This window comes from Canis lupus, chromosome 21 (assembly GCF_048164855.1).
Source record: "Canis lupus baileyi chromosome 21, mCanLup2.hap1, whole genome shotgun sequence".
NCBI classification, from domain to species: Eukaryota; Metazoa; Chordata; class Mammalia; order Carnivora; family Canidae; genus Canis; species Canis lupus.
Window position 1 is genome coordinate 36,206,185 of NC_132858.1, and position 144,179 is coordinate 36,350,363.

The 144,179-nt window shown below is 36.1% G+C and overlaps 1 protein-coding gene across 1 annotated transcript; it reads left to right on the forward strand.

Moving 5' to 3' along the window:
- The first annotated feature begins 11,657 nt into the window (after window positions 1-11,657).
- Window positions 11,658-66,622, forward strand: GNAT3 (G protein subunit alpha transducin 3). The gene is made up of 8 exons (XM_072792000.1): window positions 11,658-11,775; window positions 35,906-35,948; window positions 38,778-38,919; window positions 46,405-46,562; window positions 51,872-52,000; window positions 62,674-62,803; window positions 63,010-63,163; window positions 66,432-66,622. Exons 1-8 carry the CDS (start codon window positions 11,658-11,660, stop codon window positions 66,620-66,622), a joined length of 1,065 nt encoding a protein of 354 aa, XP_072648101.1.
- Window positions 66,623-144,179: the final 77,557 nt, after the last annotated feature.

Here is a 144,179-nt window from a genome sequence, read left to right on the forward strand (position 1 = left end):
TATATTTTATTTTTATTTATCTTTTTTACTGAAGTATCACATGTATCCAACATAGATGCCATATTATTTTTAGGCTTACAATATAATGATTCAACAATTTTATACACTTGTCAGGGCTCATCAAGGTAAGGTATTCCTAATCCCCTTTATCTATTTTATCCATGGCCCCCACCTACCTCCTCACCTGACAACCACCAGTTTGTTCCCTGTATTTAAGAGTCTGTCCTTTGTTTTGTTTCTTAAATTCCACATGAGTGAAATCATACGGGATTTGTTCTTCTCTGACTTATCTCACTTAGCATCATACTCCCGAACTCCATCCGTGTTGTTGCAAAAGGCAAGATTTCATTCCTTTTTATGGCTGAGTGATATGCCATTGTGTATATATACCACGTCTTCTTTATCCATTCACCAATGGATGGGCACTTGACTGGCTTTCATATCTTGGCATGGAATGTAAATAATGTAAATAATCTTGTAAAAAATGTTGCAGTAAACAGAGATGCATATATTGTTTTGAATTAGTGTTTTTGGTTTTTGGGGGGTAAAATACCCACTAGTACAATTACTGGATCATATGGTAATTCTATTTTAACTTTTTTGAGGAAGCTTTATACTGTTTTCTACATTGGCTGCACTAATTTGCATTTCTACCAACAGTGCACGGAGTTCCCTCTTCTCCACTTTCATTCCAACATTTTTTATTTCTTGTGTTTTTATTTTAGCCATTCTGATAGGTATGAAGTGATATCTCATTGTGATTTTAATTTGCACTTTCCTGATGAATAGTGATGAGCACCTTTTTATGTATCTGTTGGCCACCTGTAAGGCGTTTTTGGAAAAATGTCTATCCCATTTTGTTGCCCATTTTAATCAGATTGGGTTGTTTTTTGTTTTGTTTTGTTTTTGCTTTTTTTGGTTGTTTTGTTGTGTTTGCTGTGGAGTTCTAGAAGTTCTTTATATATTTTGGATATATATTTTATCAGATATATCATTTGAAAATATCTTCTCGCATTCATTAGGTTGCCCTTTTGTTTTGTTGATGGTTTCCTTCCTTGTGCAAAAGGTTTTTGTTTGTTTGTTTGTTTTTTAAATATAGTCCTAGTAGTTTAATTTTGCTTTTGTTTCCCTTGCCTGAGGAGACATATCTAGAAAAATGTTTCTACAGCCAATGTTAAAGAAATTACTTATGCTGATGTTTTCTTCTAAGAGTTTTATGGTTTCAGAATTCACTGTTGGGTCTCTAATCTATTTTGAGTTTATTTTGTGTTTGATATAAGAAAGTGGCCCAGTTTCATTCTTTTGCATTTAGCTGTCCAGTTTTCCAGCACTTTTTATTGAAGAGCTTGTCTTTTACTCATTGTATATTCTTGCCTCCTTTGTCATAGATTAATCAGCCATATAAGCAGGGGTTTCGATATGGGTACCCTATCATGTTCCTTTTATCTAGGTGCTTGTTTTGTGCCAGGACCATACTGCTTTGGTTACTGCAGCTTTGGTATTATATCTTGAAATTGGGATTGTGATACTTCTAGCTTTGTTCTTTTTTTTTTTTTTTCCAAGGTTGGCTTTGGCTATTTTTTTTTTTTTTGTAGCTCCATGCAAATTTTAAGATTATTTGTCCTAGTTCTATGAAAAATGTCATTGATATTTTGATAGATGTTGCATTAAACCTGTAGATCACGTTAGGTAGAATGGGCATTTTTAACAATATTTGTACTTCTGTTCCATGAGCATGGAATATCTTTCCATTTGTTTGTGTCGTCTTCAATTTGTTTCATCAGTGTTTTATAGTTTTCAGAGTTCAGGTTTTTACCTCTTTGGTTACATTTATTCCTAGATTTATCATTTTGTGGGGGGTTCAATTGTAAATCGGAACCTTTCAGCATCATACCTAACATCTATTTGTTTTAGTATCAATTTGCTTTTCCTTCCTGTTACTGTAGATGAAGTGTCTGGTCTTCCAATAGAAAACTACCAGCCAAAAAAGAAAAAAGAAAACTACCAGCCACATAGGTCACCACCTCGCTTTCTCACTTACTCTGGAAGATCTCTGCAACAACACAGTCCCTTCTCTATTACATGTGATCAAATCTTACCATTTTCCCTCTACACTGTATCTTTCTTATCGGTTATATAAAAGCATCCCCCTTGACCAATGTCCCCTACCAGTTACCATGCAGGTCCTCTCTTATCCTTTGCAGAAAGGAAAGCCTGGAAAGCAATGTCCACTGCAGTCTATAATTTCTCTCCCCCATTTTTTACCACTGCTTTAAAACCTCTGTTATCAAGGTCAGCATTTTTAAATTCTGTACCACCTCTATATTCAGTCAAGAGAGGACCCTTTCCCAAAGCCCCAAAATGCTGCTTCCAAGTCTGGCTTGGAAGGAAAAAACGCAAAGCTGCAAAGGTCCCAAGCTCATAAAGGCTGCTGCTTTTATTAGGTGCACTGCTTAACCCTATGTGTTCCAAACAGAGATCTCTACATTAGATAAGTCAGGTAATACAATGAGGCAGGCTGAAAATAACTTCTAATGAACACCCCTCTCATATAGGGTGCACAAGGAAGTTTCAAGTATGATGAACAGTCCATTTTTATGTTCCAGTTGGTTGCGTCCTGCATTCAGGACTTAGTGTTCTTCTATTCGTAGAAACTTCTCTTTGTCTCACCATGGGGCACATTTCTCAGGATCATATATTAACAGCCTCTTTTCTTAGATCTATTTATGATACAAAAGGCTTGTTTCCCACACAAAACTTAGAAGTCCCCTCTCTGGCCCTTCACTGGCTGAGTTCTTCCCTCAAGGAGCAAGTAGTTCATGAGGCTGAGAGGACATGCCCACCTGGAGCCTATATTCTTCCAGAATCCAAGAAACCAGAATCCCATAATTTCCTGCTAAAATCACTTAAACCTGCTTCAGGATCTGCATGGGCCTCTTTCCTAAGTCTGAGAGTTAAGTCTTAAGAGTTTATCACACTGTGTACTTATCCCTAGTCCCGAGAAATTGCTAAGAAGCACTCATTTGCATCGTGTTAAGACGACTTGGCCAGAGCTTGCCTGTGCAAGGATTCTGTGCATGGCCGAGCATAGAATTGATGGTGGGAAGAGAAGAGGGGCAAGGTCCTCATTCTTTCATATTTTGGTGTTGAAAAGCACTCAGTTTGCTAAATCTGAACATCTTTTCACGGCACTATGAAGTTACATTTTTTTTTTCTTTAAGAGGAAAGAATACATTTTCTTTGAGTTGTTAGCTTGATTTGAAATAAATATTTAGATGTATGGTAGATACGCTGTGAATGATAGTCTTCCTTGAAAGCGTCAGTGGTAGGCCTGTTGGGAATCAATGAACAATTCTCAATATATATTTACTTATCAGTAGCATTTGACAGAGTGCCTCACTGCCTTCACTTGAGAACCGCCCCCCTTTCCTTGGGTTCTAGGAGGACAGTGTGTTCTCCTCTCTTCTCTTTCCACATTAGCAACAACTTCTCAGACTTCTATAAAATCTTGGACACAACCTCTGAACCTCTTTTCTATCTTTACATATCTGATTAGATCGTCGACTTTTGATTGCTTTGATTACCATCATCTGCTAATGACTCCCAAATTATATTCTAGCTAGAATTATATTCAAGCCAGCCCTACACCCATAAACTCATGAGTAGCCTGCATAAACACTTAGTTTGGCTGCGTAATAATTATTCCATACATGTGATATTCACAATTGAGCTCCCGATCTTCCTCCTCCAGGTTGGTTTCACAGTCTTTCCTGTCACAATACGTAGCAACTACACTCTTACAATTACTCAGGCTCCTCTCTTTCTCTTTCAAATGCTGCATCTCCAACCATGTCCATTCTACCTGTAACCTGTATCCAAATCTGACCATTGGCTACTATGGTGATAATGTCGCCTAAATCATGTTGCCTTTCACTTTTGTTCTCATGAAATTTTCCTAATTAATTTTCAACACGCTATCCAGAATCCTGTCAACCTTGCAATGTTTTCCAATACCTCAGAGTAGAAGTCGAAGTCCTGAGCTGGCCTAGGAGTCTCTCAACAATCTGGACCCCTCACCCTGACACCTATTAACTCTGCTTTGTTCTCCTGCTGCCATCCCTGTACTCCTTCTACTGCAACCACTCTGGTTTTCTTACGATTCTTCGATACGGTAGGCAAATTTCTGCCTCATGGCTTTCACATTACCATTCCCTTTGCTCAGATTTGTCTTTCTCCAGATGATTTTGTTTTTTATTTCTCATCTCTTTGATGTCCTTGCCTAAATGTTACTGAAGTGAACATTTTGCTGCATCACTTAGAATTCTGTGACTGAGACACTTGTTCTTCCAGCCACTGGGAGTGGTGGCAGCTGAATCCCTCTTCAGGAACTGCTTTTGACCAAAAGGAGCTGTCTCTCCCAAGGCTTTTAACCCCTACCTGAGGGAATCCCCCAACCATCGACTAAACAATTTGGGAGTATACATGTTCATCCCTCGTCTCATTTATGACTTTGAAGATTCATTCTAGTTAAAGACTCCTGGTAAATGCATTGCGGTTCAATCTTTCATCCTGCCAAGTTTTAATTCTAATTCCATAGAGGCATCTCTACAAAGGGTTTTCCCCAGTCCACTTTATCATGTAAATCTGTCTCAGATTCTGTTTCCAAGAAACTTAAATCTGAAAGAGTTGGTGTCAGCAGTATACCTAAGAAGCAGATGCTAAAATCACACATCGGAAAAAGATAACCCACTCCTTATCCTCAACCTCTAGCCAGCTGAACAATTAGACCCTCTTTACTGGTGGTAGGTCTATCACTGATAGCTCCTGGCTTCAGTAGTTGTTTAGTTTTGAAAGATTTTCACCTGAGATGGCATACTAGTGAAAGACAATGTATAGGTGAGCACACTCTTACTGTTTGAATTAAGGAAAACAGAAGCTATAAGGACTGTTGCGGTGGACCACTGATTCACTGTAGAAAGACAATGAAAGGCCAAAAGTGATTAATAAACAATTAAATGCAAAGTAAAAGCCAACAGATCTCTTGTGCTGCATAAAAAGAGACTCATCTCCTGTAGTAGAGATAAGGGTAGAAATAGTGATGATCTGGTGTAGGATTTAATTATAAGTAGGAGAATTCCAAAGAAGATGGAATTTTCAACTTTGGCAAGACTACTACATCAAAATCAAAGTCCTCATTGGAAAGGAGTGGGACTCAGAAACTTAGAATAATGATGCATTATTATTGACCTGATGCATCCTGATGCATCAAAAAATCTGGAATTCTTAGATTTGGACCCTCTGGAGTAGTAAAAATAGGATGCTCTTCCTTTTTAAAGGCTAGCACACCCCCTTGCATGAAGACAGTACAGAGGCCTTTGTCTTATAGCATGCAACCTAGTGAAGATCTATACCCACTGCTCCTAGAGATCAGGTAAATAACTAAATCTACTTATGACAGAACCTGGCCAGGGAAGCTCTGGGCCGGCCATTGGAAGAAAGAGTTCACACACCAAAAGAGCTACAGAAATTAACCAACAAATACAGAAGGGGATGACTATCCATACACATAGTACATGTACATATGTGACTGGATTATTAGGGTGCTAGATCAAAGGAAGGTGAAACGTAAAGTTGGATAAAGAGAAGTACCATACAGAAGATTGTTCTTATGATACAATAGGATACCAACACTTTAGGCGACAGTATTAACATGTTTTATGGGATGGACCTTAGAAGACTGGATATTGTGTTGACCTATGGAAAACGGTAGAGAAGGGCAACAAGAGGCTTAAAGAAGTTGGCATCCTAGATTGCAAAACCAATTAGACGTTAGGAAATGACCGAATAGTTTTCTATGTATTAAAATAATAAATACACCAATGAAGAAGACTTCAGCATTTTGGAGATAGTCCTTTATAGGCAGAGCTTAATAAAAAAAAAAAATCAAATTATAGACCTAGGCTTCCTCAAAGCAGTAAGAATAATAGGATCCCCAAATAAGAAAGATCAAGTTCCAGTACTTAATTATGAGAAGAAAAGTAAGGGTAATATTATAATGAGAGTCAAAGTCAGAGTGGCAGCCAGGAGACCCTATATGTAGAGAGAGACTTATGAAAATAGTTAATAGAACAAAATGTTCTTAAAATCCAAATAAATGAGTAGGCAATAAAAGTATTGCTCAACCTAAACAACCAGAAAAGTGAAGAATAATCATTAGGAGGATAAGAGTGGTCACTTTCAAAAAAATGTTATGAACTATTGTTCTGTTTCTATATCTGAGTGATTTCTCAAAGCCAGGACCCAATTACTGAATAATCCTCACGAATGACAAAACTTCAACCACAATGATGTATGTACAGAGTGAAGATTCACAAAAGATATCCTATGGGGTCTGTGTGAACCTTGATAGTTGGGGACCAGTAGTAGTATCATGGCCCTTATATTAGAATGGAAACTTATGGGAACCAGGTAATAAATGGTATCCTGGACCATAGTTAGGTTACAGAGGATCCGCTGGATTCACAGACTCAGCCAGTACTCATTTCTGAAGTCCCTAAATGCATAATCAGAATAAATATACACAGCAGTTGGCAAAATCCTCATTTTTTGGCTTATACAGTAAGATCTGACACAGTGAATATCAAATGGATGCCTATGATACTGCCCCACCCAGAACCTCACTGTTATGTTCTTAAAGGAGGTATACTGGTCCAGTCTTTGTGCTTCATTTCAATATAAATCTAAAGAACCATCCCAGGTTTTGAGCTCCCCATAGGAATGGCTGAGTTCTCTGTTGTAACTGCATTGCAATGTAATTTCTCCTTTTGCCAACATTGCTTCCGTTACTCACTTATGTGGATTGTTCCAAAAAAACACTTTCTGATAAACTTTCTGCATGCATTTTTCATACTAAAGTCAGATTTTAGAACTCTTGATCCAAAATAATTCCTTTTTCAATTAGTTTTTCCCAGAACAAGTTATATAAAATTCTAATCTCTATCCTTACCACAACTCTCATACTCCTTATTTCATTCTGTTTTATTTAACACTTGTTGCCACCTATAATTCTGTATACTTTAAATATTTATCATGTTTATTGTCTGTGTGAGCCCCCATACATACTCACATTCTAGAATGTGAGGGTAGGTATGGGGGTCTATAAGAAGTGTTATCTAGGGCAGCCTGGGTGGCTCAGCGGTTTAGCTCTGCCTTCAGCCCAGGGCCAGATCCTGGAGGATTGAGTCCCATGTCGGGCTCCCTGCATGGAGCCTGCTTCTCCCTCTGCCTGTGTCTCTGCCTCTCTCTCTCTCTCTCTCTCTCTCTCTCTGTGTCTTTCATGAGTAAAAAAATAATTTTTTTTTAAAAGAAGTGTTATCTAATTTTTTTTTTCCACTGGTAGTAGTGTGGGGCATAGTGGAGAATATACATATTAGGTTCTTAAAGAATGGGTACTATGGGAAAAAGTCAGCTAAAGAAAGGCAAGATATTCCTAGTGAGGAAATAAAGCATGTGTGAAAGCTAAGCTGGAAAATCTAGTTAGGAAAGAGATAAAAGCCCAGCTATAAAAGTGTGTTATGAGAAGTAATGGGAAATGGTTTGGGCTAGTTGGACAGAGCTAACCAGATTGCTCAGTATATGGCAGCAGGAAGCAGTAGCAATGAAGTAATTCTTTGAGTTTTCAACAAGAAAGGTATAACAATGAAATTTGGGTTTGAGAGAATTTAACCTGGCACCATCAGACAGGCTAGAGTGGAACAGAGCAGAGACTAGAATCTGGAAACCTAAATTAAGAGGTGGTTGCAATAATCAGAACTGCAGTGACTGAGGAGTAAGATTAAGGCAGTAAGTGGTGGAAATATTGCATTAAAGAAATGTAGTACAAAACATCTTAAATAAGATCCGAATTTGGGATAGGAAGTGGCCCCTTGGGAGATCATTATGATTTTCATCTTTGTCCATTAAGCTGATAACATTTTTAATTTCAAATAACCATTCCATATAACCATATTCTAATCTAAAAAGAACATGTAGAGTAAGTAAATGTAGAAATCAATTCCAATGAATAAAAATACATATTTGTATTACCTCTTAAGACATAAGAGCTGCTTAATGTTGGCATTGTAAACTTATTGCACCACATGAATGTACTAACTTGAAACAGCAAGTTTTGCCCTATTCCCTTAAGATCAAAAGACTGCTCTCAGGAAGTCCCCAAAGATGTGAACTCTCTGGAGGAAATACCATACACAGAGCTCACAGAAGTACACATTGGAGTACCATTAGCAAAGGAGGGATGGTTTGCCTCAAATTTCAGGGGAATATGCAAGGATAAAGGTCATTGCTAAGGTAGCCAGGACTCAAACCACCCAGGGCCCAATGTCTGAAGTCAACACCTGCTATAATATATGGAAACAAAATGAAGAACAATACAGATGGTAGCCTGGATTTACAATTTCCAGAAGGAGCTGAGCCATTGAAACCACTTTTTAAAGTCAGCCACAAAGCACATCCTTGGAGGAAATCCAGCTTGAAGCCCAGGTAATTCTGGCAAAAGAGACATCTACAAAAACATGGTTTGAAATTTCACCATGAAAAGCAGGTGAATGATTGCATGTCATCTCAAGCTAGATGTTGAATTATAAATGTAAAATAGTGATTACTCAAACTTTTTAAGGGCTAATATCCCCTTCTGAAGATAATACTGAGACCCTGACCAAAAATATCAAGAGGAAAAATTATCCACACCATACAAAGCTTGTGGTATTTCAGTGACCTAATTTAGAACTGAAGACTCTCTCTGTACTTTACCTCAAGTCTATTTTCTTTCCCACAGCCTGGTGCCAAAAGAAGATATTCTCAGTCAGCCTAATGCCATGAAATAAAAAATTAAAAAGCAACAAGGTTCTTAGAAGTCATTCTCAGTGATTATTCTAAAAGACCATGATACTGATATACAATATCTCTTGCTTTCAGGCTCTGGTGTGTGTGTGTGTGTGTGTGTGTGTGTGTGTGGTGTGTACACAGCAATCCCTTCAGCAGGCTAATACGGAGAACTCTAACATTATAGTGTCTTGGATAACTTTATGTTTGTTTTCAAAAACAAAATTTATGGCCACATTTTCCCCTGAATAAAAAGCATCTAACATAGTTATCTTTCCCATTGTTAACTTTTATCCATTTTCTCTCACTATGAAATGAGGTTTTACCATAGAAAGAGAGTATACCAATGTCATTTCTAAGACTGGGAAAAAAGAAAGGTAAATTGACATCATTTGACATTATTTCAGACCAAAATTGGGCTTTCTCATTGATATTTGGAGATACTCTAAAGTTTCTAGGTTGTTGAGACAGACCTACTATAACAATGAACATTGGAAAGGAGCCCATAACCATTTTGTCACCTTATCAGAGCATAAGAAATAAAAAGGACTCCAGGCCTCAATCTATCAGCAAGAACTAATTTTTGAACTTTTCATATGGCTAACAGTGTGCCAAATACTATAGCACACATCCAAGCTAGTAAGATATTGTCCCCACTCTAGTGTTTATTATTTTATTTTCATCATTTTCTTAGGCCCAGGAAACTATAGTTCTAGGTGAAGCCACAGGACTAATAGTGTATTAACAACCCAGCTCATTAGTAAAGCTTTGTCCCAGGTACCCAGGGGAGAGGGCTGAAATAGGAACCTTTCTCTTCTCCCTGGCTCTCTCCAGCCTGCCACCCCTAAATATAGACACATCTTGAATTGTGTATCAAGCTTATTTTAATCACTGCTGAAAGAAATCATACAATAGTCTTAAAGTTGATGACTAACCATTCTGGGATACACAGAAAAGTAGAAGTTCATAATTTTTTATAGTGCAGAAAACTGTACACAGCCCTGAAAGAGTTGGTCAGTTTAATAACCTACTTAGGAAGGCTGAGTAAAATGCTTCTCTTTTCAAAGCCCAGGTATGTGCGGTATATTTACTTGAATGCAAATTATATGAAGTCTCGTAGTTCATAACTGTTATGAAATATGCAAAAATCCAGTATATTCAAGGTACTCAGTATATATGATTTTGATATAAAAACAATAGGCAAAAACAAATTTATTTTAACGTTTTTATTTTGCATTGCTGTCAGAGTGAACTCCGTGTTCATGGATGAGGTTAAATAAATGAAGCAGTGCAAATCTTGTTCCTTTGGGGCAGGCCTTTTGCATTGTAAAAGCTATACCACATGATTTGCACAAACCCTTGCGTACCTACTTTTCCACATCTTTATACTATCATAACATGGCTTTGGAGAGGTGAAATCCAGAAGTTTTGACTATGCTTATATATCTGCAGCCTAATATTGTATGTGAAAAAGTAAACAAATTAGGAATATGTATTTGATTCGGAAGCCTAACATTTCCTTGCTTTATGAATATGCAAAACCCCACCTGTTCAGTCTTTGCGGAAGATCTCAAAAGAAGAACTGCACTGCCATGTGGATGGATTGACGATAGTCCAGCATTTCCTGGTCGGGGCACATTCACAGATCCCGAAATATTCATTGAAAGATTTGCCTGCTGCCACCAGTAGCCAACCCTGTTTATGAAATATCTCATCTACCTAATAAGTGCTTTTTTATGCCTCATATAAACAAAAAGTTGTACAACATAATCTTTGCCCTCTACCTTGCAGGTCTTCAAGTTCATGATATCTATTAGGATAGTTGAAAGGCAGGGAACATATTTAGACGTATTTACTGTTCTTACTTTTCAGGAAGAACCAAATTACTTACCATTTCAAAGAACATTGTTTTGTATTTTCTTGGTACCAAATCAATAAAAGTGCTTCCAGCACAACAGCTGTTGCTTAATGGCCCCAAAGAGTTAATGCACTGCCTAAATTGAACACAGTCCAGTGTCTACACCAAGTGGGCCCTAGAGTAATGTTGATGGATTGGCTTTCTCACAAGCAGTAAATTCTCAATTTATAGAGATGAATCCTATGAGATGAAAATCAATAATTTAAAAGCAGTATGTGTTGAATTCTGTCTGTGGCAATACGTTAATAAGTATAAATATAGGAACTACATTTATGTGTTTCTATTTTCTAAGAAACATGTTTTCTAGTTAATACTAAGAGATTCCCAATAATTTTTAGTGATAATCTAAATACACAAGACTGTAAATTTGGATGATTCAATATAAATATTCTGATAGTGATACTGGAATGGTTGTGAAGAATTTGAAAACTCAAATATCTGATTAGTAAAAACTTTACATCACAGCAATAAATATTATCTATTAGTGAGAAATGTTCTGATTGCATATTATCTCTAGTGTATAGATTTTGACCACGTTCTACACTATTATACCCTATTCTTTAAGGAAGCTGAGCAAGCTTTTGAAGATGTGCCATTAGTGGCCATTTAATTTGAAAGCATAATGAATTTCCTCTTTTGCTTCCAGCCATACAACCATGGTGTCCTATGGCTTTACGCTTTGATCATGTGACAGCTCAGAAAGCATCTCCTTAGTCAAAGCAGAATCTCAGAGTGAGGGAGTGGGCTGTTAGGAACCTCTGCAGACCACTGCTTCTGCCGTCCCTCATCCAAGCCAGAGCTGTGCTGGATGTTTGAAAAAGTTTGGACAAATAAACTGACAAGTATCTAACACCACAAGATGGGAAGCGGAATCAGTTCAGAGAGCAAGGAGTCAGCCAAAAGATCAAAAGAACTGGAGAAAAAGCTTCAGGAAGATGCTGAGCGAGATGCAAGAACTGTAAAGTTGCTGTTATTAGGTAACATTCTCTTTTCCTTTTGTTTTCAAAACTCCAATTTTTTTACACTTATGATGCATTTCCATTCCTCAAATTTTAATTTCAGGTATATTACCAAATGGGAGATTTATTATGAATATGTGTCTGGAAACTTAAATAGACTTTATCTCCACTCTATAAATATTTTGTTTGTTTGGTATTTTACTTTTTTTTTTTCTTAAGCAGAGAAACAACTATTTATGAGATGATTCAATTCCTTTGCCAATAATACAATTGCCTATTATTAAAAGAAAACTCATATACATTTTTTTATTTTATCACACCCTAATCATTTTCTGAATATCAGTTATTTAATACTGAAAACAATCCTTTAATTACAAGTTGTAAAGTGTGATGTTACTTTGAAGAGAAATATGTTCAGTTGTTTGATATCAAACTTAATATGGTATTTAATTACTTGTGCTGTGAAAAACAACTAGTCTAAAGTTATTTAGAGAGTAATGAATGATAAGGTAATTTATATTAATAACATTATTCAGGCTTCTTTTTTTTTCAGGCTTCTGAATACTGTCTGTGATATTGCCTGTATACTTGCAAAATATTCCATTTAAAGACTTTCAGGATATCTATATATTGATTCAGGTCAGGAATTATGTTCCTTATATCTTTTTATCCTTTTAAAACTCAGAACAATGTTTTACTACAACTCTAAATTCAACAAATGTTTAATGAACTGAAGGAAAATCTATATACTGAATATTATTCTCAACATAAAAATTCTAACATGTAGTAGTCACGTCAAGATAAATATGTTTTCAAAATAAAAATCAAAACCTATTTAAAGAGATCAAAACAAGAACTTAAATCAGTTGTCTGTTTGGTACACACAGAAAGACTCATTTTATTTCAGAATTGTGTATCTTTCACATGAAATGCCCTCATTTTTTTAAGTGCCTCCCTTACTGAGTCTAATTTGCTCCCAGTGGCAAGAGTGTCTCAGAAACCAATTGTGGGATTCCCAGCACTTGCTCCTCAAAGAAAGAGAATGTTCTCTCCCTTTATGCACAAGTTCTGTGGCTATGCACTTGTCCACAGCACTTGCAAGTTACTAACTAAGGGTTGGTAACTTAGAAAGATGTTGGGGCCAACTCTTATGAAAGCACCACACTCCAGAGCACTCTCTGAGGCTTTGATCACGAGTAAAAGTAATGTGGACATAGAGAAAGCAAACAAAAGGTGAGACGGAAAGACAAACATTCCTACAAATGCATTCAGTGTCCCTCTAGTACTAAGAACAGTGGTATAATAGTAATGACAAAATATATTTAAAAATTCCTATGTTTGAGGGATCCCTGGGTGGCGCAGCGGTTTAGCACCTGCCTTTGGCCCAGGGTGCGATCCTGGAGACCCAGGATCAAATCCCACATCGGGCTCCTGGTGCATGGAGCCTGCTTCTCCCTCTGCCTGTGTCTCTGCCTCTCTCTCTCTCTCATGAATAAATAAATAAAATCTTTAAAAAAAATTCCTATGTTTGAATAAAATTTCAAAAGAACAGACATATTCTCAATATGCCAGTAATTTTTAGATTAAAGGGGTTGAGATAGAGCAAGAAGAGATGATAACTTTTAGTACCAGAGATCTAAAAGAGTAGTTAGCAGCACTATTTTACCTCTTACTCTCCCAAGACCATCACGATTTCACAAGTACAGTTCCAAAGTTACCATGCACCATGCGTGGATTTATTTGGTTCTTATGATATGTGCACTGAACTCCTTATTTACACAAGTGAATCTGATTCTCAAGTCTTCCTCTTCCAGTCTATTCCAAATATTTGTCTAAGTTTTCCTTTCTGGACTCTGAGTATTATGTATGATCATTCAATTGTCAAGTTCAAAACAACAAAGTTTTGTAACAACTCTGCTTTGATCCTCATTTTTTTTCTTGAACTCAAATTCTCTAAACAGTAATTTTTAATATGCAACATGGCCTCATTAAGACCTAAGAAAGCTAGTAGAACTAACCTAAAACTTCCCCATCCTACCCTCAAATCCCTTCAGAAATGAAATCTACTTAATTTTTCCCAACACTGAAACAATGATTCTTATTCACGAGAGCCGAGAGCAGTCCAAACAACAGTTTTAAAGTTTATCAATGTTTTGTGTCATGTGGGACTAACCAGTTATGCCTCAGTAGTGATCAGATCCAGACTATACCTCAATTTTTGAAAAGATTCAAATAGAAAATTATTTTTGACAGAATTCATTCTTTACGTTGATCCTCTTATCTAATAAATTCTGGGCGCTTAAACACATAACACAACTTACCAAATTTAACATGTGCTGTAAAGTCGTTGTACCATTTGGTATTATTATTGGACACAAAATTTCACTGAAGTTAAAGAGCTATCTAATTGCTATTCTACAAATAAAGGATCACCTTGCAGACAGGTTCCCTCTTTATTATGCCTTTCAGACATTTAGTCAAATTACAAAAGAGATGCCAAATCTTTTTCCTTAGCAAAAAGCAGTCTTCTAGGAAACAGTGGAGATGACTCAGACCTTCCTGGCACATTTGAAAATTACTATTAGAACAGTAATGTCATGTGCTTAAAAAAAAAAAAAAAAAAAAAAAAAACTATAAAGATGCCCCAGAAAGACTACATTTTAATTAGAAGAACAAATTTTATTGAATAACATGTTCTCTTTTGGAGAATTCTTAGTTATTTTTAAAGACTTAATTTATAAATATTTGATTAAATTTTATTTCTATTCAAAAGAAATACCTGTCATTTAATTGCAAAATCAGTGTGGATCATTTCAATTCTTTCTGTCGCTTCTCTTTATATTTTCCGTTAATTTCTTTTGTACTCCTGTAGACTCAGAGCTTAATGGGAAGTTTAAGGAAAATTAGTTTTGTTTTCTCTTCATATTTGACACTGTCACATTCATTCTACAATTTGCAATTATGATATTATAATTAGCTTTTAGCCAGTGATTTCCAGCACTATTCTGGACTGTTCATCATTAGTTTTCTTTTAGATCTTGGCCCTTCTATTCTTTATTTTTCTATCTGCTATATTGTAAACATCTCATAATTTTTAAAATTGTGCCATTCGAACTTTATTGTTTAAAAATATTACTGCAAATATCTGACTCTTAGAAACATGAACTTAAACAGGGTCCAAAGATAAAATATATCTCCTTTGAATGTGCTTATATTTACTTAGGTAATCAACACTTTCAAACTTTTCAAATGGTCCCGCTTACTCAACATATGGATATTTTGGAAAGTGTATCATTTTTCTAGTATGATAGTGGGAGAATTATTTTAATTCTGACACTGTCTAAAAACTTGTTACAAAATAATTGGTAAAACTAAATATGCACAGTAGAATTGGCTGAATAAGTTTATCCACCTGCAGAGTGAAGAGAATTCAAAACAAATAGAGTACAATGTGTTTTTAAGCCATTTGAGATAAAAAGTTGACTTCATACTTTCATTACGTTATGCTTTTTTTGCATCTCTGAGTTACCTCGGGCTAGCCACATAACCTCAGAGAAATGGTGGGTGTGAAAGTACTTTATAAATTGCAAATGTAATTTTTGTTGTGTAACATATTTACAAAATTGAAATAAATTGAATGTCAATAAATGTATACAATTTTTCTTCCTTTTGTTTTCCTTTTATGTATACCTAAAAGAGGACACAAACTCAGATTAAATCAAAGTTCTCATTTTTATTCTTTTTTTTAAGTAGGTCTTTATTTTTATTTTTAAAAGTATCTCTAAATATGAGTGTGATAGTGTGCAGGAAACTGGAGGTGTTCCTGAGTCACGGGCTAGATTATAAATTCATCAAGTATAAGAAATTCTATTTTGAATTTCTATTACACCAAGAGTCAATGCCTATCCATAGGTGTCATCAGACAAATAGACCCCTGGGATAATTACTTTAGGATTAACCAATAAATTTCTTTCTGATCACTACTGATAAGTGAGCAACATGTAAGACATATTCCTAAATAATGTTTTCAATTATTTGTTTTGTTTATTCAAATTAAAGCTGTCCTTTCCTTGCTCTATTAATGTATTTTTGTTTAAAATATTATAAAATAATTTTATTCTATCTTTCTAAAGATATCCAATCCTGTGGATGAACAAATATATTTAGTACAAATGTTTAAAATTGCTTTTCAGTAAAGTGAAGAGAAAACAGACAGAAAAAGTCTACTTGGAGAGTTTCAAATTTTCTCTAAAATACAGTGAACTATTTGCACCATAACAATTTGAAAGCTCTAAAAGGAAAGCCAAATATTTATAATGTTGTATTTATTTACCAAGAATAGCAGATGGGAGTATTAAATAGCTCTATATAATGTTTCTTTTTCCAATAGACAGAGTACTTAGACAAATGTTGTGGATACATTTGGATGTTTATTTATCTTAATTAGCACATCTTATCCATAGACTCAAGTCTCTCACATAAAAGATGCAAACCATTTATTACAGTAGTGTAAATGAAATTAAATACTCTGAAAATGGCTCTTGTTAACTCTAATTTAACAGAACCTCTCTAACAATATTGCAGAACATTTTTGTATTCACTTTTTTCTCATTCAAACTCTGCATTATTGATTCAAGAGCAAGCAATACTGTAATTTTAAAAACATTTACATAAGCACCATGAGAAGCCAACAAAAAGTTATTTGCCCCTCCAAACTGTCACAGAGGTAGGAGCGTGGTGAACATTTGAGAGCATAACGTCTCCATGATAGATTTCACATATAATATACCTCCAAGTTAAAATTTTATACTCAAACTCAGAATCCATCTGTGTATCTTAAGTTTTCTCCAAGTACTGATGTGTAAATCTATCACGGTAAACTTGAACCTATACAAGTTGGATTGATTCAAGGTGAAACTGAGGGCGAGACCCATCAAGATGTGGGAAAACACCCATTCTGTTTATTAGATCCTGATGCTTTAAAGCAGGTGCACGGGGGGGGCCTGGTTAAGCATCTGCCTTCAGCTCAGGTCATGATCCCAGGGTCCTGGGATCGAGTCCCACATCAGGCTCCCTGCTCAGGCAGTAGGCTGTCTCCCCCATCCCTCTACCCTCCCCCTGCTTGTATTTTCTCTCAAATGAATAAACAAAAATCTTTAAAATAATAATAAAAATAAAGCAGATGTCCCAGCTTTCATTCCTGCCTCAATACTTTATATTTAAATAGAATAGGTATGCTACTTAAAATTGTTCCTTTTTTAAGTTATCTGAAAGTTTCAGTCTCTGACCAGCATTTTACACACTCTCATTCTTTTTGACACTTGCTGAGTTATTTCTTTAATTTCATATACTTTCCTGCCCCCACTAATCGGAATCAACCTTTTTAACTGTGTTCCTCAGACAATTCTGAAATATCTTGTTCCCTTAATCTTCTGCTTTCATTGACAGTCATACCCTTGGCCCTTCAGAATTCCTCAAAATTGTCCATTCACCATTGTTCTAATACACTGAAGCCAACCAATTTCTGCCAAAGTGATGCTATTCAACATCTTTTCAGCTCTTAGTGCTGATCTAACCCTGACTCAAGTATCCCCTTAATTTCCCTCATTCCCAGGTGTTGAAGAATAAAATGCTATCATTTTCTGTTTCCTGGCTGACAATTTTCTGGGTTCTTTTTTTTTTTTTTTTAATTTTCTGTTTTTAATGTTAGCTGGACCAACAATTATTTTACTCCGTCCTAGTTTTCTACTACAGTCCTCCAAAGGGAAGCTGTTCCTGCATTCCCAATATCATGTTCCTCTAAAACTCCCCTTTACCTCACCTGAGATCAACACCTATGTACTAGATAGTGATCAATCATCAGCTGCAAATCTCACTGCACTATTTTCAGTTTAAACCTAATTTCAGCCACTGTGTTACAAATTTTATCCTTTGCTATATCTTAAGAATTTTGCTTAATAAAATTGTTTTATCTTTTTTTGCATTTTCAAAAGTCTTCTTTACTAGCTCCTTACTCTCCGTACATGGAAGTATTTCTCTTCTCTAGCCTAAAAACATTCTGGACTCTATCTCCTTGAGTTTACCTTACATAGGTATCTTTTTAAACATACTTCTCATAGTGTTTGCTCACTGCTTCTGTTTTCTTACCATATACATTCTGTTTAGCTAATTGCAATTTAATCTCTACTAAAATGTTCTCTCTCATAGAGCCCTGATTAACCCCAATTCACAAAACTCAGACCTCAGTAACTTTGCATCTCTTCTTTACGTATCGTGTAATACTGCAATACCCTCTGGTGTTTTATATCTGTCACCTCTCCTTTTGGTGAACTCCACTTCTTCTCCCCCTTTCTTCAGGGGTTTCACCTGTCCAGGTTTGTCCTTGGATCTTTGTGTTCTGAAATCTGTACTGTCTCTCGGGGACCTCACATCAGAACTATCTCCTCTGGAAGAACGACACTAATATCTTTCCTTTGTCCATTGTCTTGACCTATATTTGCAAGCTTCTGTTATTTATCAGTGAACTGATTACACTTTAGGAGACCTAGAAAATTAATTTTCAGTCTTATCTTGCTGCCAATTTACCCCTAAGCTTTATATTATGAAGCTCCCAATTATATTTTTTCCCTTTAACTCTGTGTTTCAATCTCCTTTAATTCCTTTGTGATCATTATTTCCCCATTGTGGCAAAGTTGAGTTTTATCTCTATCTTTGATAGAATGGATCTCATATTTCTTTTTTGCACTGCTTGCTATCTACAAAAACACCCCTATGCAATAGATATTATTTTCATTATACAGATAAGAAAACAAGAACTTAAGAAGTTAATTCAGTTTCTAAGATCACAAATTAGTTTATAAGAAAGCAAAGCCTTTTATTTTTATCTGTATAAGTTTTAAATGTTTATCTGCATTATAAGGTCTATGACAACAAACAATATGTCAGGTTTTGTTCTTCATTGAATTCCTATGGCTTAGTACAGGAATGCCTACATGCATGATATATGTATGGAAGAATGACAGAATTGGAATCTAAAATATTTCTGTAAGCTTCATAGTGTCTAAAGCATAGCCTTACATTTGGTATGTGGAAACAGAGCTAGAAAAAAGCCATATGTCATCCATATAGAGCTTGTTTAATTCAATTGGAAGATATTGATAGGTTTTCAGAATATAAGTGAGAATGATAACATTTGGATTGGGGGGAGGGGCATCAAAAACCATCCTGGCTACACTGTGAGACAAAGGTTTTATGAGAATGATTGAGGTAGGTAGGCCAACTAGGAAACTGTCACTGCTATGCAAGTTCTTTTGAGATTGTAAATTAAAGTGGAAATTACAAGTATGGAAGTAAGATTTGAGGAGCATGCAGAGACAAGGTCAAAAGAACGTGGTAGGTGACTGCATATGGATTTTAAGTGAGAGGAATGATTAAAAGTAGAATTGAATATAGTGATCATTTTATTAGTACATGAAATGCAAGACAGAGTTTACACTGCAGAAGATATGAAGGAAAAAATAATTTAGAACACTCAAATGTGTGATGTTTATAGCAGAACCAAATGAATATATCTATCAAATAGATGAATATATTGGTCTCGAAATTATGAGGGACAACTCAAGTGAGCATTGGAGATCTGATATATTCAATCCTTTGTTTTCCTTTGCCCAATTATCAAATGTGCATAAAATAGCTATGTAGTTAAGAAAGGTTTTTTTTTGGGAAACTTTATTATACAAGAGATATGTACATGCCTGTTCCACAATTACTGAACACTTAGATATATCTGTCTATCATCCATTTCTAAGTAAAACAGGACTGTATGGGGAAAATCACATAATTCTGTATTTTATTTTCTTCTTTTTTCAGCCTAAAGTTTATAGTAATAAGATAAGAAAGATGATATATTTTTAAAATACTTCTCAAAATCCAGAATACCTCATATGATCTTTTAAATATTGCATTTTAAAAATAAGTATAAAATTGGAAGTACTTAAATAAAATTTCATTAGAAAAGATAGTACATAGCCATAATATTTCACATAAATGAAACATGCTTAGTTTGTCTCATAAAGTATTTTACAGATTTGTGATGCTTATTAGTATTCTATCACAGAAATTGGTATTTGGACATACTAACAGTCATAGAAATACAGGTTACACCATATTCCTACTGCTGTGATGTAAAACATAGAGTATTATTTATATCATATTTATGCTAAAATATTTATATTGGATCTAATCAGATAAATATAAAACACTGGACATTATATAAGAAATTACCCTAGACTTTAGAAAAATGCTAATGCCTTGAAAACAAAATAAAAACAATATGAAAAGGGGAATATTCTAAATTAAACAAATTTGAGTAGTCTAACAATCAGAGGCAATATATAAACCTAGACTGGATCTCGGATCCAAGAAATATAAAAGGTATGAAAAACATTTTTTTGGAACAATCAGATAAACTTGAATATAGACTATATATTAGATCACATTTTGGATTAATATAAATTCTCTCAAGCATGAAACTAGTATTATGATTTTATAGGGAAAATGACCTTATTATTATGTGTTCTGAAGTATTTATGGGTAAAGTGTCCACTTTCGAAGGTATATTAAATACGTGTAAGTATACATTTATATGTAAAACATTATTTCATATATATATACATACATATATATAAAAGAAAGCAAACATGACAAAATATTAATAATTGGTAAAGGGTGTAAAATATAGGTTTTTAAGGGAGTACAGGGAAGATGGTAGAGTAGGAGTATGCTCATCTCACCTTGTTCCTTGGACACACTGAGATAACATCTGCACATATGCAACTAACCCTGACAATGACCTGAAGACTGGCCCAACAGACTTTTCCACAGTTAATTGAAGAGAGGAGTCCACATTGCAAAGGGCATGAGGGGTAGAGATGCAGTTGGGAACCAAACTTCCAGTAAGACTAACCACAGACAGGAGGGACAACACAAGGGCAGCAAAGCAAGAGTATTAAATTCCACCCTGGGCACCCCAGGAACTGGGGATTCACACTGCAAGGACAAGTTTCCGTAAAGTCTGGCATTGAAAATCAGTGGCGCTTAAATTTGAGAGATTTTACAATCAGTGGGGTTTAATTCTGATTACTTTAAAAATCAGTGGACTTAACTCTGCAAGAGCCAAAAGGCAATAGAAAACTGAGCCCCTGCCCTTAAAGAACCCACACACACACACCCTGCAAGCAGAGATCAGTGCCATTCTAAAATGATTCCTGTTTTAGGGAGAAGGGAAGAGAACCCCATACACCAGCACACTCATAATTCCTGCATCCAAGCTTCGTAGGGGGCTGCACAGGGAGCAAGCCCTGACACTAGGTATGTCTGCACCCAATGCATTGCAGCTGGATGGGCAGAAGACAAGAGCAACCTAGTGACAACAGTAGGGCACATGCAGCCACACAGAAGACAACTCTGGATCATCTGGTTCTGGTCACCAGGGGGGCACTGCACTACAGGGCAACACAGGACCTCTTCTACACAAGGCCACTATATTGAAGACCAGGAGATGTAGCTGACCTCCTTATTGCCTAGAAGTAAACATAGAGTGAGACAAAATGAGACAGAGAAATATATATCAAATGAAAAAACAGTCAAAATTACAGCAAAAAAAAAAAAAAGCTAAATGAAACAAAGAAACAGTATGTCTGATAGAGAATTCAAAGTAACTGTCATAAAGATACTCACTGGACTTGAGAATAGTGGACGAACACAGTAAAAGCTTTCACAAAGATATAAAATATAAAAAAGAACCAATCAGAGATGAGGCATTCAATAACTAAAATAAAAAATACTATAGAGGGAATCAATAGCAGATTGGAAGATGCAGAAGAACAAATCAGCAATGTAGATGAGAGTAGTAGAAAGCAAGCAAGCTGAATAAAAGAGTAAAAAATGGGAATGGGTTAAGGGAACTCAGTGACATCACCAAGAATAATAACATCTCAGGAAGGAAACAGACATCCAGGACCTGAAAGCACAGAAAGTCCTTAACAAAATTAACCCAAGGAGGTCCATGCCAAGACACATAATAATTGAAATAGCAACAAGTAATGATAAAGAGAGAATTTTAAAAGCAGCTAGAACAAAAGAAAAATGTTATATACAAGGACAACTCCATAAGGCTCTTTGCTGATTTTTCAGCAGAAACATTGGAGACCAGAAGAGAGTGGCATGATATATTCAAAGTACTGAAAGGTGAAAACCTGCAACCAAGAATACTATACCCAGCAAGGTTATCATTTGGAATAGGAGAGATAAAAAGCCTCCCAGATGAACGAAAGTTAGAGGCATTCATCACCACTAAATCAGTCTTACAAGTAATGTTAAAGAAAATTCTCTGAGTAGAAAGAAAAGGCCATAGCTAGATGAAAATTATGAAAGGAAAAAGATTTCACAGGTAAAAGTAAACACACAATAAAGGTAATGGAACAATCACTTATAAAGCCAGTGTGAAGATTAAAACACAAAAGCATAAAGTCAATTATATCTACAAAAAATTAGTCAATGGATAGATACAGAAAATAAGAGATAAGTTTGGCTTTATATACATAAAGCATCAAGGGGGAGAGAAAATTTCATGTTTTTTTTTTTTTAACTTAATGACTTCTAACTTTTTTTTTAAATGACTTCTAACTTCATATAGATTGCTCTACATGTAAGATGTTATATAGGAACCTAAAGGTAATCATACAAATAAAAAATCTGTAACAGATACACAAAAAATAATGAGAAAGGAATTAAAACATAACATTTAAAGAAAGTCATCAAATCACAAGGGAAGAGGGAAGGAGAAGAAAGGAACAGAGAAGGACTACAATAACAACCAGAAAACAATTACCAAAATGGCAATACATACATTCCTACTAATAATTACTTTAATTTACACCCAACGCAGGAGTACCTAAGTGCAAAGCAAATATTAATAGACATAAAAGGGGAAGTTGACAGTAACACAATAGACTAGAGGACTTTAATAGCACCTTACATCAAAGGATAGAACATCCAGTAGAAAATAAAAAAGGAAACAGTGGCTTTGAATGACACACTACACAAGATAAATTTAACAGATATAACCAGATTATTACATAAAAAATACCAGCAGAATACACATTATTTTCAAATGAGCATGGAACATTCTCCAAGACAGATCACAATGTTAGGCTACAAAATAACTATCAATGAATTTGAGAAGACTGAAATGATACCAAGCAACTTTTTTTTTTTTTTTTTTTTTTTTACCACAATAGTATGGAAGTAGAAATCAATTACAAGAAAAAATCTGTAAAGCACAGGAATAAATGGAAGCTAAACAACATGCTACTAAACAATGAATAAGTCAACTAAGAAATAAAATGGAAATTTTAAAAAAATACATGGAGACAAATAAAAATGGAAACAAAATGACCCCAAATCTTTGAGACACAAGGAGAGCAGTTCTAAGAATGAAGTTTATAGTGATACAAACATATCTCAAGAAACAAGAAAACTCTCAAATAAAACCATCTAACCTTACACCTAAAGGACATAGAAAAGGAATGAACAAAACCCAAAGCTATTACAAGGAAGAAAAATATACAGATTAGAGCAGAAATAAATGACATAGACACACACACACACACACACACACACACAATGGAAAAGATCAATGAAACCAAGAGCTGGTTTTTTGAGAAGATAAACAAAATTGATAAATTTTTAGCCAGACTCATTAAGAAAAAAAGAGAGAACTCAAAATCAGAAAGAAAGGAAGAGAAAAAAATAATCAATATTGAAGAAATATAAAGAATTAAAAAAGAAGATTATAAAAAACCCATAAAAACAAATTGAGTAATCTGGAAGAACTAAATAAATTCACAGACTATATGACTTCCAAAACTGAATCAGGAAGAAATAGAAAACTTTAACAAAATAATTACTAGTAATGAAATTTATTAGTAATCAAAACTAACAAACAAAAGTCTGGGATCAGATGCCTTCAAAGGTAAATTCTATCAAACATTTTGAGTTAATATCTATTCTTCTCAATCTAGTCCAATAAATAGAAGAGGAAAGAAAATTTCCAAATTCCTTCCATGACATCAGCATAGTCTAATACCAAGACCAGAAACAGATGCCACCAAAAAAAAAAGAAGAAAGGAAGGAAGGAAGGAAGGAAGGAAGGAAGGAAGGAAGGAAGGAAGGAAAGAAGGAAGGAAGGAAAGAAAGAATGAAAGAAAGAAGAAAAAGAAGGAAAAAGAAAAAAAGGAAAAAATAAAGAACTGCAGCCCAATATCTCTGATGAACTTACATGTAAAAATCCTCAAAAAATATTAAATTGAAGTCTAGAATACATTAAAAGAATCATTCACCACAATCAAGTAGAATTTATTCCAGGAATGCAAGGGTGGTTCAATATTCATAAAATAAATGTGATACATCAGATTAATAAGAGAAAGGATAAAAAACATATGATCATCTGAAAAAGCTCTTGACAAAATATAATATCCATTCATGATAAAAACTTTCGGCAAAGTGGGCTTAGAGGGAACATACTAATGGTGAATAACTAAAAACTTTTCCTCTAAGATCAAGAACAAGATAAACGGATCCCTGGGTGGCTCAGCGGTTGAGTGTCTGCTTTTGGCTCAGGGCATGATCCTGGAGTCCCAGGTTCGAGTCTCCCGTCCAGCTCCCTGCATGGAGCCTGCTTCCCCCTCTGCCTGTCTCTGTCTCTCTCTCTCTCTCTCTCTCTCATGAATAAATAAATAAATATATTTTTAAAAAAAGAACAAGATAAAGATATCCACTTCACTACTTTTAGTCAACACAGTACTGGTGCTCTGGGCATAGCAATCAGACAAGAAAAAGAAATAAAAGGCATCCAAATTGGTAAGGAAGAAGTAAAATTTACTATTTGCCCATGACATGTTACTATATATAGAAAACCCAAAAGACTCCACCAAAAATATTACTAGAACTGATAAGTGAATTCAGTAAATTTGCAGGATACAAAATTAATATTAAAACAGTTACCTTTCTATGCACTAATAATGAAGTAGCAGAAAGAGAATTTTTTAAAATCTCATTTACAATTGCAGCAAAAAGATTAAAATACCTAGGAATAAATTTCACCAAGGGAGTGAGAAACCTATACTCTGAAAACTATACAATATTGATCAAAGAAATTAAAGACAACACAAACCAGCAGAAAGCTGTACCACACATATGCATTGAAAGAGTTAATGCCATTAAAATGCCCATACAATCCAAAGCAATCTACAGAAAAAAAAGATTCCTATTAGAATACGAATAATATTTTTCACAGAACTAGAATAAATTGTCCTAAAATTTGTATGAAATCACAAAGACCCTAAATAATTAAAGCAATTTTGAGAAAGAATAAAGCTGGAGGCATCATAATCCCAGATTTCATGATATACTATTGAGCTTTAGTATTCAAAACAGTATGATACTGGTAGAAAAATGGACACATAGGTAAATGGAACAGGAAAGACAGCCATGAAATAAACCTACATCTATATGATCAATTAATCTATGACAAAGGAGGCAAGAACCTACAATGGGGAAAAGACAGCTTTTTCAATAAATGGTACTGGGAAAAGTGAAGAGTTACATGCAAAAAAAAAAAAAAAAAGAAAGAAAGAAAGAAAAGAAACTAGACCACTTATTTTACACCATATACAAAAATAAACTCAAAATGCATTAAAGATCTAAATGTGAGACCTGAAACCATAAACTCCTAAAAAAGGCAGTAATCTCTTGGACATCACTCTTAGCACTTTATTTATGGAAATATATCCTTAGGCAAGGGAAAGAAAAGCAAAAGTTAACTAATGGGACTACAACAAAATATAATATAATATATATATATATTATATATGTATATAAATTTATACATAATAAAAATACATATATATATATATATATTTTGCACGGCAAATGAAGCCATCAACAAAAAAAAAGGCAACCTAGTGAACTAGTGAATAAGAGAAGATAGTTGCAGATGTTATCTCTGATAAGGGGTTAATATCCAAAATGTATGAAGACCTTATATAACTCAACACTAAATCATCACAATCATCCAATTAAAAAATGGACAAAGAACCTGAATAGACATTTTTTCCAAAGACCTACAGATGGCCAACAGACATGTTAAAAGATGCTCAATGTCACTAATCATCATTAGTGATCCAACTCAAAACTATGGGATGCAAGGAAATGCAAATCAAAACCGTGGTGACCTATCAGATCACACCAGTCAGAAAGTCTCAGAAAGTCTAGCATCAAAAAAGACAAGAAATAACAAGGGTTGACAAGAGTGTGGGGAAGGGAACACACATAGTATGCATTGCTGGTGAGAATGTAAATTGGTGTAATGTAAATGCAGCCACTATGGATGACAGCATAGAGTTTCTACAAAAAAATAAAAATAGAAATGTTGTATGACCCAGTAATTTCACTACTGGATGTTTACCCAGAGAAAATGAAAACACTAATTTGGAAAGACATATGCCCCCTTCTATTTATTGCAGCATTATTTACAATAGGCAATATACAGAAGCAACCCAAGTGTCTATCAATAGATAATGGATAAAAAAGATGTAAATACAATGGACTATCTATTAAACATAAAAAAAGAATGAATTCTTGCCATCCGCACCATGAGTGGACTTAAAAGTATCATGTTAAGTGAAACAAGTCAGACAGAGGAAAAGCCATACCATATGATCTCACTCATATGTGAAATCTAAAAAAAAAAAAAAAAGAAAGAAAGAAAGAAAGAAAGAAAGAAAGAAAGAAAGAAAGAAAGAAAGAAAGAACAAAAACCAAGCAGACTCTTAAATATAGAGAATTGGTGTTTGCCAGAGGAGCAGTGGGTTGGTAGGATGGGAGAAACAGATAAAGAGGTTCACAAACTTCTAGTTATAAACTAAATAAGTCACAGAGATGAAATGGACAGCACGGGGAATATAGTCAATACTATGGTAATAACATTGTATGGTGACAGATGGTGCTTGTACCTATTTTGGTGAGCATTTATTATATATTCAATATATACAATTTAATAATGTACAGAATTATTGAATCAATATGTTGTACGCCTAAAACTAATATAAATCTGTAAGTTAACTATACTTCAATTTAAAATATAGATTTCCAATGGACTATTTTCTCAAACTCTTGCAGGTTTTAAGATCATTAGAATAAAATATTTGGGAAAAAGTAAGTGTACACTGAGATATTGTTTATTATCTGGCAAAAAATATATAAATTTAACTACAAAAAAATAAAATACAAATTCAGTATGACTTTACAAGTAAATTCTACCAATAATCTCATGAACAAATCATTTACAAATTTCACAAAGAAATATATATTTTTTAAGACTTTATTTATTCATGAAAGACACACAGAGAGAGAGGCAGAGACACAGGCAGAGGGAGAAACAGGCTGCCCGTGAGGAACCTGATGTGGGACTCGATCCCAGGACCCTGGGATCACATCCTGAGCTGAAGGCAGACCACACTCAACCACTGAGCTGCCCAGATATCCCAAGAAATACATACTTTGATACAAATACATTATTTGATAACCTTGACAACAAAATTTAACAGATGGTAGGGAAGCCTGGTGGCTCAGCGGTTGAATGCCTGCCTTCAGCCCAGGGCGTGATCCTGGAGTCCCAGGATCGAGTCCCACATTGAGCTTCCTGTATGGAGCCTGCTTCTCTCTCTGCCTGTGTCTCTGCCTGTGTCTCTATGTCTCTCATGAGTAAATAAATTAAATCTTAAAAAAAAATTTAACAGGTGGTGACACAGCAATCTCCCTCAACAGAAACATAAATGCAAAGACCAAAACCAGTATTATTAGCAAGCTGATTCTAAGAATGTACAGAATGTTGAAGAAGACAAAGATGAAGACAAAGAAGAAGAAGAAGAAGAAGAAGAAGAAGAAGAAGAAGAAGAAGAAGAAGAAGAAAGAAGAAGAAGAAGAAGAAGAAGAAGAAGAAGAAGAAGAAGAAGAAGAAGAAGAAGAAGAAGAAGAAGAAGGGGAGGAAGAAAGTATATCAAGTGTATCTTCTTTTAGGGGGCAGTTATCCTAAAAATGCATGGTTAAAATAGCACTGGAATATTAATATCATTCACTACATTACTACATTACCACATTAAAGGAGAAAAATCGTTATAGTTATGTTTGAAGTAACCAAAAGCAAATAATAAATTTCTTTCATCCATATCTGATAAAACTCTTATCAAACAAGCTATAAAGGCAGTTCCCTTAACCAGATAAGCAATATGTACAATAACGTTCAGGGGTTGTCATAGTTCATACTGTAAGCCAGTTGACTACATTGTTGACCACAAACAGTGAACAAGGGCTAATGATGATTCAGGGACTTGACCCAGTTTCCTGCCCCTCACCCTTTCTTATTCAATGCTCTTACCAGGTGTTTGGGTGAAAGTGGATAGGCACCATTTCATACTCAAATAAGATTCAGAGTTTGGCAACATATAGTGACAAACAAAGTCAAAGTTCTGACTGACTTTAACCATCAGAAATGATTGATCCAAATAAACAAAATGGAATTTACTTTTTTTAAAAAGATTTTATTTATTTATTCATGAGACACAGAGAGAGAGACAGAGACATAGGCAGAGGGAGAAGCAGGCTCCCTGTGGGGAGCCGGATGAGGGACTCGATCCTGGGACCACGGGATCACAATCTGAGCCAAAGGCAGACAACCACTGAGCCCCCCAGGTGCCCCAACAAAATGGAATTTAAACAGAGATCTTCAGCCGAGGTTTAAAAAAAGATTATACACGCATAGTATGTGAAATAATCTGTTTGCTAAGAGGTGATGTGGAATCAAAGTAGAAAATTTTTAAATATTCCAAACTCAATATAGGTAGAGGATATGATAAAATTGAAGAAGAAAAGAGAAAGAAGAAAGAAGGAAGAAGAAAAAGAAGAAGAGGAGGAGGAAGACAATGGCAGTGGCAAATGAATCATGGTCTGCATTAAGTGTTCTATTTAAAAACAAGTACCAAGAGCAAGGCCAGCCTAGGTTGCATTCCTATCCTACTACATCAGAATGTCAGTATTGTTGATAAATCTCCTGATATGTATGGCACAATTTTCAGTACCATTGTTTCAGGACACTGGCTTTCACGTGGAGTCCAGTGTCGAGTGTAAGGGGTTTAAATATCTTGTTCCACAAGAAGGGATTGAAGGACCAGAACATATTAAACTTGCAAATTCTCTTAGAAAAGAGATAGAGCATGCTTCAATTAAGAGAAAATGCCGAGAACTCACCATAAGTTAAAGTATGTCCTGGGGATTTCTATCTGTAATTTAACCTGCCCAACCCTAAGCGGTAGATATTAATAGCTCCATTTTATAAAAGAAGAAACAGACTCTCTGATTAAATTTGACCAAGATATCCAAAGTCAAAAATAATTGCAAGCCCACATTTGTTTAATTCCAAAATGTGAGTATGCCTATCACGTTTTCCTACCGTCGGTCTAGCCGATTTGAAGGGTTGTCATGAGGAAGAGACAGATAATTTTGTCACTGCTCTGTAAGAAAGAGGAATAGTCAGTGCAATAAAATTAAGTTGGTTCAAAAGGGCTACCCTAAAAACCTTCCATGCCTACAGTCTATAAATGGATGGCAGGCAGACACTGCACACCGATATCTATGGCAAGTACACTGCCTTCATATTAATTTGTAATGAAGGAATTAAATAATTTATGTGATGAAATAATTTTGATATTGACATCATAATGACTTTTTTTTAATAAATCAAACTTACAGCATTAATATGGGTGTCAGAAGACATAGTTTCTCTGTTTTGAGGTAGATGTGGGACTTTAGGTGAGTATCACAATTTCTCCTAGACCCATTTTTCTCATGCATAGAATGAAGAGATATGCATAGTTGGTTGATTTCTGAGTTTGTATTCTACTGTACAATTATGTGATTTTTAAAACCACCTACAAAACAATCTTATGCAGGATAAGTGTTTATTCTCACTTTGCCTCTTAGCAAATGAATAATCAAGCCTGGGAGTGTGTCCAGTTGAAGTTCAGTTACAACCATAAATGTCAAGTAGCTTTAGAATTGTCTTTAATATTTGTAAATAAAAATGTGAAATAAAATATTTAATTCTTAGGAATAATTTGAGTATTAAAATAGGAAGCACCAACCTGAATATTTAATTATTTGAAACATTATCCACTTCCAATAAATAAAATTCCTTTAGTACCCCTTGACCCAGAAAATAATTTTAGTGATGACCGGTTTGGAAGGAAGAGATTATTTCAGGACACCCTCAGCCTATGTGAACATGCTGTTTTGATGTCTATATTTGACTCTGTAACATGATCTCATTGTACAAGAATGGAATGGTTATTGTGAACTATGACCTAGAATCATTGTGAGAATGGGACTTGCTAATTTACTTCTGATATAACTTTCTAATAGAGTTTCAAATAATGAATAGGATTTTGGAGAGATTGACTTTTCTTCAAGAGTTTTCCTGTTAACACTATAGCGGACTGTACTGGACCTTCATATAGAAGACTAAAGTCATACAAAGAGCAAAGAATGATCCAGATAGCTTCTCTAAAGTCTTCCAAGGAAAATATTCATATTTCATATGTAGTTTCTAAAACATACTATTTTGTAAACATTACAGTATTCTGCTTACCCAAGAAAGGTCATGAATGATCAGCTAACCTATAATCATTTTATAAGATACCCTTTAGACTCAGAAATAATTTGGCAACTTGCCCGATCTTAGTGTTATCAGTATAATTACCAATTAAATATAATAGTCAGGATGAGTTCCTTTTCTCAGTCTCAGATTTTCACCAAAGTTCCCCCCCCACCCAATACTTCCATTCTGATTGATCAAAATATAACACTAAATACATCCGCATGAACAAGCAGTGGGGTTCCTATTGAGCCCATTGGCTGTCCTCCCACATCCTTATGATTCTACAATTTTCCATATAGCAAAATTATGAATATACATATACATATAAATTTGGAGAAGCGAGATATTCTCCAAATCTGTCACCCAAATAGGATGAAGCTATAATTTCTAATGTCCACATCTACTGTAGAGAGTTTAAAACAATATTACCAAGAACAGTTTTATAATATTGCTAGGTAACTTTTTTCCCCTAAAATGAGGCACAACCTGGAGCAAAATAGCCAATTTTCTGAAGCCAGCAAACCAAAATATTATACAGAGCTCGTTGATTTGCTCTTACTACTCTTGCAAACAAGCATGCTTAGTCATGCAAAATAATACAGCCACTTGTCTTCTGAAAATAGGTGAGGTGATATTTTAGATTTTTATTTTATCCTCAAAAGTTTTACCCTTGGACATAGCAGTCTCTATTAATTGGGATGGTTTTGCGCCAACTGTCAGTTCATGTTTGGTTACAAGTCTATAAAGAAAGATTAGCAAATTGCTGTGGTTGATTTTGCATTTGTCAAATTTTATGCTGTGCGGTGTAGACCACAGTAGTATAAAGGCATGAAGAGAAGTCTGCTGTTGGGTCCTCAGGATGAAGAATCCATACATCCTCACCAGGCAATGAAATCTCATTTTCCGTAGCTTTACCACTCTGATATCCTTGCTATGAGGTGGCCCGCTGTTTCAGATAACTGTAGGAACTAGATGTATTTTGATAAGCTTGAGACAATACCTATTTGCTGTGAAGTAGGATTAAATTTAGGTGTAGATATATTTGTTTATCACAGCTGAAGAAAATAGTGCCAATCAGGCAGAAAGTTTTCAAGATAAAAAGTGTAATATCCAATACAAAGGGCAAAATTTTATTTTTTAAGTATGAACTTAAAGAATTCATTTATTTCATTGGAATTCTAGGATTAGACACTCTTCTAGGTGTTTTAGATTCATCAGTGGACAAAACAGAGACCCTTGCCCTTGTGCAGTGTACCTCACAGTGTTGGAAGGACAGACAAAAAAAAAAAAATTAAAATGGCATGTGAGGAATTTGTCAATTTGTAGAATATGGTAAGTGCTAGGAAAAAGTCGAGTAGGGAAATTAGAATAAAGTAGCTGACAGTGGAGTTAAAAATCTAACCAGGCAAGTCAAGGTCCTCCAATTCAATATATATTTTGCTATAAGTTTAAATAAAATTCTGAGATTCAGAGTTATCAAAAGTCCTATTAGTTTTGTTTACATAAAAACAGGTAAAACAAGGCAGTTGACTGCCATGCTGGTGAGGGATAGACGTTTAGTAGCATAATAAAATCCAAATCCTGAGTTTGGATTTTTCCTGGGAAATTTTAAAACTGCCTTAGCTGTGCTACTTTGAAACCTGTCCAAAATTAACAGGCGCACTGAGATTTCGTATGTGTCCCGTGACCCAATTTTTGGAGCTACCAGTAGTATATCAAGCCTCTTGCTTCTCTTAAAGATACAGAAATTAGGATGAGAAAACTAACAAATCTACTCATTGGTATTTTAGTTCAGATCTTTGGTCATTATCTTATTTTAATGTCATATTTCCTTGGATAAGAGTTAGTTGTAAACTGAGGATAATTATAAAAAAAAATATGATCATATCAATTACAAAATACTGAATATTCCCCAATGCTTTCAAGATTTATTGGTGATTTTATCTAAAAGTTTTACGAAATTTGTATTATCAGGCTTTGCCAATTCTTGGTGACTCTCTGCTTTTCTCCCATCTGTAAAATCAGAACATTCCAAGTTCTAGTGGCTGCCTAAATTTGCTCCTTCCCCACCTCCCGCTTCGTATGTCTAGGATTCATAGATAAATACACTAAAAAATATGTCTTTATATATTTTATACTCTATACAGTATGCCCTACATGCTGCAGTAATTTTAACCAAATTCTCCCATCATTTTCACTCTCAAGAGATATATCCATTTTAGACTCCTCATATGGCAGCCATCCTTACACTAGTCATCATTTGTTTTTTAAAGATTTTATTTACTTATTCATGAGAGACACATAGAGAGAGCGAGAGAGGCAGAGACACAGGCAGAGGAAGAAGCAGGCTCCATGCAGGGAGCCCAACGTGGGTCTCGATCCCGGGACCCCAGGATCATGGCCTGGGCCGAAGGCAGATGCTCAACCACTGAGCCACCCAGGCGGGCCATCATCATTTTAATAAACACTCATATGAATACTCCTGAGTCCCATTGCATTTATCCTACTGTTCAAAATACATAAATATTACATATTACATATAAGTATGTAATATCCTACTTTATAAAACACACATATATTAAGATATTATGAGAATATTGGACCTTAAAAATCATAGGTGTTTTATTCTCTGTAGTCTTCCTGATAATGACCTACGGTACAATCATTTTTAAGTTGCTGAGGATGTATGTTTTTTAAACAAGATTATTGAGATAAAAATCTACATATAATAAATTGCAGATCCTGAAAGAGTACAATTTAGTGAGTTTTGATAGATGTACACACCCATGAAATCGTTTTTACCATGACTAAAGATACTGAACGCTTTTGTCACGCTCAGAGTTTCCTCCTGTGCCTCTGCCATCCTTGCCTTTCTCCTCTCCCGTGAGTAGGAAGAACGGATCTGCATTCTGTCACTGCGCTTGGTTTGTACTTTTTTTATGTTTTTAAAATTGTATTTATCTATTTGAGAGAGAGAGAGAAAGATCACGAGCGGGGGAGAAGGGCAGAGAAGCAGACTCCCTGCTGAGTGGGGAGCCTGATGTGGGACTTAGTCCCAGGACCCTGGAATATGACCTGAGCCAAAGCCAGACACTTAACCAACTGAGCCACCCAGGTGCCCTGGTTTGTACTTTCTAGAGTTATATAATGAAACAAATATACTATGGAATATATGGGATCAATACACTCTTTTGCGCCTTGCTTCCTTCATGCAGCATCGTTATTTTAAGTTTATTAGTGTTGTTGCATGAGTCATGAGTGTATTCCTTTTTAGTGCTTGTAGCATTTCATTAAGAGATGCTACGTTTTGTTTATTGTCCCTGTTAATGGGCAGTTGGGTATTACTGCTCTGGGGCTATCAAATAAAGTTCATCAAATATGAACATTCACGTGCAAATCCTTGTGAGGATGTACATTTTCTTTTATTTGGAGTAAATGCCTAAGAGGGTAATGAGTGGATCATATGATAGGTTTATACTCAACATATCAGGAGCCGCCAGTTGTTTTCCGGAGTGGATATACTTTGTTCTTTTCTACCAGCAAATTAGAGTCTCCCAATTGCTCCACATCCTTGTCAATACATGGTATTGTGAATCTTTTAATTGTAGCCAATTTTACTGGATATGGAATGCTATCTCTCTAGGGTGCCATTCTTGATTACTAACATGGAGCATCTTTTTACAAGATTATTGGTCACAAATATCTTGTTTTAAAAAACATCAGTTCAAATTTTGTGCCTAATTTTATTGGATATATATGCCTTCTCATTATAACTTACAATAGTTTTTATAAATCTACGTACCTGCCCTTTGCCTGACAGACTTGCTGTGAAGGTTCCCTCCTAGTCAGTAGCTTGTCATTTCATTTGCTTGACAGTGTCTTTTGGAAAGCAAACATTTTTAATATTGAGCAAGTCCAATTTATCAATTTTTAAGTCTTTGTTGTTTTGTTTGTTTGTTTTTGTGTTACCTAAGAACATTTTGGCTACTTCTAGCTTGCAAAGATTTTTAATCTATGTATTGCTCTAGAACTTGTATAGCTTTAGTACACACACAAACAGATACATGTTTATGAATCAATTCAAAATAATTTTTGGATTATTGTCATGTAAAAGTCAATGCTGTGTTTCCACATGAACAGCCAGTTGATTCAACATCATTTATTTAATACATGTAGGGTTTCTTTACACTGTTCTCTTTACAAAGTACCGCAGAGTTTCTGACATACGTGGATTCTTAAGTACATTGCTTTATATTTTATCTTGCATGGTAGCTGGCAAATAAGTTTGTGCTTATTATGGCATTATAGTCTTCAATAATCTTGTGAAGTAAATATTCTTGGTTTATAGGTAAGGCCTTAAGAACTTACCAAAGAGATCACAAAGCTCACAGGCGTGCACACACGGGGACAGAACCAAACCCTCAAACCCAAGTCACTTCAATTCAGTACTTCTTGGGTTTCTTTTCACAAGTAAACACTCATTAATGGCACAGGAGACTCAAGAAATATGCTCAAAAGGCCTTGCGACATAGCTGGAAATGGATTTTTTTCATCAGTTTCATCTTTTATATTTTATAAATCATGTGAATTTTGTACCTCTGTATACAATGTTTGCCAAACATACCAAAATTAAGTTGTATATTGTATATCAACTAAAATAAATGCTCGAGGTAAATGCAACTGGTTCTCTATGGTATTATCACCCTCCCCCCCCATGCTCCTCCCTCTGGAATGTGTAATCCATTTTCAGATGCTCACCGGTCATTGTTATCTGCAGCCTCTTTAGGTTTGTTTAGTGTTGTTTATCTTATTAATTTCCCTTTATATAAACAGAAGAAAAAACATTGTGTACCAAGGTAAACACAGTATTAAAGACAAGAGTCTATTCTTCAATTGGAATAGGCTTCAAAACGCTCTGGGAATAAAAGACAACTTTCTAGTGTTCCTTTTTTATTGCTATTTAATCTAATAGGATACATGAGGAAACATTCTGGGAGACTTAGAGCTACCTAGAGACTGTAAAGTTGGGACTACTTTCCTTGGGGTGCAAACCCAGGAGACACGAGCTTTCCAAATTATGTTCAAATGCAGTAATATATTTTTTTCCTGAGAGTGTACATTTCTTGTTTTAGAAGATACCCTTTACCTTGAAGTCAGACCTATATCTGGATTTAACATCAATATACAGGGGTTTTATTTTCTTCGGGTATCCTAGAAAGTAGGCAGCTAATATCTTTCAAGACTTGACAGAGATTATTTTCCTTCTTTATATAGGAGAGCTCTCTGTTCAAGATTTACCCTCAATAAAGTGATAATCAAGGTTTTATTATCTATATGAATTTAGCAATTTATAACAGTCCCATCTTTCTGTTGCAGGTGCAGGGGAATCTGGAAAAAGCACAATCGTTAAACAAATGAAGTAGGTATAGACTATTTAAAATGTTTGATATTTGAGGTCTATCCGTGTACTTGAGCAGTCCGAAAATAAATGCTTATGGAAAATTTGATTGATAATCTGTGCATCCAAGTAGTGGCAGAGCTGGCACAATTCCTGTGCAAGTATCCCTCCCTCCTTTAACAAAGAGCACAACTGGTGTGTAATATTGCAATCTCCACTCTCTTAAACTCTGCTTCTCGACAAGATGAATACTAAAAGCAGTCATATTTTAAATATATTAATCTGGGTATAATTTAGGGTTTTGGTAATGTGGGCACAAGCCATAAACATTTCAAAATATGTCAATCAATGATCCATTTGAATTTAGGAGGAAACAATATTTTTAACCTGCAAAGCACTTTCTTCTTCCTTCTTTTTTCTTTCACCACAGTAACCACACCAACATCAACCAGTTTTGTTAAAAAGAAAATTGTATCTCTTTCCTGAATTGTACTCTTCATGAACTATTAAGTACAAGCTCCTTGAAGGATACAGAAGACACTTCAGAATCCAGCTCTTAAGCTCTCTTCCTCCTAACATCCCACGACATCCCCCTTCCTGCTTCTACACCAGAAATGCTGAACTCACACAGTTCTGTGAACCACCCAAGTCAGTACAGCTAGGTGGCTAAGGTCGCAGGCTCCCCAATCAGACTGCGTTCCTTGCCCAACTGTACCACGTACTAACTGAATGAGTTGGGGGGCTTCCTGCCTTTACCTATGCCTCCATTATTTTCCTGTAAAATGTAGGCAAGAATCTTACCTCCTTTAAAGGACTTAGTGCAAGAAAGGAGAAGACATATGAAGCACTTAAAACAGTGCTTGGCACACACCAAAGCTTGACAATTGTAATCATCTACTTGGTCATACTGATCCTTCTGCCTAGAATGTTCTTCGTTTTCACTATCTGGAAGTAACTACTTCTCCTTGAAAGCTCAGCTGATCATCACTGCTCCCAGGCAGTCTCCTGTGACCCCTTACACATATTCCCAATAAAGTTTACCACTTTTTCTTCTCTACTTTATTGCATCACATGCAGACATGGTTGCTATGTACTATCACAATGCACAAAAATTGATTTTATGTTCTTCCTTTCTGGTATTAATAGAATATTTTGTGATGACAGAAAGATTCTCTATCTGCACTCTCTAAGACAGCAGCTCCTAGTCGTATGTGGCCATTAAGCATTTGAAATGTGGCTGGGGTAAATGAGGAATTAATTTAATTTTAATTAACGTCTAGTGGCTACTGTATAACGTCTAGGGGCTACAGTGGAGATCCAGTCTATAAGTTCTTGGGGAGGAGAGAAAGTATAATTCACTCATTCTTTTCACACATAATTCAGTATGTTACAGAAAATGCCCAGTAAAAGCCCATTAATTTAAACAGACTTAGGAATCAACTTGCAAGTAGAAAGCTCTATCTCACTGAAATGTATTTATGCAGTCCCTAGACAAACAATGCTGCTTAAAGTCTCACTACAGCTGGATTTTTTTAAAAGTAAATTAAACACCATTTTGTCATTTTGCTTTGTGATGTTTCCTTATCCTATGATGAAAAGATAGAAATCAGAATTTGTTCCAGAAAGAAATCCTAAATGCCCCCAAGTTTAGTTGTACTTGCCATTTTAATGAAATTAAAATAATTTCCCAGTTTCAGTTTTTGAGAAAGGACTGAGATTTTTTTAATGAACTTATTCTTGATCTATCCACAAAGACATTTTACTTTATTTTTCTACAATCTCTAATTATCTATTTATTTATTGAAGTTACTTGTTTAATACAGCAAGATAAACATGCCATGTTTAAAATAGAGATACTGTAATTACTGGTAATTAAATACCAAAAACAATAAATATTGGATACAGAGGCTGCTTCAACTCTTCTCACTGCAGAAATTCTTGTATTTCAAAGTTTTAGTATCTTGCAGGGCACTTCTATTCTTTTTCCACTTATGATAAAGCGTCTCTGTATAGATAAAACACAACTGCTTCAGAATATGACATCCAAAAAGATACCCAATGTACCTGTAGCACTTCAAAAACAACAACAAACAACAGAAAGGAGCAAGAACATACTATATGACAGATGTAAAAAAGTAATCAGCATATGCAGAGATTTTAGCTTTTGAAAGTAAATCTATTTTAATCTATTACTCCAAAACTATAAGTAAAAGTTTGTGTTCCTATCGAGTGGAAGGAAAAGATGAGTTCAGTCAAATAAAATGTCGAGGATTTATACTTTGAGAACTAGTGGCACGTACACAGATGGAAAACTGACAAGGGATTTAACAGCAGGTAATTGCCTACATTAAAAAAAATGCCTTTGTTAATGCTATATATAGAAAGCCGGCACTCCTATTTTCCAGTGTGTCTTAAGTGATAGGAAAAGAAATGAATGTTCTGCTAAATTGCTTTGCTTCCTCTAGAAATCACCTTATAAAGACATTTCAGAACTCTGTATGTATCTTTGTGCGGGGAATCTGGAAATTTTTCTTTTGAAAACAAGTAAGCTTTCTAAGTAAGGTTTTCATGATTTACTCATTTTTAAATACTGGTTTAACTAGGGTAAATTCAAAGTCCTTTTTATATTTAGCACAAGGAGCTCAGAAAGAAAATACTGTATTAAATCCCAATGATGATAATAAAAATTCAAAGGCATAAAATTGTTCAGATTTAACATAGACATATGGACAATATTTTTTGTAGCAAATACATACTGTAATTTTATTTCAGCAAATTATTATTGATGTTTTAATATTATAAAAAAAACAATTGCTCAACTCACAAAAGCTTTTCATGTTTAAATTATAGGATCATCCATAAGAATGGTTACAGTGAGCAAGAATGCATGGAGTTCAAAGCAGTTATTTACAGTAATACATTGCAATCCATTCTAGCTATTGTGAAAGCCATGACTACCCTTGGGATTGATTATGTAAATCCCAGAAGTGCAGTAAGTATGCGAATAATGACAGTTGTAGTCCTACAATGGAGTTTCAGCCATAAAACAATAGAACTAAATTTGTAGGACTAATCTAACAAAAATTTAAAAGTATAAAATATGAATTTTGGGAATTTTAATTCTGTTTCATGTAAGATTCCTTTTTCTCTTTAAATGAAGCTTTTAGAGTGTGTACTATTATCTTATTTAGCATTAACTATTTTTCTAGGAATCGAACCTAGTATCAAATAATATGTTGTATTAGAGAAAAAGATTGATAACATTTACTAAATATAAGAGTTCATTCCATTAACTCAAACTGCAATAAATCTACACTTATTTTCTTAGTTTAATTATGAGTCATTCATGGAGTAAACATTATAGTTATATTTATAACATAATTATCATTATTGCTCAACAATAACTACAAAGACAATGTGGGGCAACGAAGATTCTTTTATGTTAATTTTTTAAAACAACTCGAAATTGTGTGATTAAGTAAGATGTTTGTATAATATACTCAACTAGTCAGTTATGTTTATAAGGTATCTCTAAACAGTTTCATCCTATTTTATATTTTGTAATATATTTTATGTTAAAACACATTAAAAACCCACTTAGTTTAAAAGAGTTTATGTGCAAACATATAGAACTATTTTAGTTGACAAATGAAGCATTTAGTATTCTCCAAAGAACAATAGTTAACCACACCCCAAAAAGGAGTAATGGTGTACAATCAACAGGAAAATACTCATTTCCATTTGTTCTGTCGTGGAGCAGCTGGTTGCCTCCAGATGACATCAACTGAACTGCTCCCAATATAACTCCTAGATACCTTGTTACACTAACAATAAAAAAGAGAGGAACAGCATGTTTAGAGAAGAATGTGATATGTGTACTTGTCTCTTCCTACCCCTCCAGGAGTTTAAGATTAGACTATGTACATTACCATTGGAAGCCATTAGGATGAAAAGAAAAATACTTCTTTCAAGCTGTTCATTTTAAAGGAAATGGTCAATCCTCATCCGTCATTTTCCAACAAAGAACACAGAAATTCTATGTCCTTAGGGCAGATCGTTTATAAGCAGAGTCAGGAGTTCCATGAGGATCTCCTTCCAATTTTACCTTTCCTCAAACGTGGCTCCAGTAAGTCACCTACTTTTTTAGATTACAGTTTCCCTCTCACGGCATTCTTTACCATTCCATGACTTAGTGATTCCCCTTTTTACTTAGTAGTTGGTTATCACTCTGACCCTGGCTGTTCCTAAGGCTCTGAGATTTTAAATTGGCTCTTCAGAAACCACCAGGTATAAACCCCATATTTTATTTTATTTTATTTTATTTTATTTTATTTTATTTTATTTTATTTATTTTATTTTTTTTAAATGCTGAGCCACCGAGGGACTCCCAGGGACAGTTAGTTTATTTTTTTATTTTTTTTTTAAATTTTTATTTATTTATGATAGTCACAGAGAGAGAGAGAGAGAGGCAGAGACACAGGCAGAGGGAGAAGCAGGCTCCATGCACCGGGAGCCCGATGTGGGATTCGATTCCGGGTCTCCAGGATCGCGCCCTGGGCCAAAGGCAGGCGCCAAACCGCTGAGCCACTCAGGGATCCCTAAACCCCATATTTTAAAGTGTGGAAAATAGGGAGGCCTAGGTGACTCAGGGTGTGATCCTGGGGTCCTGGGAGCAAATCCCACATCGGGCTCCCTGCATGGAGCCTGCTCCTCCCTCTGCCTGTGTCTCTGCTTCTCTCTGTGAGTCTCCCATGAATAAATAAATAAAATCTTTTAAAAAATAAAATAGAATAAAGGTGTGGAAAATAAACATCAAAGAGGATTAGCAATGTGGCCTGCATTGCATAGCTAGTGCTTTAGTCAAAACCCGCTTCTACTGGCTTCCATTAGAGTGCTTTTCCCTATGCAAGAATTTTTGTAAAAATACTTTTAATGATCAGGAATGATTGTTAATCCTTAACTGGTTAACATCTTAATGATCTGCATGCAGGCAAAGTGAAAATAATATAGACTCTGTAGATTGCTGCCATTATGTTGACTGAAAATTAAAATAAATGCAAGTCATTCAAACTGTACATTAAATGGTAGCAACAGTGTAATTCATTCAATACTGAACGATTGATATGACGTCTCAGGAGGACCTATGCCCTCAAGTGTTAAAATCACAGTTGGCAGGTACTGCATAATTCAAATTTTGATTTCAGTTGTTGAAAACTATAATAGTTTCAGTGATCTTCTTTAGTACTTGATTTTAAGATTAATATACTTTATACCTGGTTTACACGGCTTAAACAGATTAATTGCTAAACATCTTACCCGTGTGTGTGGCTTTCAGAGTTCAGCTGTACTATAGCTTTCAATTTAGCTATTTATACAATTTATATATTTTTACATTACCCTTTGTTTTATCAACATTCAGAGAGGAAGAGTCCTAAAGGAAAATTTCCATAAGCTTTATGGTTACCTGTTCTGTAAATTTTGATGTTACTTAATCTCTCTACATTTGGGTTTCTACATCCACAAAACGTTAGTGCTTTTTTCACCGAGTTTCAAGGACTATTACAGAATTGAACAGAAATATAGGAAATCCACTTAAAAACAAAGTACAATAAGAGCCTAGGAAATATTGAGTATATATATTTTCCAATAGCACTCTGAATGCAAGCTCATTAAATTTATGTATTAAAGTCTATACATCTAACATCATTTGAATAAATTATATTTCATCAAACTATTATTTATATGGCAGACACTTGCTTGGACACTGAGAAATCAGCAGTAAATAAAATAGAAACAGTATCTGCCCTTAAGAGAAAGAAGTCTGATGCTGAACAAGTAATTAATTACAAAGCATCACCTATTTCAGAAGTGCAGCACAGCTGGATGGGAAACCAAATCCTCACTTATGAAAAGAATTACTGAGAAAGGAAATACTATCAACAGTGAAAATGGGGGCAGAACTAGTATGTCTTAGGAAATGTTGAGTTTGTAAGTTCTATAATATACCCACATGTGTAAGTGGTTGAAAATGTGCCTTTCAAATTCAAACAAGATAATCTGATGAGAGATCTAAACCTCAGTAGTATTGGCATTACACTATGGTGTATAATTTATATTACAGAAACAGATGGGATGGAAGAGGTCAACTGCTTCAAAAGAAAAGATGAGGGCATAAAGAAGAGTAGCAAGTTAGGTGCTCGTGTTGAAAAAGTAACATATTCTGGTCATTTGGGAGGAAGAGGGAAGTTTGGAGATGATAGAATAGTAAGAGGAAAACCAAATTTATGTGGAATCACAGAATTCAATACAAAGTTTCCAAAGGGAAATTATCTAAGCTGAAAGGTCTTGAGAAGTCAGAAAGAAGTATATTTAAACTCTATTGGATTTAATAATATAGAGAACACTGGAGAATATCATGAGACAAGCTTTAGAAGAGTTGTGAAAAGAAAATTAAAAAAAAAAAAACAACAACAAAAGGAAGAGTTGTGGATGCAGAATCCAATGAAGTATGCTGAGAAGTGAGAAGAAAATATGTGAACAAGGTTTAAAGACATTGTTAGCACCTATTGGTGAGGAGTAGGAGAGAAATAAGATCTGTAGCTGAAGGTGAAGGCAGCTAAGGAGGGCTTGTTCTTGCTTTGGTTTAATACTTGGCAGACTGATTTCCTAAATATAGAACATATAAAGGGGGGAAGTGGAAAACTAGAGGGGAATACAATACAGGCATTTAGTAAATTCCAACTTATCCTCTCTGAATATTATTCTATTCTATCTTAGAGCATCTCAAACAACCACTAGACCAACATGTTGTAACTTTATCACATGATTCGGGTGTTGTGACCATCCTTGCTTGGGACAGCGTTTTACAAAGTGAAGCCTCTAATATGAACCAATGAACGCTGTTTCACGAGATGTTTTAGGATAAAAGTTCTATGATCAAGTTTGAATACATATAACAACAACTTATTGGAAATTGGCAAATGGCAGTACTCAAAGGCTCTGACAGTCTTGTAGAGACAAAAACCTGGCATTTCTTAACCTGACATTTCCCAAGATTACAAGGTTGTCATATGTCTCCCTTCCTTGATATATTTTTTCCTGCAATCTTTGAAAATACGACCAAGGGTTTAGAATGAGTTCCACAATGTTCTAGGATCATCACCTAATACTGGTGAGGAAGTCTGGGAAACTAGTAGAGAATATATATTTCGGTTTCTATGCAACATTGTTCCAGAGCTACACAACCTTGATAGAATGAACAATTTCAGAATCATCGTAATTCCCAAGCTTTTCCAAATATGTCACAAGGAAATAACATTTCTTCAGGATGCCACTCAAACCTCTTTGGAGCTATTTGAAAAATGTAGGAAATTATTGGAGAATCTTTTAAGTTTCTCAAGAAAGTGAGGTCTGAGCTAATACGCCAAATTCATTTTATTGATTCATTTGTTCTACAGTATTTCTGGGACATATACTATATGTTAGATTCTGCTACCAGTCTTGAGGATGTAGAAATGAACAGAACAACAACAAAAACCTGTCACCTGCATGTGCTTATAGTCTAATATAAAAAATACAAAATAAAAAAAATGCACTATATGGGTAGAAATAAGTGCTATGAGGAAAAATCAAGGAGGGCAGGAGGCTATAAAGTAAGGAAAGAGTGGAACAAAGGATGGCCCTGGAAGGCATTCTTGAGGGGTGATATTTTAGAAGAAGCTAAATGAAGTAGGAAATGAGCCACAGGGAAGACTTGGAGTAAGAGTCATTCAAATGCTCTCAAATGGGGGTTTGGTGAGTTTAAGGAACAATAAGAAGTCTGTGCATCTTGAGGAAAGAGAGACAAATTGTGAGGGGAGGGAAAAATGGGGAAGGAATGAGAAGGAAAGGTGAAAAGGAATACATGGATTAAAATATGTAGAACCTTGTGAGCCATGGCATGGGATTTGGGTTTTGAGTATGATGGGAAACTACCGGAGTTTTTAAAATATGGGAGTAAGATTATCAGTAGGAGTTCAGTTTTCCATCACTTTGGCTGTTTATGTAGAACAACTTTTCATATTACTGGTTAATTTTGGTATTATATATTTAAAAAATTCAAATGTGATTTGGGGCCCAATTCCTGAAACACATGAATTTAGATTCTTTAAATTACCATGCCAGCCTTTTAATAATTGTAGTAGAACCCCACATGCTTATAATGCACAGCCTAGTTTGAAAATCCCAGCCACTGGCTCTACCAATGAAAGCAATAAGCTAAAAAATAAAAGGTCTTAAAGACAAAAACCAAACTGATAGGCTGGCCTGCCCTGGGGCGGGGGGGGGGAAGTAGTAGGACTGACATTTACATGTTCAATATGAAACTATTTTCATGGTTACTACTCAAATAAAGTGTAGATTGAAATTGGATAATTTTTTTAATGAAAGAGTTCATTAGAAATTAGTTTGGTTTGTAAAGGTATACTAATAAAGCATGTCAGTTTGTCCCTTTAGGGAAAAACTAGTTTGAGCAGCTATTTCATTGCATCCTTTGTCCTAAATGGCACCTTAACAGTGCAAAGAGGCAAATGGGATGATGCCAGCTAAACTGGCTGGGTCATATTTCACTGGATTTGTAGTGCTCGCTCATATCCAACTTATTGGAAAGAAGGACTTAAAAATCTATGCTGTGCCAATATATTAAAATGGGGTCAGTTCTAAGTTTTCGGCCATTTACAATTTCTGGCTTGATAGTCATCTGATCTGTTTGGGTTAGCAATAACATTTGAATGTGAAGGCAGATGCAATAAGGTTTTGTCATAACAGAGCCTTTCTTTGACAATAAGAGACATACCTTTCATTTTTAATGAAAATAACAGATTTTTAATAAAATGGTGAAAAAATGGTGAAATACATCATTATTACTATTTTTAAAAAGATTATTTATTCATGAGAGACAGAGAGAGAGAGAGAGAGAGAGGCAGAGACACAGGCAGAGGAAGAAGCAGGTTCCACGCAGGGAGCCCGACGTGGGACTCGATCCCGGGTCTCCAGAATCACGCCCTGGGCTGAAGGTGGCACTAAACTGCTGAGCCACCTGGGCTGCCCCCATTATTACTATTTTAAAATGATAAATCAAATTGTATCAGAAAAGCAGCAAGTTCTCATTGTCCATTCTTCACTGGGAGCCACCTACCATTGCACAAAGTAGTTTGGGTTTGACTCTTCTGATGTTCCTTGTCTTTCTTGGTTTGGCAAATTAACCTCCTAGTTTTAGATTCATTTTTAAAATGGAGAAAATATAGCATCTATGTGACTAGTGTTGTGAGGATTTTGTGAGATATTACAGGCACTGTCTTATAAGCTGTTATTATAATACTATGTACTAAAAAGAGTATGAGCTTTGAAGTCTGACAACCAGAATTTGAACCCAGACATCATTTGCCTAGTTTAGCATCATGAGCAATAATTTAATTACTCTGGGACTCAAATACTTAATTTTTTTTCAGTCATAAATGGTATTATTCGTTTAAATAAACCATGGGGTATATAATTTACTTGATAAAATGTTATTTTCTTCGGCCCTTGTCACCTCTAAATATCCCATAAGGACTAACATTCTTTCTTTTTTGCTTTTTTTTTTCATTTTTTTCTTTTCTTCCTTCCCTTCTGTACTTCCTTTTTTGAAGATTTTATTTATTTATTGAGAGAGAGCACATGCACGCACATGAGTGGGGAGTGGGCAGAGGGAGAGGGAGAGGATTTCAAGCACACTCTGTGCTGAGTGCAGAGCCTGACTCAGAACTTGATCTCACAACCATGAGATTATAACCAGAGCCAAAATCAAGGGTTGGCTGCTAAACGGACTGACCCGCCCAGGTGCCATTCTTCTATTTTCCTAATTTTCTCCTCTGCCTTATTGATTAGCACCAAAGGCATGTAATCAACAACACCTAGACAGGTATCTAAAACCTGTGTGAGGATTAAAGTGCTCATCATTTCTTATTTATGGGATTGCAAAAGATACACGATGGCAAAGAATATTGAATTCTATTTTCCATTTTAACTCTAATTCTTGCATGATATTTTTATATCCTGGAAAATATATGGCTGTGATGAAAGGAAGATGAAGTATCAGATTAGTTCAGATTCATTACCCTTTTATCTCTGCATTTTGACTCCCTAAGATCTCAATGGATTTACATTAAACTATTAACCCTTTTGATATCAATATTTCAGAAGTTAATGATATATATAAAAATATCCTAATTTCACCATATAATGTTACACAGTTTTTGCTATGGAGAACTCTACCCAGGCATTATAAGGAAACTTAAGATTCCATCAACCTTAAGATACATTGAATAGATGTTCAACAAAATTATTATCTAAAGGAGTAAGATAAAAATAATAAAATTGAAATGCTCTATTTAAAAAAGAGAAATGTGATTCCAAATAACAACACATTTTTATCATTTTCACAAAAACATTGCTATAGGAAGACCAACAGCAACTCTGTGTGATGGCAAACACTCTGGAAGATGGAGGCATGACACCAGAACTGGCCGAGGTAATAAAACGACTCTGGAGAGACCCAGGAGTTCAGGCCTGCTTTGAAAGGGCATCTGAATATCACCTCAACGACTCAGCAGCTTAGTAAGTGAATGCATTTGACAAGAATTATAGTTGAAACATTTTAAATTAACAGTTCTAATTTTTCATATTCTGCATTTGTAATCACAAATGAGGAAATAAAACAGCTTTACAATATGTTAAACTAAAATAAAAAGTAAAAAAAAAATAAAATAAAATAAAATAAAAAATAAAATAAAAAGTAATTGAAGAGAAATGAAGATTAAGAAAACAGCATGAGATTTAAAAATCTAAGGAGAGGAGCATTTAAAATAACTAATTTTGAAGTTATTTGCCTAAGAAGACCCATATTTTGCAAATATTTTCTCCCAACTGAAAAGAATTAATCACTGTGTACTGTGCTCAATATAAACGCAGATTGGTGACATGCATACTGAGGTTTGGGGCTATTCATTTCACTTCTATTCATATTACTGATCATCATCTTCTAAAATAATTTTATTAATTACACACATTCTTTGGTTCCATTGGTTTGATGAATATGATACAGAATTCTAGAAGAAAATAATGATTTCCAAAACACTTGTTTATTGTATAATTCTGTTTGAGTCTCAAGAAAGTTATAATTTTCACAGCTAATATCATCCAGTTGGCAATAACCAGCCACAAAGAAATTAGAAGGTTATGACAATATGTATAATTTCATTATCAAAATTATTTTAAATTTCTATCTTAGTAAGCAATTTTTAGCCTATGCTGTGGTTAAATGCCTACAAGTGTGTGTGCACATGTATGCAAATATAATTTACTTATTCTGTATTTCTGTCCATGCATACCAATGTCTAAAAAGGTATAAATACAGTCTTTTTGATGAACTCCCAATGGAACATGCTAGTAGTGCTTTAAAAAATAAGGTAAAAATGAAGCAAATGAAAGATTAAATGAGGACAGAAGAATGAAGCTTTTACGATACTTCAGATTTCTGATCATGATGGTCGGAAGAATTATGGATAGAAAACAACCCATATAAATTTTAGGAAAAGCTAACAACAACAACAACAACAACAACAACAACAACAATAACAGTCTTTTGTGATTACTCACCCATGTTCATTTTAGATTCCAAAGCCCTTGGAGGAAAGTCCTGCTCTTGTCACTTTGGTGAAGTAGAAAATGCATAGCATCATGTAATTACATAAACCCCAAGAACTGTTTTATGTGTCCCAGTACCTAGCCACATTTTAATACTAACAGAACTCTGTAATATAGAAACCACTGCTTTTCTATATAAATCTATATATGGGCAGTCACAATATGAAAGTGAATTGTGGATTATTCTCATAAAATGTTGCTTAACAAAATTCTAGGGAAGAAGGGAGAAAGTAATGGATAATGTTGGTAAATGTGCTGCCGAAGCAAGCATAACACAGTGCTGGGGACCGAGAATTCCTGTCCCCTCCAAGGTCCTTCTAGTTGGCCTAAGAATCAAATTGGCAAGAGACAGATTAACAGGAGAAAATCAAATTTAATAAGGTACATACAGGAAATCTACATGGACATGGAAGTTTCAAAATCAGACAAAATGAAGTCTATATGTTATTCTGAACTAAAGAGAAGAGGGAAGTGGTCTGGGACTTGAGAGCAAAGAAATACATTTCAGAGAGTGATAAGAAGAGCAGATATTTGGTAATTAGGTGTTTGCCCTACCATACAGATGGGTCACTCAGATAAAATGTATCTCTGCTAAATTGAGGGCAAAGATTCTCAATTTAGATTCTTCTATGTAGTTAAGGAAGAGGCAAAAGTTCTCTTGAGCCTGCAGAGTCTCAAGTGCTTTCAGCTCAAAATAATCCACATGCCAAAGTGGCACATTCAGGGGTATGGCGGGGAGTAGAGAGTGGTGTGTGCTGTCCCAAACCCCTTCAATAGCTGCAATTAATATATTTAGTTTTAGATAAGCATTATTGATTAAGCATTATTTTTCTATTTGAATATTATAAGAAGTGTGTTTGCAATTATGCTATCATTATGTTTACCAAATACTTTGTTATTTAATAGCAAAAAATTTATGTATTGTATTGTTAAAATGGGCAGATAAAATTATCTTTTATTGTATTTTCCAGTCTTTCTAACCTTTAGTTTCAGTTTTTCTGTTTTCACGTGCAAAATACATAATTTACAGCAGAACTATCATGTTATAGATTCATAGTAAGCACTTATCTGTTCAAGTTAAACACAATTACACATTTGTACTCATTCGGTGAACGTTGCCTATATTATAATGGTTTTCAACACCCCGATTGATTTGCTGACCAGTCGGACAAGAAATCCAAACCATCCCTTCACCTTCACTCCCACTTCCATGTCTAAGAAAATTTGCATTTAAAATCCCCCAAATTTAAATATTAACTATGTTAATATTTAATTAATTAATTAATTAATTCTGCCCTTAGAGGCCCTTGAAAGAAAGATTAAGTAAAACATAAATAAAAATAGCTGAAAGCTATTGCTTTCTTCCAAAAATTAATATTTTTTTCAAATACCGCATTGCATTCACATTTTAAAACTAAATACACTATCAGATTGGTATCGAATCCATGTCTGCTTCATATGTATTATATAAGGTAATGAGCTCTTTTCCCTCTTTCCTTCCTCTCTCTTTCTCTCCTCCCTCTCTCTCCCTTTCCCCTTTTTCTTTTCTTTCTTTTTTAGTCAAAATAGGAAATTTATTATTATTTTAAATCTAGAGCCCCCTCAGGGCACCTGGGTGGTGTAGTCCCTTGAGCTTCTGACTCTTGGTTTCCACTCAGGTCTAGATCTCAGGGTCAGGTCAAGATCTTATGGATGTGGGACCAAGCCCTGGTGAGGCTCCATGCTTAGCAGGAGTCTGCTTAAGACTCTCTCCCTCTGCTTCTGCCTCTGCCTTTCCTGACCCCTGCCCCTCCCCCCACCTTCACTCAGGCACATGCACTCTCTCTCAAATAAATACATAAATATTAAAAAAAAAAACCCACAAACCTATAGCACCTTCAAGTTTAGGCTAACAAAGAGGTGAGTCCTAATCAGCCTAGGGAAGGCAATGTCCTTGGCAACATAACACTTCCCTGCTCCCATCAGTACAAGCAAACTGGAAGGAAAAGTCATGACAGTGACAAACGGGGAAAACATTTGTATTAATACTTCATGGTTTACTGATTGAGGCCATGTAGTGTGCTATTTAAATTCTATAAGCCTTAAGATCTAACAAAGACTTTACCAGAAAAAAAAAAAGTACTGTTTGCTCATGATTGGAAAAAGAATCAGGTGGGGTTTGGGGGATTTAAGTGGTTTTATGTATGTCAGGCTTCTGGTTTAAGTTCTAGACCACAGGCCTGAGCACTCAAATCTTATATTTATTAAAAACAGGCGTCTTGTTATTTTCAAGATTTTATTTATTTATTCATGAGAGACACAGAGAGAGGCAGAGACACAGGCAGAGGGAGAAGCAGGCTCCCCTCAGGCAGCCAGATGTGGGGCTCGATCCCAGGACTTGAGGATCACACTTCTGAAGACAGAAGCTCAACCACTGACCCACCCAGATGTCCCCAAAACAGGTGTCTTAAATGCAAATTTGTCACTCTGCTAATGCTTCTGCTTTGCTTGAAATCATTTGTATATGCAAATGAAAGCACATTAAATGCGTCTTTTTCAAGTATTCATTTAGCTAGCATAAAATGAATTTAGTCGCTAGGTTGACGGTTTGCTTTTGTTGTTGCTGTTCCCGCATGAACCACCTGACCAACAGTATGCTTTACCATATGTGCAGACTTAGTCAACAGGGAATTCACAAAGGACCTGGCTTCACAAAATAATAGATTTTGGAAAAATCTCCCAATATTTTCTTCTGATATATCTGTATCTTGATTGTCTCTTGCTTTTAAGAAAAATTCAGCTTTATTAGAATAAAGCATGGTGATAAATTTTCACACCACACATACATGTGTTTCTGAACTGTGATTGCCTTTTTGTCATTTGGCCGAAATCCCTTTGGGGTATTCACTCAGTTTGTTTCGGCTCAAAATCAGAAAGAACCTCTGAGAATAAATTATCCATATTGCTGTCGAATTTATTTTTTTTTAAATGATAAAATAGCTTTGCTTTTTAAGGCATCGTATGAGGTGCTAATGCATAACAACTCTAACTTTGTCCCTGAAAAATGCAACTTTTGAATAATAAAATATTTAGCTGGATTATGCCCTTGGAATTCTGTCTGGATGGATGTCTGCCCATCATGATCTTCCTATTTAGCCACATATGTAAACTAAGTTTAACATCATGGCCAGTTTTGTCATAAAAACCTTACCAGGCTTTTACTATCTCTATTTAGCATTTTCACAGAAATAGCCATATTGCTAAGCTACTAAAGCCTTAGTTTTGAAAGTCTAGAATACTGGTTGCCAACTGTTTTGAAAGCGATGAAATACTTTGTTTTAGTTTAAAGACATGATCTGGTTTCAAGAAGGAGGCAGAGAACAGTTTCTTTCCTCTCATCCAACAGACTCTTAGAGAGCAAACAGTCTCCTCAGACCTAATCCTCCTCCTCAGCACCCCGAGGATCTTGTGGGCAAAAAGAGGGCAGGATTCAGCTTCCCAACAGTAGGGCTTTTAATATGTCCTCCAGGGAAGAGTTAAGGACAATGACACACGGGTGGAAGAGAAAGTATTAGAGGTGGATGCAAAGTCTAGTTCAGCCTTCCATCCCTTGGAGGGGTCACCGATATCATGTGGGCCACAAATCATGAGGGGTCATCCTATCAGTATCATGAGTTGGTTCCATTATGAATTGGCAACAAAATCAAAAAGGTTTTCTTTTATTGCACTAACTGTATATAATCACGGCACTTAAAACAAATGGTCCAGAGTCCTAAGTTAGACAATCTATGGAGAACAACATTATTGCAACTACTTACTCTCTTAAAATTCAAAGTGCTTGAATTCAAACTATAGCATTTTTAGGACAGTCTAGTGAGTAGCATCACAGGATAGCACTTGCGGGGTTTTTTGTATTTAGGTTTCTTGGGGATGATCAAAACCTGAAGATAGAACTTTTCTCTGAAACATATCCATACACCATCAATTCATACACCTCACAAAATCCAGGCCAAGGCAGCATCAATCTAGCAATCTTTAAAAGAGGCCTTCACAGGTCAGCCGTGCGCCACTTAGCACTCTGCAACATCCGCCCACCAAGCTCTAATGAGCAGAATTTAAAAAGCACCGGTCTGCAACTTGATCATTTTAATGGACTCTGAAGTAAAAATTCATTTGTACTGAATCCTGGTGTCCTCAAATATAAATTTTAAAAACACATGCTATTTTTGTTGTTTTATTAGCTACCTTAATGATGTAGACAGAATCACAGCTCCTGGATATGTCCCCAATGAGCAAGATGTCCTACATTCTCGAGTGAAAACAACTGGAATAATTGAAACTCAATTCTCCTTTAAAGATTTGCATTTCAGGTATGCACCATGTCTTTTCTAACCATCAATAGAAATATTCAATATTTTTTTTCACAGAGGAAGGTCTTTCAAGCCGAGTGAGTGCTTGGGCATCCTTCCCAGGCCTGGTTCACCTTCAGTACCACTCTCTCTCTTACTGCTTTCCTGTGGCCCAACACCCTAACCCTCATCTTAAGCCGCATGTCTTCCTCTAAGAAAAATGCTTCTGTCTTGACCAAGTAGGCGCTAAATTTCATTTTCCCTTTTGAAACTGATATCCTACTATGAAAAAAAATAGAAAGAAAATATATTTAAATAAAATTTAAGTAACAGGTGCCACAGCTACTATGTCTTTTGCCCTTCAACTCTCCCATTTGCCTGAAATATTCGTTTCCTTCATTTAAAAAATGCAAATAATTGAGAGAATTATTTGAATGTGATACTAGTTACTGAAATAAGATCTATTTTATAAGCATGGTTTGGGTAAGAAAATGAGTCCACTATTTTTATTGCTGTCACATTACAAGACGTTTCTAGAAATGCTATTGCAAAACCACTTATTCACTATACCAAGAAATGGAAATCCAAACCATAGTGTTATAGAATGTCACAACACTTAAGTGCCTTTCCCTGTGGATTGTGAATAAGATGGACTATTAAATTTACAATCAGGTTCCCGATGTATCACTTAATAATGAAAAAAATTAATAAAAATGCAATTAATAAACTCATCCATGTATGCAAAATGGGAATATTTTAGTAAGTAGAAAAACTGAACAAAAGTGAAATGAATTATCTGTATCGATTGTGAAGCAAAATTTACCTCAGTGGGATAAGAGCTTTAAAATTTTTTTATTATTAGAATTGGCGAGATGTAACATCTAATTAGAATAGATGTTAACATAGATAGCCAGGGTGTTTTCAAGTTACTATCAAAGAAAGCTCTTCAAAATTTACACCTGAATTTCAAGTCTACAAATAGTTAATTTTCTGACAGATGAGTCAAAGATCAAACCGGGATAAAGGAACTGCCAAGATTGGGAACAACATCTACTCTTGGCAAACGTCAGCAGTTTGTCTTCCATTCTGTCATCGCTGTCGCACAGTTCCTCCTTGGGAACTGCTTTCTCCAGGCTCCTGGTTTTTGATCCAGTTTCAGTGGTTTTCCTATGGGAAGCCAAATCCAATTGCTCAGACCCTCTGTCCCTCCTAAGCCTGTCCAAGCATTACACAAGCTAATGGAATTTTCTGGATTTTAGACTGTCTGGGAACAGTCTGGATGGTAAACCAGTTACTAAAATTAATATCACATACTGGATACCTAGAAGGTTACAACTCTAGTCAGTCTACGCAACACCAATTTAGTATCTTCTCAGAAATAGTCACTCTCATAAATTATCTGTTCCTTGAACATTCCAATCCTTAGGGCCTTTGCACTTGCTGTCCTCTTTGCCTAAAATGCTCTGCCCCTGGGTCTCTGCAAGGATTGGCTCCTTCTTACCATTAAGTTCCCAAATGAGATCCTGTTTCCTCATACAGCCTTGATCATTCTGTGTACCATCCTTGCATATACTTGTCACTACCATACCCAGTAGTGTGCTGGTGAACCTATCAATAGGTTCTATGGGACAGGGGGGAGGGAAAGCCTGATGTGTGGTCATTGAAGATTCCCTTGGTACAAATACGCTAACAATGGCTAATTGCAATTTAGCAATGTGATGTCGCTAAATGCAGCATGGAGAAGAAGTGCAAACAGCTCTCACCTGCCATGTCAATGTGAGCCAATGCCTTTAGAACATTGAAATATCACACTATTTTGTTCTTTTCTAAAAAAAACTTACTAATATATGAAATAGCCTTTCAAAAAATCTGTTTGCTCTTTTGTTTGTTTCTGTCACATATGCTCTGAGCTCCTGGAGGGTGGGGGCCGTGTCTACTTACAGTACCACCTCCTGTGACTATCGTGGTGGCTAGTGCAGGGTAGGCTTACAGTCAGTTCTTGCTGGATGGATACATGTGCTATGCCAATCACTGTACCTAATCTATTCTTACACACTCCTTATAACACATTCCTTATAAGAGCACTGCTGCCCTTATGTTGAATAAAGAGTCAAAAGATGGAGGCTAAAATGAAGTGAAAAATTTCCCCATGATCATACAGAGAAGTGCTAGAAATATGACTAGAACACATCTTTCTAACTTCAAAGACCACATTCTTACACTGCGTATCGCTGTGGGCTATGAGGTAAATTGGAGAAGAGAGCATTCTTTCTTTGTAGAGCGCTTCTTCCAATGTTGTTGGTCATTCATAACTTCCTTCAGAGAGAAGAGGGAACAGGGGATAAAATGGACAGCTGGTAGGGAGACCTCTCCAAGTTGGCAGGGCTCTGGTACCTTCACACATCTGTGCTTCTGAAACCAGAGGACATGACGACTGCCAATGAGCACACAAAACCTCAGAAAGTCACATTCATTTCCTGGGACATCTATTTCTCCAGGACCAAATAATATTCATAAAGTTTCAAAAATTATTTTCTGAGTGGAATAAACCATTCGCATTAATTAAAAAAATAAAACATTATTATAAAGATATGTTACCTCATAATATGCCTCTTCTGATCATACCTCTAAACCCTCATTGGTGCATCAACATTTTCCTGTCCTTCTGCAGTTCTGTGGTTTTGGAGGCACTGTCTGAAGTCCTATAGGTAAGTGATTGTCTATGCTACTTCCAAATGCTGCTGACCCTTATGAAGGAGTAGGAAAGGTCTTGCTAATTCTCTCTGACAGCATCAATGCTGAAATGGAAGATGTTCGTGAACTGGATTGTGAAGCCAAGTTAGGACTTCTTTTGACATAACATTTTCTATACTATACAACTACTACCTCCTTGCCATTCATTAAAGAGGGTTTTAGCTATTTTAATAGGTTTTGTTTTTCCTCTCATTCAAGAGGGTGTGCTATTAAAAGGTATCTTCTCTAAGGAAATGGAGGACATTACTCAAATGCAGGGAATTTCTCTCAACACAAGTGTTAAGCAATGATGTTTTGAAAATATTAAATTTTATCACAAAATATAAAAAGGCAACTATACTTTTTTCTGAAGCAACTATTTAAAATCACTTACTTACATTTTTAAGTTTGGTCACAGCAACTAACATATATTAATCCCTTAATAAATTCCCACAGTTAAATCACCTTTTTTTTTTTTTTGAAGTGCTGAATAGGATTATCTGAAAGTGAACAGGCTTTTGTAGTTTAAAGTATGGTAGTATTTCAAAATAGAAAGTATAAAAATAAGATACCTTCCAACTTCATTTCAGTAAGTGCCAGGTATTAAAATATATTGCATTAGCATTGATCTGTATTCACATAGCATAAATCATCCTGTGATTATATAAAACTAAAGATTTAATTTGCATATTAAATTAGAGAACTCTAGCATTTTAAACAGGAGCATCAAAATGAAAAATTCTTTCTGCCAATGTACAGTATCATCTTCCTGTACCACCTAATTTAATGGAAATTATCTTAGAGTTCTTATCAAACCAGAATTTCAGCAGTCAAACATAAAATAAATTGTTTTTACAGATATTACAGTACTATGTAAATGGAAAATATTAAGTGTGAGCTCTGTTACTGTTATAATTCCTTGGGACAAAGAACTTAAAGATTTACAAGGCTTTATCAAACAATTATAGAAAAGTCATTTCCTTCCTAACTGCTCCAATATTAAATAAGAGAACTGGAAGGATGTAAAACTATGTGGAACTCCAAGAAAAGAAGTCAGTAACTATTACGATGTAGAGCTTTAGATTTTGTAAGTTCAGCAGAACTATTGTCAACAGTGTTTAAGTGGATCTAGGATCTGACATAATTTAGAATTTTCTTTAATTTTAAATTGATCGTGTGCACCGTGTTCCTTTTTATGGGGATATAAGTCAGCTTAGGCTTAGGAGTGAGTCTGATTGTCTACCCAGCTGCTCAATCTCAAGTTAGCTTTATCATTGTCTATTAAATCTGAGAGAGCAGTAACTCATATATAACTATTATTTGTTTCAGGTATGTTCATGGTCAATATTACCCCCAATAAGCCCTATAATATGTCTAATGTATTCTAGTGATATATTGTAATGACTTTATAAACTATGTTATTCAATAATTACAGAATTATCTAGTGGACATTTTATTTATTTACTCATGAGAGACACAGAGAAAGAGGCAGAGACACAGGCAGGGGGAGAAAGAGGCTCCCTGTGGGGAGCCCGATGTGGGACTCGATCCCTGCACTCTGGGATCATGCCCTGGGCTGAAGGCAGACGTTCAACCGCTGAGCCACTCAGGTGTCCCTAATGGGCATTTTAAATGCCAAACAGACACACACACACATTGAGTAGAAAGTATATAATGTTATTAATTATGGGTATTTAGAGACCTAACTTTTTCATGGTTATAAGTCCTTTTGATTCTGTTTTTTAATCACAAGCTATTAAGGGATTTAGAATATCTCTGTGTATCTTTTTTTTTTTTTTGTCTATAAACATTAACCCTGATCTATTTTCAGAATTTGGCACAAGGGAAAGACCTGGTTAGACCATTTTGCTATGTCTGTGTAATGATGACACAAATCTATATGACACTTTCATAATGTGGCCATCTTAAGAAGATGTATCAGTTCTGATACAGTCAAATATCTTGGAACAACTCCACTCTGCAGAATAATTTAAAATAAATTCCAACTCAGATTAGATCTTCTTTTTCTGTGGTCAAATATATAGATGTCAGAAACTGTGTTTTTTCCAGGACAAGTCACATACTTATAGGAAGAGCAAAAACATCTAACAAATTAGTTACAGTAGCATTAGTAATGTTTGGCTGTCATAGATTATGTAACAATTGTGTAAGTACCATGAAGGACGGATTACTTCATTATAATCTGTTTTAAAATGAAGTGTGAATAATCTGGTATTGGTTAAATATTTAGCCAACTGTTTGACATAAAGCCATAAAACTCAACAGTTTTCCCAACTGTTTAAAATAGACTACACAACTCAACTGATTAATATAAAGCCATAAAACTCTGATCACTTGCCCTATATTAGTGCCATGAGCAATTTAATAAATAACCAATGTTCAGCTATCACTTAAAAGCCTTGCCTGTGGACTTTTAGTTGTATCGTACAACTCAGGCATTTAAAAACTTTCTTTTTTAATTTAAGAATTCTAACTGAAATATCAGACTTAATAAGGAAATATATATTACCAAAGAAATAAATAAGTAAAACAAAATCCCTTCACCCAAACGGAGAACTGTGCATTCCATTCAATATCGTTAACGCTCAGGGAATCAGGGTATTCAATCTGCATCACATGGGCATTTACCTCACTAACTGTCCCTGTTGATGTGACCAATCCAAATGTTCAGTCAGCGAGAATGCATGTTTTCCTCAGATTTCTACTTTTGTTTTTCACAAAATGGTCATGATGGAATATACATATATTCATATTCAAGTATATTCTTATATATTTATATATTCATACATATTCTTACATTTATTTTTTATAAGAGAATACTTATTCAATGAAATGTATAAGTAAAAGCTTCTGCTTTGGGAATCTAAATTGTTTCAATAGGTTTTAATGCTTTACATCTCTAAAATAAGCCCCAAATTACAATTTAGAGGAAGAGCTAAAAGTGGAGCGAGATGTATGAAAGGAAACTACTACAACAGCAGCATAACAACATGCAACTTCTCAGAGCTACCATAATATCCAGTAGACTCAATATGAAAGCAAAACTCCAGCTGTTGGTCTGATTTGCTAATGAACATTTCAGTTCCGTAATGGCAGATGGCATAAGAGCAATGTTCAATGCTCCCTGAACTTTTGTCTCTAAGGTCAACCTGAACGCTTGTGTATACACACATCACTGTTTATCAAGTGAGACATAAAATGAGGTTATTAGCGTGCAATCTAAGACTTTCAAAAGCTGTTTTTATTAATATGACAAAGCCCTCAGAGGATAAATCTTGTCTTCCCTCTCTCAGGAGAAAGGTGATTTATTGAAGGCTGCATGATATGCTAAAACAGGAGGCTAAGGGTCAGGTTACACATTGTACTCTTAATTGTATTTGTTTACCTAGAGGAGAATAGCTACCCTTGTACAAGGATGTTAATGTCAACATTAGGCTGCTGAAGAAGCTGAATGATCAGAGAAAGTCAGAAGAGAGCCAAAGAGATGGCTGGGCTTGCTCTGACTTTCATCTCAAAGATTTTTCAAATATTCCACTTCTTGGGATAGCCATTTGAGATCATTGCAGTGCAGAAATGAAATAAATAGGAAGTACACGAAGTTTCTGTTTTCTCTATTTCCTGGGGAGTTTAAATTCCTCTCAGAGCTCAGAAATTAGCAATACTCATATCTTGATAATTCTTATTACTATTTTCATTGCAAAGGACTCCCTGTGATTTTTTTTCTGATTTAAAAACTATTAACATGAGAGAAATAAGACTATTTTCTTTGAGGTGCCAGGAATCTGAGCAGGTATACTAAGTCACCTTAAGAATATTCTCAGATTTGTAAAGTTTGAATATAATCTAATTGAAAATATAAAATTTACCAAAAAGAAAAAAAAGAAAGAAATCATCAGACAGATGGAGATAGCTTACTTAGTTGGCCATAAAAGCAGAGAAAATAAAGAGGCTCAACAACAAATGCTAGTTATGCTAACCCAAGTCCTACCTAGTGGAGAAAACATAACCAAGGTGTCCTGGAGTTTAGTTCCTACAGCAATATCATTTCTACTGGGAAATTGGATATTGGTCTCAGCACAGGCATTCTATTCATCCAGCAACTTCTGTCCTCATTCCATGATTAATTACTTCTCCATTATGGGATGCCCAGTATGGAAGCAAAGAGAACACCAGAACAAAGAGGAAACAAGAATTGTGGAGATACCTGTTCAAATCTAGTGGGTGGAGATACAAGGGGTGGTTTTAGCTGGAAAAGCTTACCAGGAGTTTAAACCTACTGATGTGTATTCAATCTGCAACACACCAAACTCCACAGGTTAACGTATCTTTGTTCAATTACAGTTACCACCTTTCTTTGCCAACAAATGATCCATCACATATTTGTATATGACCAAATGGAGAATATACACGACACCTAGAATCCTGGTAGTCTAAACTATCACCATTCAAATCATGGAACAAAACACCTGGAAAGGGGGGAGTTTTACATTTTTGCCCAGTTTGACAACGTGTAGGACTAGTATCTGATCTAGGGTAAGAAGGATAGACTCTACAGTGAAGGCGATTCCAACCCACTGGTGACGACTTAAGAATTTTAAAGCTAACTGCGGATGCTAGGTATAACTGGAGCCCTCTGGTCTAAGTAAATAAACATACAATTGATAAGATTCATAAGAAAGCTTCATTATCAAACCCACAGAATCTATCATGGTACCTAACACATCACAGCTTCTACAAATATTACTAGAATTAATGAGCTTTGGGCAAGTTGCTTTAACATCTCATCTGAAAAATAGAAATAATATTGTACCTACCTTATAAGTTTATAGTTTAAAATTTGAGTAAATTGTTGTAGATTGCTTACATGCCTGGCACATAAACATTTATTAGGTGTGTTAAATTAAAATCAAGACATTACAATTGGTGGGAACTTATGGAAGAATTAGACGTCACTGTACTGCATTTAATACTTTCAGTAAAGCTATAAGGAAAGCTATTTTTGAAAGCTTGAAAAAAAGACTAAGGTTATTTTTATAGATCAACAAAATATTTGACTAAAAGTAAAGGTCTGCATATTGCTTATCTTCGCTTCCATAAGAGTTATTGACTGGTCTTAACAATTAAATTTGCTGGTTGGTTTACAAATTATATAACCTTAAAATCAAAATGCTGCCCTTTGCTCCATTTATATCACAAGTCTCAAGATGCAGAGGGTTTGGTATGAGCAGCACCTAACTAGTGTTAAAGACACTGGATTTAAATTTCCAAGGCACCCAACTACTGAACTCTTCAACATTATCTTGAATACTGTGAGCATCTTCTCTTTCAATCTAGTGCTAGAGTCTTTTTGCTTTGGGGTATATAGAGATGTGTGAATTCAGTTCTATTGGTCTGTTCTCTGCCTGGTTCATACCTCAAGTGGGAAGTAGTAGAGAAGTACAATGTAGTCTACTTTTGCTTATCCTCCGCAGCTCAGATGAGTGACATTTATTACCCCAACTACAATTATTACCTTTGAAATCTCTGTATGGCTTGGTTGTTTCCACTAATTAATATCTTGTGGTTAAACTAATATGAAAGCCCCATAATTTCTTTCCCTGCCTCTAGTCTCTTCCTTATTGAATCTATCTTCTGGACTCAGATCAAAGTGACCTAACATAACAAGAAGCAAACAATGCGAATTCCCTGCCCCCAAATCTCCTGTAGTTCCCCCACTGGTTGCAATATAAATGTCATCTTCTCATGTAATACAAAAGACCCAGTTAATCGTTTCAGGGTTAACATGTCAGGTTTACTCCCTCCCACCTGCTTAAATCTTTGCTCTTGCTGTTTCCTCTGCTGCCTCTACCTGGAACATTTTCCCAGACATTTACTTGGCTCTATCCTTCATCTCCTTAAGTGTTTAATTAGCAGTTTCCAATTAGTTTTGTTCAAATTATGACTCACCCCTACCCTCTCTGTATGTATATCCTAAGCCTGTTCACAAACACACACACACACAACAAGCCCCACTGCCACCACCGCTGCCTCCACAGTAGATTAGGAGCTTCTTGAGGTTGAATCTCTAATGCCTGGCATGATCAATAAATATGTATTGAATAAATTAACAATTATCAGGCCATTTATCTCAATGGTTTTGCCTAAGTTTTCATGTTCCCCCAAACATTCCAATGTTCTCTCATTCCTTGGTAACTGGCACATGCACTTGATGTCAAAGTCCCCCCGCATCCCATTACCACGAAATATATTCTTTTGTTTAGCAAATATTTATAGCATGTCTATTGTAGGTCAGACTTAATGCCTGCTACTGGGAATGTAGTTGTCACTTAATATAGCTAAGTCCCTACCCTGGGGCCATTATTCTATTAGGAAGATGACAGATATTAAACATGTAAAAAAGTAAATAAACCAGTACATTAATGATTGTGACAATTGCAATCCTTTATAGGAAAGAAAGTGACGTACAGAAAGTAAATGGGGGCGGAGAGAGACACAACTCACATGGGGGCTCACGAGGGTTTCTTTGTGAAGGAGACACGGACTATAAGACCTGTGAGTTAGGCAGTGTCACGTAATGAAGAAAGGAGTCACGTCACCTGGGAAGGAGACAAATTGTGCACATTCCTGAAGCAGAAAAGTTAGGTTTCTGTGTGATCGGGCTGTAGTAGAGAGGAAAGTGGTATGGACTACGCTGGGAAAAGTAAGCAGGAACCCAAAGAGCCAGAGCCTTAAGCGTCATCAGATGGGTCTGTGTTTGTTCCATGGCTAAGGAGTCACAGAGCTTTTGCAGTGGCGTGTGAGGAACGGCGGTGGCTTGTCCGAGACAAGGGGACTTGGAAAGGAGTGCATGGATTGGGAACTGCACTTTGCATATGTGTTCCATGGAGGGTAAGGGAAAGGAAGCTCTTTAGAATGACTCCTAGTTTCTTTACTGAGTTACAAGATCCACAATGGTGACTTTCACCAAACTACTAAGACAGGGGAGAGCTCAACTTTCAAATACCTCCTCTGAGTAAGTTCCATGATGACTCAGGCTTACATAAGTTTTCCTCTGGGCTCACATTTTACCTTGTGTATTAGAATATTTATGATGTAATACTGGGCATGTGGGTAGCTCCGTGGGTTAAGTGATGCTTGATTTCGACTAGGATGGACCTCATGAGATCGAGCACCCTTTGGCCGTGCTCCACAAGGAGTTTGCCTGAGATTCCCTCTCCTTCTGCCCCTCCCTTTGCTTTCTCTCTCTAAAATAAATATAATCTTTAAAAAGAATATTTATTATAAAATCCTATAATAACATATTGGTTTTCTCTCTCCAAGACAGCAGGCTTTCTGAAGATAGTGGCCGTATTTTTTCATCTTTGTGTTGATAGGCCTAACAGTGTCTTGCACAAAAAATGCAGAATGAATGTAGGAAGAACTAAGAGAAGCAAGAATCATACGTAGTATCAGAACTGTGTTAGCTTCCAATCTTTCTGTAGGTTCTCTTCATTTAAAACTATGCATAGGGTTTCTTTTTTTCAATTTCCAATATGGTTAGTTGTGTTCTATTATTTTTAATACAATACACACAATATTGTGTGTACAATATAGTGATGCAAGATTTCCACACTATGCATAAACTTTGACCCAAAATTTCTCAAGTCCAGTGATTTCTTACTAAAACTGTAAACTGCCTGAAATTGCCCAGTCCTTCAAAGTCTGTATGTGATTTTTATCTAATTTGCATGAATTAAAAAAAGAAAGACGAACTTTCTCTTTTTCTGTAGTCCTTGAGCTGCAAATTGACCAAATATGATATTTTATAACCAATAAAAATCAAGATTATCTTGTAAAGATATGAGAGCATTCATTTAGAGCTCTAAATCTTAATATTAATGTAACTTCTGCTGGGTATTTCTAAGACTTGTTATTCTGTTTTTATTTTATTTTTTTTAAAGAATGTTTGATGTAGGAGGACAGAGATCTGAGAGAAAGAAATGGATTCACTGTTTTGAAGGCGTTACATGCATTATATTTTGTGCTGCACTCAGTGCCTATGACATGGTCCTAGTAGAAGACAAAGAAGTGGTAAGTCTAAAAAGGAAAATAAAGCCAGGGTATAGCAAACAAACAAAAAAACCAAGCGTGTGTACGTTCCAACATTACTACCACATTCCCCAACTCAGTGAAGATCTTCCAAACATATGTGTTCCTTCTAGAGCCTCATTTATAATGCCCAGGGTTAATACTTTGCAAATAATAATCCTACACATTTTCATCTTTATACCTAACAGAACAGAATGCATGAAAGCCTTCACCTGTTCAACAGTATCTGCAATCACAAGTACTTTGCAACCACCTCCATTGTCCTGTTTCTCAATAAAAAGGACCTCTTTCAAGAAAAAGTTACCAAAGTGCACCTTAGTATCTGCTTTCCAGAATACACTGGTAAGATACTTTGCTCTTTAATTCCATACTAAATGCTTCTATCGACTTATATTTTCCTATCTTCATCTTGACAGGTAACATTTATGAAGTTGAGGCTTATGATAATTGCTTGAGTCACATGTATGATTCAAATTGGAAGAGATCTTGCAGACAAATAAGAAACCCTGTCTACACTGTCAGCATTAAAGCAAAGCTCTAAGGAATAAACGGGAATTTCAGTAGACCAGTGTTACTACTCTCTGTATGAAACAACACTGAGAACTATATTATCTTAAACACTATAAACAATGCAATATATTCCAAATTGGTATTTTCAAAGATTTGTTTTATTTATGAGAGAGAGACAGAACAAGCAGGAGGGGCAGAGAGAATTCTAAGCTGGCTCCATGCAGAGTGTGGAGCCCAACCTAGGGCCCAATCTCAAGACCCTGAGATCATGACCTGAACTGAAACCAAGAGTCAGGCACCCCTCAAATTGGCATTTTTTAAGTTTCTTTTTTTAAAAAAGATTTTATTTATTTATTCGTGAGAGACACAGAGAGAGAGGCAGAGACCCAGGCAGAGACCCAAGCTGTCTCTCTCTGGGGAGCCTGATATGAGACTCAATCCCAGGACCCCAGGGTCACAACCTGAGCTAAAGGCAGATGCTCAATCACTGAGCCATCCAGGTGCCCCTTTTTATGTATTTCCTAATGAAACTTTATAATGCAGTGGTTTCTCAAAGTCTGAATTAAATTACCTGAGGGACCGCTTGAATGATTTTGAGAATAGTGACATTTTCTTTTACTAGTTTTCATAGATCCTAGAATTTTAGTGCTGATCCTGTTAATGACTATAAATGTCAGGTTCTATAAGTGGGTTTTTTTTCCTTCATAGACACTTTTTTGAGGGGTTATATAGTTACATGCTTTGCTAATGAAATTATGTATAAGGCAGAGCTCCTTATGACTTAAACGCAGATAGGGGCACCTGGGTGGCTCAGTCAATTAATCAGCTGTCTTCAGCTCAGGTCATGATTCCAGGGTCCAGGGATCGAGCCCTGTGACAGGCTCCCTGCTCAGTTGGAAGTCTGTTTCTCCCTCTCCCTCTGTCCCTCCTCCCCCACTCAGTGGTGTGTGCATGTGTACCCTCTCTCCCAAATAAATGGAATCTTAAAACACACACACACACACACACACACAAATAGAAGCTCAATTCACCACTTACATACATGGGTAGCCCAGATGTTACTAGAAGCATGGCATTCTGTCACAGTAATTATTTTTTTTAAAGATCTTATTTATCTATTTGACAAGAAAGAGAAAGTCGTTGGGCACAAGCAGGAGGAACAACAGAGGGAGAGGGAGCCTGACATTCGGCTCCATTCCAGGATCCCAAGGTCATGACCTGAACCGAAGTCAGACAACCAACCAGCTGAGCCACCCAGGAGTCCCCACAGTGGCTATTTATGCTCATCTAAAACTATTACTTATATCTTTCTTCTAGCATTATAAATATCAATTACATGTTGACACATTTATCTTGTGACTAAATATAATCATGATTCCATGTAGAATATTACAAACTAAATATAGACTCAAGACAGCTTTATAGGTTTTCTTCTGACTAATAGGCTACTCCCTCTCTGGTCAGCTTCCCGTTTCCCTTATTACTAAATTTTGCACTGATGTAGTGTATTTGTTACAATCGACTAATAAGTACTGATATGTCATAACCAAAGTCCATAGCTTATTATACTCTGTGTTATACAGTTCTGTGTGCTTTGCCAAATTCATGTCACATACCCACCAGGACAGTAACATACAGAATAATTTCACTGCCATAAAAATCGTCTCTGTGTTTTACCCCTCCCCTCAACTTGTGGCAACCTGTGATCTGTTTGCTCTACCTATAGTTATGCCCTTTCCAGAATGTTACAGAGCTGTAATCATACAACTTATGGCATTTTCTGACAGACTGCTTTCATTTTTTGTCATAAATTGCAATACACATTTAAATTTCCTCCATGTCTTTTCATGAGTTGACAGTCCATTTCCTTTCATTGCTGAAAAATATTTCATTCCATAAACAAATTGCTTTCTTTAATCTTTCACCTATTGAAAGACATCTTAGTTACTTCCAATTTTTGGCAATTATGAATAAAGCTGCTATAAACATCTATGTTCAGGATCCTGTGTGCTTGTATGTTTTTGCGTAAATATCTAGAAGCATAGACCAACCAAGTGCCTTCCCAAGTGGCTGTACCACTTTGTGATCCTGCCAGCAATGAAATCAAGTTCTTGCAGCTCCACATCTTTGCCAGCATTTGGTGTTGTCAGTGTGTTGGATTTTAGCCACATTACATGATTTTAAATGTTGTCCCTCATGGAATTTTTCTCCTACTTACAGTAAAGTGGGGCAATAAAAATCTCATGTCCTTGGAAAATCTCCATGCTGCTGCCCTATCGTATGTTAGGTTCCCACCAAGTATATTCTGTTTTAAAGGCCATCAACAAAGTCACTTTTAGGTGCCTTGTATGTATTTTATTACCACCTTTCCCCAGTTGGTCCACTGTATGTCCTGCTACTAAGCTAACCATTCCCAAGCCCACCCTTCATCCACTCTCCATTTAACTCTACAAAAGCCTCAGTCAAGAACAGCTCTCTCTAGTTTTACATACGTCATTTCAACTCCTTTGTTTGGTTAGCAACATAAACCATAATCTGACCCATACTATCCATTCTCCTTGATTTGCTACAATTCCTCTGCAAAAATCCTCTCCAAACTGCACATTTACCTCTCAACCCTACCCTCTAGTCCACTGACACAGGCCATTCTCACTCCCACTTTTTGGCCTTCACGCATACTATTTCCTTCTCTCTTCTCGCTGCACTTCAAGATCCAGCTGAAATACCACCTTGCCCTGTAGTCTACTCATTTTCAATTTCTCTTCTTCCTTTAGCTCATATTAAAACACTCCTCCATACACATACATATGCAGAGCCTTTGTCATATATATAGACTTCATTGCTCATTTATATATATATGTCAGTATTTTTACTGTATTGTATTTTAGGCAAGTGAAGCCCCTTATCAGTGGGGCAAGTATAGTTCCCAGCACAAATTCAATATTGCATAAACCCTAGATAACTGACCATTGCCATCTTGATTTTTCAATACTGAGTATATCAAACAACAGCACACAAAGTAAAATCCTAACACTTCCTGATACTTCTAATTTTATTCCTTTTAAGATGCGATTTACGTTTCTTTCTTTTTTTAAACAAGGACCAAATACATTTGAAGACGCAGGAAACTACATCAAAAACCAGTTTCTAGACCTGAATTTAAAGAAAGAAGATAAGGAAATTTATTCCCATATGACCTGTGCTACGGATACTCAAAATGTCAAGTTCGTGTTTGATGCAGTTACAGATATAATAATCAAAGAGAATCTAAAAGACTGTGGGCTTTTCTAATCAATCCTTTCTTCTTCCATTCTTGCTCATGTACACTTTTCAAGATACAAAAGGAAAGGTGCTGTGTGACGTGTTTAGTTTTAATAGAGTAGTGTTCTGAAGAAAAAAGTTTTCATACAAAAATTTTAACATATTGTCAACTGTATCTGGATAAGTTTCAATTTCACTGTGACATTGAGGATGGGGGTATCTTTCATGTCCTCAGATCTAAAAATATACATTTTGGTAATGCTGTGTCAGTGCATATCAATGACAGGGAATTTGCTTGGTAGTAAATTTCTCTATTGTGATCTATTTCTAATTATAGGATAACAAAAAATGCAAGGTTTTCCATGTTACATCATCGGCCAGATTATGAGAGGCATTTGTTTTCACTGGTATGTACTGTGCCCGTACTATAAAAACTATTCATTATTGGTCCATTCCTGCTATTCAGTAAGTTGCTAATGAAATGTTCACCAGACATGTACTTGTTGATGGGAAATTACACATGCAAAAGAAATGCATGTAATTTTATCTGCTACATTTTTCTTAGGGAAGAAAGTCATTAATGCTGAATTTACCCTTAGAATTAGAGATTTTAACAGTCTATCTTTTTCTACCAGCCTAGTTGAAAATGGGACCATGCAGAGTCAAATACTGAACCACAGTCCTTAATGGGGTTCTCATCTCCCATATTTTGCCCTAGAGTGGCATGGAGCATTATTACAATTGATGGTCGAAGGACAACACTTTTAAACCACAAGAGAGAAAAATAATAACAATAATAATTCAGTTTCTTGGCACCTATTATGTTTCAGTTTTGTGAAGAAGAAGTACAAAGTAAGAGTGAGTAATTAGGAGAATTTGTAGAAGAGAAACATTGAACTTCTCTGCTAGCGTTGTACGGTCCGTTCTAAATGTTAGACCGTATGCTAATGGTCAAGCCTACTTTTAAAAAGCTAATTTGGTGCCTTACGAACCAAATCATGTCATTTGCAAACAGAAAAGATGACCTTTCTTTTTTAAAGTGTGTACCACTTTCAACATATACTCTTTAAGCAAGTCTTGATATTGTTTACTCTCTATCCTGGTAGAAGGTGATACATAGGTCAGGACATGAGACTTATAACCACCCACAAAAGAGGGCTAATTAGTGTTTTACAAGCCAGTTTAGGAAAACATAAATTAAGCAATTTGCCAATCCATAGCTCCGATGGATTTAGGAAGCTCTGTCTCAGGGTCACCTTTTCAAGGTTCTGTAACATTTCCATTCTAAACGGTTAGGAATGATCACTATTCAATAAATAGCCTTACTGTTTCTGGCTTTACTTTCAAAAACAGAAAGGAGATGTCAACAAATACAATCCAATAAAAATGTCATAGTAAGAAAAATAAATTGGAAATTACTTTGCAGAATATAAATTATTAATTAAGGAGCCTAAGATAGCAAGGACAAAAAAAAGAGAAAGCGAGAGAAAACATTTTCAAGCATTCAATGAAATTTTCTGGCTAAAAACCAATATCTATAGGACAAAGACCCAACATTTTGCTGGGAGATATTCAATGCTAAGAGATTCTAAATTAAGACTACAAATGCTGTCATTTTGTCTATGGCTTTGTCTTTTTTGTTTTTTCCCATTCTGCTTTTACCTGTTTTTCTCCAACAGCGTGAAGAGAATTTTCCATAAAGGAGTAAGATAGTTTGTGACATATTACTATTATTGTTTGGATTTGACTTTGTCTTACCGTTAGGATTTCTCTTTTTGGTGTAAACGGTGGAGTCAAAAATGTTTCAATTTGTCTTTTAAAATTTCATAACTTATTTTGATCTGTGCAAAAAAGATTGACAATTATCAATATTTATCATATTCTCTTGGAAATTAAAAAAAATATGTTAAATGACCAAACTAAAATTAGAGGTCACTTTGGATTACAGGAAAACAAAACAAGACAAAACCTATTTCTTCCAACCCTCTCAATGGAATTTTAAAATGTCTTCTCAATCACAAACAGTTGTTATGCCCATGAATTTTAATTAAAAAAAGAAATTTTAAGTAGAGAAAATAGACATTTGCATTATTTCTTTAATGATCATTCTCCTTAAAACTGAGTATCTTTCTGATTTCACTTTTTAAATTTTTAATAAAAAAAAGTTGGCATAGAAACACAGTATTTTGAACTAATTAAAGAAAGTAACAAAATGGAAAATCCGGAAAACCATGCTTTAGTTGGAAGAAATTTACACTGAGATCAGGAATATTAAAGTTGGTTAGAATTCAAACACTTGTTTCAGTGGAAAATTCAACCTTCCAACTGTACAGTTAGTGTTCTTGCTCTGACATATCTCAAAGAAGCAGCCTAGTCTTTTTTTTTAATATTTTATTTATTTATTCATGAGAGACACACAGAGAGAGGCAGAGACACAGGCAGAGGGAGAAGCAGGCTCCATGCAGGGAGCCCGATGTGGGACTCCATCCCGGGACACTGGGATCACACCCTGAGCCCAAGGCAGATGCTCAACCACTGAGCCACCCAGGTGTCCTGAAGCGGTCTTAGGGTTTGTAAAAGTTCAAATATTCTATTGCTATTTTCCTTTGCTGTTATTTGAGGTTTCTCTTCCTCTCTCAGAATGTCCTTCAATCCTCTTGCTTTACATTGATAACACTCCCAACTCATTCATTTCTAAAATGTGTCCATTGTAGATACACTGTACTACCTCAGAGACCTGGTGCAGGCCTATAGCTAGTGGAGTCACTAACAATTGGTTCTTGCAGAGTTTTTCCAGAAGCATGAACTGGTCAACAGATAAGTCTTTGTATCTGGGGACCAGTGACTAGAGAATTAAAGACTATTAACTGGGAATACCCTTGAGTCAAAATATTAAAGCTGGTGACTCTAAAAAGAAGCTCTATAGAAAAGAAGTGCCCAATTCTGTGAAATCCACAACATGCATTATAGATTTCCCATTTTCTATTGATTAACAAAATTCATAAACAAACACTAGTTTTCATGTAAATCATACAAATTGGCAAACTAGTTTTTTCAGGCCTTGGGCCTGTCCTAAGACAAGTTTTCTTACTTGATTCATCATCCTATCTAATCACAAAATATACTTTCAAAATACTTGCACAGAATCATTCCGGTTGACTGAATCACACACTCTACTCTGTAAATGAAGAAAAATATGTCTTTTGTGTGGAGATAAGTGTTCTTCCTATGAGACACCACTTCAGAATCAGAGGTGGATGTGCTGGTAAGCAGGACTAATTACTAAAAATAATATATCTGTAAGAACCGTAGAAGAATCCTCTCACTTAGAATAATTTGAAAAATAAGGGACACCAGCCTCTGCCCAGATGCAGCAAGCATTCAGATGATAATTCAACCATTTATGGCTGGATGATCTTTTTTGTCCCTTTTCTGACATCCTTCCCAACTAGTCTATAGCCACATGGGGGCACACTAACATCATGTGTTTTTCTCCCCAAATGTTGCCAACACAATAAATTTAGATTACCAATAACTTCAATGAGACAGATAATAAAATCCTATTAAGAAACATAGCTCATGTTGCGCTTCCAGCTCAGAAGCATACGATAATCTCCTGGTTATAATAATATGCACTACTTTAGTCAAATTTGCAAATAACAAAGCTATTGAAACAGCTCCAGATTTGTTCAGTGTTACACAGATAATTTGGTTTTTTCTCACCCTCTAATTTTTTTTTGTCACTTCTCAACTGTTGTTTACCTCTAAGTTACCATTAATTTTGTACAGTGTGATTTTCCATTAATCCATATTGTTTTGAAAATCTTGATTAGCTTACAGTGAAACGTAGGAGAAAAATAATTTGATGTTTCACAACTATGTTTCATGAATGGTAATTAAATGGCTGCTTATCGATGTGCTTCTTTTCAGTAAATCAAAGTAAAATTTCACTCTGCTATAACATCAACCATCCCATTATTACGTTGATTACAACTTTTTCCTTAACCACCACTCTGCCAGATAGATAGGAAAATAAGTGCTCTGTGACATTTTGTGATTACCGGCACTGTGGTTGCCAACACATTTTTCATTAGTAATAGTACAATTTTTACTTTAAACCACATTGGTCACACTAGTTAAGACGTAAATAGAGTCACATGAAAGAAAAAGGAAATAAAAAGGCCCTAATTTACTCGAGATGGACAGTAATGGCCCTCTAACTTTTTTTACCTTTTAGAAAGCAAATAACATCTGAGACACACAAGCAAAGTGATTGTTTGAAAGACATTCATATTTTCTAAATTCCTTAGATTAGAACGAAACCCAGCACATATACGTGATTGAAAATATTTTTTTTCAGTTTTGATTGCTGTGTTTTCTTTTTTTGAAAAAGAAAAATGGCTAAATATGATATGCCATTAGTGGTGACTGTTTCTACTTTTAACATATTAAAAGCCTTACATTGGAAAAAAAACATCGATGATTGTACTTAGAGTTAGCTTATGAAGGTTTGGCATAAAAAGCCTCACGTGCAGAATGCCAAAGGAAAAGATGATGTATGCTATGATTGTTTATCCTATCCAATTAAAATCTTAATACTTTATTAAATTTTAAAAATATTGATGTACAAATGTACATTTATATGCAGGCATATCTTGTTTTAATGCACATTGCTTTATTGTGTTTTGCAGTATATTTTGCTTACGATTTGAAGGTTTGTCGAGGTTTGACCCTGTCTCCAGCAAATCTATCAGTGCCACTTTTCTGACATCATTTGCTCACCTCACACCTCTGTCACATTTTGCTAATTCTGGCAATATTTCAAACTTTTTCATTATTATATTTGTTGTGATCATCTGTGATCAGTGATCTTAGATGTCACTACTGTAATCATTTGGGTGCCATGAATCATGACCAAATAACACAGCAAGCTTAATCAATAAATGCTCTGTGTGTTCCGACTACTTTGCCCACCAGCCCTTCCCCCATCCCTCTCTTTGTCCTTGGACTTCCCTATTTTCTGAGATACAACCACCATTTGATGTAGGAAAGATGTTAGAGTATGAAGCAGAGAGCCAAGAAAGAATTCTTGAGATGCTTTTGGTGCACAAAGCCCAGGGACAGAACCCATGGGCAGAAAGAGCTGCACTGGGGTCATGAAGAGTGGCCCCTTAGATACTTTCAAGTGAGAGGAGGTTAGGGAGAACATAAGTCTCAAAGGAATTTTGGAAGCAAGAATTTCAGGACCTTGAGGGGCTAGCTATTGTTAGGAAAAGGTTATTTATTACTAATACAACCTTTATCATGAGACCCTTGAGATCATATGCTTGGGGGATGATTGCCAACACGTATCTTGGGGGGTAGAGATAAAGGAAGTTTCCAAAGGAATTTTTATATGCTAAAATAGTCTTACAGGATCCTGGGGATCAGGCTAGGATTGCCTTTTGCCCTTAGCAAAGTATTAACATTGAGGCAGCTGAGTCCCTAGAGGAATGTCACTCTGCCTGTTTCAAGGACTGGTCAATGGGCTGTTAGGAAGCAAGGAAATTTAGCAATTTTTCTTCTGCTTTTGTTTCCCACATCACAATGACCTCTAAACGTTCAAGTTATAGAAATGCCCATATCTCACTATCAAAAGCTAGAAATGATTAAGCTTACTGAGAAAGGCACGTCCGAAGTGGAGATAGGCCAGAAGCTAGGTCTCTTGCACCAAATGGTTAGCCAAGCGATGAATGCAAAAGTAAGTTCTTGAAGGAAATCAGAGGTACTACTCCAATAAACACATGAATGACAAGAAAGCAAAACAGCCTTATTGCTCATATGGAAAAATGTTAGTGGTCTGGATAGGGAGTCAAACCAGTCACAATATTCTCTTAAACCAAAGCCTGATCCAGAGCAAGACTCTAACTCTCTTTAATTTTTTGTGGGCTGAGTGAGGTAAGGAAGCTGCATGGCAAAAACTTGAAGCTAGCAGAGGTTAGTTATTAAGATGTAAAGAAAGCAGCTGTCTCCGTAACATAAAACTGCAAGGTGAAACACTAAGTGCTATTGCAGAAGCTATAGCAGTGTGCTGTGTGTGTTCTAACTACTTTGCCAACAGAAGACCGAACTAATTCTAGAAAGTAGTTACACCAAACAACAGATTTTTCATGTGCAGAAAATAGCTTTATATTAGAAGAAGATGCCATCTAGGATTTTCATAGCTAGAGAGGAGAAGTCAAAGCCTGGCTTCAAAGCTTGAAAGGACAGAGGCTGACTCTCTTGACTCTCTCAGAGGCTAAAGCAGCTGATGAGTTTAATTTGAAGCCAGTGCTCATTGACCATTCTGAAAATCCTACAGCCCCATAGAATTATGCTACCTCTACTCTGCTGTGCTCTATCAGTGGAACTACAGAGCCTGGATGACAGCACATCTACTTACAATGTGGTTCTCTATTTTTGAAGCCCACTGTTGTGAACCACTGCTCAGGTTAAAAAAAAAAAAAAAAAAAAAAAAAAAAAAAAAAAAAAAAAGGTAGCATTGCTCATTGATAATGTACCTGGTCATCTAAGAGCTCTAATGGAGATTGAGATCTGATGAGATTAATGTTTTCATGCTGGTTAACACAACATCCTTTCTATAGCCCATGGATCAAGGAGTGACTGCTACTTCTAAGTCTTATTACTAAAGAGACCCATTTTGTAAGACCATAGTTGCCAGAGATAGTGCACAATTCCTCTGATGGATTTGGGCAAAATCAACTGAAAACCTTTTGGGAAGGGTTAATCATTCTAGATACCATAAAGAACATTCATGATTCATGGGAAGAGGTCAAAATGTCAATCTGAACAGGAGTTTGGAAAAAGTTAATTCCAACCATCATGGATGAATTTGAAGGGTTCAAGACTTCAGTGGAGAAGTAACTGCAGATGGGGTGGAAACAGGATGAGAGCTAGAATTAGAAGTGGAGCCTAGAGATGTGACTGAATGGCTGTAATCTCGGGATTAATTTTGAATGAATGACGAGTTGCTTCTTATGTATGAGGAAAGAAAGTGGTTTCTTGAGATGGGACCTACTACTGGTGAAGATGCTTTCAAGATTGTTGAAATGAGCACAAAGGAGTTAGAATATTACAACAACAGGGTTTGAGAGGATTAAATCCAATTTTGAAAAAAGTTCTACTGTGGGTCAAATGCTATCAAACAGAATTCCACGCTACAGAGAATTGCTTGTGAAAGAAAGAATAGATACATGAGGAAAATTTTATTATTGTCTTAAGAAATTCCCACAGCCATCCCAAACTTTAGCAACTACAACTCTCATCAGTCAGCAGCTGTGAGCATCGGGGCAAGACCCTCCATCAGTAAAAAGATTGCAACTTGTTGAAAGTTCAGATGATGGCTAGCAGTTTTTAGTAAGCAAGTGTTTTTTTTTTAATTACGGTTTGTACATCGTTTTAGACATAATGCTATTGCACCCTTAATAGACTAGAGAATAATGTAAAACTAACATATATATTGGGAAACCAAAAAGTTCATTGGCCTCCCTTTATGACATTCACCTTATTGTGGTGGCTTGGAACCAAACCTTCAGTATCTCTAAGATATGCCTGTATTAGCACAAATGTGTGAGATAGTTTTCCAACAAAAGAAACAATTTTATTTCCCTTGTTGTTAAAGTCAAGTTAATTCATCACAGTGAGTCTACAAATATTTAGTTGGTCTCTATTACATTCAAGAGAAAATCACTTCACATTTTTATTAATATATATGGTGAGCTCCCCAGTGACAGCTGTAGTGGTGTAGCATAATCATCTCCATCTCTTGAAACAAAGGGAAGAGAAATTCATTATAAAAAACATAAACCAGGGCACCTGGGTGGCTCAATCAGTTGTATCTGATTCTCGATCTCAGTTCAGGTCTCCTTCTGTATACATCTATCATATACCTTACACGAAACAGATACAAATGTTTATTCCTTTTCCATAGTTTTGCTTTTTTTTCTAAATATAAAAAGAAGTACTGTTTCATAACTTAAGCAATAATTACATTGTTTTGCTATAAAACAGTAATGTAAGTATCTGTACTGTCATATTCTAGACTGCCATGCTGAGAAACCTCTATTAAACTCAGAGACTCCGACGGAAAGTTTCTCAACAAGTATTTCATTGTGAATCTGTGGCAAAAGTCCTCCTGAACTACATCATCCTGTCTCTGGGACAGGTGACACGGTAACTGTAGGAACCTATGCTATGCTTGAGAACTTGAATTTAAGTAATAGTTAGTTATAGGATGAACTGTCTGCCAGTGGGACATCGAACAGTTCTTAATTTTACCAGGTGGCTATTTTACTTTCTTGAATGGAGTTTGAATTATTTAAAGAAAATAGAAACTGGAAGACCAATGTATTTTAATTTGTAATGAACATTTAAAATTGACTTAATGCTTAAAATTGGGATTTCTTTTACTTTTCAGTTTTAAGTTAGGGGCTTAGAAATGTCATTTATTGTTGAGTAGAAGGATCAAGCATGTAACACTGGCCCTAGTAAAGCTTCAGAAGGGCAGCATTTCATTGTTCAGCCTGGTAGGATCCTTTGCCATCCAAGGAAGGAAAAATACATCAATTAATGTATAAAAAATTTATTAAAGATAATGTGACAACTTAGTAAAAGTACCAAATATTTGAATTATGCACTTAAACTGGATGAATATATAAATTGTCCTTCAAATTATAGTGATAAAGCTGATTTTTAAAAAATATGGAACTTATCTTCCCCATAGTATCTCACACATATTACACGTAATAGAATAAATATTTAATAAATTAGTAAGTTCATATTTCCTATAATTAATGACCTCTCAGCCTAAAGTGGAAATGTACCAAACTCCAACATCCCTTTTGATCTCCGGGGTGGTTGGTTGCCTAAAAGTAGTAATGTATTTTTTAAAAACTCCTGGAAGTTGAAACCATTTTCATGCTAAAAGTTGCAGGTTAACTCCTGGAGCTAAGGGTACATGGCTAAATTCCTCACTTAGTAGGTGCGCAATGTTTGCCATTTCATTGCCAGATGCCAGAACTCTGCCCCCGACCCCACTGTGCCTTGTTAGCTCCTATTTCTTTCCTAAATTTTAAGTCAAAGTTTGCCTCTTCAGACAGGGGTTCCCAGAACTCATAGAAGTTCACCTGCTTTGTATTTTTATAGTTTTTAATAATAATTTTACTCATGACTATTTGAAATTTACAATGAAGTATTGGTGTGATTATTTAATTTATATTTATTTTCCCACCTTTCTGTAAGTTCCCTGAAAGCAGTGCCCGGTATAGGGGTTTTCCACAATTGTGCTTGATGCAAAGTAGAAGCTTAATGGGTACTTGTGAATTAATGGATGAATCAATGGTTGTTTACCAATTCCTCCTTGAAAGCTTCTAATCTCTGGGTCCTTGGAATACAATACTTTCCTGAATTTCCTATCTGGTTTCTTCTTCTCCACCTCCAACCATCCCATAAATATTAGTATTACTAAAAATCTGTTATCTAGACCATCTTTTACTACTTGACACATTCTCTATAAGGAGTCTTAAGTACTTTCATGACTTCATTCTTTCGTAGGTAAGATCAGTCTTCTGATCTCTAGATGTTTGTCTTCACTGCCTCTTGGGATGTGCACAAATAAACCTCAACACTTTCAAAATTAAACTCATGACTTAATGGGTTGAATTACACTTGAACTCACTGAATCTATGCCTCCTCCCATGATGTCTCTCAGTTGTTCAATGCCAAAGGTGGGTTTTGCATTTCTTTTCCTTCTTCTGAGACCCAACTCAAATCACTCACAAGTTCTAAGGGATTCTGCATGCTAAGTATTTCTTTCATTGCCTTTTTTATCATTATTTACCCCTTGTCAAATTCAAGTCTCTCTCTTGCGGAGATTTCTGGGACAGCTCCTTGAACTGTCCGCGCTGCATCTATTCTCACCACTCCCAATCTATTTTCCATCCAACTGACAGGATGATAGTGCTCTTTCTAAAATGCAGAACAACGTCATAGAAGACTCCAAAAGCTTCTGTGGTTCTCCACTATCACCGAATAAAGTCCAACTGCCATGCTGGATAAATGTCCTGCATACCCCGATGCCTTTTTACCTCTCAAGCTCCTGTGTCCCCATTTGCTGATAGATTAACTCAACCTCTAAGTTTTTACTTTTTTCAGAAATTCTCTCCTCATCTGCCAGGTCTTGTCTACCTATCTGTCCTCTGTTCTCTCTGACCACCTGTGGCTCCTTCTTGGTAAGCCTTATGAAAACGTAGTCAAGTAAATGCACGTCCGTCTCTGTGAAGAGTACATAATCCACTTTAAGATAAGCATAGTTGTATATATGCTATGTTTACACTCTGTGCATGTGTGTCCACATGTTTTAAAGATCACAGCCCTGTCTTAATGTTCTTGGTGCAGTAGCAAGGGATAATAAAAGTGTCTAAAGTCATGTATCATGACTAAAAAAAAAAACAACCCTATTTTTCTTGAGGCAACTGGTGGCTCACTGGTTGAGCATCTGCCTTTGATTCAGCTCATGATCCTGGGGTCCTGGAATCTTCTCCCTCTGCCTGTGTCTCTGCCTCTCTCTCTCTCTGTGTCTCTCATGAATAGATAAGTAAAATCTAGAAACAAAAACAAAAACAAAACCTATTTTCTTCCCTGAATAAGCCTTTAAAAAATTCTTAAATACATTTGGTAAAGTTTCCCATCAGTCATTCATTACCTCTTTATTTTATATTCCAAATGAGGCTACATGAATATGTTAGCAATCTGTTTTCTCAAAGCTATTTACCATGTCTTACTAGCATCAATACAAATTATGCAAGCTTCTAGAGAGAAGCTTCTCACTATTCTAAGAAGTAACAGTATCATCCTAAAGACATTTGAAAAGAAAGCATCACCACTCTTGCCTCTGCCACCACACTGATGCCTCCGTAAAAAGAGACCTGTCTAGAATATCTCAAAAGGCTTGAAATCAGACTGCAGATCCAGAGTAGATATTTAAGTCAAACAGTTTTTTTTTTTTTTGAGATTTTGGATAATGAATAGCAGCATATTACAAAGGTCTGCAACAATTAGTCCATTACAAGAAAAACCTTAACATGTGAGCATTTCTCTTGTTCACCAACTTGTAAAGATAGAATTATGTCATATGAAGCATTGTCCTTAGAGCAGCAAAACATAATAATAAAAGAACCAAACTTTAGATCCTTAGACATTTAATTTCATAGCTTTATATGCTATCTTTATAATAATTAGAGGGTGATCTCTTTAGATTTACTAATATTTTTGTGTCCTTTTTAAAAGAACTGTCTTTAACTCTTACTAAAACAACTTATCCCCTTAAAAACAGGACAGACTCTGAACCTCCTGTGTTCACAACTGCTTTACAAACATAAACCAGATTTTTACCAAAGGATCAGTCTAATGACACCTGTAGTAGAAATAACCCCTATCTATAACATTCCAACAGAATGCAAATCATGTACCCAAAGTTCTATCACATTTGGAAAACGCTTACATTTCAAAGTTTACAGTATAACTTGTAAAGTTAATGAATAAATTACCCTTTAATGTCTATAAACACAAGTACATAGTGAAATTCCTCCGTGTATATTTTCTATAATCTGAATATATTTAAGTTTCTCACATTTTAACATATCTTTATGTAAAAAATATTTCCTTCACTGAGATGTACATGAATGTATTTACTTGTCTGGGATAGATTTCAGTTGAAAATCAATACTTATTCTCCATGAGGTTTAGCAATCATGATCTTTGATATAGATGTAGGAATTTCATCATTTCCATTAATCATGTGTGTGGGGAGGGTGTATAATATGAGATTTTTAGATTCCTTTTATTGTCCTCCCTTAAATTTATAAACTCATCAAATCTAGAAAATATCATTAGTTTTATCTTTTTGATATAAAGTGTGCAGGCAAGTTGCTAAATATAATTGCCTACATCATCTCATGCTTCAGAAAGACCTAAAACCACTTTTGCTCAACACAGTTGATTTATTCATTTGTTTATTTATTTAAGAGAGAGAGAGAGAGAGAGCGCGCGCACAAGCAGAGGGAGAAGCAGTAGAAGGAGAAGCAGAGATCCATCCCAGGACCCTGGGATCATGACCTGAGCCCAAGGCAGACACATAAACCTACATAACTTACATAACCTACATAACCTACCCAGTGCCCTAAACACAGTTTAAAAAGTGTCTTTTAAAGTAACGAAACCTGCCAGTTACTTAGTCCTTCTTTAAATCATAAGTTAAAGTCCAACCAGTTAGGGGTTGTAAATTTTTTATACAATTCACAGGGCTTTCTTAAAAAAATTTCAATAAAAAAACTTTTAAGAAAGATTCAGTGAATTTACTGTGCATGTACTCTGTGCTATCTCTCAATTGTGATTCTAAAAATATAAGTACCACAAGTTCCAATTTTGAAAGATTATGAAGGGGCAGATTCTCTCTCATGCATAAGGACCAGACCAAACTACAACCAGCTTTGCAATCTATTAAACTCCCACAGCGTGAATGGTGAATGCACACAATTTGCCTTTCTGATGATCATTAAATAGTCCATAAAAAGATGCTGTGAAATTTGCCTTCTGAAGACATGATTTTCAGTTTGGAAGTCCTTTTTCTCTTTTAAGTTAAATCAAATCTTACATCAAGAGAGCCCTATCCTGAAACTCCATCTCAGCAGAAGTCCAGACGTCTGTTTATATTACCTGGGTGAGCTATGACCACACGACACCCTGCTGAGCCCACGGCATTTTCCCAGTGCTCCAAACTCAGGAGACTGGCAGAGCAGACATCCACATACTAACTGTGACATTCACCTGCAGCCATCAGCTGACCAAGAGTGTTAGAACTGTATGGGAAAGATGCTGCAGTTTTAAATCGTTTCATCCAGTAACTCATAGAGTGTCATATTTTATTACTATTCCAACAAGGAGAGCAAGAATAGTAGAGCTGACTATGAATTTTAAACAACAACAAAAAAAAGCTCTGTTGTGGTACACAAGTTGTATAAGCAGAATATGATACAACCGTGCCATCTGGAACTCAAAGGACATCATCATCTGCCTTTTCCGGGAGACTTCTTACTAAATAGGGTGTTTTCAAACTACTAGAGTATTTGCTCTCTTCAAACCCCGGTATCTTAAACCATAAGGAATTATTCAACTATACTATAGTCTTCTGAGACACAGTGTAAGAGTTCCTTTTTGGAACCACTAGTGTTGCAGCTAGTGTTGAGAAAGCAGTCACTGCAATATTAGATAATAAATTAACACCAATAACATCATTGGATGGATTTATGTGACAGGTTTTTTGAGAAAAGGCCTTTTCTACTTACTTTCTGGTTTTTAGTTTTGTTCAGCATACAATGACATGGCCACAAACTAAATTTCAGTGAAATAAGGGCACTATTTGTATTCCTTTAGACCACACACATGGGAAACAGACTCCAGCACAGTAAAAAGCAGTTTTGATAACTGACCAAGTCCAGGAAGCAATACAGTGAGTCATGCATGTCCTGGGCATAGCCAGGCCATCTTGTAGGTAATGCTTTTGTGCTGAGAGTCAGCACTGCTCCCTCCACCTCCCACGCCAATAGATCACAGATACTATCTGTGCAGCAATTTTCCTTAAAAAACCAAAAGCCACAAATAAGGAGAGGCCCTTGGGGTTCTCCAGGGCCTTGACTTTCATCCTGACTCTTTGAAGTACATTGAACAGATATCATAATTCTGCAATCCAGATCCAACCCTAGCAGAATCTTAACTGTTCTAAAACTGAAACCGTAAGAGTGTCATTAATCTCATTTATTATCATTTTAAAATGCTGAGCCAGAGACAAGACCCTCTCTCTCTTTCCCTAGGAAACCACTTGCCCCATTGAGGTCATTCATCTGAGTACAACTCTTCCTTGACACTCTAATTTTTCACTAAAATGCTGTTGCAATAATCTTAACATGGCTTTCTCAGCTTAGCTATTTTCCAGACAATTTAACCCACACAGTTGAACCTAGAAAAATGTTAGCACTTAGGTTGAGATTTCCCCAAAGAATATATAGTAAGATGTATGAGACATAATTGCACCATTGCGGATTACAAAATTTCACATTAAGTACAACCACACTATTAGCATCCAACCTTAAATAGCATACCCCCAACCTGAAGACATAAGTAACAATTTCTTTACCACTCAGACAAACATGTTTCTTACTTTAGCAAAAAATTGATACTAGGAAATCCCAAGTGTACTAATGATTCAGGAAAAAGAAGCACAATTTGCAAATCTACTGTAAACAAACTTGATTTTGATTTTGGAATACATCAGTATGAATGTATGGGTGGAAAAAAAAAGACGGTAGGAAAAATAAAACATATTTTTTCCTCAAGATATGTGTGAATGATGTCATCATTTTTTGCTCATTACTACATTATAAATATATTAACGATATTAAATTGGTGTTTCTCAAACTTTCCTTGCTAACACCAGAGAAGACTCTTTAAAAATGTATATTTCGAGGTTCCCATTCTGATTCTGTTGCTTTGAAGAACATCCATAAATTTGTGGTTCTTGTGAGTAGATAGTAGGGGAAACATTGCTTAAAGTAAATATTGATTTAAATTTTTATTTCCACTTACATATTTTCTTCTAGTTTAAATGCTAACAAAGCACTTAAACTGTGTTCCAACTTGGACATGTGAGGGAAATGTGAGTGGATTAGGTTAGTGTCTACTTTTGAAACCTACTATTCTAAGAAGGGAGATAAACTAGATATTTCCAGAGGAATTCTATAATAAAAGTACTATCTCCAATTTTGTGTTCATTAAATAATTTACTTATTCATTTATTTACTCAGTAAACATGTATCACTCACCTGTTACAGCACAGGCATTATCTCAAAGTAGGTGTCTATAATAGCGAGCAAAACCAAGCACATGTTCTACCTTCAGCGAATTCCTACTCCAGGAAGGAGAAAGCCGTTACACTAATTAGAACATAGTAAGTATAAAATGGAATATATGTTGTGAAAGCAATGAATATTATTTTATTAGCATATAACATGCAAACAGTGATCTACTCAGATGGGGTCAGCAATTTTTTTTCTGAGTAAATAAACTTGACCTATGAATGAGGGTGCAGTAATGAAGTGAAGAGAAGAAGGGATCTCTGCTGGGCCAAGGAAGTGAACGGGCCAACTCCCTGAGGTTAGAGAAATCATGGTGCAGGTAAATTACTATGGTTACTGGAGCTCAAATAGGAAGGAAAAGAATACAGTGAAGAAAGGTTGAAAAGATTAGACCAGTCACGATCTTTTAATATACATTAAGGAATTTTGTCTTTATTTTTTAAATGAGTTTTCAGAAGTGGGATGGTGTGATAAGATTGACAATTTAAAAAATTTACCCTGGTAGTGTTGTGGAAAGGCGATTTAAAGAAAGAAGACTGGATTTGCACAGATCCGTGGGAAGTTATATTCAAAATGATCCAAAAGGAGATAATAACCTAACCTAGGACTACAGAGATGGAGAATAAAATGGCAGAGAGACTCATAATGTACTATGGAGCCAATGCAACAGACCCTGCGATTCATTCATCACTATGAGATATGAGAGGGTAGTGGACAGTCAGGGAGAGAAAGTTTTAGGGATGATGGTGAGCTACCAAGATAGAGGATGGCCAAGAGGATCAGGGGTGAGGAAGGAAGAGGGAGTATGTGAAAATGGTGTTGAACCTGATGAATTTGAGGAGCAGTCTGTACCAGTATTAGATTAGGAAAATCATCAATTAGTTTTCTTAAATGTATGTATTTTCCTTTGTGTGAATGACAGATCTTTGAGATCTCAAGCAGAAATAAACTAGAAACAGTTGATCTAATAAGGGGAAAAAGGAATAAAAAGAATGTCTCTTTATACTCATTAATTCTTGATATAAAGTTGGAAAATTTCCAAGATAGGAACAATGATTCTAGAAAAAATATTGAGGTAGCAGTAATAAATGTAGGTGATTTTAATATACTGTTGATTAACCCAACATGCCATAAATAAGAAGAAAACTATGCGAGAGTGCACCTACATTCAGTGGAACTTTAGCAGGGAATCACAGACTATTAAGTGAAAGAAATCCTATTATCCACTCCCTCCTCGCCCTCCTAGACTGCTGTCTGAAGAAAATAATGCCTTATGATCAGAGTCAACTCAGCCCACTGCCAAGCCATGTCAGATCTAGAATACCAATGTAGGATGCAGTCTCCTTGAGTTCAAACCCCAGCCCCACCACCCGCTAAGCATGTGACCTCACCTTTGAGCTTCACTTTCTTCATCCTTAATATGTATGTCTTAGTCTCTTGGAGCTGCTATCACAGAATACCAAAACTAGATGGTTTATAAACAACGGAAATTTGCTTCTCACTTCTGGAGACCTTAAGTCTGAGATCAGGAGGGCAGCAGACTCAGTGTCTGGTGGGAGCTTACTTCCTGGTTCATTCCTATGTCCTCACTTATCAGAAGGGGGTGGGGCACAAGCCCATTCATGAGTGCTTTACCCACACACCCTGATCACCTACCAAATACTGACCAATTAAGACCATCACAATGGGACTTGGGATTTTAACATATGGACTTTAGGGGGACACAAACTTTCAATCTACAGCAGTGGCGATAATGGTTTTCTCATTTATTGAGCTGATATAAGAAGTAGCATATATAAAGCATTTGCACAGTGCTTGGGACATATTAAACATCAGATAAATTCTGTCATTATTTCTGATTTCAGCCTTCCAAGAAATACAGAAATGACAATATTGAGACCTGACCTTGTTTTTTTTTTTTTTTTTTTTTTTTTTTAAGAGATCTGACCTTGTTAACCAACAGAAAATCTCTGAGCTGTACCAGAGACTACCAAGACCTGTGTCTACTTCAGCTAATTCTCAAGGGAAAAGTGATGTGCAGTTTTTTCAGTATCAATATGGAAGTTCAGTGGACATGACCTAGAGGTATTCATACAGAAAGCCATATTGAAAATCCTGTGAAATTGCACAAGGTAATGGGAAAAAGTCAAGTGGGACTCTGTATGCACTCAGCATGATGGCAGATGGTGGGAATTGATATAGATGATGAGTTGGAGTCAGAGGGGTGTAATTAAAGAAAAAGCAAGGTAATGTTCTGTGTGGGTATGACAAAGGACAGCAGAGGAGGGAGCGGGGTCGGGGGGTGGGTAAGTCTGGACATCACCAACAAGTCATCCGGACAAGAATTAGGGAGATCAGTGAGGTATAGTAAGACGCTTGGGTTTGACATCATGAGTAATCCATTTTTTGGTCTCATTTCTCTTCAGTTTTTATAATGTTGGTATTATGCCTGTAGCTTAAATTGTATTTTAAAGTAATTACCTTGACTAACATGTCTATAATCAACAGGGTTTTCCATGACATGAAAATGGATAGTTCGTTGGCAACTTTTAACACTAGGACATTTCAAATTCATGTGAAAAATAAGACAATTATCCTTAACCATCATATAACTGAGGTTGAAATGTTTACGTCCTTATTTCTTATATGATTATGTTTGTCTTTCACTTAATCTCCTGATCTGTTCAATACACAATTTTGGTATCTGCTTCAATACAGAATCTTAAGTTCTAAGTTTAGCTCATTATAGTAGCAGAAATCTAAGATGGCCCCGAGATTTTTACCCTCTGGTGCACACAGCTTGTAGAATACCCTCCTCTTTGAGCAGGACTGTGAATATGATGAGATACCACTCCTGTGATTAGCTGGTTATCAGCTGATTTTGAGGTACTCAAAAGGGATAATGCACTGGGTGAGCCTGACCTAATAAGCTGACCTTTTTAAAAGCTGTGGTGTCAGAGATATGCTCTTCTGTTGGTCTGAAGGACGAAGTATTTATCATATTGTGAGAATCCCTATGAGTGAGTAGGGATCTGTGGTTTCCAGGAGCTAATAACAAGAAAACAGGGACCTCAGTTATATAGCCATTAGGGGTTGCTTTCTGCCAAAAACTGAGCTTGGAAGAGAACACTCCGAGCCTCATATAAAACTGCAACCCTGCCCAACAGCTTGATTGCAGTCTGGTGAGATATAAAGTAGAAAATCCATCTAACCAATACTCAGACTCCTGACTGAATTTGTAAGATAATAAAACTATAATGTTTCAAGTCACTCAGTTTGTTATTTGTAGCATTAAAAAACTAACACTCAGAAAAAAGTCAAAAGAAAAAATCTAGTAATAAAGAGTAAACTGTAAAACCACAAGGTATGTCAAGAATGATTATCAACTATACTTTGACAATAATTTTAAAAAATAACTCCTAATGCTAATGAGTATAATGATGTAACTCCTAGTGCTAGTGAAAATGTGCTAATAAAAATTTATATAGGCCTTTTAAACTATATATATATATTATATTCCATTTTATATATGTGTAAAATATATATAAAAAATCTTTATATATATATATATAGAGAGAGAGAGAGAGAGGGAAAGAGAGACTTTGTATATATGTGTATATATATATAAATATTTATTTATTTAATCAAATTAAATATACAAAAAATTGAGATTCCAGCCATCATCAAAGGAGATCAGAAGCTTATGCATAATGCTTTCCTCTTTTATCATCTCTGGACAGACAGTTCTATGAGGCGGTTTTTAGGCTCCTCAGAAATCCCTAAGGATAGAACCCCAGGTCAAGTAACAGCCGATGCAACAGTACATCCTTACATGGGGTTTCTCTGGTGCACGTTCACTTCTCCTTCATCCTTCATCTCCACTCCCCAGGATCACTTCCCAAATAAATGATTCCTCAGGATTTTTTTCTTTTCAGGTTTGCTCTCAAAAACTCAGGTTAGAACAAAACATATGTAAAACAAGGGTCCCCGGCTCAGTCAGTTAGGCATCCAACTCTTGATTTCGGCTCTAGTCATGATCTCAGGGTGGGGGATTGGGTCTCGCGTTGGGCTCCATGCTCAGTGAGAGTCTGCTAAAGATTCTCTCTCCCTCTCCCTCTGCCCCTCACCCACACTCTCTGTCTCTCTCTAAAATAAATATAAATCTTTAAAATATGTATATATGTAAAACATAAATACATGTCTCAATTTTTAGTATATTTAATTTGATTAAAGATATTTAAAAACCTTATAATTATGTTTTTGAACACTAAAATTCAACCTTGTGAGAGCATGTGCAAACAGAAGTGAATAGTATCAGGGTGCCTGGGGGGCTCAGTTAGGCTTAAGCTTCTGCCTTCAGCTCAAATCATGATCTCGAGGTCCTGGGACCCAGACCCCCATCTGCCTCCTGCTCACCTCGGAATCTTCTTGTTCCCCACCCTGCCCTCTGCCCCTCCCTCAGCTCATGCTCTCTTTCTGTCTCTTTCTCTCAAATAAATATCTTTAAAAAATAAAAATAAAAAAATAAACGGAAGTGAATAATCTCAATCAGATTAAAATGTTTTTCAAGGCACCTGGGGGGCTCCGTGGGTGAGGCATCTGCCTTTGGCTCAGGTCATGGATCCTGGGGTCCTGGAATCGAGCCCCTCCCTCTCTCTGTGCCGCTCCCCCTGCTTGGGCTCTCTCTCTTTCTGTGTCAAATAAATAAAATCTGAAAAAAAAATCTATTATATTAAAGAAATGAAATGTAATGTTCTTTCCATTAGTTCTAAAATAATATAGAGCAGTTTGTTTTCCTCCTACTTTTACTAAAAATTCTACAGTTACAAGCATGCCTTTTAGTTTGTGTTAAGTGCCTGTTGATCAAGGCTTTCCAGATCATCTGCCTTCTCTAAACTTTGATGAAGATTCTGGTCCTACTATCATCCAGGAGGTTTTGCCTGTTGTACGCTGGCCTAACGATCCTAGCAGAAGATTGCTTTTTATTAATATTACGGGGTCTTCTTTTGTGGGACAGAGAATGAGAGCAATTACAAAACATCTGGACAAAACAAAAATGGAGATATGTATAGGATGCATGCAGATGTGGAGGGCTGGTTTGAGAAGTGACCCTGGGCTGGGTCAGGTAGAAAGATATGGGAGTCATGAATACGTGCCGTTCTTTCGGCTTGCGAAATAAGCATTTGGTTTATTGGAACAAAGTAGAATGAAATTTAACAGGAAAAAGTGAAAGGGTAAATAATAGCTTCTGTTGTTTTTGTAATCCCTCTAATTAAAAACCTCAGAGAAGAGTGGGGATTGCTCTGAATGAGAAAAATAAAAGGCACAGTGGTCATGAACCAATTGGAAGACTCTAGACCAACAGACCGTATCAAAATACATCATCAATAGTTTTTCAACATAGGATGATCATTTGACTTAGTATGAATTATACAAATAGAGATTATGGCTGAATATATAGCGAGAGGTTATCAAATTAGAAGAGCTTTATGAAAAAGATGACAAATATTATAAGAAATTAGGCTATGGGAGAGACTCGTAATTAACGGAATAGAGTGATTTTGCTTGACCCTGAAATAGTTCCTATTTTGCTTTCACTGCAGACGTGCTTCTTCAAAGTAGAAAAAATCTGAAGTAATGTTACCCAAATAAAATGCACCTGGCTCTCAGGATTTTGCTGGATCTTTACTCGGGCCTTGGGAGCACCAGTAGAACTATATGCTCCAAAGTTTCCTTAGCTGCCTATCACTCCTCACAGACCTATCCTTTTTGGGGGCAAAGACTTTAAAACAATACTCTCATGTTGTTACCATCTAGAGTTGGCTCTGCCTGGGAAGATCTGAGGCTATGTGGTTTGACTCAAGACATGCCAGGAAGGTTCAATACTACTTTCATGTTTGAAATTGTCCTGGAGGAAGGAAGACAGGAGAGAAAGAAAGGATGGCTAACATTTCAAATTATCTCTGCATACCATCCCCCTCCCCCGCCCCATACATCAGGGAAGCTATCTTGTGTGTATATTTGGGGGAAATCTTCAAGTTATTACAATAAAACCAGATCTCTCTTTCCCCCCTCACTGAAAACCCCTTAAAGGCAGATAGTCACTTTAAAAATATAACCACTTTAGAGTCAGCCATGCCATTGAATCTATCAGTAGTTCTTTTTTTTTTTATGATTTCTTTATTTATTCATGAGAGACACAGAGAGAGAGGCAGAGACACAGGCAGAGGAAGAAGCAGGCTGCATGCAGGGAGCCTGATGTGGGACTCGATCCCAAATCCCGGGATCACGACCTGAGCCAAAGGCAGGTGCTCAACCACTGAGCACCCAGGCACCCATATCAGTAGTTCATTCTTTTTGTTGCTGAAAAATATTGGAGATCACATCAGGTCCCACAGGTTAAGGGCTCGGTCCCACAGGATCCCTCCAACTTCGGAGGACAATAAGGTTAGGTTGTCATCTGTGCTTCTGACCAACCCGCTATAAGTGAGAAGTTCTTCATCCCCTCCTTCAGCTCCATTTGTTACTGCTCACAGAACTCAGGAAAACAGTTTACTCATTAGAATATCAATTTGTTATAAAAAGATACAGCTCAGAAACAGCCACATGGAAGAGATGCATCTGCAAAGTAGGTGCAAAGCTGTGCAGAGCTTCTAGATTCTCTCCAAGCATGTCACTCTGGTAGCATTTCCTCATGCTCACCACTCCAAAGTTCTTGGAACCTATCCTTATGGGTTGTTTTTTAAGATTTTATTTATTTGAGATAGAATGAGCAAGAGTGTGGGGGGAATGAGCAGAGGGAGGGGGGAAAAGCAGGTTCCTTGCTGAGCAGAGAACTTGATGGGGGGCTAGACCCCAGGACCCTGGGATCATGACCTGAGCTGAAGGCAGATGCTTAACCAACTGAGCCACCAGGTGTCCATCCTTTTGAGTTTTTATGAAGGCTTCATTACATAGGCATAACTGATTAAATCATTGACCGCTGATGATTAACTCAACCTCCAGTCCTCTCCACAACCAAAAGTCCTGGTATAGGGCTCAAAGTGTTCCACCTTCTAATTGCACTTTTGGTTCCTTTGGTAACCAAACCCCATCCTGTGGTTATCTAGGGGCTTTCCAAAAATCACCTCATTGACAAGAAGGCAGGTAGTATTTAGGGCTTTTTTTTTTTTTTTTTTTTTTTGAGTAACAAAAGACACTTTTGTTCTTCTTATCACTTTGAAAATTCCAAAGGTTTTAGGAACTCTCTGCTAGAGACAGAGGCAAAACCCAACTATTTTTTTTTTATTATAAATTACAATATCACCAAGGGGCACAAGGAAACTTTATGGAGTTATGGAATTATATGTTACCCCATTAAGGTGATGGCATTACAGACATACACAAAGGTCAAAAATAACCCAGTTGCAGACTTTAAGTATGTACATTTAACTATATTTCAATTATGTCTCAATCAATTTGTAAAATCTGCAATAGCTTTATCATAGAGTACAGCCATTATTATATGTACCTCACAGATTGGTTATTGGTCCATGAGACAAAGCCTTCAACTTTTTGGAACGGAGTTTTTCTAAAACGTTGGAATGGACTACGAGTCAAAGAAGGAAGCCCAGTGCAGCCCAGCCCATGAAAGGGAATGATCCAAGCGAAGATGGAAAGGACTTCTTGAATGGGAGAATGTTCCAGGGAAGAGAGGTACAGGAACCAAAGGAGGACGTTGTTCTTTCAGGACATGGCTCTTCCATTGTTTTTGTGGATAATAGACAATGTCTGTCCTTAGAATTTCTCCCCCTACCCCAGCCTTGCTTTTAGATTTAAGGAATGGCTTCTCAAGTATCCTGACAGAAGAGTGGGAAGGGAAACGTTGGGAAGGCAACTTTCTTACTGGCTCTTCTGAGCCATCTTGGCCTCAGTCTTGAGGATTCTTACCTCATAAGAAAGTAATCTATATGGTAGATTAAAAAACTTAGAGTAGGATTGTGGGAATGGTGTGCTGTGGTTTTCTGAAAGATCATAATATCTGGAATTAGGCCTGTGTTTGAATCCTAGCTTCACCAGCTGCGTGATACTGGGTAAAGCACAGAAAGCATTTAAGTCTTTTTTCCTTCCAGCCATAATATATTCCTTATTAAATAATGCACACATAATTAGGTGACTCGACAAATCTTTTTTAAAAATATTTTATTTATTTATTCATGAGAGACACAGAGAAAGTGGCAGAGACACAGGCAGAGGGAGAGGGAGACTCCCTGCAGGGATCCCAATGTGGGGACTGGATCCCAGGACCTCAGGATCCCGACCTGAGCCAAAGGCACATGCTCAACCACTGGCCACCCAGGCACCCCGTGACTCAGCAAATCTAAGATGATTTTCTATGGGTAATGGAACACTATAGAACTGGAATTAATATATTCTTAAATTTTGTGTTTATTAAGGAAAATATCCAAGGTTGCCCTGAAAGTTGATGTTTATCTTTAAGCAAAAACTATTATACATGGATTATATTTTCCTTTTATTTCCAAAATACCTAGTCTGTGTTCTCAGCAATGAACCATATCTTTTTGTTTGTGCATTAATTACACTACACTAAAAGAATTTTTTAAAACAAAACATCTGATGAAATGATGGTGATTTGAACCCAGCTAATAAAATAGCCAACAACGGATGTGTTGTATTCTTAACAAAAACCTAATGTAGTTGAGTGGCCTTCAAAATACAAAAATAAATCTATCTTATAGTATTATATGTTGTTTTTCTTTCTTTTTTTTTTTTCAGAATTTTTTTATTTATTTATTTATTTATTTATTTATTTATTTATTTATTTATTTGAGACACAGAGAGAGGTAGAGACCCAGGCAGAGGGAGAAGCAGGCTCCATGCAGGGAGCCTAATGCAGGACTCAATCCTGGATCCCAGGATCATACCCTGAGCCGAAGGCAGAGGCTCAACCACTGAACCACCCAGGTGTCCCATCATGTTGTCTTTCATAAAGCCAATAACTAATATAACATCTTTATACATACCCCAAAGCTTTAGATGCTGGAAAATCTTAAATGCATAAACTTCCAAGCACTGATTTTTGTCAAATTCCTCTTATTATCCTGAGTTTTGAGAATTATTTTTTTTATATTCAGTTATTTGTTAGAAATTGAACTGATAGTAAATGAATTTCTAAATATCTCCATTATGACTCTCAAGCAGAATTGACAATATAGCTCTTTTAGCAGATGAATAAATCATATAGGAAGAACCAAAACTGTAATATGTGCTTTTTTTTTTTTTTTACTACCTTTACACAGTGGACTCTTCAAAGATCTTTCTCCGTATTACTTGTATTGTTTGCAGGCGCAGTGAATGGAGGTGTACATTGGTATGTGCTGCACCCTACTGGAAATGGGCAAAGCTAGGTTTTCATGAGTAGGACATTGTCTCAAGACTTGACATCATTGTCTTCACATCGACTGTTAAAGATAGTCATTTAGAAATCAAACAGCTTCAGCTTTTGTATTCCTATCTACTCCAGATTTATACTCCTACACATTCAAACAGTCACAGATCCAGTCAAACACATATCACACTCCAAATGTCAGCAATGAAATCTTCTAATTTATAGAAAAGATTAAGACCAATGTAAAAAAATAATAATAATAACTCATTAAAAGCAAAGTTATACAGGCCGGGGCTTTAAATAGTATCTTTATTTTTCTGTGGCCTTTTAAGTTGTCTAAACATTAAACCTCAGTTTTATCATCTGTAAATTGCCATTAACAACGTTATTCCATAAAATTGCTATAATAATTAGATTTCATGCATAAAGCACTTAACATAGTTTCTGGAACAAAATACATGCTTAATAAATGTCACATAATCAAAAAAAAATGTCACATAATCATTCAATGAGCTATTTAGTATTTTCTGGAACTAAAATAAAAATTCCTCACAGAATAACTTCCCTCCGTACTGCAATGTGTATTTGTTAGAATGGTATTTCCTTCTTTCAAACGCTCCACCCTACACTTGTGTTCTTTCCCTTATGCTCTCTCACCTCACTTGACATTTTTCTCAAGGAACAATTCCCTTTCTCTCAGAGTTCTTTTTTCTTTGTTCTGATTTTTCTTCTCTGATTACAAGCATGCTTTCCTAGTTTGAACAATAGCCCTGTCAGTTTTTCCTTTTAAAATCAAAATTGCAAAATATTACCCCACATTGGCCACCTCCTTGCCTCTTACTCCTTAAGCCTTTGGTATGTAGGCCGACTTTTTTCAATCTATGAAAACTGATCTTTCCAAGGTCACCAATGTTTGATCTCCTTTGTGCCACATTTAGTATCTACGTCTCTGTTCTTGCTCTTCGTGAACTATTGGCTGCATTGACATGACTTTCTTCTTCAGTTTCTGAACAGCTCTGTTTCACGTCTTTCTTCAATTTCACCTTTCCATCAACTGCTTAAATATGGACATGCCCTTGAGGCATCTGCCTCTTTCTCTTTCGCTCTGTACTGTTAGTGATCGTTATTTTCATATTATCACTCATCATCCTTCTAAAAATGAGTCTCAAATCCACCATTCCCTGCAGTATTTCATCACACGTACCATTGTAACACAGCGACTCCACTCTTATTTGTATACCCAAGAGAAAAAAATGCAGCCACACAAAAGCAGACATCAATGGTTCAGACTAGCATTAGTCTTAATAACCAAAAAGTGGAAACAACTCAAATGTCCAAATGATGAACGGATAAATAAAATTCATTGTATCTTTAACACAGACTATTATTTCACAGTAAGAATAAATGAAGTATTGGCACATATGACAACAAAGACACACCTCCAAGACATTTTGCTAAGTGGAAGAAGCCAATCGCAAAAGACCAAGTATTTTAGGATTCCTTATATGAAATATTTAGGGAAATTTATGAAGACAGAATTTAGATTAACCATTCATCCAAGTTAGAGGGTAGAAGAGGATGGGAATGGTGACTGACCACTAATGAGGGCATAGTTTCTTTTAGGAGAGAAGAAAATGTGCTAAAATTTGTGGTAATGGTTGCATAAGCACATGAATATACTAAAATACTGAACTGTACTCTTTAAATGGGCGAATTGCAGGATATGTGAATTAGATCTCAAGGCTATTGAAATTAAAGCAAGTACACAGACAAATAAAACGCTAGTGAGCATCAAGTCGCCTTTTACAAAATCACTTTCCTTTAAAGTATTTTCATTTTGAAAGTATTTCTGAATTGACCCCATCTTCACTTCTAAAGCTCAACTTGTGACTTTTCACGTCTTCCTGTGTTTTATATATATATCTATACCTATCTCTTCTTTAGTTATTCGGGCAATCTTTGAACCCAGAGAACATAAAAAGAATTCTACCTCCATTTACTTTTTTTTTTTTTCTAAAAAAGCATAGACTTAGAAAGCTGATAGAACACCAGATTCTATGAAATGATGGTGATTTGAACCCAGCTAATAAAATAGCCAACAATGGATGTGTTGTATTCTTAACAAAAACCTAATGTAGTTGAGTGGCCTTACTTAAGGTGAAAACAGTACATACTACATTTTTAATCTGCAGTGGCAACTCGTAGATTGTAACCCTGAGTTTTCTTTATTGCGAATTTTCTATCTTTCTAATTTTCCAATGGAAAATAGGACATTTTGGATGTCCATGACTATATACATATGACAGGGTATCCATATGTCTTCTGACAAGGTGATGTATCTATTTATTGAGGAAAAGATGACAGGAAGGTCAGACTTATTTTTAGCCACAAAAGTGAGTTATTCCATAGAAAACTTATCCTCTAAGGAAGCAATGTCAGGGTTTTTGTTCTGGGTTATTTTGTTGCTGTTGTTTATTTGTCTGTTTTTTAATTAATGCCATATATGATCTTTGTTTCACCAAGCATTTTACTCCTACAATAGAAAGAAGGCAAGTGACAGGAAAATGGTACTCTATTTTTCAGAGTAAATAACCTATCAAATACATAGCAAAGCTGGGGCACCTGGGTGGCTCAGTGGTTGAGCATCTGCCTTTGGCTCAGGTCGTGATCCTGGGGTCCTGGGATCGAGTCCCACATTGGGCTCCCTGCATGGAGCCTGCTTCTCCCTCTGCCTGTGTCTCTGCCTCTCTCTCTCTCTCTCTCTCTGTGTCTCTCATGAAAAAAATAATGAAAAAGTCTGAAAAAAATGCACAGCAAATCTGCTCAACAGCAATTCTAGCTTTTTTTTTTTAATATCTTACTGTAAACAATGTTAAAGTTAATTAAGCATCAATTAAGATATAAAAGATGGGTTTGGGGTTTTTTAATGCCATAGATTATTTTTAAGAAAATCCAGAGTACTGTTTCCTGTCAATAGGTCCGACTGAACTATTGAAAGTGATGAGGAGCCACAGATCTTGATTAATCTCGTCTGATCAGAACTGAGAATATAAACTATTTTCTGAAAAACACAAAGACTGAAACATAGAGATATTGGAAAGAAGAACAGGAGAGAAGATTAGCAGACAGAGAAGACCTGAGTAATGCTTTAAACAAGGTAAGAACATACCACTGGAAATATGTGACATGTCAGAGTAATAGGCTTGTGTTCTGGTCTGTGTTTCCACCCATGGTTGGTGAAGTTAGCAGTTTCAGTCTTCACTCCTTTCATATGAGTATGAGTATGAGTAACTTTTTAAAAACATTTTTGTGCATCGCTGATTCTTAAGAGTTCTCATAATGTTTCCTCCTTCCTTTTTATTCAGAAATAGGTTTTCTTAAAATATGCAGTGGCAAAGTTATTTATGATATACTGTACATAGGAAAAATGCTTTTATGATTTCTAAAAATTTTCTTATGTTTTATCTTAATTTTCCCCCTACAAAATTCCGGGATTGTGCATAGAGCTAATACTGTTATACATAATTTACAAATGAAGGGAGTGAGGCTTCTGAAACTTGACAAAGTTGCCTGAGGTATGCATGTGGTTAACATGATCAAGAATAGCATCACTCCTTTTAACCTTGAACTCAAGTGTTCTTTCTAAAATTTTAATTACTTTTTACATAAATTACTTTTAGTTACTTTTTACATAAAAGTATCGATTTTTCTCTTTTCAAATCAGAAGGATAATGCATGCACATTAGAAAATATCTGTGTCTTGTACAAATTTAGAAAGTAAAAGAATTAAGAAGCCCTGAATGTTAAATCCCACTGCTAACCACCGTTAAGTGTTTGGTGTCTTTTAAACCACTTTATTGCCTTAAAACACACATATTAAGATCCTTAACAAAATAAGTTTGTATAACTGTCTTGGCTCAAGCTGCCATAACAAATAGCATAGACTGTGTGACTCAAGCAACAATAATTTAGCTCTCACTCACCTGGAGGATGGCAAGTCCAAGATTAGTCCAAGATATTAGCAAGGCAAGTTTCTCTCTATGGCTGCTTCTTTTGGCTTCAGGTAGCCAGCAAGTAGCTATGGGTTCACATCATCTCTTGGAAGGCCCATGGGGAAAGAGAGAGCAAGCTCTCTGGTATTTTTCCTTATAAGGGCACTAATCTCATCATGAGGGCCTCCTCCTCAAGACCCTATCCAGCCCTAATCACCTCCCAAAGGTTATATCACATTTGGGTTAGGGCCTGCCTCAGCATATGAATTTGGGAGGGATACGAACATTCAGTCCATAACAATAAAATGTATTTTCCTGCAAACTCTTTTTATAAACTCTATTTGTAAAATATTCCGTATTAGTACAAATATGCTACATCAACAATTGGATGGACATATCTTAATCTACCACATGGACTCAGTAAAACATTAAATTATTGCCAAAATGAATATTCTTTATATATCATTGTACACTAGACTTAGCAGTTCCTCCAGATATAAATAACTTTATTGTTAAGTATGAGCATTTATCAATTAATATTGATAATTATTATACATATATGTATATATATAGAATTGATAATAATAAAAAATCAAATAAAGGACTGGAATTGGAATTCAGGCCCAGGTCTATAGGGGCCTACGAGTATTTTTTTCATTTTCTTCGATGTACTCAGAAATAAAACAGGAGCATGTAGTAAGTGTGTACTGTTCACTTTATTTTTCTTTTAAATTTTATTTATTTATTCATGAAAGATATGGAGAGAGAGGCAGAGACATAGGCAAAGGGAGAAGCAGGCTCCACACAGGAAGCCTGATGTGGGACTTGATCCCGGGACTCAGGAATCACGCCCCGGGCTGAAGGCAGATGCTCAACCGCTGAGCCACCCAGGTGTCCCTGTACTGTTCACTTTAAAAGTAGAGCTCTCTTCCTTCTGGGATTCTCTTCAGATTACGTATGTACCTGGTCATTTTCTCAGTCTCACCTTTTACTATATTATACTCTCCCCCAGATTCAACTCCAATTCAGATATGACAGTTTCCTAATTTTGTGTCCATTTCCTTGGAACTCACACTCTGGACTGTGCCTTTATGCCCAGCAGAAGAAAAGAAACTTGGAGAACAAGAAATACCAGCAGAAAACACACAAGGCTCCTGTGTGTTCTGCTGCACACACATAGTTTTTCAATAGCAGGAAATGTTCGTTACGGAAAAGATTAGGGGGAAACGTGTGTGTATCGTATCTGTACATCATAACCTTCAGTAAAGGAAAGATGTCTCTTTCTAACATCTATGTTGATAGTTATGTTGATTTTTATTTTGTTTTTATCTAGAAGAGATCATTTCACCTCTATATACAGCTGTCCTTTTAACAAAATAGAACTCATTCTACCAAAAAACAAAAATTCACTCATCTAATGAGCAGAAATCCAGTCACTATGGCCTGGAAAGAAATTAGTGCATAACAAGGATTACATTGTAATTTGTGCGGCTGATGAAGACCAAACATTTCATCAAAAAAGTAACCAAGAGGAATCTTGTATCTACAATATTTCTATATAATGCATGTGAAATTGGGCAAAAATCACAGGACATAGGTGATAAGGCATTAATCAGCAAATAGCATTTTAAAAATGGGATTTGGGGGCAGCTTGGGTGGCTCAGCGGTTTAGTGCCACCTTCTGCCCCAGGCCTGATCCTGGAGACCCAGGATCGAGTCCCATGTTGGGCTTCCTGCATGGAGCCTGCTTCTCCCTCTGCCTGTGTCTCTGTCTCTCTCTCTCTCTGTGTCTCTCATGAATAAATAAATAAAATATTTTAAAAAAAGAATGGGATTTGGACATGAATTACTTTCCACTTGTATTACATATCTTAGAAGTTATTAAATATGCCCTTCCTTTTCCAAATTCTCTCAAAACCTCTGCTGTTTTGCCTTTTCTCACTTTCTCATAGTGACTAAGTTACTACCAAATGAGTATTTATAGAGGTTAAAGTGTCTTATATTTAAATGTTTTTCTCAAAGGGTTTGGAAGTAGATGGGGGTTATCAGCTATTGCTACTTCTGGTACCAATTAACATAATCTATTGCCTTCCTTTTAGATGTAGCTGACAACAGATTGACTGTAGGACATGCAGTCTGAGTGGAAATAAAAGGTTTAGCACAGAGTGCTTTAAAAGGAGTAAAGAAGGTGGCTGTGTGTGGATTCTTGGTGTATTAGGGAGTTTGGGACACAAGAGGACACTGAGCCCAAAAGTGGGGGAGAAGAGAAGGCTCTGAGCTGACCTGCACCAGTGCAAGACAGGGATGAAGCCAAGGCCAAATTGTGACCTGAGGTCTCTCTAGGGGACTGGTCTTTAAGGCGACAACAAGGTAGAAAATAAACATCTTTATCTATAACTCTTTGGCTTCTATAGAGCAATATTTAAGTTCCCCAATGACCAGCTCATACATCTATGTATCTCCTCTTTCAGACGTTTTGTTATATGCTCTTCGCTACATCCCAGAGCTTCTTCCCTTGTGACTCAACCTCCCATTCCCCTTACTGTCTCTCTGGTTGGACCTTTTTGGATAGACAAATTAAAGTAGGCATGAAAAGCTCACACAGATTCATTATCCTACCAACTCAAGGCTGCTTGTCTTATCATTCTCCGCTAATAAACTCTAAACAAAGGGAAGGCTAGATGCGCAATTCAAGAGTTACAGAGCAGATCTATTTATTCTTTGTTCAGAAAAGGACATCACATCAGCATCAAGGCCAAAGAGACTTCGAAAGCCTGTGTCTTAACAAATTGTTCAGCTGTTTGATTCACAGAGTTCATTTTTCTGCTGTTTGAAGAGTATTCGTGAGTGCCAAGACTGAGTCACAAAGAAATATGCCCAAGCTGAAATAGTTTATCTTGATATGGATAATCACACATAAACACTTCAGTTTATACCAAAATGGAAGTGTTTTTCCTTTTTCCCATCTAGCAGAAACAGTTTACAAAGTTTTTTCTATGTAGTCTGAAATGCTAATCTCTCAAATACAAACAGATAAGTGTATTTAAACAAATGTAGTTGCTGCTTCTGTGGAATTACTAATGTCTGCTTTGTAGAAGTTTTTTATTGCCATACTAAGCTCATTCCCTGTCATTGTTGATCTGTACGGTATCATCCTCAAGGCCTCACACTTCAGAGAATCAAGTTTAATGTCTTGATATATTTCTAGTTCTTTTATTGACTTGAATTCCATTGCTTTTTGTGTAGCTCTTAAATTCTATTACCTAGTTATCTAATTACTGTTAACTCTGATTTCTTTTGGTTGTGTTTGTTGCCAGTTTTTATATTGTAATCTATGCTCCACATTTTTAGTTCTTAATTCTTAATTTTTACTCTCATTCTTCAACCTTACCTACTTATGTTATAAACATTGAGCTATTTTATTCCTAATTTTGCATGTTATGAACTTTTCCTTTTATTTATTTATTTATTTATTTATTTATTTATTTATAACGATTTTTATTTATTTTTACATGAGAGACACAGAGAGAGAGGCAGAGACATAGGCAGAGGGAGAAGCAGGCTCCCTGTAGGGAGCCCGATGTGGGACTCGGCCCCTGGACCCTGGGATCACGTGAGACCTGAGCCCGAGGCAGATGCTCAACAGCTGAGCCACCCTGGGGTCCCATGAACTTTTCTTTTTAATATTCTTTTATATTGTAATTATCCTATGATTACATTTTTATTTTTCTGATTTCCAATTTTATTTATTTATTTATTTGAGAGAGAGAGTTCACTTGAGAGAGAGAGAGAGAGAGAGAGAGAGAAAACCTAAGCAGGGGGGAGGGGCAGAGGTTGAAGGAAAAGCAGACTCCTATGGGGCAGGGAACCCAACACAGGACTGAATCCCAGGACCCTGATATAATGATCTAAGCCGAAGGCAGACACTTAACCGACTACCCAGGTGCCCTGATTTCCAATTTTTTTTTTAATCACAAATTACTCTTTAAATATTCTTTTGTATTTGTACCTATTTTCTTTCTCTTTTCATTTGTACCTTAACTGACTGTATTCTACTTTTTAGTTTAATTTTCCCTATTTTTTCTTTTTTAATTTCCTTAAGATGGCCACAGTAATTATGGCTATGGATTAGGGATATGAGTCAAGTCTACAACATAAGTCAGGGGGCTGGGAAACATGCTCTGACTCTCTCCATGGTTACCCTATCCTCTCCATGAATGCTTTCCCCAAGTCCTTAGCATAACCAGCCTCTGAGAATAATATATCTTATAGGAAAAATTACCCTCTATGTAGATATTATACTTAAAATATTGTTATTGGATGACAGACATCTGATTGTTATATGATGAGTTTGTATTTACTTAATATATCTTTTGTGACATATATAAGCACGAGACTTGGAGAAAATATGGCAACAGCCTGTTTTGGCTAAGAAGCTAACATCTGGAACAATGAGGGGCTTGGTAGTACTGATTCTCCCAGTAGACATTCATGGCAGAAAGCACTGGAAAATACTACCATTTCAACATTTGCTTTCTGCCAATGTATTTATTAGCAGTTTGGCTCTATTCCCTTTTCTAAGGTCTGTGGGAGAATTTGCTAAATGCATATGACTCTTACTACCTCTTTTCCATTGTGATGGTCTAAGACCAGCTGGATAGATAGGTTATCCTGAAAAGCATTTCTATAGGTCATTGGTATGCCCACTGGTGGCTCCTACAAATTTTCAGAAACTCTCTGCAGCCTGAACCCACTGAGAAAGACATAATCTAAGAAAAAGAGAGACATACTTGATTCATTCCGGATATTTCCTGGCATACAGAGACAGACGGCTCTCTCCACCTTTTTTTTTTTTTTTTTTTTTTTTTACTTTTTCTCTGTAGGTAAAGAATAAAGCATTTTCAAAACTGAAATTGTGGTTACTCTCAGAATAAATTATATGTTGAAGGGTTTTTTTAAAGAATTATTTGAGGGATCCCTGGGTGGCGCAGCGGTTTGGCGCCTGTCTTTGGCCCAGGGCGCGATCCTGGAGACCCGGGATCGAATCCCACATCGGGCTCCCAGTGCATGGAGCCTGCTTCTCTCTCTGCCTGTGTCTTTGCCTCTCTCTCTCTCTCTCTCTGTGACTATCATAAATAAATAAAAATTAAAAAAGAAAAAAAAAAAAAAAAGAATTATTTGAGGGGTGAGGGACAAGGAGAGAGGGAGAGAAGCTCCAAGCAGACTCCTGGTTGAACTTAGAGCTCCTTGCAGGCTTGATCCCAGGACCCTAAGATTTATGACCTGAGCTGAAATCAAGAGTTGGATGCCTAAATCAACTGAGCCACCCAAGTGCCCCTATATGCTGAAACTTTCTAAGGACCAAGTTTAGCTCCTTGCAAAAGATAACCTAAGTATTCAATCAAACCCTGTGTATAATAAACTCAAGGATGAAAAACCATAAAATGATTATAAGTGAGGAAGTTTTATTAAAGATTTTTTAAAAATCTTTAAAAAAATGGTCTAAACATCATCTATAAAAAAGAGAACAAAAACCAAACTGGTACCGTATCTTCAGCATTATCCCATAAACACATGTTTGATGTGACAGGAATGCATATCTATGATAAAAGTGTAGCATGGGGTATAATAGTCTTAAATGCATTAAGTGTGATCTCTGTATTTTCATTTGCATGCCTATGGTCCATTTCATCATTTGTGAAATGGGAAAAGTAGAATCTACTCTATAGTAGGAGATTTTAAATAATGTAACTGTCTCCTAGGAGATGTGTGCTCAATAAATATGAACTCTCTTAATTATTGTGTAGTTATGAAACTTAAGGATTTGAAACTGCTGTTACAGATGCTGTAGACATGCACCTAGTAAGCAGAGTACTTTAAAGCCTTTGTTAAATATAGCAGTGATGTCATAAAAGATATTTTTCATCCTATAATTATAAGAAAGTGTTGATTTTTGTCTGTAGCTATTGTCCAATTAAGTACAATTCATAATTAATCAGTTTGTTTTAAAATCTGTGATGCAGCTTGTTCAATGTGCCAGCAGATCTTCTATCAAAACACACTAATTATAAATCGCTGTATTAGTCAGCTCAGCCTACCATAATGAAATCCCATAGACTGAGTGATTTAAACAGCAGAAAAGCATTTTCTCACATCTCTAGAGGCTATAAAGTCCAGGTTCAAAGTTTGGCAGGGTTCAGTTTCTAGTGAGAGCTCTCTTCCTGGCTTGCAGATAGACACCTACACTTTCCTGTTGAGTCCTTGTATGACTTGGGAGTGGGGAGAGGAAGAAGAGGAGCAGAGAGAAAGGAGGAAGGGAGGGAGGGACAGGGAGGGAGCTCTTCCTTTTCTTATAAAGCCATAGTTATGTCGAAATTAGAGTCCCACGCTTATGACCTCAGATAAAGTTAAATCACTTCCTATAGATCCTATCTCCAGATACAGTCACATTAGGGGTTAGGGCTTCAACACATGAATTTTGCAGCAACACAGTTTTGTCCATAGCATCTACACAATTAGAATTATCATCATATTTTAATGGGCAGCCTGTTTTCAGAGTACTCAAGCAAGAAGAAGTCTAGAAATAATATATACGGCTCAGTTGTTATTTTCTTTAATGGGAATAGTTAGATTCTTTTATTAGCATGAGAAAACAAATTTATACAGGCCAAGATATTTGTCTTCCAACTAAGAACAGATGGAGCGGTATTACTGGTTATGATGGAATGTTTACCATTAGAGATCTATTAAAAAATTTATAGGTAAAATTTCTTCACTTTTTAAAAATAATTAAAATAAGGCTAATGTGTTCATAGATAGTATCCAAAGACAGCCCACCAGAAAGATGAATTAAATACATTTAACCATAGAATGATGATGCTAATCTTGTTTTTGTTTGTTTGTTTGTTTGTTTTTGTATATTTTTTTGGAAAGACTTCATTTCTTTGAGAGAGAGTACAAAGAGGGTAGGGGAAGGACAGAGGGAGAGAGAGAAGCAGGCTCCCTACTGAATAGGGAACCCCATGCAGGGCTCAATCCCAGGACCTGGGATCATTACCTGAGCTGAAGGCAGACACTTAACCAACTGAGCCACTCAGGCCCCCCAATCCTAATCCTTTATAAAATAATTCTACCTCCATTTTAGTTGGAGTCTTTATGCTTAAAATGAGATATGTTCACTTGGTCACTGTACCTGCAAAAGGCATGCTACATATGTAGCTTCTGTGCTGATCAATATTAGTCAACACAGGTCCCTGCTTCTGTGGTAATTCCCATCAATCAACAAAGAAGCCAGTATAAATAGTTATCTCACCTATAATCGAATCATTTTTATATGCATGGGAAATCTATTAACTAAAAACCCAGTATCATCAATAACAGATACTGTGTAAGAAAAAGTACATAATATACATATAGCATGCATATTCTGTAGAAAAAAAATTAGCAGAAATCTCTTTATAAGAAATCTAGACCTTTCTAGTATTAGTGTGTTTCTATGAGAATATTTTGTATTACATGATAGAAAGAATTTAAGGATAATGAAGAATTTAGATAGAACTAGGCGATGATTAAGTTCATGTTATCTGTAAACTCTGAGGTTTCTGAGATGAAGGGTTAATGTTCCAACTAGTGAGGACCAGCATTTCATAGGATGAGAGAGAGCTTTCATTACATGTAAGGAATGACATCTTCAAGTTGGCTAAATACATTACCAAAATGGAGTAGTAATCACAAAGGAAACATCTCCTTTGGGAATGGAAAATAGTGGGTTTTTGACTTTTTATCTGATATTCTCCAGAGTGTTATGAAGATTAATTCAAAGGCTAACTGATTTTGTTTCTTAATTTCACTTTTACAGATGCTTACAATTGCAACTTATAAAAGAGCCATCCTATTTTTTTCTGGAACTGCTGTTCATATAGTTACTGCATAGTTTATGTTTTTCTTTTATATATTCTTATTTCAATCATATTGTATTGTGCTTTACTCTCTTTTCCAAACATTTGGAAAACAGTTTTTAAAATAATAATTTCTCTTCAACAACTTACTTAAATAATGACCGAGGTCATCCTCATTTGTGGAATTTCATGGATTGATCTGCATCTCATTACATCATGCATCAGAGGACAGCTAGCTACCAGAATAACACAACAACCTAATTCTGTACTAAATGTTACTTTTGGTTACTGAGAAATGGTCATTTTGAAAAAAAAATTTTTAAAACTCCTTTTTTTAGAACACAGCAGTTACATTTTTTTATAAATTGAAAATGAATAAGACTGATTTAGATCACTTAGACTCTCTTGATATAAAGCAGTTTTGATTATTTGAAATTAATTTGCTAAGCTGCAGATGTTGAGTACAATTGCATATTTATTAAAAAGAAATAAAGCTATAGAGCCCACCAATTTTTTTCTGGAATTGAGTAGAACATACTTGAGCCAGTCATGGCACAGCTTGAACTAATAATGGACACTTAGGATTATCTGACTAAGAAGTTCATTTGGGACTAAGACAAGCAGTTCCTAATTCTAGTCTCTTGGGCCATCATTCAAATATATTATTATTCAAATCACTAATGAGACAGGAAGAGCTCGAACCATAATTGACTTGCATTCTCTTGGGAAGTCAGCCCTGAGAGTAGATCTAAATAAATTCCCCAAGTGTATTGTCAACAGAAAGTATTGTAATTAATTTACTAGTCAGGCCCAAAGCATTGTGAGTAAAAGAATTGCCCAGTTTCTCCTTTACCACTTTTAACTCCTAGATTCCAACCTCTCTAGGAAAAAAAGAAAAACATGTCCACAGATTCCAAAATACAGATGTGATTTAAAATGTGAAATATGTGAATATGTGTGTGTGTGTGTGTATATATATATTCCATATATATCAGGGAAATGCATATAAAAACCACAATGAGATATTACCTTACATCTACCAGAATGGCTAAACGTCAAAAGACAAGAAATAACAAGCATTGGCAAGGATGTGATGAAAAAGGATCACATGTGTTCTATTTTTAGGAATGTAAATTGGTGCAGTCACTGGGGAAAACTGTATGGACATTCCCTAAAAAAAATTAAAAAATCAATACCACACAATCCACTAATTCCACTTCTGAGAATTTACTGATAATTTTTTGAACACTAATTCAAAAAAATATGTACACTATGTTTATGGCAGCATTATTTACAACAGCCAAGATATGGCACCATCAATAGGTGAATAGATAAAAAAAAGATATGGCACGTTTACACAATGGAATGTTCAGCTGTAAAAATGAATGCAATCTTGTGGTTCACAACAACATGGATGGACCTGCAGCATATTGTGCTGCATGAAATAAGTCATCCAGAGCACAATAAATGCCGTATAGTTTCACTTATCCCTGACATCTGAAAAACAAAACAAAAACAGACTCACAAATACAGAGAACAAACTGATAGGTGAAATCGAGGATTAAGAGGTTTTAACTTCCAACTATAAAATCAATAAATCACAGGGATGAAAAAATACAGCATAGGAAATATTGTTAATAATATTGTATTGATTTTGTGTGACAGCAAATGGTAGCTACACTTATTGTGGTATAATCAATGTATATAATTGCCAAATCACTATGCTATATACCTGAAAATAATATTTTATGTCAACCCTACTTGCTTTAAAAGAAAAAAAAAAGCACAGATTTCCATATGACCAGTCACTCTACTTTTGGGTTTATGCCCAAGAGAATTGAAAACATTGCATCTAGCTTTCATTTCATTGTCCAGAGGTAAAAATCAGGGTGTAGGGAATTACACAATCATTGTTTTGACCATTAGGTGAATAATGCTAATCTATCTTCAATCCAATCCAAATTTAGGATTAAATTAATAAAAATAAATATTTAAAAAGCCTGTGCCTGTCCTGCCCTAACTCAAGACTGAATGTCAGTCCTCACTAGAACTCCAGAGTCAAAAATCAGAGCTCTCAAAGGCTAGATTTTGAAGAAGAGAAATAGAAATCCCCCTCCTTTTTGTAATCTATGATCATAGCATAAAACATTTCATAATAATATGAAAATACCAAGAAGTAAGTGATTTTTTTTTACACTCCACAAAAGATGCATTATTTTACTCTATTTGGGGTAATCTGTAAGTAACATTCAGTGAAACAGAAAGAAATGACTAAAAATGGAAAATAACATTTACAGCTAGATTTAGGCCACATTTAAACTAAAGTAAGCTGAATATTTTAAAGGTTAACTTATCTTACCACTTCTCTGCTTCTCTAAATAAAAAAGTTATCTACTGTAGACAAACAAAATACATCAAATATAATTTTGTATCACGAACCAAGACTTATTTTAATTTTTTTTAAGGATTTTATTTATTTATTTGAGACAGAGAGAGAGAAAGCGAGAGAGCATGAGCAGGGTACGGACAGGGGCAGAAGGAGAAGGAGAAGCAAACTCCCTGATGAGGCTGGACTCCATCCCAGGACCCTGAGGATCATGACCTGAGCTGAAGGCAGATGCCTAACCAAGTCACCCAGGTACCCCTATTTTTACTTTTCTATTGGGTCAAGGAGAAATGATTAGGATTTAGTCTCCAAACCCTCTAATAAGGTTTTATTGTAGAGAGAGATGGCTGAGTAGGGCAACCCTAAGCTTGTCTCCTCCCTTGAACACAGCTAGACAATACCAAATCATTCTCAAGACTCAAGAGATCAACTCGAAGTTTTACAAGAACAAACCAGAAAAATGACCCCTGGAATTAGGAACTGTGGAATTGATTGGTGGGAGAAAAGAGCCCTGGGTGCTGCCCAGGGGAGGGAGCCCTGATTGCAGAGGGAGTTGCAAGAGAGAAGGAAGAGAGGTGAGAAAGCAGCGGTGGGTGGGGGTGGGAGGAGAAGAATGAAAACGCACGCAGGGGACTGTGTAAGAAAACAATTCCCCAAAACCACTGACAGGGAAAAAGGAAAGGATTACAACACCACATTTTCTGTAAACAGTGGAGCATAGAAGTTTCAGAGGTCTGTGGCATTGCCAGGCTTGCACCTGGGGAAGGAAATAGTGCTCTGGTGGGAGAGCAGGGCCAAAGCCCAACAGCAGGCAGCAAGGATCCCCAGGGTCACAGGAGAAGTGGTTCCCCTGCTTGGGGGACATTCGGGAGAGGTGATAAGGCCTCTCCACTGGCAAAGGACCCAGAAGGGCCGATATAGCTATCCCATTCCCCAGCTGAAGGCAGCAAACCCTGGCACCAGCTGTGTGTTGCACTTCACCATGAACTCCAAACCACTGTGTAGTCCCAGGACTGTTTTCTGGGACGAGCTGGCACTGACCAGAGTGCAGGGATACCCTCCCCCAGAGGATCAAGGCAGGTCCCTACCACCAGAGTCTCTGCAGTGTTGGGTTTGGAGATACAGCAGCTACTGCTGAGATGAAACACTGGGATGCTGTGCCGCTGGGCAGGTGGGCAGCTCGGACACAGGGCGAAGGTGGGATGTGATGGAAACCAGGGACACAGGAGAGGTCACTGTTTGGACATCTGAGAGGGCTTACCTAAGAGGGGTGGCATGTATTTCCTGCTTAGGAGAGGAAAGAACAGGGTGAGGCCATTTTCTCCAGGAGCCCACAAACTTAATCCACCCCAGTGAGCTAAATAGCGCCCCCAAGTGGAGAAAAGAGCAGCTACACCAAGCCGGGCCCTCGTGCCCCCTGCAGCCACATACCCACTCCAGCAATTCCACCTGAGAATCAGGACAGCGGACCCCTCCTGGCAGAAGACCAGCACAAAAACCTCAATCACACCAAGTCTACCGATTACAGAGTACTACAAGGTTTTATCTCTAGGGAAAACAGGATCTAGTGTCCTTTGGAGTTTTTTTGTTCAGTTGTTTCTTTTCATTTTGTTTTGTCCTTTTGTTTTCTTTTGTATTTTTGTATACAGAAGGAGCAATTTAATTTTTTTAAATGTTATTTAATTTTTTGATTTTTAATGTTCTTTTCTTTCTTTGTTCTATCAAGTTTCTCATAAGGAGATCAAAACATATGTAGGATCTAGCTTCCTATATCTATTTTATTTTATCTTTTAATTATTTTTTAACGTTTAGTTGTTTTATTCTGTTTTTTTTCCCCTTCTCCAAAATGACAAGATGGAGGAATTCACTGCAAAGGAAAGAACAGGAAGAAATTACAGCCAGAGATATAATCAATACAGATATAAATGAAATGTCTGAGCTAGAATTTAAAGCAATAATTATAAAGATACTAGCTGGGCTTGAAAAAGCATAGAAGAGGGATCCCTGGGTGGCGCAGCGGTTTAGCGCCTGCCTTTGGCCCAGGGCGCGATCCTGGAGACCCGGGATCGAATCCCACGTCGGGCTCCCGGTGCATGGAGCCTGCTTCTCCCTCTGCCTGTGTCTCTGACTCTCTCTCTCTCTCTCTGTGTGACTATCTTCTCAACCTTCAAAACAATCCTATGGAGCAGTCGGGGTTTATTTCACCTGTACCTCATTTAAAAAAAAAAAAAAAAAAGAAAAAGCATAGAAGACACTAGAGAAATCTTTGCTGCAGAGATAGAAGAACTAAAATCGAGTCAGGCTGTAATTAAAAAGGCTATAGCTAGATGAAAACACAAATGCATGGCATAAAAATGAGGATGGTTGAAGCAGAGGAAGGCATCAGTGATATGGAAGATAAAATTACATAAAATAATGAAGCTGAAGAATGAAAGAAAGATAATGGATTATAAAGGTAGACTTAGGGAACTCAGTGATTTATTAAAATGTATTAACAGTCTTATCACAGGAGTCGCAGAAGATGAAGGGAAAGAGAAAGGGGCAGAAGGTTTACCCATGCAAATTAGAGCATAAAAATGCCCCAATCTGGGGAAGGATACAGACATCAAAATTCAAGAAGCACAGAGAACTCCCCTTAAATTCAACAAATGCTAACCACTGCCTAGGTATATCATAGTCAAATTCACAAAACAGAGTAACAAAGAAAGAATCCTGAAAGCAGCAAGGGGAAAAAGTGTTATAACCTACAAGGAAAGACAGATCAGGTGTGTAGCAGATCCAGTTTGCAGCAGATCAGTCCACAGAAACTTGACAGGACAGAAGAATGTGGCAAAATATATTCAAAGTGCTAAATGGGAAAAATTGCAGCCAAGAATTCTTTATCCAGCAAGGCTATCATTCAGAGTAGGAGAGATAAAGAGTTTCCCAAACACTAAAGGAGTTTGTGACCACTGAACCAGCCCTGCAAGAAATATTAAAAGCAAAAAAACACCTGAGTGGCAAAAAACACCAAAAGCAACAAGACTAGAAAGGACCAGAGAACATCAGCAGAAACAAGAACTCTACAGGTGACACAACGGCACTAAATTCATATCTTTCAATAGTCACTCTGATGTGAATAGACTAAATGCTTCAATGAAAAGACATATCATAATGGATAAAACAAGATCCATTTATGTGCTGCCTACATGGGATTCATTTTAGAACTAAGGACACCTGCAAATTGAAAGTTAGGATGGTTCTTTAGAACCATTTATCATGCTAATGGATGTCATAAGAAGCTGAAGTAGCCATGCTTATATCAGACAAATTAGATTTTAAACTGAAGACTGTAACAAGAGATAAAGAAAGGCATTATATCATAATTAAGGGGTCTAAGCATCAAGAAGACCTAACAATTGTAAATATGTATGCCCCAAACTTGGGAGTACCCATATATATGAAATAATAAAACAAACTCATGGATAATAATACAATAGTAGTAGGGGACTTTATCACCCCACTTGCAGCAATGGACAGATCATCTAAGCAAAAAATCCACAAGGACTCAATGGCTTAAAGACACACTGGATCAGATGGACTTAACATATAGAGTCAGAACACTTCTTCCTAAAGCAGCACGATGCATGTCCTTTTTTAATGTACATGGAACATTCTCCAGAACAGATCACTTGCTGGATCATAAACCAACTCTCAACAAGTACAAAAATATCCAGATGATGCCATGCATATTTTCAGACCACAACACTATGAAACTTGCAGTTAATCACAAGAAAACATTTGGAAAGACCACAAATACATGGATGGTAAAGAATATCTACTAAAGAATGAATGGATTAACCAAAAAATTAAAGAATAAAATAATATGTGGGAGCAAATGAAAATGAAAATGTCCAAAATCTTTGTGATGGAGCAAAGGCAATCCTAAGAAGGAAGTAGCTTGCAATACAGGCTTATCTCAAGAAGAAAAGTCTCCAATACACAACCTACCCCTACACCTAAAGGAGCCAGGGAAGGTACAACGAATAAAACCTAAAGTTACCAAAAGAGAGATAATAAAGAGTAGATCAGAAATGAATAAAATATACAAACAAACAAAAACCAGTAGAACATATCAATAAAAGAGCTGATTCTTTGAAAGAATTAATATAACTGATAAGCTCCTAGCCAGACTTATCAAAAAGAAAAGAGAAAGGACCCAAATAGATAAAATCACAAATGAAAGAGGAAAGATCACAATCAACACCACAGAAATATGGACAATTACAAGAGAATACTATGAAAAATTATATGCCAACAAACTGGGAAATCTGTAAGAAATGGACAAGTTCCTAGAAACCTACAAACTATCAAAACTGAAACAGGAAGAATTAGAAAATTTGAACAGACTTGTAACCAGCAATGAAATTCAGTCTCCCAACAAACAAGAGTCCTAGGCTAGATGGCTTCCTGAGGGAATTCTACAAGAAATTTAAAGGAGAATTAACCTATTCTCTAACTGTTCCAAAGAGATAGAAATGGAAGGAACACCTCCAAATTCTTTCCACAAAGCCGGCAGTCCCTTGATTCCAAAACCAAAGACCCCACTTAAAAGGAAGATTACAAGCCAATATCCCTGGTAAATATAGATGCAAAAGTTCTCAATAAAATACTTGCAAATTGAATTCAACATTACGTTAAAGGAATTATTCACTATGATCAAGTGGGATTTATTCCTGGGCTGTGGGGTTGGTTCAATATCCACAATCAATCAACATGACATACCACATTATTAAAAGAAAGGAGAGGAGCCATATGATTCTGTCAATATATGCAGAGAACGCATTTGATAAAATACAGGATCCTTTCTTGATAAAAATTCTTCAACAAAGTGGGGATAAATAGAACATACCTCAACATCATAAAAGTCACATGTGAAAGACCCACAGTTAATAACATCCTCAACGGGGGAAAACTGAGAGCCTTTCCCCCAGTCAGGAACCAGACGAGGATGTCCACTCTCACCACTATTATTTAACATAGTACCGGAAGTCTTAGCCTCAGCAGTTAGGCAACGAAAAGAATATGAGGCACCCAAATCAGCAAGGAAGAAGTGCAACTTTGACAATTTGCAGATGACATGATACTCTATGTAGAAAACCTGAAAGGTTCCACCAAAAACTGCTAGAACTAATACATGAATTCAGCAAAGTTGCAGGGTATAAAATCACTGTGCAGAAATCTGTTGCATTTCTATACACCAGTAACAAAACAGCAGGAGAAGGAAACAAGGACTTGATCCAGGGATGCCTGAGTGGCTCAGCGGTTAAGTGTCTGCCTTCGGCCCAGAGTGTGATCCTGGAGTCCCAGGATCGAGTCCCACATCAGGCTCTCTACATGGAGCCTGTTTATCCCTCTGCCTATGTCTCTGCCTCTCTGTGTGTCTCTCATGAATAAATAAATAAAATCTTAATAAAAAAGGACTTGATCCATTTGCAATTGCAACAGAAACAGTAAGAAACCTAGCAATACACTTAACTAAAAGATCTGTACCCTGAAAACTATAGAATACCTATGAAAGAAATTGAAGAGGACACAAAGAAATGGAAAAGCATTCCACACTCATGGATTGGAAGAACAAATACTGTTAAAATATCTGTCCTACCCAATGCAATCTGCACATTTAACACAATCTCTATCATAATACTACCAGCATTTTTCATAAAGCTAGAACAAATAATCCTAAAATTTGTATGGAACCATAAAAGACCCCAAATAGCCAAAGCAATCCGGAAACAAGAACAAAACTGGAGGCATCGTGATTCTGGATTTTAAGCTATATTACAAAGCTGTAGTCATCAAGGTAATATGGTACTGACACAAAAACAGACACATAGATCAATGGAACAGAACTGTTCCACCCAGAAATGGAACAGTGATTATATGGTCAACTAACCTTTGACAAGGAAGGAAAGAATATCCAGTGGAAAAAAAAATCTCTTCAATAAATGATGTTGGGAAAACTAAACAGCCACATGCCGAAGAGTGAAACTGGACCACCTCCTTAGACTGAAGACAAAAATAAATTCAAAATGAATGAAAAACCTGAATGTGAGATAGAAATCTAATAAAATCCTAGAAGAGAACATGGACAACAACCTCTTTGATCTCAGTTGTAGCAACTTCTTATTAGACTTGTCACTACAAGCAAGGGAAGCAAAAGCAAGAATGAACTATTGGGACTTCATCAAGATTAAAACCTGCACCATGAAAGAAACAATCAACAAAACTGAAAGGTAGCCTATAGAGTGGGAAAAGATATTTGCAAGTGATCTGACAAAGGGCTAATATCCAAAATCTATAAAGAACTTCCCAAACCCAACACTCAAAAGATAAATAATCCAGTTAAGAAATGGGCAGAAGACATGAATAGACACTTTTCCAAAGAAGACATCCAGATGGCTAATAGACACATGAAAAGATGTTCTATGTCACTCATAATCAGGTAAATATAAATCAAAACCACAATGAAATACTGCCTCACACCTGTCAGAATGGCTAAAATTAACACAAGAAACAGCAGGTGTTGGCAAGGGTGTGGAGAAGAGGGAAACCCTCTTGCACTGTTGGTGGGAATGCAAACTGGTACAGCCACTCTGGAAAACACTATGGAGGTTCCTCGAAAAGGTTAAAAAAAAATAGAACTATGCTAATATCTAGCAATTGCACTACTAGGTATTTACCCAAATGATACAAAAATACATATTTGAATGGGTACATGCACTCCCCATATTTATTGCAGCATCATCAATAATAGCCAAACTATGAAGAGAGCCCAAATGCCCATCTAGTGTTGAATGGGTAAAGAAGACGTGTTGTACACACACATACACACACACACATACACATACACACACAGGACTATTACTCAGCCATCAAAAAGGATGGAATCTTGCCATTTGCAATGATATGGATGGAGCTAGAGTATATTACACTGAGTTAAAAGCTAGTCAGAGAAAGACAGATACCATATGATCTCACTCATATTTGTAATTTAAGAAAGAAAAAAAGATGAATATATGGGGTGGGGGAAAGGAGAGAGGGTAACAAACCATAGGAGACTCTCAATAATAGAGAACAAACTGAAGGTTGATGGAGGGAGGAGGGTAGAGGATGGGCTAGATGAGTGATGGGTATTAAAGAGGGCACTTGTGATGAGCACTGGATGTTGTATGTAAGTCATGAATCACTGAATTCTACTTCAGAACCAATAATGTCTTGTATATTAACTAAAATTTAAATAAAATAATAGGGCAGCCCCGATGGCCCAGAGGTTTGGCACTGCCTTCAGCCCTGGGTATAATCCTGGAGACCTGAGATTGAGTCCTACGTCAGGCTCCCTGTAAAGCGCCTGCTTCTCCCTCTGCCTGTGTCTCTGCCTCTCTCTCTCTCTCTCTCTGTCTGTCATGAATAAATAAATAAAATCTTTTAAAAATTAAAAAAATAATAAATAAAATGATAAGTTTCATAGTAATACCATTAAATTTTACATCCCAATTTTGAATATGTATATAATGAAGTTCCCCCTGCATCATCATTTTATATCAACCACACACATAGAATAGGAACAGTTTTGAATTGTTGATTTTCAGCTTGATTTTTTCCACTCCCTTGGCCTATGTTTATAGAAAACAAATAGAGTTTGTCTTTGAGATCAAACTATTCAACTGATTACTGAGGCAGATTTTGACAGAGTTTAACCTATACCAGAAAATACGCTGGAAGTAACTCCATAAACCCCAAAGGTTTACTAAGTCAATCTTAGTTTGGCACTCCACTACTTAACAGTTTCATTCAAGTGGTCTCAAAAGCCTCCTTTATTCAGTTCAATAATAACTTTGTGGCCTTTTTGCCTTTATCACTACAGCTATCATGATAATACCATCTCTGGAGAAAGAGGAATATTCCCCCCCAGATTTTAGGCTGTCAAGCATCACCAAGGAGAGTCAGAGAGCTTTACACCTAGATAGCATTACAAATATATAATGCTCTTATGAATCAGCCTGTAATTGGTTCAGAATTCTATTCATTGTCTCTAATCAGCTTCAAATTATTTTCCTTAAATCAATTATTTACAGCCTAGAGTATTCACTACAAACTTTGATTTTATTATTAATCTAGCCACCTCTATCCAAATAGCTGATTTTACAAAATAATCTTTCAAAAAAACATTCTGTTTTCATAATGTCCTTTATTTTCAACCATCCTTTTTAACTTTTGAATTTTAACAGGAGAGGTGTCCATACTATTTTACAAAGTTAGTTCTTCTACTTGTAATCTTGACTTCGTCTTACTTTACCTCACCAGGACTTGCTCCATTAAATATTTTTTCTGCTGTTTGTTCCTGCATAAAACTCTGTTTTCTATGTTTTTGTCCTAAATCTACCCTAGATCCCCAAATTCTCTTTTTTTTTTCAGTCCAATTTTGTTTGATGACTAGGAGCTTTCCCACATCTCAAATAATGTTAAAAGCACTTCAACCTGTCTTTGTCAAAGACAAAGTCAATGGTAACATCCTAACTGACGCAATGATATTTAACATTCAGTTTATCCTATTTGGTTTCTCTTTGGCACTTTTTATTTTAAGCCAATCCGTTCTTGAAATACTATTTACTCCTAACTACCAAGGCACCATTATCTTGTGGTGCTCATTCTCCCCATAGGACTTCTGGCTTCTTCTAAGTGGTCTTCACATACCACTTTTCTGTTCCTCCTACATTCTCCTTGAATAATCTCATAAAACTCAGTTCTAATATCATCTGTGAATGGAACCTCCATTCTTTATTGACATCTCTCTTCTCTACTTGGCTTACCATGTCATAAATGTAGAATCTTGTTAGAGATTAAATTCTGTAAGACGTCAATCATATATTATGCAGCCATTTGCTGCAATGTATGATTGCACTTAACTGGAAACTAGAGAAGTAGCATTCTAATTAGTAGCCAGGGGAAGGGGAGGGGGGGAGGGAGTAAAGCACACCACTGTGTCTTGTCGATATTAAATATTTGTCCAGTTGGACAAGACTGTAGTTGTGGAGTTTTGCCTGGATATGTACTATTCCTACAGATACTCAAAAATGTATCCTTGGATTAAGTCAGACCATTCAAGATTCTGATCAATTCGTGAAAAGCTTCCTGTTCTGCTTTCCCAAATTACTTTAAGTCAACCATATTTGGCATAATAGGTGGGTCCCCACTGAAAGATAGTTTAAGAAACAGTTCCAGAATACTTCTCAGTGTATCTAGAAGTTTCAAATGAAAGAATACATGGTTTTAAGAGCTGGGATGGAGTGTGGTCCTCATCATGGTGGCACAAGTTCTTTTTGTCTCTCCCCTTTAATTTACAACTAATCAAATGTTCTTAATTGAGAAAATCACCTCTGTGCAGGACACCTGAGAGTCCATCCATCTGTGCACCCTGAATTCAACTTCAGAAGAGGCTGTGGAATGCGGGGAATGGTGGTAGACACAAGTCTCACAAGGGCCAGAACAACCTCTTTCGGCAGAAGTGGTGGAAGGTGAAGGCAGCAAGTGAGGGTCCACCTGGCTTGGCTCTGCACCTGGAGATGCCTACTGCCTTCTCTGAGGAGTGATCTCAGTGACTGGTGGGGGCTAAAGGCAAGGGAGGAAGGAAGGCAATGAACTGAGGGAAAATGTCTTGTGCTATCTGCCCTGAGATTCTGGCAAAAGGACTTCCCATGACCCCGCTCCTGTCCCCAATACAGCCACACAATCAGGTCCTGGGCACACCCAAAACCCAGTGGCAAAGAAGACACCTCACCCCAGTCTGCTGACACACCACTTTTTTTTTTTTTTTTCTGCCAGCTCTTCTTAGGCAAGCTTTCCCAATCGTAGCTTTGAGTCAGCTCTGTTAAAAGAAATCAAAAACTTGTGCTCTAGTGCCACTATCTGGAAAACAAAAGGAAGATTGCTGAATTTCTAGAATCAAAGCAAGCAAAACATAACCTAAGTAAGAAAGGTGTTAATACTTCGAATGTGGTGGCAAATGTACTTTCCATCAAATGCTATGGAAAATCATAGCATTATGGTTTCCCAAGAAGAAAATGACAATTTTCCAGCAACTGAGCTGAAAGCGTGGCATATTTAATCTAACTGATAAAGAATTTGAAATAACTGTTTCCAATGCGCTACAAGAAAAGTCAGGAAGGTAACACAATAATCTCAGGAATAAAAATTGGTGAGCAGATGGAACACCCAAGAGATTAAAATTCAAAAGCAAAGCAGAAATTCTGGAGCTGAAGAACCCAATAAATGAGATAAAAACTGCACTAGAAATCATTGGAAATAGCAAAGATCAGATGGAAGAGTGAATAAGTGAGCTCAAGCATAGCAATATAGAAATAATTCAGGTAGAAGAGAAGAAAGAAGTAAGATTTTTAAAAAGTAAAGACACTCCGTGAGAACTATCAGAGTCCACCAGGAAAGTCAACATCAGGTTAATGAATAGAGGCACCTGGTTAGTGGCTCAGTGGAGCACGCGATTCTTGACCTCAGGTTCGGGAGTTTGAGCCCCACACTGGGTATAGAGATTACTTAAAAATAAAATCTTGAAAAGACATAAAAATATTAATGGATACACCAGAAGAAAAAGGGAGTAAGGACAGAAAGTGTACTTGAAGAAATAATAGTTGAGAATTGCTCAAACCTGGGGAAGGAACTGGAGATAGAAATCCACAAAGCTGATAGAACATCTTGTTATCTCAATGCAAAAGACCTTCTCCAAGACACATTACATTAAAACTGCCAAAAGTCAATGATAAAGAAGCTTACAGGCATCCGGCAGGGGGTGAGGGGAAGTATAGCAACCTACAAAGGAATCCACATTAGCCAAACCGCCAATTTTTCAGCAAAAATCCTGTACAACAGGAGAGAATGGAGCAACATATTCAAAATATTGAAAGATAAGAACTGCCAGCCAAGAATACTCTATTTGGCAAAGATATCTTTCAGATTTGAAAGAAAGATAGAGGCTTTTCCAGACAAACAAAAGCTGAGGGAGTTTACCATCTTTTGAACTGCCTAAAAACATGTAAAAAGGAAGTCTTCAACCTGAAACCAAAAGGTGAAAGTACACAAAGCTCTGATCAAAGTGATCCATACACCATCATAACTAGATGAGTATAACTCTTTTTTTTACAATAGTCTATCATACTCTTAATTATAGTGTCAAGGTTAAAGGAAAAAAACATTAAAAATAACAACGGTTATTGCCTCTTGGTAGTTAAATTATAGCATAAAAGGTAACATGTGACATCAAAAAATGAAAGGGGAAGAATAAAAGGCTGGAATCCTTATGGGCAACTGAAGATAAATGGTTATCATTAGGAAAAAAGGACTATTTCATTTATAGGGTGTTTTATGTAAACCTTGCTAACCACAAAGCAAAAATCTAGAGCAGAGATACAAATCCATAAAGAAGAGGAGGCTTGGGATACTGGGGTGCCTCAGTTGGTTAGGCTTCTGAATCTTAAGTTTGGCTTAAGTTATGATCTCAGGGTCTTGGGATTGAGTTCCATATCTGACTCTGTCCTGGGCATGAAACCTGCTTGAGATTCTCTTTCTCCCTCTCTCTCTACCCCTCCTCCCTACACTTGCACTTTCTCTAAAAGCAAAATAAGGTGTGTGGGGGTGGGGGAGGTGGCAGAGACTGAACAAATCACCACGGAAAACCACCAACTTACAAAGATAGAGGGGATATAGAATAAGAAAAATGGATAAACAAAATAATCAGAAAACAAAAGATAAAATGGCAGTAGTAAGTCCTCACTTATTAATAATCACCCTAAATATCAGATAAGGTTGTAAACTTATGGATCAAAAGACCCAGGCTGGCTGGCTGGATTAAAAAGCCAGACCTAGTGACAGTTGATTCTTGAACCACATAGGTTTGAATTGCATGGATCTACTTATATGTGGATTTTTTTTTCAATAAATATACTGGAAAATTCTTTTGGAGGTTTTGGACAATTTGAAAGAACTCACAGATGAACCACATTGCAGAAATAACAACAACAACAACAAAATTCAGAAAAAGGTATGACGTGAATGCATAATATATGAATTGTAGTTAATAGTCAGTCTATCTTATTGCTTACTACCATAAAATATACCCTAATTATTAAAAGCTAAAACTTGTTAAAACTTATATACATAGGCCATACATACCAGTCACAGTTGAGAGAAATGTCAACTAATGTAAAGATGCAGTATTAAATCATAACCACATAAAAACAACAGTAGTACATAGTATACTGTAATAATTCTGTAGTCGCCTGCCTCTTGTATCCACTTAAAATGCTGTGTGACGCTAATCATCTCCTCCCGACCACTTAGTCTCTCCTGAACATTTCATATCACAGTAAAAAAAGTGATCTCTCATCATCCTCACATAGTTTTCGTTGTGTTTGGTGCAGTACCATGCACCTTAACTAACACCATAGGACCCTTACTAAGTGCCACTAGTGATGCTGAAAGAGCTCCCAAGAAGCAGAAAAAAAAGTCCTAACATCACAAGAAAAAGTTGAATTAATTGATATGTACCACAAATTAAGGCTGCAGCTGTAGTTGCCTGCCATTTCAAAATATCAACCTGGTGTAAGGAGAATTGTAAAAAACAAGAACATTTGGGAAGCTACCACAGCAGCTACACCAGCAGGCATAATAGTCTTGCACTTTTTGTAAAATATGTACCTTTTTATCTTGTGTTGAATATGCAGCTCTAGGGTGGGTGCAGGCTTGCTTTAAGAAAGGCACACCTATAGATTCCAATAGGATTCAAGGAAAGTGAAGTTATTATATGACAGTTTAAACCAGAAGGAAGGTGAAGGTTCTAGAGCTGGATAATTTAATGCCAGCAGAGGATGGTTGGGTAATTTTAAAAAGAAGTTTGGTGTTAAAAATATCAAGATAAGGGCGCCTGGGTGGCTCAGTTCGTTGAACGTCCAACTCTTGATTTTGTCTGAGGTCCTGATCTTGGGGTCCTGGGATTGAGCCCTGCCTCAGGCTCCATGCTCATCACAGAGTCCATTTATCCCTCTCCCTCTACTCTACCCCCTTGCATGCTTTCATTCTCACTCTAAAATTAAAAAAAAAAAAAAGTCAAGATAACAGGAGAAGCAGCTGCTTCTGGTCAAGAGGCAGCAGATGAATTCCTAGATGCCATTAAGAAAACCACTGAGAAGAAAAGATATCTGCCTGAAGAAGTTTTGAATGCAGATAGAAGTGCCCTATTTGGGGAAAAAAGTGCTGCAAAGACTTTTTGAAAGAGAAGTGAGCACCAGGATTTAAGGTGGGAAGGGATAGGATAACTACTGTTTTAAGCAAATAAAGTCAGATTTATGATCAGGACTGCCTTTGTTTATAAAACAGCTAACCCATGCCTAGAAGAAAAAAGATAAATACTAGCTGCTAGCCTTTTGGTTGCACAACAAGACGGCCTTGACAACAAGAACTCTTTTTCTGGACTGGCTCCATGCATGCTTTGTCCCTTAGGTCAGGAGGTACCTTGCAATAAGGGACTGCCTTTTGAAGTTCTTCTGATATTGTACAATACCCCTGGGTGCAGCACCCTATGAGTTCAACACCAAAGTGTCAAATGGCTTCTCTGCCCCCAAACACAACATCTCTAATTCAACCTTCAGATAAAAGAGTCATAAGAATGACATAAGGATCATTATACACAACTTTATATAGAAAGAACTACTAATGCTATAGGAGAGGACCCTAATAGAAAAAACATGATAAGAGTCTGGGAGGACTACACCACTGCAGATGTTGTCATCATTATAGAAAAAGCTATGAAAACCATTAAGTCTAAAACAATAAATTCGTCTTGGAGGAAACTGGGTGTCATACAGACTTCACAAGGTTTATCAACAGAGCTAGTAAGCGAAATCATTAAAGAGATTATTAATATGACAAAAAGGTGATGGGTGAAGACTCTCAAGATACAGATTTTGAGAAAACTTAAGAGCTAATAGACAGCATATAGAGGAGTTAACAGAAGATGTCTTGATGGAGGTGAATGCTTAAACCCATGACAGATGATGAGGAAGAAATCATGGAAGAAAATAGTGCCAGAAAACAAATGGACTTCAGACATTCTGGTAGAAGGGCTCTAATTATTCAAGACTGCTTTGAATTTCTTATACAACATTGACCCTTCTATGATACAGGCGCTGAAACTAAAGCAAATGGTGGAGGAAGGATTGGAACTGTATAGAAATATTTTTAGAGAAATTAAAAAGACACTCAGAAATTACAGTGTATTTCCATAAAATTCCACTTACTGTGCCTCCCTCTCCTGCCTCCCCTTCCACCTGCCGCTCCTGAGACAGTAAGACAACTCAACTCCTCTTCTTTTCCCTCCTCCTCCTCAGCCTACTCAACATGAGGATGGTAAGAATGAAGACCTTTATGATGATCTATTTTCTCTTAATGAAGAGTAGATAATCATCATGCTGTACAGCTAATAAAACTATCTGGTGTGTATGCGTATATCTTCATGTGGACATCTGATGACTGTACGGCACAAACCGTATCAGACGTTTATCATCACCACCTCAGCTTTCATCATGTAGATCATGTGCAAGGCCTGTACGCAAGTGCATAGCCTATCCTTATGCAGGCATAAGGTGAGTGATAGTATAAAATATTGTGTTAGTTTTATAATTTTTTTCAAATAATTATACAACATGCCTCTTCCTCCTAATTGGAGAAATTGTATTAGCCTAACGCCACAGATAAGTGAGGGTTTTTAATAAAATGATGTTTCCAATGCTTTATTATGAATATGACTAATACTGTATGCCATACAAATTTTTCTATCATTCTTCAGTGTATAGGGTAGGCTATCATGAAGCAACCATATCTATTACATGGGGCTTACCATAATACAATCATATTGCTGCTTCTTCGTATCAATGCATCGTTATATCTGTAATATAATTTTGTTCATATTATCTCTTCACTTTTCTTTTTTTTTAGTTACTCTTCACTTTTCAATTTTAATTTTAGCAATACATATAATATCTACATATAACATTTTCTATCCTCATATTGATGAGTCACTTTTCAGTACCTACATCTTATAAACAGATAACATAAACATACAGTACTGATAAATATAATTCAGTGCTGTAAATGTATCTTCTCTTCCTTATGATTTTCTTAGTAACATTTTTCTCCAGCATACTTTAAGAATACAGTATATAATGCATGTAACAACAATATATGTGTTCATTGACTATTTACATTATCAGTAAGGCTTTCACTCAATAGCAGGCTATCAGTTATGTTTTAGGGGAGTCAAAAGTTCTATGTGGATTTTTTACTGTATAAAGTGTTGGATCCCCAAATCCCATGTTGCTCAAGGGTCAACTGTGTATGCTGCCTATGGGAAATTCATTTCAGCTCTAAAGACACACAAAAGGGGTACCTGGGTAGCTCAGTTAGTTAGACATTTACCTTTAGCTCAAGTCATCACCTCAGGGCCCTGGGACTGAGTCCTGCATTGGGCTCCTGGCTCCACAGAGTCTACTTCTCCTTTTCCCTCTTCCTCTCCACCCCCCACCCCCACATGATAGGTGTGCTCTCATTCGCTCAAATAAATGTTAAAAATCCACACACAAAAAAAACGAAGACACACATAACCTCAAAGTGAAAAGATGTAAGATGATATTCCAAGTTAACAGGAACCAAAAAAGGTAGACATATAAGTCATACTTATATCAGAAAAAAAGTAGACTTCAAGCCCAAAAGGGTAAGAATGGACAAAGGAAGTCATTGTATAATAATGAAAGGGTCAGTACATCAAGAAGGTATAATAATTATAAATACATACACTCCCAATATTTAAGCAGTAAGATGTATTCAACTAAGAGATTATAAGGGAGAAATAGTCAACAGTACAGTAATAGGGAACTTCAACATTCCACTATCAGCAATAGATAGATCGACAGAAAATCAACAGGGAATCATTGGAATTGAACCATACTTTAGAACAAATGGACTTAACATATATAGAACATTCCATCCAATGGAATACATCTTCTTCTCAAGTGCACATGGAGATCTTTCCAGAACAAATATGTTAAGCTATAAATATATCTTAACAAATTTAAAACCAATGAAATCATATCAACCATCTTTTCTGACCACAATGGTATAAAATTAGAAACCAATTATAAGAAAAATGGAAAATTTGCAAATATTTGGATATTAAACAGTAGGCTACTGAACATTTAACTGGTCACAGAAATCAGAAGTGACATTAAAAAATATCTTGAAACAAATAAAAATGGAAATATAACATATAGAAGTCAGTTGCATTCTTTTACATGAATGATAAACCATCTAAAAAGAAATACAACTATCTCACTCACAATAGCATTAAAAGACAATAAAACACTGGGAGTGTCTAAGTGTCTCAGTCAGTTAAGTGTCTGCCTCTTGATTTTCACTAAGGTCGTGATCTCAGGGTCTCGAGATCAAGTTCCAAGTCCAGCTCCACACTCAACCCAGAGTCTGCTAGAGATTTTCCCTCTCACTCTGCCCTTCCCCTATGCCCATTTTCTCTCTCAAATAAATAAATATATCTGTTTTTAAAAGACAACAAATCACTTCAGAATAAATTTAAGTGGGACTACATCAAACTCAAAAGCTGCTGCACAAAAACCAAAAAGATCAACAAAATGAAAAGATAAACTACAGAATGGAAGAAAAATTTTGTAAAACATCTGTCAGGTAAGGAGTTGATTCTTAAAAATACATAAACAACTCAGTCAATTTAACAACAAAAACAAACAAACAAAACATTCCAATTTAAGAAGGGATAAGGCATTTCCCAAAGAGGATGCCAAAATAGCTAACACATACATTAAAAGATGTTCATCAATAATCCTGAAGGGAAAAATCAAATCAACCCATAATGAGCTATTAGAACCTGTTAGAAAGGCTATTAACAAGACAAGAGACGACAGGTGCTACCCAGGATGTAGCAAAAGGGAAACCCTTAAAAATTGTTAGTGGGAATGTAAATGGCTCCAATCACTATGAATAACTTTGCAGGTTTCTCAAAATTTTAAAAATAGATCTACCATATGATCCAGCATTTCTACTTCTGGGTGTATACCCAAAGGAAGTGGCAACAGGAGTTTGACAAGGTGTTTATCACAGCATTATTTGCAATGGCCAAGATATGGAAATAACCCAAATATTCATCAACAGAATATTTAAACAGAATGGATAAAAAGATGTAGTATGTATACATGGGGAATATTATTCAACCATTAGAAAAGATATCCTGCTATTTGTGACATGAATGGACCTTGAGCACATTATCCTAAGCAAGATAACCAAGACAGAGAAAGCTAAGTACTGTAGGATATTACTTATATGTGGAATCTAAAAAAAGTTATACCTGTAAAGTGTGTGCGCGAGCGCGCGCGCACACACACACACACACACACACACACACACAGTAAAAAGGTGGTTACCAGGTGATGGGGGGAAGGGAGTAAGATCAATGGTGTTTAAAAGTACCAATCTGTAATGGGTACTAAATAAGCCAAAGGGATCTAATGCACAGTATAATGAACATAGATAATATTTTACTATGATTATTTAAGGTGATAAATATTGCTACATTCTCATTTTACAATTTATGTTTCTAAGTAACATGCTGTATTCCTTAAATTTACACAAGATTATATGTTAAATTTATTCAATTAAAATAAAATAATAAATAAGTATAAAATATCCTAATTTTGTGTTAATGACATGTCAAAGTTATATTTTAAACAAAATGTAGTAATTTAAAAGAATTGGGACAAATCCTAAAGTTGGAATCCTCAAAATAAGAAAATTTATTATTTAAGAAGTATAAATGCCCATTTTACATAATAACTACCGAGTTTACACTTTTAATTCCCCATGAGATGTATTCTCCATTCTATGTCTCCGATCAATGTATATGAGTTGACCCCTAACCACGGAATTATTGATATGGTTTTTTATTTTTTATTACACTCCATCAAAATGACCCAAAGCAGAACAGGTTTCAGTAGGATTCCTTTTTAATTTAATGAATGAATTTGCATTTGAATTTGTAAAATGTTGGTTAGAAGACTGAAAGATAATGTTTTCAAGCAATTATGAAAAAATTCAAAATAGTTGGAGCTAACATTACAGAGTAGAAAAAATATGATGTAGAAGTTGTTAAATATTAATGGAATCTAGTGTTAATTTTGCTACTGATTAGCTGGAAAAGTTGTTTCACATAAGCGCTAGGGTTTTAACTTACTTATCTGTAAAATGATCATTTTTGAAGTCAAACTAGATTATCTCTAAGGCACAACTAATATTTCATAATTTGGTCTAGTTTAATCATTCTCAGTCATTGCTTGGTGATAAACACATACTTTAATTAATGTTGCAGCCAAATATTCCCAATATAACTACCTCCTTGGATATTTAACCCACTTTACAATATAATGATGCCACTTGAAGTATACTACTGAAGACAATGGGTACAGTATACCTCCTTTATAAAATGTACTTTGAAAGTAGAAACTAATTATATGATTTACTAGGCAGGTAGAGGAAAAACAATGGTTACGTTTCTTAGCTATATGAATGAATGAGTAAATGAATGAATAAATGAATATGTCTCTTCTGCCTTTGTTAAGTACTTGAATAAAAATAATGAAAGCACTTGTTTATTCCAAGAGTTATCAATGAGGATAAGGGAATGAAATTTTCATTTACTCCAGTTGATAAATTCAGTACCAACTCTTCATCATATTTTTTGTTTATCCAAAAACAGTATGGTTTTATGATAGTGATTAGTACATGTTAGAAAATTTTCAGCCAATATATGATTTAAAAAAATTAAAAAGCAACCATAACTGCCTAATGAGAGATGATAGCTGCTAATATTCTAGAGGCTTACCAGGGAGACAATGTTAGGAAGCTAAGAACACCTCTCTGGATGATCCAAGCTATCTGAAGAATCCTAGCTCTATAAAACTACTATTTTAGCCTATTTTTTCTTCTAATTTAATGTCTGCTATATTTTATATATATATAATGACTAAAAATACTTTAATCAATATATATAATATACAACATTATAGATGTTATGTAATATAAATTACATATATACACTATATACATTGTTTTATTATATGTAATTCTATTATATAGTATATTTTATTGTATATAATATATACTTATACAAATTTCAGAATTGCATCAATTATTATACTTCACATTTATCCCTAAGTACTGTCCCAAAGATTAAAGATTAGTCATTGAATTTCACAAAACTGAGACATCATCAAGTTTAGAATCTTCAAATAGGATTTTTTTCAAAAGACAAATGCCTATTTTACGTAGCAAATATTACATTGTTAATTTTGATATATTATGAAATATTTTCCATTCAATGTGTCCAGTTAAGGAGCTTAAATATACTGCATAGTATTTGCAATGTATGGATATAGTTTAATTGATTTAGCATCTCCACTATTAAATATTTAGGTTGGTTTACTAGTTTACTATTATAAATCTATTACTAAAATGGGCTTGTTTTTAATTCTTTATCAAATAATTTTAAATCTTATTGCATAATCAGTATAATCTGTAAATGTATTGTATGTGCTAGATATTTTTATTTATAAGGTTACCACAGTGATAACTACATATAGTATAAATTCAAAAATATTTTTAAAAATCTTATTCTTTATCATATCTCCATGCTTACCTAAATAAAATTCTAAAGTATATACCTCAAAAATTTTGAAGCATTAAAACATTCATGTATTTCCACATCAAAATTACCAGTTTTATAGAAACATAGCTTGAGGAGAGAATGTAAGATTCATAAATTCTCATAGGCATCCTTAATATTCAAACACATTTTTTCATATGCCTGTATCATTTATAATTTACTGATGCTTTAAAATACTGGATCCAAACAAGACAGGCAAAATGCTTAAAGATTCCATCTTATAATGCATTCTTTCTAATTGTAGCTATTATTCAAGTGAGGAAAGAAGTGGGTCATTAGACATATTATGTCATGTTAGTTTTTATTCCTTTGTAATCTATTATTTAAATATTAGTTTATGTCATATAAAGTTCCTATGTATGTCAACCCCTCTCTCCAAAATGCCAGTTCTTACGCACATCTCTACCCACCATATCTATCTAATTAGTAAAAAGTCTATTGTCTTCATTCAAGACTCAGTTCCTTTTTTTGTCCTATTCTACACAGCCTTTCTTCAATCTTATTCTCGATAAGAATTTGTCATTCTTTCTGATTGTACCTTACCTTTCAAGTGTCTGTCATACTGTTCTTATCATGCTGCATAACGTCTTAGATTTCCCTGAAATGTATGAGCTCCTTAAAGGCAGGATCCATGTTGAGTTGTTTCATATATCATTCAAGGACTTCACACTAAGCCAGTAGTTGTACTGGGTGCTAACAATGAATGAACAAATGGATATTTGTATGGTATTTAATTAAGGATCATATTTAAATCTCATGCCCTTTTAATTTCAAGTTCTATAAAGATTTTACTACATAGAGAATATCATTTAAGATGTTGTTTCCTTATCTTTTCTATTTTATAGACTTAGTTCCTAAAATATATTAAGGAATATAAAATGATTGGCAATCTTGCAAGAATGGTATTTTTATAAATTCATCCTTGGCACAGAGAAAATTGTGATCACAACCTGTCACCATTCTAAACATCATTTTTATGGTTGTGAATAAAATATATTTGGCGCGGAGTAATTTTAGAAAGAAAAAATTCACCCTGATTTCTTAAATAGCAACGGAAAATTCCCTGAGCTATCACCACCATATCAAGGTTATCCACAGAAATGCTTTTAAATGTATTGTATGTGCTAGATATTTTTATTTATAAGGTTACCACAGTGATAACTACATATAGTATAAATTCAAAAATATTTAAAAAAAAAAGAGTTCAAACTTGGGGAAAGCCTAGAGAATAGTGAAGGAAAACAAACTTGAGTATTTATATCCCTGGTGAATTCTTATTTTAATTATGTTTTAGTAAAGTGATGTTCTTTGAGGAGAAAAATATGCGAATTGGGCTCAGCCTTAGGAAAATCCATTGGGAAGACCAAGGTAACTTGACCTCTGACCAGTAGACCACCCCTTCAATTATCTCTACATGCTATTGGTAACTAACTGATAACCTCTGTAAAGTGTTTGCATTTTGGTACAGACTTTCTGAAGAGGGACCATCGAGATCTAAATGAAATGAATCTTTAGTTACAAAATTTCAACCTCAGTTTGATAGTAGATGGTGGTAGCTATTTGTAGAGGGCCCCATTCTTAGTCTCCTTCACCCACATTCTGTAGCTGCCCATACACTTAGTCTCCATCATAAATAAGCCTTTTCTGGAAAGTGACTCTTGTCACACACAATATTCTTCCTCCATTAAATACTATTTTGTCCTCTTTTTGAACTGGCTGGAACCAGAGATAAAGAGAAGCAAATAGAATTGGAGCAATTATGAATGTCACAACTTTTTTTAGCAGTCTATTTTATAAATTCTTTAGCAGCATATTTATTGATCATGGAAAAGCCTTCTGATGGGGGGGGGTATGTATTGTCATCATCCCCATTTTACAGATACATCTATTAAGACTAAAATTATTGAGTGAAGTCAATTAACAGAAAAAAAAAAAACTAGACCTGGTATCCAAATAGTAGGTTTCCAAATTCCATGTCCTTGTCCAACAAAGTAGAAAAAATCGGAGTGTTCAAAGGGAATGGCAAGTAAAACTCCAGTTAATATTGAAAATGTTCTTATCTAACCACTCCTCTTGCACACACAGCTGCAAAGGCTTAAACAAAGAAATAAGCCGCAGAAAACCAACCCCATTCTAAAAGGAGGAATTCTCCACAGTGTTGAAAGTCCTCTGACAGCCGTAGGATAGAAGAGGTTCCTGGTAACCAATAGGAGTGAAATGTTTTAAGGGCAGTCATGAACCCAGAGTCAAGGTCCTAAAGGGAGTCAGCAATTAAGTTTGATCCTGACCTTAGGGAGAAGGGAGTCTTTGATGGATTACCTAACCTGAGATATATTTATTTCTACTATAACAAAGTTAGGGTCTGCTCTCTCTCCTTCCCCATTCTCTTGTCCTCACTCCTGCTTCATTACATATTTTCTGTGATTTGGAAGGCATACAAAAAACTTGTCTTTGCAGAAGTGAAGGAAGGTCCAGATGCTCACAAACCAAGCAAATGGTTGTCTTCGACTCAACTCCACTCATAACTCCACTTTGCTTTTCATTTTGCATTCAATTTTACTTTGCCATTCTTGAAAAGGTGTTAACCAAAATTAATAATTTATTCTAAGGCTACCTAAAAATTCCTTGGCATTCTAAAAATGCACTGAGTTGGAGAGAGTGGAGAAAAATATCTATAGAGCATGCTGAAATGAAAAAAAAATAAACTTCACTCCGAAACAATACTGTTTACAGAATTCAACACAATAAACTTTTGTGTGCAAATAATTGAACAAGTCATCATAAATTTTGATTGAAGAATTTGAAAAGGAAACTACATTCCATTTTCTCCATGCACAATGTACTGAAACGCATGCCAGTTTCAGTTATGGCAAATTACTTTGTGGGAGGCAATGCATATTAATATGTGTGTACAAAGGATATAGCTTCACAGACTGCAAGAACATCAATATTTTCAACCACCAGATGGCAGGAATACAGCCACAGAACTTTGGAATCTAAAAATTCAGATTATGCTCAAGAAAAATATAACTACAGTCCCCATCTTGATTTTATTTTTAGTTGAATAGCCATAAAAATACATTGGTGCAAATTCTGTTGTGTGTTAGGCAGGAAAAATTACTTTTATTAACTACAGCTTTCCATTTGAATGGGCTGCCAACTCATTTTTGCAACAGATTTTAGAGTCTTTTAAAAGAATCATTTTTAAAGACAAGCTACAACCAGATCTGGACTATAAAACAACTCCATGTTGAATCAGCATCTCCTTCAGGATGGCATTCTAAATCAGTCCCACCTGTTTCTAACCATGCACCACTCTCCTTGTTTTACTTTCTCAACCTTTCATCCTTTCTCATTTTTGAAAAACTGATCAATTTTCTATGCATCCGAATAGCTCTGGGTGCTTGGGCTTGCTATGTCATTCTCTTACATGTGCTTGTGTGTTTTGTGATCTCCAGTATGAACAATACAGGTTTAATTTTGATTTGCTGCATTAATGTTTTCATATTAGGTAGTTCTAAAGTAATACCCATAAAAATAATAAAGAGGAAATACATATGAACAAACCTGGATTCTAGGAATCCTATACCACTTCAGTGGTATAGATACTTGTGATAATTCAATATTTTTCTTACCTTCCCTAAGAGGCACTATGAACAACGTACCTCATTGATCGAATTAAATGATTTTTAATTTTTAAGATTTGACCTTCCTTCGATTAGCTAAAATTTTTAGTATTTTCAATGTAAAATCAATTTATTAATGTAAATTAAACAATAATAACAATAATGTTGGGATCCCTGGGTGGCGCAGCGGTTTGGCGCCTGCCTTTGGCCCAGGGCGGGATCCTGGAGACCCGGGATCGAATCCCACATCGGGCTCCCGGTGCATGGAGCCTGCTTCTCCCTCTGCCTATGTCTCTGCCTCTCTCTCTCTCTCTCTCTGTGAGACTATCATAAATAAATAAAAATTTTTTAAAAAATAACAATAATGTTGAATGTTTACTGGGTACCAAAAATTGTTCCAATAATTTTAAGAGTACAATTTAAGCTTTAAACAACCCATGAGGTAAGTGCCATAAATCTCCTCATTTTACATTTTAGGATGCTGAGTCACATAAGACTAGAGAAACTTCCCAAATCTCACAGGCAATATGTCGCTGAGCCATGACTTATACTCAAGTAGTCAGATTCTCCTGTTTCTGCTCTTAACCATTCATTGTACCATTCACCTGAACTGCACTATATTAAGATTTAAAAAAATAAAAGAAATATTAATTTTGTGCCTTTATTTGATTATTGAATGCCTATTTGCTACTAACGATGGAATATTCATAGAAAAATATTTACGTGGATCCCATTCTGGAAGGTGCCCACTCTGATGGAGAATAGTGGTAAGTGATATATAAAGACAAGAAGGCTTCATGAGTACCATGACAGTTATGTAGAAGGTGCGAGAGAAAAAAAAGAAAAGAAAGAATGGATATATTTCCCAGAAGGTATCGTGTTTGCTGCCAGATAGCAAGCCAAACATTGTAGGTCAAGGGAGAAAATCATAGGCATATGCAGAAGTTCAGAATGAGGCATATTTGAAGAAATATACGTAGTTCATTATTCTGGGAGCTTAAGTCTAAGAACAGTGTACCATGGCTTTACACGTTTATCAAAACACATCGAATGACTTTTAATGACTGTGCATTGCACAATATATAATACATCAAAAAATGGTTGTGAATCTAGAAAAGATAAGTTTTGAGAGTCAGGAAGCTGTGCTAGCTTCACACGACATAGTGAGGAGCATGCATCCTACTATATACACATTGGGGAGCTTCCAAAGGATTTTAAGCAAGGGAATCACATGATTCAAAATGTGTTCTATGGGCAGCCCGGGTGGCCCAGCGGTTTAGCGCTGCCTTCAGCCGGGGGCCTGATCCTGGAGACCCGGGATCGAGTCCCACATCGGGTTCGTGCATGGAGCCTGCTTCTCCCTCGGCATGTGTCTCTGCCTCTCTCTCTCTCTCTCTCTCTCTCTGTGTGTGTGTCTCTCATGAGTAAATAGAAATAAAATCTTTAAAAAAATGTGTTCTAGGAAGTCACTCTGGTGGCAATGTGAGGATAGATGGGGGTGACATAGGCAGGAGATAAACATACCACATAGGAGACTGCTGTAATAGAAAAACACAGATGATAAGAACTAGACTAAGGCTGTTGTAAATGAAATAAAAAGGTAAGAAATGAGCTTGGAGGGATTTAAATATGCAGTTTACTGACCTGCTAGAGGGATGTGATCTAGAACAAAGGAGCAGACTTAGATTGTACAAGGTATGAGCAAGCCTGTCTACTGAGACTAGAAGGAAAGCAGTGAAAGTGGTAACAAAGAGGTTGTATTAGTTACCACAACTGATCACTTTGAGTTTTGCTATATGGTCACATGTTAAGTCATGAGTCGTGTCTGTAGATAAGGCCATAACCCTGCAGAGAGACAACGTGAGGAAACAGTGAGGCTTTAGAACAAAATGTATGGAGAATAAAAAAGTGAAGATAAGAGAAACATAAAATGATATCCACTTCTGAGACAGACTTATGGCTTTTATTGACCCAGAGTTTAAGGATGACATAGTGAAGGTACAGAGAAAACAGAAAGTGTATCATTAAGGAAAGAAATGTTAGAGAAAAGAAATTTTGTATATCACATGAATGACTCAGCAGTAAATAATAATCGCACAATCCTTATACTAAATCTTGATTTAAAGAATAGCTTAATAACTATACCTATATTTGGAGGTGGGTAGAAAGGAAAGGAAGGTGGGATAAGTGAATAATAAAGGTAAGTAAGGCTATCCCTTGCTCTGTAGGAATAGCTAATATCTAAAACTGAAAAGAAAAAAGAAAAGAAAATATATATACATGTTGTTTATAAATCTGAGGGCAGATTCCAAAAGAAACAACTCAGAATTACAAGTATTACCTTGAGAATTGCAAGCCCCTGGTGTCTGGGGGACTACTGGATTTTTGTAAAAAGCTTTATAGAACTATTTACATTTTTAAAGTATATCCATATATCACTTCAATAAAAATGTGAATTAAATTTAAAATAATTTTTAAAGACATTAAGAAAAGTAGTTGTTTGGAAGCCACCTCAAGGAATCAGGTGATGCCACCTTTGATTTAAAACCCTGTTGCACATACATGTGGGAGGGGTATTTCCACCAAGATAGGCATCTGAGGAGAATCAGTTTTCGTCAATGTGCTTGGAGATGTAGGGAAGTTTGTTTAAGGAACTGTCAGATTCCAGAGTATAATAAAAAAGAAAAATCTGGAAGGAAGACTCCTAATAGCATGGGAATTAAAATAATTATTAAAAAATAACATGTTAATAAAAATCAACAGGCAAATGGAACTTTTAGGTAGATTAATGATCACCCAAGGTCTTGGTACAGTTTAGGGATTATATTTGATATGACCTCAGAGACATTTTTTAAAGATTTTATTTATTTATTCATGAGAGACACAGAGAGAAACAGAGAGAGAGGCAGAGACACAGGCAGAGGGAGAAGCAGGCTCCATGCAGGGAGCCCGACGTGGGACTCTATCCTGGGTCTCCAGGATCATGCCCTGGGCTGAAGGCAACGCTAAACCCCTGGGCCACCCAGGCTGTCCATATTTTTAATCCAAAAGCCTTAACAAGAAAATTTTGAATGTCTTATGACCCTGGTGACTGACATGCTCTGATTAGAAAGACACCTACTGAAAACAAAGGAAGGGGAGAGAAAACTATTAAAAAAAAATACTAACTGGATTTCTTTTTTTCCTTAGAAGGTGATAGTGTTAACAGAATAGGTCAGTTGGCAGCTGAACCCTTCTGTCCTACCGCATACCTACAAGTTGATGATTTACATAACAGAATTAATTCATGCCTTTAAGTCAGAATATTATATTCAAACATTTCTAGGATCACATTTTCCTAGCTCTAAAAACCTCATAGCAAGAAAGGCAGAGCATATAGCAGAGGGTCAGGAATGAAATAGAATTGTTTTGCCTCAGGCCAATCATGAATTTGCCCAGTGAAGTCAAGCAGAGCACTCTGGCTAAAACACACAGACTCCTTTGTTGGTAGTGTTTCCTCCCGCCCCCCCTTCCCCTTCTTCTGACCTTCACATAGTTCATTCAAGAAAGAAATACTTTAAAAGTAGGTCAGTTCCAATCCATACAGTTTGGGATACATATTTAAGTGTTTCTTGGTGACTAGGAGATAGAAATTGATTATAGAGTTTAAAGAATTTCTACCTTTTCTAAGTGTTGTACTGTAAGCTTTACCTTTTCCTTGATCTCATTTTATTTAGGGATTTAAGAGACCTTAAGAATAGGGACCCCTCACTCCACCCCAAGATTTCTGTCATTCCCACTGGATGATACAGTTCTGCTACAACACTTTTAACTGCTAGAAATTTTATTATGTGGTAAAACGAGTATGACTTCTTGATTTTCAACTGATTTTGAAATTTGGAAACTTACATATTTTTAACTCAATAAATTCTTCCTCCTGCTCTTTGTTCTGTGCATTCTGAAGAACTTCTAGTTCCTGGGGCACCTGGGTGGCTCAGTGGTTGAGTGTCTGCCTTTGGCTCAGCTCATTATCCTGGGGTCCTGGGACTGAGTCCCATGTCGGGCTCCCCACAGGGAGCCTGCTTCTCCCTCTGCCTGTGTCTCTGCCTCTCTCTCTGTGTCTCTTATGAATAAATAAATAAAATCTTTAATTAAAAAAAAGAACTTCTAGTTCCCTAAATGTATTGGAGTAATGGTAGTCACATCCTCATCTTGTTCTCCTGCATAAAGTTCTTTTTTTTTTTCCAAACCAAGTTTAACTATTTTGAATTGTCTCTATGATAAATGACACATTATCAGCTCAAATGTAGTGACTATCTCAAATTTTCTTCGGCCATATAAGATATGATCATTCCCTGCTTCATCCCATAATTGTAGATTAATGCTTTTATTCATTCATACTTTTATTGCATGGGTTCCCTGAAGTAGGCATGAGACTCTAGGCCGACTGGTTAACATGATTGTTGAGCCCCACCCAGAAGGCTCCTGATTTAGTAGGTCTGGAGTGGGACCTGATATTTGAAATTTCTAAACAAGTCCCCAGGTAATGATGTTGCTACAGTTAGGAACTACACTTTGATAACTTCTGGTCTAACGTTTTACATCTGTTTATTACATGGGTCGGAAGGTACAGCAGACATGTGGATTAAGTGTAATCCTCTTTACTGTCCATTTTATGCATTAAAAAGCAGAGACAAAAAAAAAAAAAAAAGCAGAGACTAGAGAGATTAGATACTATCCCCAAGGTCACAGACATAGGAGAGGCATAATCTAGATCCAAACTCAATTCAAAAATTTTTCTAGGTAATTATCTACTGTTTGACAGGCATATCATCAAATATTAAAGCATTTCTGTCTGTTTAAAAAAGAAAAGCTAACATAGGAGTTGGGCAAATATTAAGCTTTTTCTTCTGAAGCCCCATTATCCTCACTCCTTACTCCAAGCTATATATAACAAGCATGGTCTGCTCAATTAATCAGCTCAAAAGTGGTAGCTAAGAAATACTTGTTCAAAGATTTCCAAAAATGTGAAAATATTAATTGATTATGTCTTTAAGTCTAAAAGCCCTCTTTAAGGGCAGCAAAGTGTCTGGACAAAGACTGAATAGACAGGAGTCTACTTCTACTACTAGTATTCAATGTCAGCTAAAGATAATTTCCAGTACTCTGTAATTAAGCCAACAAGGACATAAAGTCAAGGTTATCTACAATGATTATAATTCACCTGTTGATAGTCAAGAATTAAACAGTTTATGATTACCGTTTTATAGGCAAGCAAATAAGAAAAAGCAGACTTCCCCATGAGAGTACAATAGGTCAGGAGCAGGTTAAAAAAACAATTCTGACTTTCCTTACTTGGATTAGTGAGTTAAACATTGTGAGCTGATTGGAGCACTACTAAACCTAAAAACAAAACAAAACAAAAAACCATAAGTCTGAAGAAAATCTAAAAGGCTGATATCCTGCCTATTTTCTGGGGGAAAAAATTCTTGTATCAGGTAAAAATTCATTTAAAATTACATTTTACTGCGGTGTCATACCAACTGTGAATTTAATGAAGCTCTTTCTTGGGAGTTTAGTAGCGCAATGATGACATACCCAGAACAAACAAACATTTTGATGAGGGCTTCGAATGTCAGGTTCAGAACTTAGAGCCACCTGTTTTAGTAAGATCAAAATATCACCAGAGCTTGTATTGAATAAAGGCCAACTTTCCAGCATGTAGATTACATCTGGGATGTCTGTGAGGAACAGAAATAAAATGAAGGCAGGTTTGAATCTTAGTCAAGACACTAGGGATTGAAAAGAAATTAAATCAATAGGAATTTATTGGTAATCTATAGACCTTAGGACTTCTCATCTGAAGCAAATGAGAGACTGCTTGTCTGTGAACTGTCCATGGAGGCAGGGCATGTGCTATTCATCATTTTATTTTCCACGTCTAGCCTAGTACCATCATTTGCATATTAAATTTTTTTCCATGTATGAAGAGGAGATGTCACGGTTTTGAACCTGGTAACTGGAAGTACAGTTGGATTCATGTACATATGTGAAAGGAAGAAGGTCTGATTTGGGGGGTGGGGAAGTAGGTTGGATCTTAGACAAGTCTACATACAGCATCACTCAATTATCCCACAGGCAGTGGAACATGAGGATAGGGTTTGAAAAGAGTTCAAAGGTAGGAGAAATATAGTGGCCAAAGCTGAAATAAGAGGGTAATGGAAATACATAGAGGAGAAACTATAGAGAAAGAAGAGAGCCTAGAGCAGGTTCTACATCTCAGAGGCAGGAACATGAGAACTCGGGAAGAGAGCAGAGTAAGAATTTCAAGAGACAAAAGAGAGGAGGATCAGGTTATACATAGGAGGCAGGAGAGGAGTTAGTTTCACAGACACAGAGAGGTCTACACTCTGGCTGTTGTAAAATTGATATGTGGTTATGTTTTAGGTCACTTGGCAAGAAGGTGATGGTAATAAAACTAAATTTGGGCAAAGAATTTATAGTTGCTGTAGCAGAATACAATCATATTTGGTTTAAAAATCCATCTTTACATATTTCTCCAAGATTCTTGAGCACAACTAACCAGGGTCCACTATGAACTAAATGTAGACAGATTAGGAAAAATATAGTGATATCCAATATCAACACTTCTATTCACTGTTGTCTTCAGGCATCTGGCCAATTCAGTAAAGCAATAAAAAGTATCAGATGCAAGAACCAAAACATTATTTGCAGATGATATTATTGTCTATGTTTAAAAAGAACAAAAAATAGACAAATATTGAGACAGCTTGGCAATTTTCAGGGTGTTAAAAAATGCTAACTTTTATTCGCCAAGAAAAAATCAGAGTGTAATTTTGGAGAAAGCATAATTCTCTACTTTTGAAGTATGGGTTGTGAATAGTGACTTCCCTCCAAAAGTACAGAAAGGGGGTTGGAATTCAATAGTAACTTTATAGTAGAGGACAGTCTGGATCAACACTACTTCAGCTAAGTGACCAAAGTCAACTGCAACAGTCATAAATCATGTAGATAGTAAGTTCCCTTGATACATTATAATGAAAATTCTACTTGACTTCTGTGTTTTCCATCCTCAAATCCATAGCCTATTCTAATCATGAGATCAAAAGACAAATCCCACTTGCGGAAGGGTCTCCAAAATACACGAACAGTAAGTGATCCTCCAGGTAGTGAAGATTATCAAATATAAAGAAAACTAGAAATTGTCAGAGCACAAAGGAGCCTAAAGAGATATGATTGCCAAATGTAATGTGATATGCTAGATGGGATCCTGGAACAGAAAAAGACAAAGACTGTGTGTAAAAACTAAGGAAACCTGGATAAATTTTGGACTTTAGTTAATATACTGCACCACTATCAGTTCACTAGTTGTAAAAAATGTGCCATACACATTTTTACTAACATAAAAAGTTAGTAAGGGAACCTGTGGAGTAGGGGCAGGTATAGGGAAACTCTCTATACTATTTGCTTACTTGTGCTCTAAGTCTAAAATAATTCTAAAAATAAAGTCTCTTCCTTTCAAAGTAACTTTTCAAAGATGTCACCTATTGAATAAAATGTATATAATGAAACTTTACAAAGATTACAAGATCTTTATAAATATAATTTGCCAGCAGAAATTTTTTAAAATGTAGAAAATAGAACATGAACAATGAACCCAGACCATCAGCATTATAGGGATATCAATTCTTCCCAAAATGAGGAATAGCTACAAATGTGAACTGGCATTGATTAAACTATAGTTTTTGTGAAATTTGAAAAGCTAAATCAAAAATGTATATGGAAATGCAAAGACCCAAGAATAGGTAAGATACTCTTGAGGAAGATAAAAATGTAGAAGAATTACCTTACCAAACATCAGAAAGTATTATAAACTTAGAGTAATAAAGATAACCTGGGGGATCCCTGGGTGGCGCAGCGGTTTGGCGCCTGCCTTTGGCCCAGGGCGCGATCCTGGAGACCCGGGATCGATTCCCACGTCGGGCTCCCGGTGCATGGAGCCTGCTTCTCCCTCTGCCTATGTCTCTGCCTCTGCCTCTCTCTCTCTCTCTGTGTGACTATCATAAATAAAAAAAAAAAAAAAAAAAAAATTAAAAAAAAAAAAGATAACCTGGTATTATTTAAAGATAAACCAGTTGAACAGTCCTCTCCTCTCTTCCCCCAACAGAAAGCCCGCATATACTTAGTAATCGCTTCATGATAGAAATGACATTACGGGTCAGTGGAGAAAGGATCGAGTTTTCAATAAATGGTACTGATACTACCGTTTGAGGTCATAAAAGCAAAAATTGAATTCTTCCCTCACACCATATATCGTTGTATGACATTTAGTGACAAAACACAATTTATAAAAACTTTAACAGCTAATATAGAACAGTATCTTTATGTTACCAGTTAGGAAAGGCTTAAATAAGATACAAAGTAACACACAAATGAATTAATGAGGTTTTATGGCATCAGAGGATACTGTAAATAAGAAAACAAAAATTGGGAGAAGGTAGTGTCCAAAATACACAAGGAAATTCTACAAGTATATTAAAAACACACAACACAATAGAAAACGTGTCAAAAGCCATGTAAAGGCGCATCATAGAAAAATAATCATAAACATCAAATTAATACCTGAAATCATGCTAAACCTCAAAATCAGTCAGGGAACAGATGGTAGCTACACGTGTGGTAAGCATAGCATAATGCATATAGACTTGCCAATCACTATGTTATACATCTGAAACTAATGTAACATTGTGTGTCACTATACTACAATAATCTCTGCAAGGACCCAGTGTTTACAGATACAATCTGAATGTACACTAGCAAAAGAATCCGTAAACTGTGCTAGGTTCGTGTCATATTGATGTAAGACAAGTACGAATGTACTGAACCTTAAAGAACAGTAAGAATGAATTTCTGGAGCATGGCCTCTAATAAAATTAAAAGGCAAATCATACGTGATTTGTACAATGTAATTCTCTTTTGGATCCATGAAAACTTAAACATGATGTTGTTTTGGTACACAATGATGTATAGTGTAAGTCAAAAAGCAAAGGAATGTTAAGCGGAAAATTACTTCTTCTGAGCAGAAAAAAATGGGAATAGAATTCAGGTCGATGACAAAGATGACCTCGAAGGGAATGACAACCATTTTCTTAAAACAGGATTTTGGCAGAGTATGCATTTGAAAGATCATTTCTTATACTTTGCACATATCTACATGTGTTTTTGCTTTTACAATGTATTTAAAAATATATTAATGCATAACCAATAGTAGCATGTCACACACACACACACACACACACACACAAAGAATTGGAACAAAGTCATTTCTACTCAGTATAAAACATCTCAGAGTTAAACTAAGGTAGATTGGATTATTTCTAATAATTACTTTTGCTCATTTTTCCCACAATATGTTAGGAATACAAGAAAAAACAAACACCTAAAGCCCCAACTGTTGCATATCTGAATTATTTCTGCCACCTAACGGTGATAGGCATAGCAGAGAACTTGAGTGGTGTGAGGCACATAGAGTGGGGATGAGTTTTAGCAGCCATTTATGACAAGTTTTGTTGTTACACAAATAGCATTCACTCACATCACGTGATCAACTGCCATGCTCAGCAAATCAGTGTGCTGATTATTCTTTTTACTGCCTAATTAAGATGAAGCCTCCATTAATTAGGAAATCTTCTTCCCTTTTAAGAGCAATCTAAAGATGACGAAGTGGCCAACACTAGGAACTCAAGATCATCAGCAAGGACCAGGACAGTGTGGCCCAACCTTTCATTTTCAAAATAATACAGACCTTTGGAACTAAAAGCTCCTTAGAGATGTTCTATTTCTACCTCTCATTTTGCAGTGGTCACACTGAATCTGAATGTGCTCTTTAGGAACAGAGCTGGCACTGTCAAAAGCTCCTACTTCTTTGACACATACCATGATGATGAGCCTTATAAAGCTCCGAAGCACACTCTGATGACTGGTCAAGGACAGATTCCTTTGCCTTTCATCCAGGAGCAGGAAAGTACACTGACTTGACGAAGATTCTCACAATGGCAAAAGTAAAAGGATTGTTGGGGCGCATGGGTGGCTCAGTTGGTTAAGCATCTGCCTTTGACCCAGGTCGTGATCCCTGAGTCCTGGGATCCAGCACCTTGTTGGCTGGCTCCCTGCTCCTGACATAAGGCTGGGGAAAGTCTGCTTCTCCCTCTCCCTCCCTCCCCTGCTCATGTGTTTGTTCTCTCTCTCTCTGTCTCTCCCCCCTCTCAAATAAATTCTTTTTAAATAAAAATAAAAAATAAAGGATTGTCTGCTATATGTAAGTTTAATGGTATTTGCTAGGGCTAGTAAATAAAAGACTAGCAATGGTTTCCCAAAGAACTGCAATTTCAATTCAGCAGGAGACTAAATAATTACTATTGTAGACCCATCATTCTTTAAGGACCTATGATGCCGTTCTACCAAAAGCACTTAGAGCTAAATTCTGAACTCTACTAATGTTTCAGAGTACTTATTAGCATCAGTGAGGTATAGGGTGAAAAATGAAGGCTATCAATAGGCAGAAATTATTAAAGATCAGTATAGATTTTAGCTTTTAATATAATGCATTGTTCTTTGGAGATCAAAACAAATGTCAAGTATTATATGAGCCTTTTGCCATGATTTATGATTTGGGTAATGGCTGCTTTAGTTGAACCCATTGACTTGGCAGGGATTTAGCATCATTTGTAGTGTTGCAGCAGCATAAAAAGTGATTGCTCATGTCTTAGCAGTGTTGTGTTATGGAACAAGTGAATATATTTTTAGAACTTAATGCTGCATTTCGATGTCATTTGAAAATCCAGCTTATAAAACCACAAAGCTTAAGTTGAGGGAAAATATATTGAGTTTCTTAGAAGAATATTAAAACGTAAATTATTATAAAATGCATATTATTATTGATGGTACTAGGCTTTGCACTTGTCACAAGTAATACATTTATTGGCATGGCCTCCATTTAGGATAGCAAATCTCAACCAAACATATTATTTACTCAGCCTGGTCCAACAGCACCTAAGTTAGAAGCAAAAAATGTATTCTTAGTAGAGACCCACCACATGAAATCACAGAAACCCATGTATTTTCCACTATGTTTTAAATAATTCTCTGATTTCCTTGTACAAGAAATGCTCTAGGGAATCCCTGGGTGGCTCAGTGGTTCAGTGCCTGCCTTTGACCCAGGGCATGATCCTGGAGTCTCGGGATCAAGTCCCACATCAGGCTCCCTGCATGGAGCCTGCTTCTCCCTTTGCCTGTGTTTCTGCCTCTCTTTCTCTCTCTCTCTCTCTCTCTCTCTCTGTGTCTCTCATAAATAAATAAATAAATAAATAAATAAATAAATAATCTTAAAAAAAAAAAGAAATGCTCTATTTTTGTTCACAGAAATTACTCTGTCTTGGGAGATAGGAGTCAGGGTCTTGTCTCAGACCTGCTATGTTACTTGGGTAAGTCACTTGGCTTTCTTTGGCTTGCTTCAGTTTCTGATTTATAAATTGGAAAGAATGAATTTATTCTTTCAAAACTGGCTTCTATCCACATCAGTAATATCTAAGGAATTTCTTAAAAACTCTAATCTTCAGGTTTTAATTGGTTTGAGGCAAGCCCTACAGATCTGCATTCTTTTAAAAAATTTCCCCAGATGATGCTGATCCATAAACAGCTTCATAAGTTAATAAGCTACGGGAATTCAAAGGTCTTTTTTGGCTCTGTGATTCAATAAAGTATGCTTTCTGGTAAAGGTTACAATTCAGAGGACACTCATTTTAGAATTATAAAAACTGATTGCAATTAAATTAACCTTAACTTTGAAACTATGCTGAAGAAAATGCTTTGAAATCTAGGAACATTCAGTTCTGGGATATGGCTCAAGGTCATTAGTATTATGTACTATAGGTACACACATCAGGCCGATTAGTAGATATGTTTACGATGTGAACAATTTAATCTACATTGTGAACAAAGAAATAAAATCATGTTTTATATACTACTTTTGGGATCAGTCTTCATTTATAAAGACATTTTACTGACAATATATTTTTATTAACTTTTTTTAAAACAGAAGATTCTTAGTAACCATCTCATTTTGATTAAAATGGCTTTCCATGCACCATCCCCCAAAACACATACAAATTAGGTGCCAAACTTATCTTTAAAATTTTAAACTAATTGATGTTCCATAAGGAATCATTTGGCACAAATGTATTGGAAACTAAGCGTAATTTGAAAATATTAAGCCTTTCTACTGATAATATTGATGAGTAGGCCACTGAGCCATTGGTCTACAGAGACTAGTCCTACCTGCATCAAGAGTAACTTTCTCACTCAAAATGGCCATGAAATATTCATTGAATTCTTCTAAGAGCAGCATCCTATGATTCACAAATATTTTATAGGTAAATGAAAATATAGTTTTCACATCATCTATGATCATGCCTTCCAACTCTGGTTCTTATTGGAGTTTTAGATGTAGATTAATCATCCATAATCACCAGGAACCCACATTCAAGTACCGCCAGAAGCAAGCATCACCATCTGCACAAAGTCCAATGGAGCCATCTGAGCTGCACTGATTGTGGCTCATTTATTCAGAGGGTAGCAGAATAGCTGAGTAACTGTGTTGTAAGCCTACCTTTCCTCCATCTAAAATGTTGGCCTAAGAGATGTGGATTAACACTTGGTTAAAAAAATAAAGAAGGCAGCAAGATATGAAATAAAATCACAAGTCTTTGCTTTTGTAATTTTCCTTGATTTTCTCTGTTCTCCCTCAAGTTTTAATTATGTTTTATAATATTTAGTTATAATTTTGTGTACTTTAAAAAATATTTTATTTATTTCATATTGAGAGAGAGAGTGTGTGTGTGTGTGCACAGAGGGAGAGTGAAAGAGAAGCAGGCTCCCCACTGAGTAGGAACCCCAATGGATGTGGGGACTCGATCCCAGGACCCCAAGATCATGACCTGAGCCAAAGGAAGACACTTAACCAACTGAGCCACCCAGGTGCCCCTTGTGTACTTGTTAGATCATTGAATATTATGTAAAAGAATTGGTATCATCTGGGACTATGTTCTAACCAAGAAGTGTCATTTGTAGGACCTTGCATGTTGGGGGATGGCAGTAATGACAGAGAAATGCTGAAGGGAGTTTGAAAGCGAAGAAGTGTCAGATCTGGATGCTTTTTTGGAGATTCTTAGAGTGGTGCTCAGACCTTGGGAATTCTGTATTTTGCTTTGTTTCAATAAAAAATGATCATTCAGGCATTACTTAAGAAGGGAGGGAAACTATCAGAGAGCTTTAGCAAAAAAAAAGTTAAAAATAAAGGACATAGAAAAAGAAACAATGATAGGACAGATTTAAATTTTAGAAAGATCACCCTGGAGGCAGAGTGAAGAATGAATTGGAGGGGGTGAGAACTAAGGGACAAAGATTTGGGACCAAGTTTACTCCTGCACCACATCAGGGTGTAGAGGCAGATGGGAGAGATTTCAAGGAGGTATCAGCCAGTGCTAGACCAAATGTATTTGGCATGCAGAAGATGGTTTTCTAAGGTTCTGGCTTGGGCAAACGAGTAGATGGTGGTGCAAGTGACCAAGAGAAAAATACCAGAGGAGCAGGAGGTGAGGATTTTGGTGTGAAAAGTTTGTGTTAAAGTTTGAAATGCCTATCGCCTCTCAGCCTTTTGGGTAAGATCAAGTGTAAAGTTAGAAATGCCTATATCTTTGTGGAAATAGCGAATGTTTTTAATTTGGTCAATCAGTAGACAGACATACAGACTATGAGGGACACCTGGGTCAGAGACATATTCAGAAGTCATCAGTATAGGTGAATGAAGAGTTCAACATCTTATCCAAGAAATAGATGGCCTATGAGGATCTGTTAGCATTGACAACAGTAATTGTTGGCAATGTTAATTGGAGGCCATGGTAAAACAAACAAAAACATACACTTACTAATGAGTGAAAAGCCAAACTTCAAGCTTGAAAAATCATTTCTAAGTGAAGGATTGGGGATATAAATGGGGGCCACTGTTTTAGGAAATTTGAAAAGGAAAGAGAAAGAAAAGATCAAACAGGTTTGATATAGGACTCATACCTATATTAACAGGCTAAGAAGGAAATAAAGTGTGTTTTAAAACAGGGGTGAGGGGAATGAGATAGGAGGTACCCCCGAGATGAGACAGGAGGGGAAAGTACTCTTCCAATTCTGAAAAGTACATTAGTCTTGGACAGGATGAGAAAGATCTTTCAGTGAAGTAGAACTAAAAATGACAAGAATGAAAACAGATGCCAGGAAATTGATTTGGAGAATGGGAGAGTGACAGGGTTTTAAATAATACAAAAGTCATGATTCTTTGAAAATATACTTCTATTTATGAGTTTTTAGTACAAAACCCTCAAACACAAAACAAATTAAATACTAATACAAGTAAGGGCACAAAATTAACCTTTCCCCTTCTCTCCTTCTACAAGTAGACCCGAGGAAGTACATTCTATAATCTTGATGCTCTGGGAGGATTAGAAATGTAATAATGCTTGAGGATTCATCTCCATCATTTCTTTCCTCTTTTAATCCTGAGCTGTTTACTCTAACTCCCCAATGTTTTTCAAACAGTCGTCATCTACACCACTGAGTTTTTACATTTTCCAAACAGCTCCCCAAAATATCTTATTTCCTTCCACTGGGCTTAAGCCACATTCCACTCATCTTTAGAATTCCGCAACAGAAACACAGAACCTTAAACAATGCAGATCAGCACAGTGCAATAGAGCACTGTGTGATGGTGGAACTATTTCTCTACATCCAGTATAGCTACTTGCTACTGTGGCTGTCAAGCATGTGAAATATGCAGCTAAAAAATTGGATTCTGAATTGTAATAAAAATTAGAATGTGGATAGTGGCTACTGTCTTAAACAGTGCAGTTGTGGACAGTTCATGTAGTGTTTGAGTGAATTAATTTTTAGTTGGCATTCAGTTTTATTTTCTTTTTAAAGTTGTCTTTCAGGGATCCCAGCAGATTACAGGGAGCAAATTGGAGGGGAGATGACAAACAAATGAGAAAAAGTTAAATCAGGCAAAGGACTCTCCAAATCCTTAGTGTTAATGAACATGTGGTCATATAATTCTAATGGCTCAATTTGATGTTCACAACGATCCTGAATTATCTAAGGATGGGATCAGTGCCAGGAGTGGTATATAAACTCAAGCTTAATTTTCTGAACATTTCCAGGAGACAGAAAATCATCTGTATGTTTTAATTTGGTTTTAAATCAGAAAGTTAAGCAACTTTTTAAAAAGCTTGCTAAATAGTAAAACTGGAATTTAAGCTCAATCAGCACCAAAGCCCATCGTTTTTGCTCTCACCATGATGCCTGATATCTAAATGATACTCATCACACTCAGCAGTATTAAGAACATACAAGGATATACACAGTGTATTTTAGAAAAAATTCTCAACAGAAGAGTT

Coding starts and splice junctions, on each gene's coding strand:
- GNAT3 (XM_072792000.1), top strand. CDS start 11,658: ATGGGAAGCGGAATCAGTTCAGAGAGCAAGGAGTCAGCCAAAAGATCA. Junction 46,563..51,871: donor CTCAACGACTCAGCAGCTTA/GTAAGTGAATGC, acceptor TTGTTTTATTAG/CTACCTTAATGATGTAGACA. Junction 62,804..63,009: donor TAGTAGAAGACAAAGAAGTG/GTAAGTCTAAAA, acceptor TATACCTAACAG/AACAGAATGCATGAAAGCCT.